This window comes from Atractosteus spatula, chromosome 3 (genome assembly GCF_055471065.1).
Source record: "Atractosteus spatula isolate fAtrSpa1 chromosome 3, fAtrSpa1.hap1, whole genome shotgun sequence".
Lineage (NCBI taxonomy): Eukaryota > Metazoa > Chordata > Actinopteri > Semionotiformes > Lepisosteidae > Atractosteus > Atractosteus spatula.
Genome location: NC_142708.1, coordinates 76,780,985 through 76,902,880, shown reverse-complemented (window position 1 = coordinate 76,902,880; position 121,896 = coordinate 76,780,985). Strand labels below are relative to the sequence as shown.

Here is a 121,896-nt window from a genome sequence, read left to right as displayed (position 1 = left end):
GACCAGCCACCCCTGTCTGCACCCCCTCTTCTGCGGACACCAGGGGACTGCTACCCCAAGGCTTCTGGCACGGCTGGAGCTGTGAGTGGCTCTCGGCAGAAAAACAAAGCCCCTCGATTAGTATCCCAGCCGTACAGCTGTGAGCTTTAACATTCTGCCTGCATTCAGACGGGCGAGATGTAATTAGAAAGAGATCGGAAAAGCAGCAGGGCAGGGCGGAGAGGGAAGAGGGAGAGAAGGAGAGAAAGAAGCAGCACAGCGAGGAGAGGGGACACAGGGCGGGCAGCGAGGGTCCAGAGGTCAGGCTGGGTGACACAGACAGCTGGGGTCAGCCGAATGACCTGACGCCACCTCCTCTTCTGCAGTTACTGTGGCAACGGCAGCGCAAACAGACATGATGTCATGGTGGGGCTGCAAGGGGGGGAGGGGGTCTGTACTCGGGGGGGGGATGGGAAAGTAAGTGTTTCTGTGTCCATTCATCTGCTTCTGCTGCACCGACGAGCACCTCCGCAGGGCTCTGGGGAGACAGCTGGCCTAGAGGGACCCCTCTAAACCCATGTGCTAGAAAGTACACAGACCAGTGTCTTCTGGCCTGCATGTTATCTCACAGATCCAGAGTCAAAGCAGTGTTTCTTGGGAGCCTGAGCCCCTCACGACCACGCTGACAACCTACCCGAACTGTTCAGACAAATACTGCTTTCCAGGGCTGGCACAAAACATTCACAGCTTCCATTCCAAAACACACTGCTGAGACTATGCCATGGGTGTGCTCCCTACAAAGCAGCCTGTTTAAACCTCACTCTTGTGCTGCCAGTCTGACCCAGCAGACACACAAGCAGTCCTGCGCACCCTACCGCATCAGGGGTCTGTGCAGCAAAGAGCAGCAGAGCAACAAGACTGCTGCTGCTTGTTGTATGAAATAACGACAGTGACTAACTGGCAAGTTTCACACGCAGCTTGTGTTGTCACTGTGGCTCCGGACGACCTTGCACCTGTATCATCTGAGCACAGGACTGGCCTTCAGGTGACGCCTCCCCTCCTTTCAGTGTCTCAGACAGGAGCACTGGGGATGTGGGAACAGGCAGGCCTAGAACTGGGAATCCCAGCTTTCCGATACGGAGAGCGAGCGCCGCGTGGCCCCTCCTCCTCCTCCTCCTCGCTCACCTCTGCGCTGTCAGCTGTGCACAGTCCCATCAGCCTCTAATCCCTCTGCTGATGGGGGTCTCGCAGGGGCGCGCATGGGATGAGGCCGCTACAGGGCTGGTCCCTGGGGTGTCAGGGGGGAGAAATCATTACTGTGGAGGGGTCAGGGGCAGAAAGGCTGTCAGCACTCATTCATCACAGCGCAGAGCAGCAGTGTGAGTGCCTTAGACCCGCGCTGACACGCACGGCGGCCCGCCAGTCTGGACTGTCCCCGCTGGTACCCCGACACTGAGCGGCCTGTCTGAACCCCTTGTTCACAAGAGGATAGGAGGGTCAGGGGCAGTCAGGACTGAGAGCAGGTGCCAAAGGAGGAAGAGGAAGAGCTGGGTGTCTACAACGAGACAACTGGCGTGGGTGTGGGGCACCTGGGGGTCCTGCTTTCCAGAGCTGAGCAGCAGGAGGCAGGACTCCCACAGATGGCAGCTCTCGTGTTGAACGGGCTCTGCCGTTTTTGCCTGACCTTACCTTCGCTCCACAGCTGCACCCCCCTGGCTCCCCAAATTAAAACCCCTGGCACGGGGGCACATGATTAATTCTGCGCGGATCCCAGCAGCCTGTCTCTCTGACGGGCGGTGGGAGAGGGTCGCTGACAGACTGAAATGGAATCTGACAGTAAACACTGATCCAGGCGCGGCGTGTGATTGACACGTTAACAGTTATTAATGCAGCGGCCTCTCCTCCATCCCAGCCTGCCACTTCTAATTGGTGAGGTGGAGCTTCAGTGTCAAGGGGCAGAAGATTGACAGCAACCATCTTTGCATAGATATGAGGACAAACGAAGATGTGCTATCGCTAATGAAAAAACACACACACACGGGCACACAGACAAGCTCGCTCATCTATTGTCCATGAACACAGACTCTCAGCAGGCACAGGCTCACACAGGCAGGACAGACGGGCATACAGGTGACATGTCCCGGTGTGTGACAGACACATATAAAGCCCCCAACAGTCTGTAACTGCTTCCCCTTTGGCTCAGTAACTTCCTCCTGTCATCCTGTACAAGGTGCTGACCTCTGCAGTGGGACAACTGGTTTGTAGAATGATGCCCAGGCAAGAGGCTGGGGAAAACACACCAGAACACCAGCCAAGCTGTCATCCCCGCAGGGGGCACTGCCCCCATGTGGTGAAGATGTGCTCAATGCCACCCACAGCGCTGCTCATGGGCAAAAAGAAACAGCACTAGATACCTGACCGAATATCCCACACTGACAAGCTGCTGGAGTCTCTTTAGTCTTGAACAGATGGGACTTCCATGAGACCTGACACAAGGCATCAACAGTGTCAAACCAGCCGATTTCCTCAGAATCAGCAGTGAGACATGAACCTGGGGCCACAGTTGGAAACAGTGAGGAAGTGCAATTCAAACAGAAGGCATTGCTTGATGCAAAGGGTTGTGGGAGTGTGAAAAAAACTACCCAGCCAGAATGGTGAAGCCGATACCCTGGTTCCTTTCAAGAAACAGCAAGATGAGATCCTTGAATCAAGACCAGACAGGATAATGACCTCTTTAAAATCAGCAGCCTGGTTCTCCTGAGGAGTCCTGCTGACTTGGCTTCAGATATATAGCTCCTTCCCAGCTCTCTCCCGCTGGCAGTGTCACCACTCCGCTCGACAGGGAGTCTGGACACTTCCCCAGGGACAGTGTGATTGACAGCTGTCAATGGCCTGTGCCAGGGAAACTGTACGCTTAGGGTGAAAGGTCAGGCAGCACGCACAGGTCACCAGATCTCACCAAGCACCTCCCACTGCCACTCGCTGACCTCACCCTCCCAACCTGCTTCGTCACGTTCGTTAGCGGAGCTGGAGGGACAAGGCAGAGGGGCGCACGTCTTGCTAATTGCCCTGGGTCAGAACGCTGCAGCCTGTGGATGCTGTGCAGTGAAACCGGCGCTGCCCTGGTCACGTCGGGTTTGAGCTGTCGGGTCCACAGAGGGACCCGCGAGGATCTCCAGTGTTGGGGCTCTTCCTCTACCGGCAGGTCCTCGGTCCTCCAATACAGTTTGGAGGAAACTCATCAGTGTGAAGCGTCCGTCCTCACTAAGTCATCAGCCAGCCTCCCCCTTGAAAATAAATCAAGACCCACTCCGAATCAGAGTTCCCGTTACCGTAGGGTTCCGAGAGAATCACAGCGCTACCGCCTGGCGGGTGAACAGTATCCGTTTGCCCACTCTCAGGAATCCACATATTCCCGGGAAGGGTGCCTATCCCAGAAGCACAGTCTGCAGGCAGGGTGGTGCTCTGCATGAGGTCCCGGTCTGTCTGTGTTTAAAGAAATCATTTCCTAACCTAACCTTTCTGTTCTTTTCTTTGTTTAGGAATCCCTTCCCTGGTTTGCTTCCCTGCCCCGGGACAGAAGGAATGAGAGCCATGAGTGCCCAGCTTGCCCAACATGCCCTCTCGCGAGCCCTTTGCCCTGCAGTGCCCTGCGAGCTCCACAGTGCCCTCTGTGTCAGCAGCAGAGGAGCGATTCCTTCTCCTCGAAGACCGCGTGTGCTGGGCGCCAGCAGTGCTGCGTCTGCAGCCACATCCTCGAGCTTCCAGCACAGCAAAGGCAGAAACAGCCCTGGACGTACATAATTCATCACACTGCTCGCCGTGGTTATCCCAGCCTGTGAAAGCAAGAGACTCTGAGCTGTCCATCATGTTGTTGGATAAGAGCTCTAAAGCCAAGATGTACTGTACAACAGCTGCCAGCTAAAAGCAAGAACCCAGAGGAACCAGCAGCATTAGGGAACCAGCACTACAAGAATAAATGAGCGCAGATTTTGTTTGGGGACTCTACAGATGAATCATCTAAATGCCCTCTTGTAGACCAGGAGGTTCGTTGTCAGTTTCGACACTGGTGAGTGTCAACAGCAAACATTACAGAGCGTGGAACAGTCCCAGATCACTCCAGACTACAAGGCATCCGTCTGTCAGCTGTGCTGCATGTGTTTTCATTAAAATCCACCAGATCTCTCTCAGCAGCTGGCCAGGCTTCCTCCCCAACACAAAACAATCGGCTACAAAGAAAGCCAGCTGACAGGCTCCAGTGCAGCACAGGTCGGACTCCAGACGCAGCTCCCCCCCCCCGCAGGACACACCAGCAGCCCCGCAGCCCCCTGGGGCGGCCGGCAGTCTGAGCAATTCAGGTCAAACTTTATTTTGTCCCATTTGGGGAAATTCGTTTTACAGCACACTCCCGACATAACAACACAATGACAGACATGATTGTACCGACGAAGAAGTCAATGCAACAGTGTTACAGCGAGATTAGGGAGAAGATGGTAACATGGTTGAATCACTGCGCTGTGGGCACTGGGGCCAGACTGGGAGCAGGACAACCTGATGTTACTGCAGACACAGCCAGTCAAGACCAGTGGAGCTCGGTCAGTAGCTCCACAGTGGAGCCCACAGAGAGCCCCCCGACTCCCCCAGCCAGCACCTTTACTTAATCCCTCAGGAGTTCCAGGATATGGGATCTCTAATGACCTCATGACAATAGGGAGCAGAAACTGCTCATCACCACCTGAAAGCCTCTGTTCCTGCGGCTGACAACAGGCGCCTGTTTCACCTGGACATGCTGATATGACGTGCTCTGGCCGCTAAGAAGCACAAGAAAGGTCGCCACCTGCAGGATGACCAGTGCCGCTGCTGAACCGACTCTGCTCCAGGTTGACAGGGTTCAAGCGCAGGATGGCAGGTAGCAAGACCAGGGTCCCGGAGGAAACCCTCACAGTCATTCAGAAGGGAAACAGTGAAGCAAGTCGATTGCAAAGACAGCAGATTCACAGCCTAGATACTCGTCACATGCTGGCATAATTCTGGTGTGTATTCTGAAATCTCTCAACAGCAGGTTTGGAGAAAACTTATCCACTATTTTTTTATGTAAGTCCTAGCTGTATATCTACATAGTTCTCCAGGCAATCTGAGCATACAGAGCAGCTTTAGGGCTCAGCTCCATGTCTACAGAATATTCTCCCTGGCGGAGCTGAGAATCGAACAGCCCATTAACCTCCAACTGCCGGGCAGACGGGAAGCCTATCCTGGGATCTGGAGAGCTGATCAAGACTGGGTAGCAACAGTGGGATCTGGGCATCCAGCATGCAGCCGTGACAGAAAACCTTGCCCAAGCCAAGCCCTTCCAGGCTCCTCAGCCCTCCGGCACACAGACGTGTGAACAGAGAACAGAAGACACTTCTTACACAAATGGTTGTGGGAGTGTGGAACACATTACACAGCCATGTGGTTTCAAGAATCACCTGGATGACATCCTTGGATCAACTGTCTACTAACAGCCACATGGGATGGACAGGCTGAATGGCCCCTCTCGTCTGTAAGTGCTCTGGTAAAGACAGGTCAGGACTATAAATCATTTCATTCCACAAAGCAGTGGTGAAAATACTTATTTTCTGGAACACAGATTGTTGAAACGAATTGAGCTGGTTTCATTGCTAATTGATTAAATTAGCTAAGTAGATCAAATTAGAAGCCACGGTCTCAACTCGAACAAAAAGCCAGGCATCTTGTTCCAGTCTCCCACAAACCTTTGTGTAAAGAGGTGCTTCATGCACTCCTCATTGGATCCTTTGGTTCGTGTTTTGCTGTTGGTTCTGAAGAAGTTCATTTTACTTTTAGAGTTTTTGTTGAGTCTAGCAATATTGCAAGTAGTTTGCTAATGCCCTTATACTGTAAGTACTGCAGTCAGTTTTTTAACCGGCAGTATCTCATTAAAAATAATAGTGCAGTATTATTGCATTGAATTCAGTTGCAAGATCTACTGGAAAAATCTCCCCAAACTGTAATCTTGTCTGTAACCAAAAAGCTCTTCGACGATACTGTGGCCAGACTCGGCACCAAGGCTGCCGGAATCCTGCTCTCCTTCCCTCACTTCAAACTGCTCCTCTCCAGCCCCCTGCGAGCTCAGGGCCTGACTTTCTTTACCCTTTATCTGCCAGAATCTTTCTTCCAGGCCAGACCTGCTGGCCCCCACGGTGTCTAAGAGATCCCCTTAGTGTGTGTGATCCCCTGGGGGCTGCTGTATCCCACTAACCTTTCACCTCCATCAGCATGTCAATATATCCATCTCACCGCCTGTCAATACTCCTCTGCCGACTCGATATGGGAGAAATCGATATTGAAATACCAGCAGAGCGGATTTGGCCTCGGGGCTTAAATGTGTTGCAGCGCTGCAGCAGTGCTGTTTGGTGCCTGATCCCTGATCCCTGCTTTAATCAGCTCACTGAGATCTGGGCTTGTCAGCGTCAATAAGGAACAGGAGCAGAATTGGGGCTGCTTTCTCTTTGACACTGACAAACATGAGCATTAACAGCTCACATCAGTCCCATACAATACAGTGAGTTGGAAGGTTTGCTCTGCAATCCTATAACTTTCTAGTAAACAGATGCTAAATGAAGAAGTTCAAGTAGGGAGCTGCTCAGCATGCGTAGGCTGCAAAGGAACGGGTGAAGGTTTATTCCCTGCTGAAAAGAAAAGATTCACAACATTGCGGCAGTGGAGACTTCTGCACGTGTGTGTTAACATACATGCGCACCGACAGTAATTAAAATTCAAATATTGTAACTGGTGGTGAGTGATTGGTCCTTGAATATAACTTCTGCAAGTGTTCAGGGAAGCACCGCAGAGGGTGGGATTGAGCTTCAAAGTGTGACAAGCTATACCTCTAGAAATGACACAGATGATGACCAATGACCATCTGGAGATGCAGAGCAGTGATACTGTTCAGTACCAAGCCTTCAGTACCTGCATGTATGTCCATCCATCCATTCTCTAAACACTTCATCCAATACGAGGTCACGGGGGAGCTGGAGCCTATCCCAGCAAGCGACAGGCACAAGCGGGATCTATCCTGGACGGGATGCCAGTCCATCACAGGGCAGACACGCACACACAAATGCACACACTCACAAACTGACGCACTCTTTCCAGAAGCCAGGTAGCCTGACAGCATGTCTTCCGACTGTGGGAGGAAACTGGAGCTCCCAGCAGAGACCCATGTGAACACAAGGAGAACATGCAAACTTCACACAGACAGCACTGGCCACAGATCCCTAGCACTGCGAGGCAGTAATGCTCTCCACTGTGCCACCATGCTGTCCTCACTTGCACTGTACCTTCATCCCTGATACTGAAAAGCAAACATTTACAAAAGCAACATCAATTACAAAAAAACGGCATGGGAAACACAAACCGTAAGGGATAATATTTGAATTATCATGCAACCCCGGTGACACTGAACTGACCATGTCGAGAGATCTGGCACACCTCTGTGGTCAAGGCTTCAGCCCAGAATGAGCTCCTCTCGTTCAGCTCAAAAAAGGCAAGCAAAGTCACTAAACACAGACTTGAGCAATATCTAGGCACAGCCTCTCTGTGCATCTCCGGCTTCTCTGTGGCTCCTCAGAGATCACAGGAGAAAGAGGTCAAGTGTAACAAGTTTAATTACTCAGAACAACAAGAACAGCCAATATCAGTCAGAAACGAAGTGACGCACCAGTGTTTATGTGATCAGAAGACAAGTGTGTAAAACTTCTTTCAAGAATTAATATTTCAGCCAGCAGCCATATCACCCTGCAGCTCCCAGCTGGCAGCCCACTGAAGCCCAGCAGTGTGAGCCTGGTCAGTACCTGGATGAGAGACTCATGGGAGAGCTGAGGTTGCTACTGAAAGAGGTGTTAGTGGGGCCAGTAGGGGGCACTCACCCTGCGGTCTGTGTGGGTCCTAATGCCCCAGTATAGTGATGGGGACACTATACTGTAAAAAGGCGCCATCCTTCAGATGAGATGTAAAACCACGGTCCTGACTCTCTGTGGTCATTAAAAATCCCAGGGCGTTTCTTGAAAAGAGTAGGGGTGGCACCTCAGCATCCTGTCCACATTTCCCCCTGGTCTTTACCAATCATGGCCTCCTAATAATCCCCATCTCTGAACTGGCTTCATCACTCTGCTCTCCTCCCCACTGAGAGCTGGTGTGTGTGGGGAGTGTACTGGCACATCATCCAGGTGGGGCTGCACACTGGTGGGGGTGGAGGGGATCCCCATTACCTGTAAAGTGCTTTGAGTAGAGTGTCCAAAAAAGTGCTATATAAGTGTAAAATTGGGAATTATTTCTGCCAGCAAGTGAAGAACATGCCATTGGCTCCCTCTCGTGGTCAACACTTGCAAATGTAATCAGTGAGAAGAAGAGATGTCATGGGAATTCAATTCATTACCAGAAACCCGCTTCTTCCAGGTAAAGGCAGAGACAACCCAGAGCCTGTCCTGGATACACAGGGCAGCATCCAGGAACTGCATCCTGGAATAGACACCAGCTCATCGCTCAGCACACACACACCAGCGCACACACACCAGTGCACCAGCCCATCGTTCAGCACACACACACCAGCCCATCGTTCTGCACACACACACACCAGTGCACCAGCTCATCGCTCAGCACACACACACCAGCACACACACCAGTGCACCAGCTCATCGCTCAGCACACACACACCAGCACACACACACCAGTGCACCAGCTCATTGTTCAGCACACACACCAGCGCACACACACCACTGCACCAGCTCATTGTTCAGCACGCACACACCAGCGCACACACACCAGTGCACCAGCCCATCGCTCAGCACGCACACACCAGCACACACACACCACTGCACCAGCTCATTGTTCAGCACACACACACCAGCGCACACACACCAGTGCACCAGCCCATCGTTCTGCACACACACACACACCAGTGCACCAGCTCATCGCTCAGCACGCACACACCAGCCCATCACTCTGCACACACACACACCAGCGCACACACACCAGTGCACCAGCTCATCACTCAGCACACACACACGCACACCAGTGCATCGCTCTGCACACACACCTATTCATCGCTCTGCACACACACACACCAGCTCATCACACTGCACACACACACCAGCACACACACCAGCTCATTGCTCTGCACAAACACACACCAGCTCATCACTCAGCACACACACACCAGCTCATCACTCCGCACACACACGCACCAGCTCATCACACTGCACACACACACCAGCTCATCACTCCACACACACACACCAGCACACACACACCAGCTCATCACACTGCACACATACACCAGCTCATCACTCAGCACACACACACACCAGCTCATCGCTCTGCACACACACACCAGCTCATCGCTCTGCACACACACACCAGCTCATCACTCCGCACACACACACCAGCTCATCACTCCGCACACACACACCAGCACACACACACCAGCTCATCACACTGCACACACACACCAGCTCATCACTCCACACACACACACCAGCTCATCACTCCGCACACACACACCAGCTCATCACACTGCACACACACACCAGCACACACACCTGCTCATCACTCCACACACACACACACCAGCTCATCACTCCGCACACACACACCAGCTCATCACACTGCACACACACCAGCATACACACACCAGCTCATCACATTGCACACACACCAGCACACACACCAGCTCATTGCTCTGCACAAACACACCAGCAGTGACCAGTGTACTCTGCACACACACACCAGCTCATCACACTGCACACACACACCAGCTCATCACACTACACACACACCAGCTCATTGCTCTGCACACACAGACACCAGCTCATCACACTACACACACCAGCTCATTGCTCTGCACAAACACACCAGCAGTGACCAGTGTACTCTGCACACACACACCAGCTCATCACACCAGCACACACACCAGCACACACACACCAGCTCATTGCTCTGCACACACACACCAGCAGTGACCAGTGTGCTCTGCACACACACCACTGCAAACCAGCACACACACACACACACACCAGCTCATCACTCTGCACACACACACCGGTGCACACACACGCCGGCACACACATACACACCACAACACACACACTGGGCACACACACACACCAGCGCACACAGCTAGTCTAGTGACACCAGTTACCCCAGCCAGCGTGTCTTCTGGAAGGGAGAAAACTGGAACTCTGGGGAAAACACATGCAGGCATGAAGAGAACATGGAAACTCCACACAGCTGAGAGGCAGCACAGTGACCTGCCACTTGACTGTCAGCCATTCAATTCAAGTAAATATAAAATCACAGTCGTATGGAACATCTTGTGCATAAGTGGATATTTTTCAGCATGAAAGATCAGAATTAAAGCACAATTTATTTCACTGAAATTCACAAAGTTCGCAAACCTCACAAATGAGCATTGTGTTGATTGCTGCGCCAGACAAAAACTCTGTTCGCTGCAGAATTAACAGTCACACCTTCTCACTCAGCCTGGACAGGACCAGGGTGGACCAGTAGGTGGTGATCTTCCCTCTTTTTCCAGCACACTGCCCCCATATGGGGACCAGGAACACAGTGTTGTAAGGTGTGACTGAGGTCCTGACTGCGTGGTCATTACAGAACCCAGGACACTGTTCATAAGATCAGACACCTTAATCCCAAAGGCCTGCCAAAAAATTCAGTCTGGACTCCCTAAAGCCAACCCTTATTCCAGCCGCTGAAGTAGACTCCTAAAACCCCACCTGACCTGCTGCAGGGCATCACCTTTGGCATGAAAAGCACAAAGTAGGCGTACAGTTAATTAATCACTCCAGCAACACTTGTTCAGCTTTTGAATCTAAGACAACAGGGCTTTACTACACAGTCTCTTCCTATGGAGCACAGGATAACGCTGGCCAGTGAACCAACGTTTTCTGACCCTTTACTCAGGAAGTCCAAAGTCATTGTGCTCTGCGGCCCCAGACTCCGCCATCCTTTGTTCTACACGGAGCGCATTCACAGTCCCACCCTCCATCTCCACAGACGCGTCTCTGCGAGAACGTGACAAGAAAGACAAGCACCTTTTTAATCCGGCCGTCCTGTGCGCAGGGCTACCGTGCAGCCAGACGTAATCCTTTCACCGATACAGGGGTCCCATTGTGTCGCTGAGCCGCAGGCGAAACCGATTCAACACCCACAGGCGAAACCCTACTGACCTCTCAAAGGTCAACGTTCAAGGGTCAGAGACGCACAAGCGCTCCGCTCTTTTTTAATGATCAAATTCCCTGTAAAAAACAATAATAATTACAAAACGAGATGAAAGAAAAGGTCACGATTGATTGTCCTGAAGATATGAAAATGAAAACGGCTTTGCAAGGTCCAAAGAGCCAAACAATTAAACAAGCGGTTCGTCCCAGTTCAATAAACTTGTCTGGGAGTTTGTTTTTTTAACCCATTTTTTCTTTTTTAAATTATTTTGAAATGGAATTTACTCGCAAAGAACCGACGAGAGGGTGTGTTCTGGCATCTACCCTGACAGAAAGTCATACAATTATCATTTAGAAAGTCTGTAATAAACTAAGAAAGATCTACATGTTTCACGCTGACGTAAATCCCATATTATTTACGACTCCTGTGCCCGTCTCCTTAACGCCAGAAAATTTTAAAAAAATACATAAGGTGTAATGCACTGAAGACCAACAAAAACCACGCTAATATGTGATTACCACAGTGCAGTACGTTTCACTGCTCAAAATAAACAAGAGGTTTACAGAACACCAAGCACTGTCAGTCTAGTTACCATTGGAAGGTTATGTCAATATAAACTGCAGACCAATTTTCCGTTGCAGGGCACCATTTCATAACCAACACATGCTTTGCAGTGACTTTTCCCGTTTTTCGTTATTCCTATCATCTGTATCCCGGAAAGCTAAATCTTGGGGAAGAGCGCCCCCGTGTGGATAAATTATTGTTGGCTGTGGGAGTAAAATACGCTATGGACTATATTTTGTCAGAACTCTTTGTTGTCACATTGTAGTACTTTGTGGTCATTAGAAGGGGTCATGGTTCGTTTTTTACTGTTTCTGTGCACCTTTCTGCACAGCTTCTGTGCAGTTGACCTCTGTCTGACGCTCACAAACATTAACACTTCCAACTCAAATTAGTTGAATTCAATACACTCATTCTGGTTTGTACTACTGCACGTTCTGCTTGTGGCAGTAAAATGCACGTTGTCAGAGGACATGTTCCATTCAACTTTTGTTTCCTACTAACTCATCTGAAAGTAGTACAACCCTTCTGATGAACTGAGTGCAGTCTGCGTCTTGTCCTGACTGTCCAGCAGCATGAACCTGGGGCTACTTGGTGCAGCTCTTGGATACAAAGATCCTAAACTTAATCACATTCATTTTATAAACAAAAGTAGAACATTCTCTAAACTGTGATGATCTGTATGTTTTGAATAAGCCTGGTTGAAGAAGAGTCCGTCTCGAGTCGATGGGCTCGTGGTGATTTTGGTACCAAAGTCACGAGTTGATGTAGTTCTTTAACTCAGGCATCTCCATGTCTGTTCCTGTAGAGCCACAGTGTGGCAGGTCTCCTTCGTAACCACGAGTTCATCACTTTCAAAGGGTTGGAATAACTTGCCCGTGATCGACTAGCGAGGGATTACTGAACTCGGGACCCGAGAGACTGTGCGGGACTTGGGTCCTAACGCCCCTCAGCCCTCTGTCATGGGAGCGCCCTCTGTGCTGAGGTGCCGCTGGTTCTCAGACACTGCCAATCGGCCTGCGCTGTGGATCTGCAGGAGAGCGGCTGGCAAGTCCTGCACTGACTGTGCTGATCGTCGCCATGATGGGGGGCCAGTGGATGGATGTGCCACTCTGGGCGTGTCAGGGTAACAGGGCCCAGGGATCTCGGAGAACGAAGCCGGCGAAGGACACGAGGCGCCAGGATGAGCACACAGCAGGAAGTGCACCTCTGTCTGGAAACGGGATCGTTCACAGTGCTGCCAGGACCCAGCCCGTCTGTCCCGAGGTTTGGAAACTAGGGAGCGGATGACAGGTTGGGTTCTGGACCATATCAGATCCATTCTCACAGCTCACCGCCAGTCCAGTCTGTGACAGCACAGTGCCAGCTGGAGCAGAGAGAGCCCACTGCCCAGTCACCCTGCAGACATGCTGCCCAGTGCAAACAGGAAGCCAGTGGGTGGAAACAGGAAGGAGGAAGCGAGGCAGCAGCAGGAAGGCACACGGGACACGGAGCTGTACAAGATTTGATTTATTAACTATTATACATGTCACGTAAGGCCTTAATGTTTTTACACCATACTCCCATTGAGACAAATTACGATACTTTTAGCAAATAATAACATGATTTTTTTTGTTTTGTTGCATTTTACTTCATTTTTTTGTCATTTTATTTTTTTTTACTTTTTTTGAATACTGAGAGTGGCTTTCCCTCTCCCTGGCACTGTACTTAATCATGCACTATTACTGAACTGGCCTGGACACCATTCACAAAACTGTTAAAAAATGGTCTTTTTTAATTATTAAAATAAAACATAAAAAGAAATGTCTTCTATCACCAATGACTAAAGGGCAGATTGTTAGACCCCTAACATACAAATAAACAGCCATTTTTAATATATTTTGCTTGTTTCACTTAACTTAACAGACAGTCTGTCACCATTGTGGCAAAAATGAAGAACAAAAAAGGATGCCACCACAGAGACCGCTGAACCGGGATCACATTGTAATCCAGGCTGGGTTTCCTGGTCACCTGTGCTGGAAGCCAGCTGTAGTGTTTGTCAATGACACACGGAGGGCGCCGCCCCGGAGGACGACAGTACAAGTACCAGAGGTGCAGACTGGGCGCAGGAGGCACTGCCTTCCTCAGCCCCCCTCCCCAGGCAAAGGCCTGCATGACAGACAACATGGATTTGGTGTCATTTCAACATTTTAATTACAGACCGCGTCTTCGAGTGAGAGGCCAGAGGAGTCTCGCAGGTTACAGCACACAGTGAACAGGCAGGCTAGCCCGCAGCCCTGAGCCGGCCGGGAGTCTGGACACACATATGCACCTCTCGGGTCAGAGCCCACAGAGCCAAGTGGTACTTCTACACACATGCCCACCCCCTGCCCGGCCCGGCCCAGCCCACTCCTCAGTTGCTCCGTTCTCAAGCAGGAGACGAACACAGCAGGCCCCTGCCAAGACAGAGCTTCCATCTCCTGGATCATCGCAGCTCCAAGCGCAGAACACACCTGTTTCCAGCACAGACCTGACCCCTGCAGCTCCCCTTCAGCCCAACCCCATCTGCAAGACTGCTCACAGATTCAGCCATCCCAGAACATACTCATCCCACCTTCCTGGTTCCTGGATTTCTACACCCCACTGGAGACCGAGAACTACACCAAACTGCATTTCACAGGCCAGGAACATGATCCTGCCCTGCGTGACCCTTTCTTTAAACACTGCTGACTGCTGACCTGATGACTGTTTCTGCTTCAGAAGAAGCAGCTCTGCCAGCTGTGAGCTGTACAGCGTTGTATCGGCTTCAGCTCCCAGGATTCAGAAGCAGACATCGATCGATCCGTGTTTTCATTCATGTACCAGAGCAGTGCTGAAATGACTGTCTGACCGGTGCGCTGGGTGCACAGCTGAAGCTCTTTAGAAAGCCCACCGGAAGCCCCCTCCCTGCCCCTCAGTGCTGTGCTGGGCTCAGCTTGCACGCAGCGCATCACGTAGTGCTAGGGCTAGCAGGGGAATTCTCACCTCCTGCCCGCATGTGTTGAACACAAGGGATGCAATCATGTTATGCTCAGGGCTGAAAATGGGAACTAGCTCTTCAGCATCCAACACTGTGGAACCCCAGATCAGTATAGGAGAAACAAATGGAAAACTGCCAAGGGCAAGGATGAGGGTGAGAGAGTTCCCCCTGTAACACAGCATTTTCCTGGGATGCTCAGCCTCAGCAAGAGCAAATACATAACAGGTCAAACAGCAAACACTGACACAAGAGATCCTGCTGTCCAATACACCTCCCACAAACCCGCATGGGCTCAGAAAGGACTGGGACCTCTCAGACAGAGCAGCCTTCCGAACCTTAGACATTCAAAATTACATTTGTATTATATACTTCAAAAAGGCTTACAAGCTAATGCAGAAAAAAATAACTAGGAAAATGTGTGAAAGTGCAGTAATAATTCTCATATCTGGCTCATATTCCGTGACCGTTTTAGTCATACTTCCCAGTACAAAACAACACTCAAAGCCCCCTGACACTATGTCTCACCCTATTCCAAGCCCCCTGCAGGCTCAGACACTGCAGATAACAGTGAAAGCTGTTTCTCAGCCACGCCAAGCTGAGGCCAACAGCCTGCCTTTGGCTGCAGGACAAACCACACTCTCTAGGTGGCAGCAGAGCTCTCTAACCAGCCTTGGCAATGCAGCAGGCCTCCTGAACGAGGCAGAGAACACCAGCAGTGATTGCACTGCCCTCACTTGATATGCTCTACCTACTCCCCTGCGCCATGTCTCTTCCCACTGACACAATCTTCCTCCCTCACCCTGTGATGGGAAAAAAAGTCGCTCTTCAGACTCCACTGCCTTAGTACAGCTGTGCAATTTCCTCTTAGCCTCTGTTTCCAAACAAGTCTTGAACACCCACAGGATCCAAAGAGAATTTGGAAATTGGAAGAGATTTATGAGTCAGCAATTGTAGTCCCAGTCAGTGAAAAAGTGTTTGATGTGATGAATCGAAAGCTCCTCAAATCCAAAGGAAAACACTTCTGCAGCACAAAAACGTTACCTGGTAAAAAAGTCAAACTGAGTGCAACCGCGGCAACAGACACGACAGTCTTCCAGCAGCACGTCAAGCACGGGGTAGCGGCTGCGTGTCCGGCCGTGCTGGGCTCTGAGAGACGGGTCCGGGGAAGAGCCGGGCTGCTGTTGATCATGTCACTTACACAAGCGGGGGACAGCTACTGCTGCTACAACTGTCTGGGACTCGACTGGGAACCGGACCGCACTGGGCAGCGCTCGGCATCGGCGCGGAGTCTCTCCCCCAAGAGCCAGGTTTCCCAAACCAGAGAAGCTCCAGCGGGGACAGGTGGGCCTGTTCCACCCCCGGCAGAGGGGGGGCGCTGCAGCCTCGCAGCCCCCGGGCTACAGCTGTCCCCAGTCTACCCCAGAGCTGTGTAACGGCACATTCCCCGGCTTTCCATATTCCAGTCTGAAACGGCACGCAATGTCAGCCCGCGAGCGACTTGCCCTCTGCTACCCAGCGCTCTACCGCTGCAACTCCAGCTTATTCCAAACATCCCGATCCTCCTCCCTGAACCCAGTGCCGATATTAACTTGTTCATTTTGGCTGACGACTCACATCTACACACCTGAATGGCGTACCCTGAACCTACAGCCGGCCAGCGACTCCGGAGCCCTGACCGGGACTTTCTGTGCGTATCAACAGCTCAGACGCAACACCGAGAAGGAGAAGGTTGTCACACAGCAAAATTGATTCGCAGGAACGGCAGGAAAGCTTTTTGGCAGCCCCCGCATTTTAACTGGCGTGCTCTTAAAGATCAAATGCAACACTATCCCCTTACTTAGACTGTTCTAGAAAGCACGCGTCTCAACAGGTCACGTCTGATCGATTCCCTTACAGGACTCTGGCTGCAGCCTTAATTATTAAACCGGTAACAGTCTATGGAAAACATCCAGAGTGCTTCCTAACCCCACTTCTGCAGCGGACTAGTGGACTGAAGCGTCAGCTGGAGAGGCCTCCTGCGAGCAAGACGGAGCACCAGCAAGGCACAGAGATGAGCTGCAGACTAACCCCAGCGCAGGGCCGAGCAGACACAGCATTCTGATCCATCTTGGGTTTTACCAGCTGCAGCTTCTTGTGCAGAATGTACTGGCAAAGAACACAGCACAACCTGACCTGTGCTCTCATCACGCTGTTTGTTCAGATTAATTATCGACCTCACTGCATCCTCTTTAACTGAAGATGAAGCAGACACGGACGGTTTTCCAGACAAACAGATCCGAACCTTGAGAATGAAGTCTGAAAAGCCGGGTTTGGGGCGAGTAGGTCATGCATATCACTCATGTTGCGTCTAACTCCACGCCCCGTCATGCACAGCCTCTCCTCACGTCCGAGCACCCAGCTGCTGGACTCTCTGCCAGGGTCTCTCCCAGGGGACTGGTGCAGGCGGAGGCTCTTCTGATTGTTGCTGCAGTGCAGCTGCTGGCAGGGCTCCAGCATTCTTAAACAGCACCAAGAAGAGCTTGTTCCCAAAGTAAATCTGTTTCCTACACTGACACACACGCACACACACCCTCCTGCTCGCTCTGCTGCTCTCCCTCCTCACTCCCCACCAATCCCTCGATCAAGGCGATCGCACCTGGACGCAGCCCTGCCATGCTCCCAGCACAGCAGTCTAAGCCACCGCCGCTCTCCAGAGCCGCTGGCTGTAGTAAAGACGAAACGAAAGCTTTAACTTCCCCCAGTCTTGTATGCAAATGCGCTCAGTCCACTGAAACAGGCCTGACTCAGCCCACTCAAGGTGCCGACTCGTTTCAGTCTCCGTACAGAACAGCCAGCAGCCCGGAGCGCCTGCAGCTGCACAGCAGAGGGGAGAAGGCCTGCTCCAAGCCTCTGACCCACAATCCCTTGCACAATTCCCCAAAGTCCAGAAACCCAGGGAGAGGCGTTCTGATTGGGAGGCCTATATTGGGAGGCTCTTCCCATCATGCCTTACTTCTACCATGCTGCACGTCCAGAAATCTCCTAAAATACCAAGAAAGGTCGTGGGGGTGTGCAGCACCAGGACTCCAGGAAGCTCACGCTCCCCAGTCGCTCTCAGACGGGCCGGAACCTTGTTTCATTTGTACCTCCAAGTAATATACATACGTACTGAACAAAAATGGAAACGGTAGTCCTTGATGGTATAAGGGGACAAAAACAGATGGTTTTAAAAGGGAGATTAGCCTTCCTTGAGGCAGAACGAGTCCTCTCTCTGACACAGCGTCCCTGGCGTCTCAGTTGGATCCAGAGCCGATCAAACCGCCTCACTGCGGCAGTGCGGAGCGCCAGGCCACACCGGAGCAGGAATGCCGTCAAACCAGCCTGCCGTTCCCACTCGGCTGATGGCGCTTTGCCAGGAGGCCTGTTTCACTCCGAGCGCCCCGACTGCTAAATCATTCTCCCCTGCCGACGTCCCGCTACAGGCGTGTCGCCATCAGCTCCGTGGGCAGCGCCGCGGGGGCGAAGCGGCACGGCCAACGAGACGTGCGTTTAGGAAGTGATAAGCGACAACAGCCCCCGAAGAAACACTCCCCCCGGTCACAATGTCCATGCGCTGTGCCCACTGACGGGTACCCTCCCCCTGCGAGATCCCCGCCGCAGCCACAGGCCACACAGGGCGAGGAAACCAGTCGATCCGGTCCCGCACACTCTCGGGACGTCCCGACGCCACGCTGCTGCTGCGCAGTCCTGAGCAGCGATCGCCGGGACAGCACTGCGCTGCTGGATCCACACACCGAGTCCGAAGGCCCGGTGAGGAGCACACCGAAATAAATTAATCAACACCAGGGACAAATCAAGGATCAGAAGGGGTGTCTCCCAGCTCGGTGTGTCCGGCCCGTGGAGCTGAGCAGGGTTCCCGGGGGAGGAATCCAGCTCGGGCTCGCTCTGCCCCAGTCGGGCTTGGTTTGGGCGGAAGAAGGATTTGGGGAGTTTTGTTCTTCTCTGGAGGGAGGGGCAGGGGACTCCCAGGATGAATGAAAAAGACTCTAATCACGCCCTGACACGCTCCCCCGAGATCACACACGCCCCGCGGCCCGGAGCTGCCGGGACAGGCGAGGGGCGCTGGCAGGGTGGGGGTGGCTTCCCGACTCCAGCACCCACGGGTCCCAACTGTCCGAAAGTTCTGGTGAACAATTCCACTCACCGGCAGCTCGGCGCCGCGCCCTCCTGCCCCCGGGATATGCACAGGAGAGGGGAGCTCCGGGAGGCAGTGTCTGCGTGCGTCCTCCTCCGCGGGCAGCGAAGCAGGGAAAGGGGGATTCAAAGTCGGGAGGAAGCAAACAGAGCCCCGCTGACCGGGGGGAGGCGCCGCTGTGGCTCCCCCGCTCGCTCCAGGCCCCCCCCCGCTGGCCGCCGGGCGCCGTGGCGGGCCGCGAGCCTCTCAGAGCGTGTGCTGCTCGGCCGACACGTGCTGAGGGGGCAGGAGGGGCAGCAGCGGCGACTGCGGGGTGGGCGGCGGCGAGTGGGGCGGGGACTGCTGGGGCGCCCCCGGGGAGGAGGAGCAGGAGGAGGGGAGCGGCGGGGGCGCGGGAGTGTAGCAGGAGTAGCTGGAGGCTCCGATCAGGGTGGTGGGCGAGGCGGGAAGGCCGCTGGGCGTGTCCACGAGGGGCTGATTGTAGAAGAAGAAAGCACACTGGTGGATGAAGGTCTCGATGATTGTCTGATAGGTGCGCGTGGCGGTCAGAGCGTCCATGGTGGTGAAGTCGGGCCGCATCAGCGTGGGCCAGAAGCAGATGGACAGGTTCTCGCTGGTCATCAGGTTCACCCTGTTGTTCTGGCTCACCCTGGGGGCAGAAACGCACAGGTCGCAGTACTTTTAAGACGACACGTGCTTGCGATCAGCCTGTCGGAGAACATTCATGTGCGCCAGTTCATAAAGAGGCTACGCGGGGGTTGTGTGTGTTTAGCCAACATGCAAGGAAAACCACACTGGAAATAGAAATAACAGCATTTTTCTTTTTTAAACCTCAAATACTGGAGCTGGAATCACTGTACAGAGGAGGAGGTACTACTGCTGTAACAGTTCACAAGTATCCGTCCTCCTCCTCGAGATGCAGATGGTGGAAAGGAATTGACAAAAATCATCACAAGTATTAAGTATTATGTACATGTACTCAAAATGACGATGACTGCTCCCTAGGGGGCAGGGCACCAACAGGGCCAGGAGTTGGGCCGTGACAAACTACTCACTTGTTCAAGTGACAGATGACATATTTGAAGACATCGTAGTTCTCCCGAGGGAACCTGCGCAGGATGTCCTTCATGGCTTGCAGCCTCTGCTCCCGTTCGCTGATTTCTGTGAAAAAAGGGGGGTGGGGGTGCAAGTAGGCTAGTGTCAATTGCTTTGCCTTTCACTGGCCACTCTGCATACATCCCCTCGGCATCTACTGCACGCAATGCAGGTGTGTGTGTGTGTGTGTGTGTGTGTGTGAGAGAGAGAGACAGACAGACAGGTGTGTGTGTGTGAGAGACACAGACAGGTGTAGGTGTGTGTGTGAGAGAGCTCCTGGTCTCACACTACACGACATAGAAATCAAGTTCCTGCTCTATGCAGATGACCTGGTCCTGCTGTCGCCCACAGAACAGGGGCTGCAGCAGAGCCTGGCACTGCTGGAGCAGTACTGTCAGAGCTGGGCACTGCCAGCCCATCTGGACCCAGAACAGGGGCTGCAGCAGAGCCTGGCACTGCTGGAGCAGTACTGTCAGACCTGGGCGCTGACAGTCAATCTGGACAAGACCAGAGTTATGGTTTTCCAGAAGAAAGACAGATCTCAGGGAAACAGGTACAAATTCACACTCAACAATAACACATTGGAGCACACATCCAGCTACACATATCTTGGTCTCACCATCAGCTCATCTGGGAGTTTTGACCTGGCAGTGAAGGCACTGAGGGAGAAGGCACTCAGGGCTTTCTACGCAATAAGAAGGAGGCTCTTCAACATCAACCCACCAACAAGAATCTGGCTCCAAATATTTCAAAGTGTAATCTTACCCATTGCCCTATACGGCAGTGAAGTGTGGGGTCCCCAAACAGACCAGGAGTACACTCAATGGGAAAAACACCCCACAGAAACTCTGCACATGGAGATCTGTAGAATCCTCCGTGTGCGGAGATTCCTCCGTGTGCAGAGAAAAACACCTAACAATGGGTGCAGGGCCAAATTAGGCCAGTACCCGCTATTGATAAACATTCAGAAAAGAGTATTAAAGTATTGGCTACACCTAAAAAAGTGACCAAAATTCCTACCACCACAAAGCCCTGCTGAGCCAAGAGCTGAGCCCAAAAAAGAGCCCCCTGAGCCAGCTGGTCCTGAGGCTCACTGACCTGAGCCACACCGACACTAACCAGCATCAGGACAGCACTGCTAGAGCACCACAACCCAGACTCAACCACATCACAGCACAGATCAAACAGCAATATCTCACACACTGGGACACACACACACAAACACAACATAAACTGGAATGCTACAGAACCCTAAACAGACAATACACATTAGCCGAATATTTGACCAAGATAAGAAACGGCAATAAACAGACCCTGACCAAGTACAGGCTCAGTGACCATAGCCTGGCCATAGAAACTGGACGACACAGGCAGACCTGGCTGCCCAGAGAGGACAGGCTGTGCTCCCACTGCCAGCAGGGAGAAATAGAGACAGAGGTGCACTTCCTACTGCACTGTGACAGATACTCTGGGATTAGAGAAACATTCTTCTCTAAATTCAGAAATCTAGTCCCAGAGTTCCCACACCTGCCAGAATCACAACGGGTCCCAATCCTACTGGGAGAGGGAGGGAGGAGGGAACTCAGTTGAACTGGCAGCCCATTTCAACTGAGACATTGTCTGTAATATGTCTGTAGATTTTATTTTACTTTTATTTTTTTGTTTTGTTCCATGTTAATTTTATTATTTTTATTTGCTTTGGCAACACTGATTGTACCCATCGGTCATGCTAATAAAGCACCTTGAATTGAATTGAATTGAGAGACAGACAGGTAGGTGTAGGTGTGTGTGTGAGAGAGAGAGACAGACAGGTGTAGGTGTGTGTGTGTATGTGAGAGAGAGAGACAAACAGGTGTAGGTGTGTGTGTGTATGTGAGAGAGAGAGACAAACAGGTGTGGGTGTGACAGTATGGTTGTGTGAGTGAGAGAGACAGGTGTGTGTCTGTGAGGGAGAGAGACAGGTGTGTGTGTGGTTGTGTGAGGGAGAGAGACAGGTGTGTGTGTGGTTGTGTGAGGGAGAGAGACAGGTGTGTGTGTGGTTGTGTGAGGGAGAGAGACAGGTGTGTGTGTGGTTGTGTGAGGGAGAGAGACAGGTGTGTGTTGTTGTGTGAGGGAGAGACAGGTGTGTGTGGTTGTGTGAGGGAGAGAGACAGGTGTGTGTGTGGTTGTGTGAGGGAGAGAGACAGGTGTGTGTGTCTGTGTGGGACAGAGACAGGTGTGTGTGTCTGTGTGGGACAGAGACAGGTGTGTGTGTCTGTGTGGGACAGAGACAGGTGAGTGTTGTTGTGTGAGGGAGAGACAGGTGAGTGTTGTTGTGTGGGACAGAGACAGGTGTGTGTTGTTGTGTGAGGGAGAGACAGGTGTGTGTTGTTGTGTGAGGGAGAGAGACAGGGCTCTTACTATAGGCCTCCACCAGCTCCAGCTGCATGCTGTAAGGAACCAGCGGCTCTGGCAGCTCAGAGAAGAAGCTCTTCATGGCTCCGGCCACCGTGTTGACAGTGAAGTCCTTCTCCGCCAGGTCCAGACTGTGGTCTGAAAGACAAGGAGCAGACCCCTAAAGCAGGGCAGAGGCCACTCTCTTCACTTTCCTCTCTTTTCAAATCATGGAGCCATAATCCCTGAAGTGTCGTAGTACTGTAGCATAAGAAACAATCTGCAAAGCACTTCCTCAAATCCACAGCATTTCAGCTTGAAAGAGCAAGTGGCTTATGAGAAACACGCCTCCCCAAATGGTTCTACAGCTGTTTAAGGAATGTACTTATCATCCCCATATTTTATTATAGCAAAGCGCTGATTCTACGTTACATCATTTTCAAGATGCCATCTCCGACAGCAGGTGCCAGAATGGAAGGTTCCGAGTTCCTCTTTCACACTTTCTTGCTTTCCTGTTCCTCCAGACATCACAGGTCATTCCAGACCGGCTCCCTGTCCCACAGCACGGTAATCCTGGTGCTGGCAGCTCTGAATGCCCTTTGTGTGGTGCTCTACCGCGCTGTCTGATTGGGCAATTCACCTACTCAGAAACGGCTTACAAGTCATGTGACTCCAATGGCCAATCATACGCAGACAGCTTTCTCCCCTGGCTGCTGACCTGGTTTTCCCTGGGCGACTGCGTGCTCAGCCTGTCTGCAGGAGAAGCTGCACCCTGAGACCATACTGCGCTGACACCACTTCTCCCAGGAGACAAGGGGTCAAGAAGACATGGCACATGGTCCGCACTGACATCGGACCCCGAGAAAGGACGAGCATCCCGGGACCTCTTTTTACACCCAATCCCAGACGTGTTACTGGATCCAATGGGGTCCTGCCTCACTGGATCAGAACCCGGTCACTTGCTTTCTGAACGGAGTGAGTTAAAAACAATTCCTGGTGCTGATTTTGATTAAAACAGAAACCAAGTGTAGTTACTGTACTTTCACTTAATTGGAGTGGAGGAGGAAATGGGAATTTCTAAAAATGGCAACTTAATTAACAGCTCATTGCAGATTAATTTCTTCTTCTCAGTTGCCTTGAGTCTGCATTTAAAATCAGTTGATTTTAATTATTTTTTAAGAACGTGTTCTACGCCTAAATACTCAAAGAGAATATTACTGGGAGGTGGCAACAGCTGCCCTGATGATGGCCTCACCAGGAGTACTGTGACTGTTAAAGAGTAAATTCTTCATTGCGAGGAGCTGAAATGCACTTCTGTGCTATTCTGTAACCTCCTGGTTGCAGTGAACTTATTGATCCGGCCAGGGCAGCTGCTCAAGTGGATTAGAAGGAACTGATCCGCCTGGACTCGTGCCTCATTAACAGGCCTCCTCCTCGGGGAGAGGCCAGAGAGGAACCCCCAGTCCACACACTCTGGGAAGGGCTGCATGGGAATGCAGAGCAACCTGTTCAGCCCATTACAGATCAACCACTCCACAGGGGAGGCTTAATGAACCCACCACTGCATGCATATTTCATATATAAATGCAGGCTGCTAGACGTATAGCTCTCTATATTTTTAACTCTTCTCACCCGTGTGCCGTGTTCTGCAGAGCTCATGTTTATTGTTCAGTAATCCTGCACCTTATTTGCTGGGGTTGAATTAAATGCATCCCACACTGTGCTTTTGCATCATTGTGTAACCTACTGAATTATGTTTAAGCTTGCAGTGCTTATTATTGCGCTGTGTGTGTTTTTTTTGTTCTGTACAAGTCAATTATGAGCCAGTATCCACACCTGGGATCCATCATGAGAAGCACCAGCAGAGCTGAGCCTGGCCTTACCTTGATCAAACTGCCTCTGCATGCTCTCCATCTCGGCTTTGTTCCCACTCACACGGTAGATGCCTTCAGTGCTCAGCCCTGCAAAGGAGAGACAATGTTTTGTATAACATCTGGCCCTGAACAACTGTCTTTCTGATATCCCCACTGTAAGCACATATACTGGATTTCACTTTCATCCCATAAGCCTGATCCACAGACACTACTGTTCCTGTGAACTGAGTGAGGAAGGGGCTCATCCCAGGCGATCTCTGCCTGATCTTATAGCGGGGTGGGGGGGTAACCTATTCCTCTGGAGTTGTAAAGGAACAGGAAAAGGGCAAACTTTCCATCTCTTCACACAGAGGACAGCTCCTTCTCTCCTACAACCTTTCCAAACCTGAGCCAGAGATCACATGTCTGCAAGCTGCACCTGGAGTTAAACTACACCGCGCTGCATCCACCCAGATTTATCATCTGCTTAGACGACACTTCTATCAAGCGTGTGAGAAATCATTCAAATACACTGGAGGAGTGCAAACAGGTGGCATCTCTGCTCACCGAGAGACAGAGACACGATTCCTCATCTCCCAGCTCAAGAGGCAGGGAGCTGCTCCAGGCCAGAGAGCACCTCTGTGCTGTCTATCCCACAGCTTTTGCACAGCTCAGGTCCACCAGAGAGCGTCTAACCATGGAGAGGAGGAAGAGGAGAGCAGAAGCACGCTGTTCATGGAACAGATCGGGGATTTACATTTATGTTTATAAATTTTTAATTTATACTTAAACCAGGTCCTGGGTGCCAAGTGTGTGGGGGGACACTGACGCAGAAACATCTGCAAAGGAGGCGAGTGAAACAGACCACAAGAACCTCAAAACTCAGGGGAACCAACAGAATAACTGGCAAATCCAGGCTAAAGAAAGAATCAGGGCTTCCAGCAGTCTTCTATATGGCGATAGATTCTGCATGGTTTCAGACCATTATAAACACAGACACTCTGCAGCCTCAGAACTCACATGATGATGCTGAATTCCTGCCCCTCTTAGTTTCTCCCCCGTATCCCCACCACCTAGACACGTACTCACACTCACACGCTGCACAACACCTGCACACACACTCGCGCTGCACACACACGCACGCAGCACTCTACACACACACGCCGCGCCCCCGGCTGCACAGGCTGAGGGCTGGGAGTGCGTCAATACAGCAAGGCCACAAGCTGTCTGAGGTCATGAGGAGACTGGCGAAGACGTCAGGCCAGATCGATCTCCTCTCCGACGATCAATTATCCCCAAAAGCTTTAATGCACTGCCGAGGCCAGCCAGTGGAGCTGACTGCAGTGAGCAGGAGAGAGCCGCGGCTCCCGGGAGCCCTGGAGATGCAGGAAGAAGGAAAGAGGGCGTGGCGACGCCACAAACACACTTCAGCCAGCGGCGCTCCCACTGCAGAGCTATCGGAGCTAGTTCAGGTTTTCAAGCCTAGAACAACAGGCACTTGGTACAAGCAGCACCTGAGGAGGCACGAAAAATAAACGAGGAGAATAAGAGGCACTTCTTGACACAAAGGGTTGTGGGAGTGTGGAACAAGCTATCCAGTCAGTGATAGAGCTGCCTTCATGCAAGTAAGAGCTGGAAGTGAAACACAGACCACCTCTCATTAGTACGGTTCTTATGCTGTTGTCAGCTGGACATCTCTCCATCTCTGGTGCAACTATTTTCAGTATCTACCTGGGGGAACAATTAACAAGGCTAATTATCTCTGCCACTTTTGACACTCTTGAACATCAACTGCCACAACAATAACCACTTGTGATAAAAGGAATTTGGGGTACAGCCCATGGCACTCTCCTGGGAATGACCTCGGAATTCCAATCTCCTGAGGGGCGGACAGGAGGTGTGGGCTGGTGGTCAGCACAGGGATTCAGAGCAAGGAAACGGGCAGAGCAGGCCAAGAGCTAGCCTTTCCCTCTGAGCAGCTGGACAGCAGACGGGCGATTCCATGTCCTGCATGTCTCTGCGGGGCCCTGTACCCAGATTTCCAGCCAAGCTGCAGTGAGTCGTGTTAAAGTCTGATAATCAAAGCGCTGTCGACCCCTAATCCGCTACACATTCACTTCACCTCCGTGCTTGGCTACAACACGGATCTCGCAGCTTCCCCGAGAGGACAGACTGCAGCCTGTCAGCAAACGCTCACACAGATCTGCCAGGCTCCCCCCGGCGCTAAGCTGGTGCCAAGCAGAATGAAAAGCAATTAGGTGTTAAAACCGGCAGCATCTTTCAGAGACTCCGCGACACTTGAAACACACAACAGTCTAGATTCACATCCCATTCAACCATGATCCCAAATTAAAGTACAGAATCAAGCAGGGGCTTTGCACACGTTAACACAGCAGTCACAAAGCACAGCCCTGCGTTTCCAATAGCAGATGAAGAGATGAACAGGGATACATTTTCAAGGTGATTTCAGGATCGTTCTACTCTTTCAGCTTTCATACAAGAGCCCCTAACTCTCTTGTATAAGAAATACTCTCCCCTTCAGAGTACAACCCACCCCTGTGAGCCCAGCCCAGACCTGCGAGGCCGCACATTGAGAAACCCTTTGCCACAGCAGTCTGCTGCTTCTGCACCCTGTTTTCATTACATCAAGGGGCATTTCCCTACGCATGGCAGACAGTTTTTCAAACATTTCAGGTGCGTGCACATACATAAGTGTACTGGAAAAGGCCTGCAGTGTTAACAATGCACCAGCATTGATACCCAAGACACCCAAGGCTTAGACACTGAGCTGTTTCTGCCTGTTCCTCTTCATGCGTGGTCTCTGCATGTACAACACGCTCAAACATATTATGTACATGTATACATATACCTACAGGATGTACTCAAATGTCAGAGCACACGTATAGGCTTTGGGAGAAATCCTGCAGAAGCCGAGGTGTTTTCAGGGACACCTCCACCTGTGATTGTGATTAAACTGATGACAACAGCTGATGAAGGAGATTTAAGTGTATGTCCTGTATATGCATGTGAGATCTTGTACACATGGGCATTAATGAAGAACTCTTAATGGCACAGTTTTCCCAGCTGTTTTACTTTGTGCTCCTTTCCTCGGTTCACTGGAAGAACAGTTTGAAAGAGTTTGTCTATTTCTGCTTCATGAGCTGGCCTAAATAAGCTCCTGTGTGTGTGAGCTGCAGGGGCACCTGGGCGCTGCTTGTCCCGGGCCCCTCACACAGCGCAGCAGAGAGGGAGCTGGCCTCGGCCTCCTTGGAGCCGCGCAGAGCTGTGCTGCGGTTAATCTGAAGATCTCCCTGCTGGCTGTTTCAGAAAAGCTCTGTGTTCCTTCCAAGCGAAAAGATCAGCCGAGCCGCAATTTCCTCCTCCAGATATCGATCTCAATGAGGGAGCTGCCAGGCGGAAAATCACCCGGAGCAGCTTCCTGGCAGGACAGCACAGCTGCGGCCTGGGAGCCCAGCGAGCACCACGGCGCTCCGGTCACAGTCGGAGCTCATCGGCAGGGCTCGCGGGCCAGCTCGGCATCTCCCCAGGCCCAGTCCAGGTGTGTGTGTCCGCCCCTCCGAGCCCAAAGCTCTTCCCATCCCATTCCTGCCGGCCTCCTCTGCTGGTGCAGAGCGGAGAGGACAGCCCCAGCGCTGCCGTTTCAGAATTAAAAACATCCGCTGTTTCGCTGTTGTGTTTTTGAGCTGCTCTGGAATGGCCAGGAATGCCCTGGTCATGGACAACACACGAATCCAGCAATCAACGGGCTGAGTCTCCGACAGCAGGAACACCCACTGGCTACCTGGGGACTCAGGGAGGCATCACAGGTAACGTCAGTCACCACGGAATAACCAGATCAACGCTGCCTCCTCCTGGCAAAACAGGAGAGCTGCTGATACACTGCCACCCGCCTCCCCCTGCAGAGGCCCTGCCTCCCCCGCCTCCCCCTGCAGAGGCCCTGCCTCCCCCGCCTTCTCTAGCAGAGGCCCTGCCTCCCCCGCCTCCCCCTGCAGAGGCCCTGCTTCCCCTGCATCCTTCAGCAGAGGCCCTGCCTCCCCCGCTTCCTCCAGCAGAGGCCCTGCCCTCTCCGCCTCCTCCAGCAGAGGCCCTTCCTTCCCTGCCTCCCCCACCTCCCCCTGCAGAGGCCCTGCCTCCCCTGCCTCCCCCGCCTCCCCCTGCAGAGGCCCTGCCTCCCCCGCCTCCTTCAGCAGAGGCCCTACCTCCCCCCCCTCCTCCAGCAGAGGCCCTTCCTTCCCTGCCTCCCCCGCCTCCCCCTGCAGAGGCCCTGCCTCCCCCGCCTCCCCCTGCAGAGGCCCTGCCTCCCCCGCCTCCTTCAGCAGAGGCCCTACCTCCCCCCCCTCCTCCAGCAGAGGCCCTTCCTTCCCTGCCTCCCCCGCCTCCCCCTGCAGAGGCCCCGCCTCCCCCGCCTCCTTCAGCAGAGGCCCTACCTCCCCCCCCTCCTCCAGCAGAGGCCCTTCCTTCCCTGCCTCCCCCACCTCCCCCTGCAGAGGCCCTGCCTCCCCCGCCTCCCCCTGCAGAGGCCCTGCCTCCCCCCCCCTCCTCCAGCAGAGGCCCTGCCTCCCCCCCCCTCCTCCAGCAGAGGCCCTTCCTTCCCTGCCTCCCCCACCTCCCCCTGCAGAGGCCCTGCCTCCCCCGCCTCCCCCTGCAGAGGCCCCGCCTCCCCCGCCTCCTTCAGCAGAGGCCCTACCCCCCCCCCTCCTCCAGCAGAGGCCCTTCCTTCCCTGCCTCCCCCGCCTCCCCCTGCAGAGGTGGGGAGTGGCGTCAGCGTGCGCTGGCTGCAGAGGAACTAGTAGAGGTGAATTCCACACTGGAAAGCAGAGAGAACCCGTCTTCAGGTGTCTGACACAGGAACATTCTTTCTGTTTTTCAGCACGGGATTGACTTTACTTGATCCAATGTTGAAAGACACAGCACTACACCAAACACTAAACTTTAATACAGAACTAATTTGGGAACTCTGTATTGCTCAAAAATGCAATTAAAAGAACAATCCCAGTAAAGTTCTTGCAGTTGTTTTCAAGCTGCATTTGAGTAATTGTTATTATTGCATTCCTTTTTCATTATTCATAATAATCCCCCTGTCTTTTAGCCAAAGCAACATCTAGAAGCTATAATTACCCATTTTACAGACACATTCCAGTGTCCATTCACACAGCTGGGGATGATGGAGTAAAGAGGGTACAGTAATTTGCTCAAGGAAACAACATCTGTGTCCCCATCCAGGATTTAAACCCATGACCCTCCAAATAGAAATCCAGAGCCATCACTGCATCTCGTGACATCACTCATCTTGCTATATCAGTTTGCGTTTGCCATCCATTATCGAATAAGTTTCATCAGCCATGTCCAGCAGCCTGGCACTGTCACCAGGAGGACCAGCGCACGCAGTGTGTGCGCCAGGGTGCACAAGAGCTCCGTGCACATTCGCCTGGGCCACCTGGGCACACTGTAAAGAGCTGGGGGGTGTTGTACCCCTGCAGAGAGCTTTCACCAGCGCTCAACCAGAACAGGGCAGACAGGCACGTCCAGCACCCCAGCAAGCCAGTGCACGCACAACCCAAGGCTCATCGTTCACAACAATCAGTTCACATCTGACACTCCTTCAGTCTCCAGCACATCAATGAACAGATTCTAACAGTCTGGAGCTCTGTTGTCCTAGCCGCGGAACTCAGCGGCCATCAGCAGCACCAGCGCTGTTGCTGCGGTGTCCGGTTTGGCCGTGGCGGACTTGACACAACACCTCCCCCCCCCCCCCGCATGGTCTCCTTTGATTCTAAACCACGGAGCAGCACCATGACTCCAAAAGAGTCAGTCAGACGTGCATGACTCCCATGACAAGGAAACAGGAGGAGGACAGACGCACGCAGAGCAGATCGCTGACCTCACAGTTTGCCCAATGTTTTCCAGAACGGGCAAGAGGAAGACTTTCATGTGGCAGCCCGCTGCTTACAGAGGGAAACGGCCCTGTTAATCTTCCGAGGGAACATAGCAGCAGCCACAGAGATCCAACACAGAGAGAATGCTAGGCTTTTATTTCTCATCCTTGCTAAACTCATATGACCCTGGAGTGTTTGGGTACAATCCCTTCTGATTCTTGATTTCCTGTCGAAGATCAATCTACTGAGATCAGCTGACCTGCTGACAAGTTGGCCAGGCTGTTCCAGAGCACCTATACTTCTGTTCAGCACCCGGACTGCAGACAGACCGGCTGAGCTCCTTACCTTGATGATCTGTGTGCACTCGCACTCATTGTCACACTTGCACGAGTTCACAGTCCCCAGTCACCAGGAAGTGTGCTGCACCCACCTGTGGCCTCGATGTATCTGATGCACTTGTCGATGAAGATGGGTATGGGGCGCTCGGGGGAGACCACGGTGACCAGCGGCACTCCGAAATAGTTACTCTCCAGCGGCTTGGAGATGGAGTGTCGTGGCTTGGGCCTCGTTTTCTGCAACAAAGAGAATGAGAAACATGAGGTGTTGCCATTTCTGCGCCAGCCTGGTTTAATCTCCTGAGACCCTTTTGCTGAGTACACTGAGAGAAACTGTTTACCACCTGCACTGCAGGGGTCTTTCCCCTGTATAGTCAGGTGACTTTCAGTGTGAGGTGGAAACCTCAAAAGCTTACATGTCTACATGCCCGTCTCTTCCTGGCACACCAAGGCTCACCCGCCCTCCTTTTGCCAAGTTCACCTGCAGCCTTTCGTACACCAAGAGGCATCATTCCGCCCACAACCGCTCTGGCACACCGACCGCAGTGGAGACTGGGGGCCGAGCTCCTGGGGCTCCGCTTGCTGGGATGTGTTAAACTGACAGAAATACATGAATAAATCAAGTCTGAAGGCTGCAGGGTAAAAAGTCTTGGCAGTGGCACAAAATGGATTTGTTCGGAACAAAAGGCTTTATTCAGCTCCAGAGCGACAAGAACTCAACTAAACTGCTGCTAATAACTTTCTCTGATGCTTTAATTGAGAAAACTCATTAGGCTCTGAATCTGCTGTGAGGCAGTTGGCATAAAAGCAATCTAAAAACTGAACCCAAAGAGCCATGGTTCCCAGAAATCTGTTCTCTAAAATACAAAACTACAGGACGTGCTCTGAGGGACAAAAAGTTCGAAAAGGCTTTCGAAGGTGGGAAGAGGCCGAGAGGGAAGCTGTGCTCTGCCCGATCGCTCCAGCCTTTCCCCAGAAAAGAGCTGCTAGGAGTCAGAGGTGTGTTTCCAACCCTCTTGGACACAGCTGTGGCTCAGACCCGCCGCCGTGCTGAATGGGCGCCTGTCTCATTCGCAAACCTCCCGTGGAAAACACAAGCTCTGATTTCACGGCTCAACACTTTGCAACGAGGAGGCTGCTGGATTGCAGGGGCTATCAGCCTGATCCAGCAAAGTCTTATTAAGCCCGTTGTGTCTCCTGCAGGCCTCCCACAACACAGGCCCGCAGTGCAGATTCGTTCGGAGAGGCCCACGTCTTCAGACAGCCGGCGTGCGGCTGAGAGAGCTGAAGCTTGCACAGTGAGAACACTGGGGAGTTCAAAGAATACTAATGTCTGCCTGGAATGAAACCACAAGACAGAGGAAAGGAGGTGCTTGAGAAATATACTTGCCACCACCCCTGAATGAAAGATTAACTGGGGAAATGCTAGACGTCGCAGTTTTAAAAACAGAAGTTGGTCCCAATGAAAAATCTGAGGATGCGCTTATTTTCTCTGAAACTTTTCTCTGTTTTTGATCCACAATCTCAAAGGCTCAATCACGACTCCTGATTGAAACCAAATGAAAACATGTGGCAGCCTTTTATCAACAGAGTGTGGATCAGGGGCACTGGAACTTGTGATACTTGCCCCGAGCAGGCAAGAACCCCCTTATCACAGCACCTCACTCTCCCCTTCTCTGCTGGAGTTGCACCCTGCGCCACACACCCCTGCTCAACGTGCCCAAGAACCGAGCAGCTAGTGGATGCATATCTTGTCATGCACCATCTCCACACAGCATGCAAAGAATTAAAATGATTCCTCACATGAGATGTTGTTAGCCCAGAGGATCCCGGAGAACTTACACCCACTTACGAGAATGACTCACTTAATAGATTAATCTAGATGAGAAGATTCAGGAAGGCTAATCAGTGGGAGCCTGATTACTTGAACAAGGGTGTCAGAAAAGGGCTTCTTAGGACCTTCACTAGAACACAAGTCATGAACTGAAAATCTCATCTAAAACATGGCTTCTGTATGAGAGCAGAGCTCGCAGCCAATCAAGACCTGCCTATTTGTGACAAAAACTGTTTATATCCCAATCCCAGATTTAACTAAAATTATGGAAACAAGCTGTAGAGGGGATGCCAGTCTGTTCTGGAGTATCCCAAAGAACCTGGCTGGACCCGACTGCTTCTCTTTAACACTTGTGACACCAACCACATCTACCCACAGCCTCGCTCCCACCATACACAATGTACAAAGGCTCTACTGAAGACGCTTGATGTTACCTTGCCAGGTCTGCGAAGGCTCCTTAAGATGTTCCTCCTCTTGGGGTCCTCGCCCTCTATCTCAATGATGGAGTTGTCGCCCTTGAGGACGCCACCGTCATCCTCCAACTTCATCTTGGGCGGGCCACCCAGCTCATCGTCGCTGCCGATGGAGAAACTGGTGCGGAAGCTGCTGAACTTGCCCAGCCGCTTGGAGCGGTCCCGGTACAAGCGGGGCTTGATGCTCACGGACGAGAGCTTGCGCCGGCGCTCCAGGGAGCTACTGTCGGCCTCACTGTCCGAGCCGTTGCCCCCTCCGTTGGAGTGCGCCTTGTTGGCGTTCCGGATGGTGATGATCTTGCCTTGTGTGCTGTCATGGGGCACGGAATAGATATTCTCCTCATCAGTGGGCCGGGGTTTGGCTACTGCGTCAATGGGCTCCGCGTAGTCATTGGGGTCATAGCCCCCGTCTCCGCCCGGCGTCCAGGTCACGGCGGAAGGCAGCGAGCGGCGGTTGGCACCGGGGTCCATGTAGGAGGTGAGGCTGACCTTGCGGAAGTCGAAGCTGACGGTGGGCTTAGGCCGGACTTGAGGAGGCACCTTGTTGTTGAGCTTGCTCTCGAAGGCGCTGATCTCAGAGATGACGGAGAAGGTATCGCTGGCCTCTGTATCGGGCAGTTTGGACCCACTATGGGAGGAGGACAGGGTGCTGTCCTCGCGCAGTGTGGTGTAGGGCGGGGAGGGCTCCACATCATCCTCAGAGTCCAGCAGGGTTGTAATGGGGCTGGGCGAGCCAGCCCGGGGCGAGTGCATGCTCTCATTGGTGCTGCAGGCCTCGGCAACGTTGTCGTACATGTGGGTGGCTTCCACGATGGTCTTCTTTTCCACCACCTCTTTGAAGAAGGACTGGAACAAGTCTATCGTGTGCTGTCCACCGCCGGCTCCACATGCAACGCTTGTAAAGCGCCCCTCAATCTCATGGGCCAACTCCTCCCCCTGGGCCAGCTGGTCCCTGGTGATTTCGTGGTCGCTCAGCTCGTCCTCCACGGCGAGCAGCTGCACGGGAATGATGTCCTGCACCTCGCAGAGGAAAGCACAGAGGGTTTCTAGGGACGCCTTGCGCTTCGCGGAGTAGACTGTGATGTAGCCATGCACCAGCCGGCTCTTGCGCAAGCTGAAGGAGGAGTGGTAGGAGAGGATGAGGAGCTCGATGCTCTGCCGCTGGCACCCCACAGAGAGCTCCAGGAGGACCGAGGTCCCACTGCTTGGTAAGGAGGAAGGCCGACAATGCTGGGGCTGCAGAAAGGGGGACAGGAGCTGCTCCACGTCGTACGAGTCTCCACACATCACACACATCACGATGCGCATGTCAGCTTCTGGGTTCTGTTGGTGGTGAGAGTCTCTGGCACTCGGTGGCGGGTGGAGGGGCGGAGAGCTGCTACCCAGGTTCATGTTCCTTTTCGAGTCCAGCAGGCCTTTCAAGACCTGATTGATCTGCTTCTCATTGACACTCCGCCCATAGCCCATGCCCGGGGCAGCTGGTTCTAAAAACCCACACTGTAGCTTGCTGGCCACTTGCTGACCCTGGGCAATCAAGCTGTGAGTGGTCTCCCCCCCAATGTCGCCCACCGAGCCAACCCCTCTCTTGGTGATTAGGATTAGTGTCATTGGCAGCTGAACTAAGTGGTTATCCTTCCTGCCTAGGGTGGACTCACGGACCTTCTCAATACTCTCCATGACATAGGAGAGGGACTCCTTAGAGTTGTAAAGACAGAGGCAGCCGTGTGGGTGGAAGGTTGCCGTGTGGAAGGAGTTGACTGGCAAGCGCACGTTGCCCTCAATGGGCCTCAGTGAGAGCTCGTACATCTTGCCGTCGAGCACGTACCGGTCATCATTGGTGCACAGGCCCCTGATTTCATTGGCCAGCTCCCGGGCCAGTCCATCCTTGCCCAGGATGACCAAATTGATTTTGTCCACTTTGCTGTCCCCACCAAAGTGGGATTTTTGGTTCCCGGTATCAAAGAAAGGGTAGCGGGTAGGAAACCGGGAAGCCAGGAGCTGCTCGATTTTGCTGTCCACGCACTGCGTGCCACTGGGGCAGGTCTCCTTGGTGGGGTGATAAACAAAGTGAATATGCTTGAGGACCAAAGCGTCCCTCTCTGCCTGGAGCTTTTGTAGAGCCTTGAATCGCTGCTCCTCACCAAGAACTTCCTGGATTGCTCCCATCTTCTCTTTGCTAGGCTTGGCATCTACTTCCAGTTCATAGAAGAGCTCTGAATACTCCAGCAGCAGCTCCTGGAAGTCCTCCTTGGCTTTCTCAATGATCTCCTTCTGGTGCCGGCTGTAGATATCCAGGTACTCTGGCTCCTCCAGCCACTGGTAGAACTCCTCGTTCATGATGAAGCTGCGGGCCTCCTCCCAGGGCTTGCCAGCTGTGATGAAGGGGGATGTGTTCAGACTCCCTTTGAAGAGTCGCCGCATCTCCGCCCGCTTGCGCTCGTTTCTCAGGTGCTCCAAGTGGTTTTCGTAGATCTGCTCAGCGGCTGAGGTGTCCAGAAGATCCAGGGGGATTCGCTCGTCCTCCATGTTGTCAATGTGTGACGTTTCCTCCCAGGGTGTCTCTTCTAGCACAACAAACCAAGTAGAGAAGTCCCTCTTTGTCCTGAGCAGCTGCTGAACCCCGGGCCAGCTGAGGTGGTCAATGTCGTCCAGCTCAGGGACCAGGGTATTGAGGGCCTGGGGGAGGGTGCTCAGGTACATCTTTCGCCGCCTCTCAATGTGCTCCTGCTTGAGCCTGTGTATGTGCTGCTGAAAGAGCTTCTTGGCCTTCATCGTGCCTTCCAAGTAGACGTAGTCCTTGTACTCTGTAGAGTTCTGCATCCTTCGGCTGATGTTGGGCCACGTCTCATTGTGGTTTTTCACGATACGGCTCACCAGCCACTCATAGCGGTCCTTCGCCGAGGCAATTTGCTGGCTCTGCTGCTTCAGCGCCTCGAAGTAGGGGATGATCTTGGGCTTGCCTCGGCTCTTGTCGATGAGCTGCACCAGCGTGAGGAAAGCCAGATCCACATTGACATTGGAGCGAGCTGAGGTCTCCACTACCTGGAGATTCTTTTTGGCCAAGGCAAAGGTGTGCGCGTCCTTGATGTAGCGCTCCACACCCTCATCGCACTTGGTGAGCACCAGCACCACTGGCTTCTTGGTCTTGGCCAGCTGGTTGTAGAGGTTGGTGACGAACTTCATCTGGTCGTCAAAATTGCGGTTCATCCCCCGACTCACATCCACACACAGGAGGAAGCCGTCCACTTGTAGCTTGCCCTCAGGCATCTGCTTCTGCTCAAAGTCCTGTTCCAGGCCCAGCTGGTCCGTACAGAAATACATCAGCTTCTCTGCCGAGGCCAGTTTGGTGGCCGCAGCCCTCTTGATGTAGGGCTGCAGGGCAGTGCTGCGGTGGGGCTGAAAGGTCTGGTCGTCAATGAACTCCGTCTGCTCCACCACATGCATCCGGCACTCGGGGCCCTCCTCCATCGGCCGCACCACTTCCCCCCAGAACAGGAAGTGGTCGTTGTTGACCACCCTTCCCCCGAAGTCACTGGTGCTCAGCACGGAGGTGTGGTCCAGGTAGAAATCGTCGGCGCTGGGACGGACAAAGCGGTTGCAGAGGCAGGACTTGCCCACACCGCACTGCCCTTTCTCTTTCTCCGTCCCGGACAGCCCCACCACAACCAAGTTGTACGTGGGCGTCCGGGCATCTTGCTTTTTTGCCATCATCATCGCGCTCTGTCGCTCATCCTGCCTTGCTCAAAAGCTCTAAAGAGGAGGCCGTGTTGCGCTTCCATGCAACTTTTTAATCCTCGCAAATGTTTTAACCTCCTCCGTTTCACAGCTAGCTTTGTGATCCTATTCCAGGGGGTTTATTTTATTGTCCCGCGGAAGGCTGGGTGAGAGGGACAGAAAAGGGGAAAGAGGGAGGGAGGGAGGGCAGGATAAGGGGGGAACAGGAAGAGGCTGCTGGGACTAGGAGTGCAGGCAGGCAAGTGCTCTAGTGTGGCCCATCGCTTCTCCACGACAGCGTCTTCTTGCAGCACTGGAAGCAGCGTAGGGGGTGTCAGTGTTGGTGAGCCTGGATCTGTCCCTGAGGAGAGAAAGGAGAGGAGCAGTGGTAAGTAAGTGCAGTCTGCAGCTGATTGGCATTCCTGTAGCAGTCTTGAAGGCGATACCAGCATTACAGTGATGACAGAGGTTCCAGTCAGACCTGCTGCTGCCAGATAGCACAAACTAATGGAGAACGTATCTTAAGCTGTCAAATGCTCCATGCATGTTTGCCAACTTACAATTATCCTCAGCTCAAACTTACAACTCGGTTAGCCACAGAAAACGTCACTTTGTGTTTTGCACAAGTCTAAAGGAGACAACACAGATGTGAAGCTTCATCAAGTATCAAACTGCACAGCCTGTTTCCTGGATGGCCACTGTACCACAACTCGTTCCTCGCAACCAGCCCGTAATAGACCACTGGCAGCCAGCATTTGTGAGTCATTAAAGGCTCCCCCCCAGCCCCCATGAAGAGCAGATGGACTGTGTGCCATTAAGCTCCAATATTACCACTTTTACAGTTTCACTCTCTCCTGTCGGCTCAAAATACTGCTGTTCTAAACCAAATAGCAGAACACAGGAGCTGAGAATTGACTGCAAGTGAAGAGACGCGGGACAGGTGTTCCAGGGTTCCTGGATGTGGAAAGCAGGAGGACATGTGTTGCGGGCTGACAACAACTCTTTTTCCCAAGGAAAGTAAACTACCCTGCTGTTCGGCTGAATACAATTCCTGAGGAATTAAGCAAAACTGTCTCTTCTCTGTTTTCATGCTGGGCCAAATAACACTAGAGGGTGTACCCAACCTTTCCTGGGGCTGTTGGTGGTCGACACCCACAAATGACCAGACACACCGGATATGTTTATGAGTGCCGTGGACAGGGCTGCTGTAAGCTCACACTTGGCCGATATCTCCTACAGAAAGAACGCAGACGGAATTCCAGACGGGTCACAGACAGTCAGGACAGCAGCAGACCTCCCTCCCTGACAGAAAATTTGAAGTGAGCAGGTTTATTCATGGGGCAGTTCAGTCAAGTTCCTCAGAGATGAAACTGGAGACTGAACTGTTGCCAGAGGCTATTCATAGATACTGAGCTAGTTCCAGCATGTGAAAGAGACCCACCTTTAACTACTGTACCAAGTCCTGAGCTGCTACACTTTCTGATGAAGCGTTTACTGCTACATTTATAACTGAGACAGTAGGTGACACTTGACCAGCTACATTAAGCTACATTAATCCCATACAAGAAAACAACCCCAACCAGACAATCCTCTGAAGGATGAGCAGCAGCTCAAATGATGCCATTTTCACAGCCTCCCTTCATCTCTGAGCAGCTTATTTTAACAGCCTCACAGAGCCGGCGCTGAAGCTGAAACGCACACCCAGGCAGGCTTCCAACTAGACCAAGGCCGCATCAAAGGAACCGACTCTGTGCGGCGCAGGCTGCTCCAGACTCCAGCCGCTATGCTGCATCTAAGAAAAGACTCCTTGCACACAATTCCCCACTCAGCCCCAGCAGAGCACGCGGGCAGCTTGTGCTGAGCAGAGAAGGAAGGGAGATTCCTCCACAACTGAAGCTGCACATTCCTCAGGCCTCAGGCAGCTGGAACCAGGTCCGGCATTCAAGGCTTCACTTCTGGTTGAAAAAGGACCACACCAAACCAGGGGAAGGAGGGGAGCAGCCATTAAACCTGTGCAGTTCATTTTGTAACTATCTGACAACCCACTTCAGAGTTGATCGTCTTCAGGCGTCGATGACATAATGTTGTCAGTCACTCAGGAACGACCCTGGGCGCTGAGTTAGGATTGGGGGGAGGGCAGAATAAGGCAGGAAAGTACCTCTTCATCCTTCAGCACCTGGAGCTGCTCAGGGCATTTACACTCACTCACAAGGAGCGGCCCTTAATGAGCTCGGACCCCTCCGGGAGAGACGGGCCGCTCTGCTCTAAGTCAGCATGCTGACCCCAATGAGATCATCTGGAGACGCTCTATCATGCCCGGCGCTGCCCCAGCGGAGAGCTGCGGGCCTGTGGGAACACGCCCCCCACAGTGGCCCTCCCGACCCCCCTCCACCTTCGCGCCGAGCCAGCACAGAAACGCCGGCGCGCCTAGAGGGAACGCAGTGCGCAGACAAGCTGCAGATTTGAAACATCATCTCCAGTTCCCGCTTGGATAAAAACCTGGACTTCTAGTTTGGGGGGTATGCCAGAAACCGCAGAGCACAGCCTCGTCAGGTCTTTGTTTTTTTTTTATGCTCGCCAAGTAGAGACCTGCGCAGACAGCTCATGGAGTCACTCCTCTTCAACAATAATAAAAAGGCTGTGAGAATCACTGTGCAGCAGGAAAACAACTGCTTTGCTCACACCGCCATGTGGGAAAGGGTTCAGCTTCCAGCTGTAGCCTGATGTGGGCTGAGCGCGATGCACATCTGTAATTTCCTGTGGGAAAGTCCTAATTTACTAGCAGCCCCACAAAAACGCAGAACTGGATGTCTTACAGCCATTCAAGAACAACTCAGACAAAAATACAAAAACACATGAATATCCAGAAGGTGATCTAGGTCAGGCAAGGCGAACACCTGCAGATCGATAAAGCTGTGCATTAAGAAGGCCAATCCAGGCACGGTTTATTCATGCTTCACTCCTGCAAGTTCATCTTTGAGCTTGCAGGATTTTGTGTAATTAGTGAGCGATTATTACGCCTCCTCTGTCACAAAATCACGGCGCAGAGTCCTGCCACTTACTGGAAACTTCCCAAAGATTGAGGGGAGGGGACCCCATTGTTCACTGCAGCCCCACAGGGGGCACAACCAGCGCTGACAAGTGGCTTCCAGCACCTCAGATCAGTGTCCAGCCAGATCAACTCAATTTCTTTTCTCCGGCAGCAAAGTTTCACTGACAAAATTACTCTGCCTTCCATAAAGACTTGTCCGGCTGGACTCCTCCTTCGTGCTGCTTTTATCAGTGCCCACGGCTGGTTATTAGTCATTTAACACAGCAGTAACAGTCAACATGCTCTGGGCACGCTGACTGAGAAATGGGAACACTCTTCTGGCAAAAGCATCAGTAGTGCACTGTTCTGCAGAGCTCTGACTTTTTGCTGTCCTTCAGTGTCAAACTTTCACAGCCCTGTCTCATTTAGGAGATAAAGAATTTGTCAGATTATTCAAATTATTTCAACTCTCCTGGCATGTTCATGACCAGTTGCTCACTAAGCAGGCTCGATTTTGGATCTGAAGAATTTCGGGCTGATGCACGAAGGAATCGCAGGCATCAGCTGACTGCAGGACGGGATCGTTCTTCCCAGAGGTCTCCTGGAAGAATCGGAGTCAAACGGAAGTGAAAATTCACACAGACCTGAAAATTCATTACAGCACCTTGTACACTTCACAATTAGCAATCAACCTGACAAAATGACTTTTTACAGCAAAGGATCATTTTACCAACTCGTCATACAAGAGACTACAATTTTGGGAATTTGCTTTTGGGGACAGGGCTTTCTCGGAAGATAACTGGTCCATTCAGCATCCGATTCATCTACGCCTGTAAAACACCTTCTTCTCTCTTGATTTTCACCACCTGCGCTGCATATGAAATTAGTCGATTAGGTGAAGCATCCCCTACCCAGCCACGAGCTGGTGTTCTCCAGCCAGCACCAGATGCTAGATGTTTCAAGCACACTGACTCAATCAGAGTGAATCTGCACAGACAGATGTGTGAAGTTATAACATTAACTAATTAGTCTGGCTGAAATGTTAATTTCTGCTTCAGCAGTACAAACCGCATGAGAGGCTGTAGCCTGTAGAGGATGGCTCTCCAATGTCTCATTATCTTTGGGTGATCTGGAAGAAACACACAGAGTGGAATTGTTCAAAACGACTGGACATGTTGCAATTAAGACACTTTAACTACTTTCCTTCTTCGAAGTGGTGTCTTTGAATTTTAAGTTTCCACAGAGGCGTGGGCACCACAAGATCGTACCGCCACCTCCTCAGGCATGAAGGCTGCCCATGCAGAGAAGAACGACCCTCTGGAGACATGCAGCAATGCCAAATGACAAGCAGCCCAATGCTCCTGAGGCCTAGAGTGGAAGGAGCAGGAGGAGGGAGGGGCCAGCCTGCAGCTGCTCTGTGCAGTCGCAGACGCAGCCCTCGCCTGTAGGCCTGCGCAGGACCCAGGATCAGACCCCAGCTCTGCGCAGACTTGTCAAAACTCGTGTTTGATAGGAGCAGGAGCAGTGTGCAAATGACAGGCTGTTTCAGGCACAAAGCCTGTTTTTGAGATTGAAAAGGTGTGGGTAGGAGTGTAATCAACTACAAATCCCTTCAATTAGGCTGCAAGTGGGAAGAGAGCTGTGTTCTGATCTGAGATAGTACCTTCTCCAATGGGAGATTTCAGAAATAAAAGTGAACTTATAAAGGACACAAGATGATAGAGCATGCCTAAAAAAAGCTGCATTCTGGTGCTCTTATCTGTACTTCAGGAATGTGGGAGCAGGGAGACTCCGGCAGGCAGATCCCTGTGGAGCTCAGCAGGCAGGGGCAGACAGCGGAATGGAATGTTCTGTTACCCTGAGCACCGCATGTGCTTCATCAATGACAGAGAACCCAGCTCTCAAACTGAAATTCAAAAGCTAATCCCAATGTTTTAGCAGAACATCCCATCGAGCATCCCCTCCCCCAGTAAGAAAGGAACCCAGACAGCTGGGGAAGAGATCTGAATAAACCCTAACTTGAAGACAGGGGCTCAAGGCCTCGCCTGATCGCCATCAATCAGCCACAGTGCAGGAGTAGCCATTTCGGAGGGGGAGTCTTGCGAATGAAGTGCTTCCTGATGTGATATGAAAGAGGAAATCGAGCGCCGGAGATCCCGGAGCGAGCCCACTGCAGCAAGCCTGCCGCTGCTGTAATGTCACTAATGCACTGCCAGCGCTGGGCCCCCTCCCCCTCGCTCTCTCGGGGGACCCAGCCTGCATTAGTGCAGCGGCAGGGCCGCGCGGGAGCCTGCCTACAGAGCACATTCACCGCACTAGAAGCTCTCTAATGGGCTGGGGGGGTGCAGGTGGGGGTGGGGGCAGACTTGAGTAAATACCCCGGCCTTGTCAGCTGTGTAGGCGCTCAGGAAGACACTTCTGATCGCAGTTCTGCTCTGCAATTCTGTGAAGAAAGCCCCTATCCCAACGGCCTGGATTCCACACGCAAACCCACCAGTACAGCCTGCACTCTCACACACACTCACATACTCACAAACAAACAGACACACAACACACTCACGCACATACTAACCATGCACACACTCGCACACACATTCACATACTCACACACACACACTCCTACACGCACACACACACTGCTATACGCACACTTCACACACTCACGCACTCACTCAAGCACGCACACGCAGTTTCTTCACCCATCAGAGCCGGCGCCCCAGCTCTGCACCGCACTACAACACAGGCTCGTGTAATCCACTAGGGATTTGATCAGGGATTACGGACCTCAGGATTAGGGTGTCACAGCCTTTAGTGCAATCCCAGAATGCTCCCATCAGCAGCCTGGACTGTGTGGGCTGAAGAGAGCGAAGCTGCAGGCAACACGGCCCATCTGAATGACGGGGAGACCAGCAATGGGAGCAGGTGCTAGCAGGATCCACCCCCCAACGGTGTGTCCGGATGGACCAGAACTGGGGGCTGTTTTGGAAAACTAAATACCAGTGTGTAGTGATGGGCAACTCCCCTCCTTTAATCCTGAGCTGGGGTAACTGCTGGCACCTCACCGCAGGCACTGCCTGTACCAGCCTTCGACCACTGGGCAAAACCCTAATCCTCACCGCAGCGTGGAACACACCCCTAATGTTACAGAACTGTTTATCACGTCACCAATATGTTTATAGACAGGTACAATGGATATCTAAACTGAAGTGTTACCACAAACCTAACAAGCTAATCTCCAAGAGTTGCTCAGTAAACCAGTGCTGCTCCGAACATCGTGTCCTGGCCTGGGAGGGTTTCCTATCTGTCCCTGCTCTCGCCGAACCCCGGGTCTGCATCGCTGCTCTGCCCCGGGCCCTTCCCACACCGGTCACCAGTGTCCAGTCACCAGCAGCGGTCAGGTCTGCACACGCCTCAGCACGTGGAGTTGCCAAAACTTTCAAACTTCACAGTGAAGGAGGATTGAACACAAGTCACCAGAAGACTGTCTGCTTCGACTTCCACGATTAGAAACATCACCCACAGGGAGCTCCGAGACAGCCGGATCACAGCCGGTATCTGGAGGGCCGCTGCAGGGGCGCGCAGGGTGTGCTGCCCGTTCGTTCGAGGGCCTCAGCTCGAGGAGCAGCAGCTGGGGCAGCACCTGACCCGACCCGACCCAGCGGGTCACTCGCTCGGAGAAGAGCTCTGCTTTCAGTGGACATGCAGTCCGCGCACTCCCTGCAGGATTGGCGCTGCAGGATCCCATTGAGTTTTCCAGAAAACCGGATTATCACAATCCCCTGTGCAGAGATGCAGTCCATTAGACTGGCAGACAGACAAGGTGGCAGCATTGAGCTCAGAGGGCTCCCAATTCCTATTCCTTCAACTATCTTTAGAACAGAGCTGCTAGTTTCCTGCTGCCAGCAACAGAGCCCTTTTGTCTTGTAATCACTCTCTAAACATTTTGGTCCCATACATGTCTATCTACTCAAAACACAACGGCTTCCCTTGCGATAACACACTACTCTGCACTGAGGTCTGCTTCTCTCTCATGTACCAGAGGGCTGCTGGGAACCTGTCTGGCTCCCCAGCCTCGTTACAGAGCACCTGTCCACCTCACCCACAGGGCAGATGGGGCTCCTGGAGCTCCAGCAGCGGGCCCGCCTGCCCCTCCACTGTCTCAGCACAGCAGCAGCAGCTCCACAGCTGGGTTGAAACAGAGCATGAGCTCACAGGCCGCTAGGCTGGGCCACACTGAACCACAACACCTGGAATCCCGCGAAGGCTGAAGGGCACAGCCCCACGGGTAACTCATCGAGGGCTGCTCCCTATCCCGGCTCACACAGGTTCACCCCACCTCTCGCAGCTCGCGAATCCTCAGGCCTGAGCTCTGCTGGGACCTGAGTCTGGGCCCTGGCTGCAGGAACAGAGCAGCAAAGAACTTCCCACTGTGAGAGGAAGGCTGATCTGCTGCCTCTTTTCTCCCGCGCTCCTTCTCGCACACGGGAAGCACTGCACCATGGACTCCTGCAACCAATTAAGCCGGATATGACAGTGTGCGACTGTGTGGGGATTCATGGATCTCAGCCAGCCGCCCGTTTCCTGTGTCGTCGGCCGGTGACGGTGCTCCATGTGAACTGTACGAGGACCAGCCCGGCGCTCAGGGCAGCCTGCGTGCACAGAGCGGGCCCCAAGCTCTCCATCAGAACAACGCCACTGGGGTTGACTCTCACATGCTCTGCAGTAACTCGGCTCCCCTGGGGAGAGATGCACCCAGAGCAAACTGATGAAGCAGACCTTCCCATGTCTTGACTACAGGCACAAACCAGCTGAGAGGTGCTAGGTGCAGCAGGTTGTACAACCACACTTGTGTGTGGGACACACCCAGGTCCCACAGCACGTGCAGGAGCCTGCTCTCAGTCTCTCGCTAACGAAGGCACTGATCTACACGGCACTCGTTCACAGCTACACACAACGGCGCAGTCAGTAGACCAAAAGAAACGAAGCTCTCGGGTGCATATTTACTGTTGCCAAAGCTACTGAGGAACAGCTGCATTCCAGATGCTCGGAACCACGCCCATATCTCATATAGTGACTTTCACAGCTGCGTTTTACAATCATCTCGAAAAAACTGCAAGAGGAACGAAGCAGCAAAGAAGCAAATGTAAGGTGAGCTAAACCACCTGCTACTCTAAATCACTGGACCCCAGAGGTAATGCTTGTCAAGGAAAAACACCAACAGGCACAAGTGGAAACTGTGTGAATGTGCAATTAAAAGCACTTCAAACAAGAAGAAGCAGCACTTCTGTACACACAGACTGGTAGGAGTGTGGATCAAGCTGCCCAGCCATGTTATTAAAGTCGACACCTAAATGAACCCATTTGGGTTTAATTCATGACAAACTACCTATGGGCCAGATGAGTCCAATGGCTCCTCTTGTCTGGAACTGCTCTCATGTTCTGAGGTACTAAACATAAACACAAGACACAGCGGATGACAGGGAAGACAGATTGAGGGAGACATGCACTTTAACAGGTACTAAGATTCGTACTCAGACCTACATCTCACAAGCCTCCGACGCTGACGTACTGAAGAAATCAAGTGACGTCTGCAGGAAGGTGGCTCTGCTGGTTCTGCTTTCACCACGCTGACCTCTGGACGACCACGAACTCCAAGCCAGAACTTGCCCGACTCTCACACAGCGGACAGCAGCACCGCCAGCCAGGTCACTGAGCAGAGGCGCTGATGCTCGTTTCGATAAAAGTCCCTTTATGGCTCCATTACAATAAGAACTTTTCATCTGAATGAAACAGCCTGACATTTACCTCCACACCACAATCTTCACACTGAAAAAACTCGTTAACAGCTAATGTCACCGTCATTCAAACCCTCCCACCTTGGCTATTTAATCAAATTTTTTAACAATCCTTTCTGTCCTAATCTTGGAGGTTTACGACCTCCCCTGTTAAATGCCTGTGATTAGCTCCGGCACATTGTTATTAGCCGACTTTCTGTAACTCATGACTGATGTGTCCCTGTTGTCGCACTGTACACAGTTCCCAGCCAGCTGGAAAGAGTCCCCTCCCCCCTCCCTCCACTCACACGCCTTCCACCAATCAGGGACCCGTCACCCCCAGCAACGGAGTTGGGGCAGGTCGGCCTAGTGATGTCACAGGAGTCTTTTCAGATGGGGCTATAAAGCCCTGGAATGAGGAAGGTGTGCATCAGGCAGTGTGCCAGCGAGAGCAGGCAGGCATGTTAACCCTTTCCTTCCCCAGCCCTACACGCAGGAACATCTACATCGATATACAAGGGGGGTGAAAGCACTCTCCTCGAGTAACCGTGTACATACATGTGGTAACATGCAATGAACCCAATTTTATGAAAACTCATGTTCATGCTACGATCTTGCACATAACCTAATTGAAGTGGTCTTCCTCCCGCTATACCACTGTGCATCTTGTAGTGGTTTTTCTAATAAATTCAGATCAGGTTTCTTAACAACACTCATGTGCTGGAAGCAGAAACACGGCGCTTAGCTGAGCTGGCTAGGACGTGGGAAACCCAAACTGGGTTGAGCACCAGCAGAAGAAGAGCCAGCGGAGAGAGAACAATGGAGTTGGGGTTCTTTGGAATGGAACCCCAGAATGCAGCCTCCCTACTGTATTCGAATCACCCCCTTCCTCTGTTCAGAGCTGGTACCACCTCTCACTGCTGCTCCGAGCTGGAACTGAACTGCCTCTGGTTAACAGCAGCTCAGGCTTTGCTCCCTGCTAATGCCAACTGATCTGGCATCACTAGAGGCTGCAGCGAAGAACCACTTTTCAGCAGCACAGAAATGGCGCATGTCTCACACGTGGAAATGCACGTAAAACTGAGAACAGGAGGCACTTCCCTCCACAGAGGGCTGTGCGAATCTGGAACAGGCAACCCAGGTACATTGCTGAAGTTGAAGAGACCACAGAGAGATCCCGAGATTAATTAGCTCCTAACTAGCTAACAGGCTGGACAGGCCAATGTCTCCTCTCGTCTGTGACCCTTCCTAAGAGCTGGGCTGCTCTGTTCACCTGGTCAGGTCCGCAGGACCATGCTGGAGCTCCCGGACCAGAACACGCAGCCCGGCGCACGTGCAGACCCGACAGAGGACTCACACCCCTCGAACCCACACAGACCCCAGCGCTCGCCGCGCTGCAGCCGGGGAGCAAAGGGACTCTGCTTTCACTTGCCCAGCTCCTTCAAGGAAGGATCTGATTGGTTTGGGGGCACGGGGGGCGAGAGCGAACACGCCCACATGAATGACCTGGAGGCAGCTGGTTCGGAACATCAAAAAAGCTGCGATAACATCTCCAGCAAGAAGGGTGTGAAAGAAAAACAATCATGCAGGTTTAACAGAGAGAGAGGAGAAAGAAAAACAGCTCCCAGCCCCTCGGGGGTTCACTAGAGGAGAACCCCAATCTGAAACACTGGCACCCCCATCAGGGTGTTAGCACCCTCTCTGATCACCATACCCCACCCTCCTCCCAACACTCCTGCTGGTGAGGTGTCCCAGGACAGTTCCAATACCAGTTCTAGTTCCGGTCAGTCCAGCAGGCAGGAGAGCTGTCCTGTTGGTGTTCGAGGGTGGCCGGTGCCGGTGCCAACAGATCTGGGCCCGGCCGGCTGGAAGAACCAGCAAACCTGAACCAGGAACAGTGTCCCTGCCAGGACTTTATAGAAGAAGCGCCTTTCAATGCCCCCTGACCCACTGGCCCTCGCAGCAGTCACTCTGTCGGGGGACAGGGGGAAGGTCATCATTCCCTTTAAAACCAGCGCTCTAAAACTACAGCCTCGCTTCGATCTCGTGACCTGAAACAACCAGAACCTCATTTAATGAGAAGTAGCTTTCCTGAACATTTGCTTAGAATATGAGAGTGAAAATTAGGGTGTCGTTCCAAAGCTCATCTGGATCACACCAAGCAGACTGAAAAGGGTGCTATGTCAGAGACTGAGGACTGCGGCCCCCTGAGCAGACCCTAGGCATGAGGGCAGGGGCCTGCGGGAGGGGCTCAGGTCATTCGAGGTCAAGCACCCCCAGAGCGCAGGAAACATTTGTCCATTTTCCCCAAAAAACACTCTCCACAAGAGTAAACTTAAAGACGCAGAGAAGGATCCAGCTTGATAGAATCAGACATGCCAACAAGCAGGCCCCAGACAAACCCCTGCCCTGGAGAGGAATGATTTCTCAACCGCTAGCAGTGCAGCTGCAGTACAGCTCCCGGAGAGGGAGATGGATCCACAGCTCGCTGGTTCTCCGGGCCCGGTCTGCGCCCACACCCCTGCGGCCTGAGGGGCACTCAGAGAAAATAAAAGACTCAGAGTCGTTTCCATGTGCTGCCAGGTAATGGCAAAGGGTGCCAGACAATACGCAAGTGAGTCATTTCTTCCCCTGCCGCCCTGTTGAAATGCCTCCCCAGGGCCACAGTGGTGCACAGTTCATTCAAGGGCGGCTAAAGAGCTGTCGACCAGCCTGCCTCCCCACAGCCCTCAGCCACTGTACACCAGGGCACAGTCATCAGTCAAGCATTAGCCAGAGGACACTGAAAGCTTAGGGGCAGTGCACTTAAAACAGAGATTATGGAGCAGATCGTTACACAATGGGTTGTGGGAGTGTGGAACAGGATACCCTCACTCCTTTTGAGAAACGGCTAGATGCTCGGATCACTGCGCTGGACCTCTCCCGCGTTGAGATTATACCAGGTGCTGGATATTTCATTCTTGTTGCTTTGTTTTAGGGCTCTGGATCAAAAATAACTTCACCTTTCTGAGCATCGTCGGTGTAAATCAATTCAATCAAAACACCTTAGAAAACCCTGGAACGTCTCGTTGTGCCGCGCAGGGGGGCGTGAGCATGACGCGGCTCTCCCGTGCCACCGGCCTGCCCCTCGCTCGGCCGCCCGCGGTCAGGGCACAGCCCCGCGCTATCTGCCCCTGCCTGGGAGGGAAGCTGCAGAACGGGATTCTCGATATCAGACTTCCGAGAAGGGTCAAACTGTGGTTTTAGTGTTCAAGTTAGTTTTGCTCGGAAAGAGTTTACAAAAATAACCCATTTGAGCCGTGAGCACAGGAAGCGAGATAAACGAGCCCCGCTCGGTGCTCCTGCGCCCGGTGACGAAGGGGGGCGCAGAGCATCGCTGCAGCAGCACAGGCCCAGCGAGCGCCGCTGCCTCCTCCCTCCTAGCCCGCCACAGAAATCCCTGCGGCCCCTTCCATCCACATCCCACCAGTGCCAAGGGGCTGCACGGCAGGAGTGATTAATGCCCCAGAATCCCATTCCCACAGATTCAAGACTACAGCAGGGGGAGAGCAGCCTGATCGCTCTGCACCTGAGGCCACCTGGCTGATCCCAGGATCTCCTCCGACCAGAGAATCAGCTTGTTCCATACACCCACTACCCTTTTGGTACCGGATTTAAATTCACTTGCACACAGTGTCCTCTTGTGCCCCCTGGTTCATATTTGACTGCTCATTCATGAAGCTCTCAGGGGTGACTCTGTTGTTGCCTTTAAGTACTTGTAACAGGTCCCCTCGCAGTCTTGTCTGCTCAAGAGCAGAAAGGTTCAGTTCTTTCAGCCTGTCAGTGTAGCACATTCCCTTAAGACCTGCAATACATCTAGCTGGAGTGGTTCTAGAGCAGCAGTATCTTCTTTGCAACAGTATATTTTTGTCTTGTTCTAAATGAAGCCTACCTCACTGACATGGGATCCACTCCACAGAAGGACAAGGCATCCTCAGCGTGGTCAGTGCAGCTCTGCCTGCTGCAATTCCTGGGCTCAAACCCCCTCATGCTAAAGCAGAAGAACCGATGAGAATCCCACCGCACAGCTGTCCAAACCACTCCAGGCAGGGCTGCAGGGCTTCTGCACTTAACACCGCATGTCTGTTCCAGACTTGCTCCCTTTACGTTGAGGGAATGTGCCCGGGCAGGTGCACGAAACTCAAGCACAGTTACATGGCAGTTTCCTGCTTCTGCTGTACGGTTTGTGCAAAACAGGGGCTGCATACAGATCCCAATTGCCCAAAACAAACCATAGCACTTTGCACTGAGTCTTCCCGGCTTCTGTACTAAAGAGAAAATGGCATAATTCACCCCACAACCCCAGACTGCACAGTGTCTAATGACATTCGGGAGACTGGATGTCACTCAAGGCCCTCAGCTGCCCCCCCCTCCACAGGCCTGCTGGAAATGGGGTCTGCTGCCCGGAGAGCAGCTCATACTTGTGGTGGCAGTCAGGATTAGACCCCTGGGTGATGGGCGCCCACACCCCCCGCAGTGCGTCATCAGGACCGCTGACTGACACTGACTGAATCCCACCAACAGGCTGCAACAGAAGATCTCTGCACAAGCCACAGGACACTTCTGTGATTTTAAGACAGGATTTTACAAAGTCAGGGTGTTTGCAAGAAGCAAAAACGCCAGAAACAATAAAATAATTTTAATTTATTTGGTGATATGTTTGGAAAAGGTTTTTCGGGCTAAATGGTCACAGGATTACTTTACAAACCTATTACATATTACCCTAGACCTTCCATCGGCAAAAACATAACACTTTTAAAAAGAACTGACTTCAGTGGAGTGTTTTAATAGACAATGAACAGGAAACAGTAAAGCAACACCAGCAAAGGTGCAGCATGAAAAGGATTAGTGTTGTGTAAGAATTCAAAATGTGCTCACTGAGAACAAACCGTCACACCAGCTGGCACAGAATACACTGACCGGGACAGGGCCAGCTGAAAAAAATGTCTTCATATTCGGACACCTTAGCTCACCAACCGACTAACGGTACTGACCTGGCAGGGTTGATCAGTGAGAAGAATCTAGAGGGGTTTGAGTTGACCTGACAGTTTTCAGTTACACATTGTGGACAAGTAACGAAAAGGCCAGCAAAACACTTGGACCTACTGTTAAGAATTAAGAATTGAAATCAGTTTCAGGTACCACAGCGCTGCCTTCTCCCTGGCCTGAAGGGATTGTCACACTCAGGCTGGGTGCGGGAACGGAGCCTCTGGTGCCTGGAGCAGGGAGGACTCCATGGGGACTGGACTCACGGAGGCAACATCTTGACAGGCAGTGACTAGGTCAGCACGGGGGCCTGAGGATCAGCAGTGCACACGGCCTGGGACTCGAGACAGAAAGCAGAGGCTGCGCTGTGCTGTGGGAAGCTTTCAAGTACAGAAGGAGTCCACAGAACATGAAGATACCAGAAGAGAAGCAACTTGTGCAGAACAGCCTCCTCTCGCTTTGTGTCCATAAAGGCAGCACTGCATACCAGGCACCACTCTAGAGAATGAGCAGCCTCAACACTAACTGAAATGTAGGACACGCTGACGTGGATCTGTTATTTTAGTTTGGAGAGAGGAAAAAGAGGATCCCTGGATGATCTAATCAAATCTTTCAACATTACAATAGGAACTCAGCGATCTCAACCCCAAATCTGAACTTCCAGCTGAACACAGGGGCCAGAAAGAGAGTTGGGGCAGAGACTGCAGACACAGAAGAGAATCTGCCCCTCATGCAGCGGTGTGTGGTGTGTTGTGGTGTGTTGTGGTGTGTTGTGGTGTGTTGTGGTGTGTTGTGGTGTGTTGTGGTGTGTTGTGGTGTGTTGTGGTGTGTGTGTGTGGTCCTCCTCTGCAGCACAGACATCAGTGTGTCACCCCCACTGCAGCACAAGGCAGTTCCTCTAACGGGGATCATTGTCCAGCCACACTCCGACACCAGGCAGGCACTCTCCTCTGCGCTACAGCGGCGCTGTGCTCCGACCCACCACCAAACAAGCTACTCTGCCACATGGCTTTCGAGACCGACGCCTCTCCGAGCCCCACAACCCAGCCTCCCTCCCGACCCTGGCTGGCTCTGTGCTCTGTGCTCTGTGCTCTGTGCTCTGTGCTCTGTGCTCTGTGCTCTGTGCTCTGTGCTCTGTGCTCTGTGCTCTGTGCTTCCACTCGTGTGTGCGCAGCGTGTTTCCTGCTTACACACAAGCGCGCCCAGCACAGGACACTGTAACCCTTCGTAAAGACCTGCCACCTAACCCCAGACCTTCATTAACCTCAGTATTACTGGGAATGAGAAAAGCTGGGACCTGACCTGCTGCCTAACAGAGGCCAGCGTCAGGAGAGCTCAGGCTCCAGCACTGTGCTGCCCTCAGAGGCTTCATACAGTTCCAGAACCTGTTCAAGGCACAAGGGGAAAGAGGCACTCTGCTGGCCCTGGGAGAGCTGGTGCAGTGCAGCACAGTGGCACAGTCTCATCTCGGAGCGCAGAGCTGCACTACTGTGCAGAATCAGCAATAATGCTAAAAGCCGGCACTGCTCAGCACCCTGACACACACGCAGAAGACCTGCATCGAACACGCCCACCACTCCCACAGCTCTCGACATCGCTCCTCTGCGACGGGCTACAGGCGCTCTTTCTCAGCTGTCCCGGCCTGTGCGTCACAGGCGTGGCGAGGGCCACGGGATCTCGGGGTGCTCTCGCTCTGCTGTCCGTGCTCAGGGGGACACTCAGCACTCCTGATGGTTCAAGCTCACCTCAATTCAAGGCCAGGTTAGCTGCTGAGGCCCTGGAGGCCCCGAGAGGACCGGTTTTTGGGGGAGCCCACTGATCGCGTGATCGACAAGCTACTGATGAATTACACAGGTGGCCTTCTGCCACTCAGCACGGTCCAGGGACTGAGCCCCTCAGCCACACTGAGAAACCCAGATCACAAGTTTGCAGACGCGCGTGGAGAAAGGTGAGCGCGCCCGAGCAGCCCTGGCGGGGAATGGCTGGTTGACCACATCCAGTTTCGATTCAGCCTCACAAACCACAGCGGCGGAAAGTGGGCAGAGTCTCCCCGCTCCTCCGCGCTCCTGGGGGAGGAGGGACAACTGAGAACAGCCGAAACTCCAAATGAAGGATCATTTAGAGGAATGAAGAAATAACCGGTTAGATTCCTCTGCCCCTCCCCTGCACTGGAATACGTGCTTGAATCTATTCCTCTTGCACAGCCTCCAGCACACACCCTACCTGCCTGAACTGCATTCCAACAGCTCCACGCTGAACAGTGACCTCAGACAGGCTATTGAGCTGGTTTGGTAGGTCATTTAGTGAACACAGAAATTTCCTCGAAGATTCTAGGAGTTTGGCTGGGCAGCTTGTTACAGACACCCACCACTCTTTGCATAAGGGCCCAGCTCCTGCTTTCAGAACTTGCACACCCCTGCATGAGTTACACTGTTTAACTGCAATCCCTTTGACCTCGTGTCACTGCAAACTGACGCCCGTCTATCTGCACAGGAAAGCTGATCCCACAGGGCAAGTGAGTCAGGGAGCGCGAGTTTGTGTCTAAACACGCGAACAGGCCATCTCGGACCAGCCTCTCCATCCACACAGACACATAACACGCTTAGTCATACTGTCACAAAGACAAACTTTAACTTGGAACTCCCCACTGGAACGGCAGTGTGCCTCAGCCCTGGACCGCACACAGAAGGGGGACAGACTGCACCCCAACACTGAAGCACAGCGCACACAAGGCAGCATGGCCAGGAGCTTGCTGGGAGCTACCTCAGCTGCTGCTCAGTAATTGGTGCCAAACAGTGATCAGTAGTTTCCTAGGCTCAAAGACATGTCCCACCCTACACCGACAGGCCGAAAGAACTGAATCTCTTTGTGTTTGAGCAAAGGAAGACTACAAAGGGACCTGATCCAAACATTTAAAATCTGAAAAGTCACTGACAACCAACCCACCAGACTTCTTGTGAATGGGCAGCGAAACACAAACCACAGGACAGGAAGATCATTTAAAACCAAAAGCTGGAGACACTTCTTTACACAAAGGGTTGTGGGAGTATGGAACAAGCTGTCCGGCCATGTTCATGAAGCCAAAATCTTAGTTTCTTTCAAGAAACAGCTGGATGAGATCCTGGGATCAATGAAGTACTAACTATCAAAAAGGCTAAATGGGCTTGAAGAGTTCCTCTGATTTCTAATCTTTCTTATGTTCTTATCTGGCCTGCAGTGCCTGTGGGGTTATTAGCAGCTTACTCGATCCAACAGGCTCATCCTCTTATTTCTGAAGGGATCACGGAGATTCTGCTCCAGCTGACTCGTCTGCTTTCTGTCCAGACCCCTGTGACTCTTGGTGTAAAGGGCTGTCAGCTGTTTCTCAGCCGAGTGCCGCCTGCTGTCCCAGGTCCTAGTCTTGCTGCCGAGACTGAGGCAGTCAGCTCGGCGGTTCTGTTCCTGCCTTTCAGGATTCTGAGATCTATAAACGGCCTGTTCAAGCACGGCTGGATGAGTTCCTTGGATCAACTACTAACTACCGAATGGCCCAGATGTGCCGGATGACTCGCCTCCTCTGTCACCCTTCTTCATGCGTCCCTGATCCTGTGTCACACATGCAGGCTTGCAGAGTCAGGTCTCGTAGCCACACAGCAGTGACACAGAGAAGAAGCTCGGATGATGTGTAATGATCACCTCCCACATCAGGACCGCAGCTCTCGCCCCTCCAGAGCGCTGGAAGCCAACAACAAACACAACTACAAAAAGCCCCGAGATCAAAAGTACTGCCGTGCATTATGGGGAAATAACGAGCGGCTGTAAAGTTGTGCTGATTAAAGAAACGGGTGACTAGCCTGAGGGACTTTAACAAGCTTCTAAATGCAGCAGTGCATCTAGAGTGCGTGATAAAAAATGATCTTTTCAACAGAGCTGTGCAAATCTGGCCTCGGAAAACAGAATGTGTATTACATAAGCGTGATTGAGAGGACACAGCAGACCAGGAGAGGAAGACGGAGCAGAAAACAGGGGTCAGGAAAGGCCGGACTAGAGAAGTGCTCACTCTCACTCTGACTCCTGGACACCCAGTTTTCCCACTCGGCGCAGCAGCTCGAGCAGCAGAGAAGACCCACTTACAGAGCAGGACAAACTACAGCACAATCCACCCTCACAGGGGACTTTGTTGAAATCCAAAAAGATGACAAGAAAAAATGACAATGTATGAACTTCTACCTTGATCCTGCAGGAAAATTCCATGAATTCCTTTCTTCCGAGCCTCCCTGCGCGCCACGGTCGGCCTCACAGCACGCAGAGGTCACCAGCCAGAGAGCCGCGTCCCCAGTTTCTGAGCCCCCCACCGAGCCTCCGGTGCGCCTCTGCACAACAAGGGGTTCGCTGTGTGGGAACAGGGTTGCTGCTGTGAAGGGACAGGAAGAGTGCGACCCCACTGCAGGAACAGCCCCCTGCTCGTGGCAGATCAGGACAGAGGCAGTGAGGAGGCGAGGTACTGGAGGACTGAGGGAGTCGGGGACCGGGGAACTGGGGGACTGCACAGCTGCAGTCTGCACAGGGGACCTCTCTGGGCTGCCTGGCTGTACAGACCTGTGAGTGTCGGTGGGAGAGTGGAGTGAGGACCACTGTGGTGGCCATAACCAGAACTCCCTCCGACTCTGCACACTCCAGCGAACAGCTGGGGGCCTGAGCGTCATGAAGAGAAGAGGAAAGTCCTCAGGGGACACCCAGGCACTCCAGGAGAAAGGGGGTTAACGCCTGATTCCCCTCTCCGCCCAGAAAGCCACGAGCTCTCACACGGTTCGGATGAGATCAGCATTCCTAAGCAGTCCTTTCCTGGCACAGCCTTCCTGAGGGAGAGTCCCAGGGAGAGCTCAGGCCTGGGAAGAGGTCTCCACCACACAGCCGCCCTCTCCAGCCTGTACCACAACCCAGCTCGGGAGCAAACCAGCACCGTCTCAGCCATCTTGCACAGATTAGACTGACAGCACTTGCATCTCTCCTTCATCAGTACAATTTGTACAGGAGCCTAAAGATCAGAAAAACGGAAATGGATCAAACTGCTGTGCAGCAGGAATTTGTCCCCCTGGACGCAGGAGTCTGAGCTGCAACACTGACACTCCCAGTTTCCCACTCTGACAGCAGCCACACGAGTCTGACAGCTGGATGGGCACAATATTCAGAAAACCTCCAGGTTCCACCTCATCCCTGTTTGTTTTGACGGGAGAAGCCCAAGCTGAGGCTGAATGAAGAAAAAATAAGGTTTGGGACTGAAGAGCACGTTCCACCAGTGCTGGGCTCTGGCCAGTGAAGGGAGTCTCTCAATCTACATTACCCATGCACAGAATTGCAGTTTTGTCTGGGGGTTCCTAATATTCTGCCCAGCTCCTGATGCCAGGAATTGAGAGGACCCCCAGAAGACACTGCAGACCCTGCAGGCTGGAGCTCAAACACAATCACGACACACCTTCATCTGACTCATTCCTGAAGCCCACTCACAAGCTCGGAGTGTCCGAAAGAAATGAGATATTCTTGCTCAATTCCAGCCTTGAATTCTACCGTCCTGCTGTCCTGTATTTTTAAGAAAAGCATGCCAACAGCCATCGTCCATCTTTTCCAATTTTATACTGAAATGGGATTTTCTGTGAACATCATTAGTTACACCTCAGTCTGGGGCCTGTAGATTATGCCTAATTAAGAGGCTTAACGTGGCTTAAACCTCCATGCAAAAGACAGTATTATCGGTTAACCTGCTGAAAAGATGTTTTTCCTTTTTCTTTTCTGGCGCGAGGAGCATATTAACGCACTCAGCAGGTCTCTGCACAGTCCTTGGACTCGCACTGCTGCTGGATGTGTGGTGCTGCTGCAGAGGCACAGCAGACTGTACCTCTTACAATAGGCTGGATCAAGCATTCATCTGCAGGGAGGCCGGTCATTTCTAGAAAGTCCTTCGAAACTCCGTATGATACTATAATGACCTGGAGGAGGCAGTGAAGATCTGTTTGCTCATCTTGTATAATGATAGCATGCATTAGCAGGGCAATGTCTTCCTCTACCCAAGTGCTCTAAAGAGGAGATCAAACAGGCCAGTTTCCAATGGGCACTGAACCACTGGACAAGCCAGCCAGCAACACCACAGGGAGAGTCTGCCCACTCAAGCTTTCGCCCATCTGTGTCGTTTCTCCATCATGCAAGCAGCATCACCATGAGCAGAAGTTAGATAATGCTAAGAAATGTGGACTTTGGTGTGGACACTATCAAAAACTTCACAGACAGAAGCCAACAGAACAAGGCCAAGATTGTCTCATTCAGAGAACTGCTGTAGTAAGAGGAGTATTCCCAGCACAATGGCACAGATGTTGGCCCAATCCCTCCCCCCGCCTCAGTGCTGAGTTTGGGTGTGCTCTGTTTTGAGCTTGGTGATGTATCTTATGCATTTTCTCCCTGTCAAGATGACTCAAGGTCGTATAGACGGCTAACTCATTGAACCACTCATTTTTCAAAATATAAAGAAATCTATTTAAAAATAATATTTAAATAATTGAATAATCTGAAAATTGTGGCAAAGTTCTGTAACAGCTGTCAGCGAAAATGTAACAGGGAAATCTGAGAATCAAGACCTGTCATGCAAACCCGTGTGTGATCATCAGTGCTTGAGGGCTTCCTCGATGCTCAAGTGAAAACCACACTGAGACACCACTTGAGGCAATACTGATGTAGAAACGTTTTCTGCTCACTTGGTCTGGTCCAGTGAACACATGATCCCCCTTGAGCCCTGAGAGTGTGCAGAGTTTAGGATCTTCTAAATTACTTTTTCACTGACAGTGAGCAGTCATACTAGCAAAACCCAGTCAACAAATAATATGAAATAATCCATGCCTGGCACTTCTTAACAGATCTATCATTATGATTCACTGTGATAGAGGAAATTCAGGTAATGGTAGATTCTCTCTTAGAGATAATGAAAAACTACACCACCCATGATCCTTTGCTTCAGGCTAAAGGGCGTGTTTACAGGCAGCCAGTGAGGCTACCAGCGACAAGAGCTCAGCTCAGAGAATGGAGGACAGTTCAGAGATCAGCAATGCAACACAGACTTCCAGGTCACACGACACCCAGCACTTTTAATACGCTTGAGCAAAGACACTGGTTGTGAAACACAATTAGGAGCTGCTGGTTATTGAGTAGGAAAAAGAAGGACTAAGAATAACCCGAGAGTTATTATTCTTTAGAATCAGGTCTCACTCTTCATCTTCATGTTTAAGGAAAACGGATCAAATCTACGTTCAGGGTCCTGTGAGCCTGGAGCAAACTTCTTGAAGTGCTTGTCCAAGCTCTTGCTGTAGGATCGTCCGAGACAGCGCCCGACAGGATTACTGACTCATTAGACTGCTTGCAGCCCAAAGAAGAGGGGCCCTGGTCCCAGCATCCCCCTGGGTGAGCTTTCCTCCGCTCTGCTGCCCGCTTGTTCATGCCGCCTAATCACCTGGCACAAACAGCTGGTGGAAAGGCCTGTGCCCACACAGGGGGAAGCCAATTAATGGCACACAATGCACAGGAAACCCACTGGCAAAGTGTGGAGCCACACCCCCACCACCCCACTTCCTCGCATTCACTCTGGAGGGAAGGACTCTCTCCGCACAGCTGAGGAGCTCAGCAAGAACACGCTATAAAATTACACCATATGTCTCAGAAAAATAAATCAATTAATAGCCTAAACAGACATCCAATACAATAACTACTGTTGTAAGGTCATCAAACATGGGGCTGTGGGCTGCTGAGGAGGACTATATTGGATCGGCTCTTCCCGATACTGCCACTGTGTAGCTGAAAAAGCCTAGGCAGAAGGCGCCTGAGCTGAGCACCAGCCTCCTCGCATGGCAGGAGGTTTGATTTACTGGCCCTCACTACTCACACGGGACACTTGTGTGCCACATCGCAAATCTGGCTGCTGGCAGGTTTATATAAACCACTCATGCTCGATTTAGGGGAAACAAACAGGAAGAATAATGGTATATGATCTAGCACATTGGTCATGACACTAAAATGAGTCTCTTTGTGCAGACAGTCAAGTTTCAAAGCATGTGAAAACACTAGTCTCACTTTATCAGTACCAGCTGAAAGAACGCATCGCGCCACCCTCTCTCATCCCCGCAGGACAGAACTGGGCCAGTACCGTGCTCTCAATCTTCCAGTTCTCCACAGGCTGGGGGGAGGAGGCTCCTCCAGCATCAGAACAAGGCAGGAGATTCAGGTAATAGTAGATTCTCTCTCTGAGATCATGAACAAGCACATCACCGTTTTGTTTCTGAACCAGCATGACACTTGTTTCAGATGCATGTGAAGGCATTGTGCTTTTTACATGTTCTTCTGTGATCTGCAAAGTTAGAAGAGCACTTCTAATTTACACTCCTGCTCTATGGAAACTACTACTGTACTCACAGGCGCCGTGATCAGTTGTGCCTGTTTTGGGATAACGTCCATAAATAAGGCTTGAATTGTCCAGTCACAGGCAGCCAGTCTTCAGCCCTGTATCCAGACCAGAAATAAACCACACTGAGACCCCCCACTAATCAAGAAACAAATTCAAACCATACTTTCACAAGCCTCCACTTGACCTTAAAATGAAGGTTTTTTCTAAAGCACTGTGGACTGACAGGGCACAGGTGAATAGGCAATCTTCAACAGGGCTCGCGCTGCTGGCTCGACATTCCTTCAGAAGATAATCTTCCGCCAACACACATCATTCGTTTTCAAACAACTTAACCAGGAATGTCGTTTTCTCCCCAGATAACGTACAGCAGCACAACCACACTCGACAAGCACCGGCCTCCAGAGAGGGGCTTGAAATCCTGGGCTTCACCCTGCAGAGCAGAGCTGCACAGCTGCCTCCCGCCGCCTCATCCCGCCTCCTCATCCCGCCTCCTGCTGGCTCATCCTGCCTCTCGCCACCTCATCCCGCCTCCTGCCGCCCCATTCCGCCGCCCCATCCCACCTCCCGCCACCCTATCCCGCCACCCCCCTCCGTCAGATCCCCCTGACTAAGTGTCACTGGAAAGGCAGGGCTGCTCTGCTGGGCTCCCTCTCCCCTCCTCCTCCGGCCGTGTTGCACAATCCCTGCGCCTGGGCGGCCCTTTCTCCAGCACACAGGGAGCAGCCACTCGCGCACATGGAAGCACTCAGACCTGCAGGACACCTCCTCCCTCAGAGGGAGGCCAAGGAGAGCTCCACTGCACTGCGAGACCCTCCCAGGCTCCCCCGCTGCAGACTCAGGTTTAACAAGACACCGGCATGGGCAGCGTGGCTGCTCCACACTCCCACAACTCTTGGCGTGTGGCTGAAAGAGCTGCTCTGCAGCAGGAGTCTAGCCAGGGCCAGGAAAGAAAGGGAGCGAAACCTGCAGGAGGTCCACACAGCCGCCAGGCTGACACAATGAATAAAAGACCCGATTCACAGCAGTGCCTTTAACATCACAGGAGCTGGACACGGTCCTGGTGCTCAGCAGCACACACATGTATTTAACCCAGAAGAGCAGACTCTCCTCATCACAGGGGAACAGTGCAGCCAAGACGGCTGTCAAAGTGTTTGATCCAGACAGGCGGCTGTGTCCTGACTGGACTGGAACTGGGTCGCAGGGCCGAAGCTTCGATCTGATCCAAAGCGAAAGTGGAATATTCCCAAGATCTGGGCTGGATTCCTCTCTGCACTGCAATACAAAGCATAAATCCTATGGAAGCGTGCAGGTTCTCCAGTAACGACTGTCAGGAACACATCTCACTCTCCGCTGGCAGTGCTTGGTGCTCTCTGGCCCAGGGGCTGCTGGGACAGAAGGTCAGTGCACACCCCACACTTGCACGAACGTTGTCCCAAGGTTTTTCTCTTTCCACAAGACCACAACGGCGCCCACCACAGCGCAGGGAAGCCTCTCGCCCCCTCGCTCTCAGGGCAGTCGGCTCGGCCCAGCAGGGTGCTGCGCGTGAACACAGCTCGACTCTCCGCAACGCTGGGTGGCCCTGCAGGCGGCTGCTCCCGCTTTAGGACAAATACGACAAACAGCCACCCGGAGACGAGACAGAACCCAGAGGAGGAGACGCGACGATGTATGATAATCACAGCCCAGAGCAGTCTGAGAGGAAGCACATTTATACACCCACGCACAGGTGGCTGGAACTGCAGTACATTATCCAGACACCCCGCTCACCCCAGGAGGAAGGGGGCGCTGCTGAGCATCAGCGGTTTCAAATCTCATCGCTGCCACACGGCAATCAGACTCCCGCTGCACAGCACTTTGATCCATTCCAGGCTTTACCAACAGCCAGCCTATTGCAGAAACTGAACAGACAAAACAGAAAAGAAGGCAACATTAATGTTACTCGCACTCTGCACAGGAATTCAAGAGAACAGCTGATGAAGCCCAGGCCAAGGCTGTCTGGACTCTCAGGAAGCAGCAGCTCAAGCAGCAGGGGTTGCACAAGGGCTGCACTGGAGCTGCGCAGGAGCTGCATGTCCTGACCTATAAAAGCCCCTGCCTGACAGCCTGACCACTCAGAGCCCTGGCAGGGATTCCTCAAGAAGGACTCAGGACTCCTGCCACACCAGGACAGGTGCCAGGACACAGAGAGGACAGGATTTTAGCCTGCAGAGAACCAGCAACAGAAAATTTGTTCCTTAAGTGTTTTGTTACCAAAACTATTCCCAGTTGTTTTGGTGCTGCTTGATTTCCCACAGTGACAGTTAGAAATGTGACAGAGAGATGACCGGGCTGTGAATGTTCACTCTCCTGAACACACCAGTGGCTGCTGCACCACTGTAATCACGTCACTCCACTGCCGAGCAGTCCGATATGATATCATACAAATTTCACTGCAACCCGGCTGCGCAGGTCCCACTCTGCCTGGTGCTGATCGGAGTGAAGTACCACACTCAGCGCCCAGCAGCACGAGGCCCAGGAGCGTACGAGCTGCAGACTCACACACAAGCCCTCAGGACAGAGGCAAGAGGGGTCAGGCCTGCCAGCGCAGCACACAGCCCGGCTGGGGGACCGACAGGCGAGAGGAAGTCGTTCAGCCCACCAGCCCGTCTGGTGGTAAGGAGCTAAATGGAAGCAAAGCAGCGCCTGGCCCCCAGCACAGCGAGACAGGACTGCGGGAGTGGAGCTCGGCTACAGGTGGGAGATTCTCAGGATACAGGGCTGAGCCCTGATACTGAGCGCTGAGCCTAAACCTCCGTACTGCAGTCTGCCACTGCGGATCAACCGCCTGGCCTCAGACACCGGGACACTGACACAGAGATCCAACGGTCAGAACCCACCAAGCAAGTTCAGGAGGTGGCAGCCCTGGTCCTGAAGGGGGCGCCATGTCTGCGGGCTTTCACTGCATCTCAGTTATTAACAGCCTGACTCCTGCAGCTCACAAGGAGAGCCGGACCCACTGGCCCACCAGAGCTCGTGCTGGGCTGCCTGCTAGTGTTAACAAACACGCACAGAGTCACTCAGGAGGAGACAAACACCCAGAGCCTCCACGCCTACAGGCTGTGCTGCGTCAGGAAGCAGGATTTCCAATCCTGTGTGAAACAAGGCTGTAGGAACAGAAATCTTGGCTCCCCAGACGCCTGCTGCAGTCACTTCCTCGCCTTAGCGAACGCAGGCTTGTCACAACACCCTGTGATGAGCACTGTACACAGCCATGCCTCCTCCCAGACAATCCCTCTGGGACGGCACAGAAATCTATATCACAACCCTCACCCCTCCCAGGACGAGCTGGCGGTGACCTGCGCTGAACTCTGGCTGCTCCGGTTCCCATGTGGCTGTTCACCACGCCACGAGCCGACTGTCAGCGTCGCCTGCAACTGCAATTAGAGGCTCTCCTACACAGTGCTTCACCGAGCTCCCCTATTTATTTAAAAATAAAATAGGCCTGCATACCAGTCGACATTCATCCGCCATTCAGGTATAAGCCCACTTTCACATTTAAAAATCCACTGCAAGCAAATTCTGATGTTAAAACAGATGTGTGAAAACACCTTCATTATAATGTCTGCAACTGCATGTTTCAAGCCTGCATTTTTGTATGTCTATCCATCTGTGTTCTACATGTAGTGAAAACAGGTGTGCAACAGGAATAACTGCACTATTCTTCTGGATGTACCTACAAGCTAGGTTGAGATGTTACATCTCCTAGACCCCTTTCAGTCCAGCCCTGCAGACAAGCTGGCCAACATCAGCCAGTTGCTGCCTGGCCTTCAGCGTCAGGGAGCCGCTGCTGGGAGTCGGGACAGGTCTCAGCCACGCCTGCATGGACAGGGCAGGTCTCGGCCACGCTTGTGCAGACAGAAGACAGTGATGGAGTCTGTTACAACAGTCACACTCCAGGGATGGCTCTGATGGGACATTAGTTAGATGTAAAATAATTATGGATATCAATCATGATCTTCTGTTGCCAATGTTAAGCCCTCAGCAGCTCAGGTGGCTGAGCCGTGAGCCCAGCTCGGATGTCTGTGAGAAATGACAAGGCCCCAGTGACAGAGATCACAGGCAGCATCACCCTTCCTCACAACTCCCAGAGCCCCCGTCTGCTGCTCCGCTGAACAGTGCTGCTCCAGGCGACATGTCCAGCACCAGGACTCGCTCCGACTCTCCGAACCCCCAGCACTCCCATCTCCCAGCACCCCGACCCTCTGACCGCCAGCACTCTGATCCCCCGGCACCCCGACCCTCTGACCGCCAGCACTCTGATCCCCCGGCACCCCGACCCTCTGACCGCCAGCACTCTGATCCCCCGGCACCCCGACCCTCTGACCGCCAGCACTCTGATCCCCCGGCACCCCGACCCTCTGACCGCCAGCACTCTGATCCCCCGGCACCCCGACCCTCTGACCGCCAGCACCCAGACTCAAAGCCCAGCCTGCTCCCCTCCTCGAGAGCAGCACGCTTCCATCGGACCGCGCGGGTGTGCCGGGAGCCGCGGAGAGTGCTGAGCTGAGCACGGACAGCTTCATCAGTCACACCGCGGCCTGCACCACTGCCCCGGCCTCCACTCCCGCCGGATCGCAGCCTCTCCGCGATATTGATCCTGCTGATGACCACTTATGGAGCAGATGGAGGCAAATTCTAAAATTTGTCAGATTTTAAAGAAAGATGTTTGTCCATTTCCACGCCATCATCTGCAGCTGGCCTCTGCTGACAGCCCGTCCCCACAATCTCTTCGTCCGCAACACAAAGCCTCTACTTCTCTGCCACTGTGGGATAAACTTTCAGGAAACCGCCCTGCGCGGGGAACCTGGGAGATTGGCTCTTTGTCTCTACACTGCAACTTCGCAAGCCGACAGAAAAGCAGAACTAGGTCAGACTGCCAGCGAGCCCTGCGAGTGCTGGACTGCAGCGTCTTCCACCTGCGAGATGGAGACCCACACGCCCCCTCCAGACCCTCGAGCCAGAGCCCCAGACCCGCTTGCGCTGCAGCGAACACGGGTGCGACTCTGGAGGCATTCACTCACCGCACAGGCTCGGGTCTTTCATGACGGCAGGAGGAAATGCTAAAGACGTACAGATCCTAACTCCCTTCACGGCTCCATCCTGCGGGCAACGTGTTACACTAAGGTCCCGACTATCTGGTCCTTAAAGATCCCGTGTCACGGTGCGTAGGGGTGGGGGTGGTGACCCCCGCAGCCCCCCCCCCGACCTGCGAGAGTGGGGGTGCAGGTCACACGCCAGGGGTGTGTGGGTGGCTCCTCTGCTCTGGCTGAACTGCTGGGGATCCTCTGGCATGAACAGCGCTGTATAAACGCGGGGAATGCTCACTTGCCGTTTGCCCGAGTTAATTTCTTGAATTTGTGCGATGCACAAAGTTGGATTAGGAGTGACAGATCTCCGGACTGAAGTAAAACGTATATCAAGAAGCTTATAGGTCACACCTCGGTGACTGTGTGCATGCCCACACCCTTTCCACGAGATAAAACAATCGTGGCAGAAACGTTTCAACAGCGCTTCTCGGGAATCGCTCTTTCCTCCTTGTTCCTGTTTGCTCAGGAGACGGGGGAGCCACGGAAAGCGGACCCAGGCTGGACGGCGGCGGCTGAGCCGGGCCGACATGCCCGAACATGCGATTGACCGGTGTCCTCTCGGGGCAACAGCGTCCGCCCAAGCAGCCACAACGCCAAACACCGTCCCCTACTGTAAATAACAGCTCTAGACATTTTGAGGAGTGGTCACGCTGCGGATAACACCCCATAAAAAACAGGGCAATGTCTCCGCTTTTACGCGCGTCGCCGAGCAGGCGAGCTCCACAGAGGAGCCTGACGTGTAGCCATCGACCGGCGGCGCTTGCTACAGTATTGCCACAAGACGCCGGGAAAGCCAGGCGTTTGCAACGTTCCGCGAAACAACGCCACTCGTGTTTAAAGCAGAACCAAGGGGCGGATTCCCCCCTCCCCTTTCTCGGCTACAAAGCTCAGAAACGCCAGAAACTTTTCTGCTTAAGCAAACACGCCGGGCCTGTGGCGCGATCGGGCAGATTCCATTTCTCCCCCGTTTCCAGCCCCGGGCTGCTCGGACCCTGCCGACCCACGGCCCCCCGCGTCATTTTTTTTCGGGGATCCCAATCCGCGCGCTGCGGTTCTGGTCAAAAGGTCGAGCGCGAGCGCGTCTTGGATTTCTGGGGACCATGCCTCGCGCCCTGCCCTCCGCCCCCGGCGCGCGGGGCATTTCCTGAGCCTCAGCACGGGAGGCGACACCCCCACCTTCGCCTCTGTCCTCGCCGGGGGGGGGGGCTTCAAGTCATTTTCAGACACTTTCATTGTGTCGCTGTGTCGCCCTGGACCGCCGCAGCGGTTCCGCTGACAAACTCGCTGGGGACTGCCGGAGCCGTAACGGCAACAACAAACAGCCCTTTTACTTTTACTAGAGGGAAACTCTCGCAGAAAGGGGAGGGGAGAGGGTTCGGTAAAGATGATGAAACACATTACATCCAACCCCCCTTGTCATGCAGAATAACGACAATAAATCCGATTTCAACGCGTACTGCCTGCCCCGGCACCCAGGGCCTGCTCCGTACCGTTCTCACTCCGTAAAACGTCCACAAATGCCCTTTGTATCCAGTGGTGTGCATTGAATGCAAATATTTATTTAAAACAGTCCCTGCCGCAGCACAAGCTACGTTAGAAAAGAGACCCTTCCGTAGCAGAGTGAGACGCAGCCCATTTTCTAGCTCAAATTGCCCAAACAGACTACAAATGTATGAAAATAGACATCGCTAAATTAGCAAAAAGTGTCACGCAGCTGTTCGGTTGTTTTCAATGCAGGGAGCCCGTCCACCCTCACAGAATCAGATATGTCAGAATCGACATCAGCGACATAACAAAAGCAATTTCTCGTGAATAAAAAGCATTTCAACATCAGCCAGACACCCAGCCTCCAGCTCTGCGCTCGCTGCGCTGGCCTGCTCAAGCAAACGAACACGCAGACCGATTCAATCTCGCGCATTTCACCACTTTTTAACACAATTTCATTTCCCAAGCTCCTCGCCGAACCACAGACGCACGCAGCGCCGACTGAAAAGCCAGATTTTCGCTCTGCTCCGGCTCGCCTCCCTCCTGTAAGCAGACCCCGAGCAGTACATACCATCGCATTCCTGTCTGCTGTCCTCTCCGCGCTCCTCTGCGCCTGGACCGCCGGTCCGATAGATTAATCGGAGAAGACTCGCCACAGAAATCGCGGTTCGCTTTGCTCGCTTCGTCCAAGGAGCAGGATCACAGGCTATCCATTTTATTTTGGGAACTTTGACGTTTTCCTTTCCTTAGTCGATCCCCTTGGGCGTTAGAGCAGCAACAACAAAACCACCCTGTGCACCTCAAGAGCTCTTTCACGAGGAAATCATATTTTAAAGAAGAGGGGGCGTAAAAATGGCCAGTTTCAGTGTCTTCGTCAGGGTTCACCACGTTGTGTTTTGAGTTAGTAATTTTTCCTTTGTTGTCCCTCAAAATGCAGTAGGATCCTGTGTTTCAGTGTTTTTTCTGTTATTTGCAAATCGGTTCTCTGTCGCCGGAAATCGCATGCCCCTCGTCTTGTTTTTTCAGATACGTTCCTTTGACTTGAGAGGTTTTAAGCTCCCAATAATGGCGGCCTTCTCCCAAACCCTTTCTCTCTCCTCCTATTCCGAGAGAAAAGACAGAGACTGGGCCACAGCGGAGACTCGCCCAGTGGCGCATGTACACAACTGCAGCAGCAGACCGAACTACTGACACAAAACACACACACACACGTACGTGCTAGCGGACCCACGGAAAACATCTGACTTGCGGAAAATCGTCTGAAGAAAATTATTATTTTATTTTACCACAGATGTTTTCGTATGTTGTAATCTCCAACGATTCAATTGAACGTGTTGTCGTTGAGAAAAAAGTTAATTTCCCCAGTTTATTATTTTCATCGCTCATGCTCTTTTTCTGACCCCATCACCCCACCCCTCCCAATTTTCCTGCATATCCTAAGAAGTAAAACTTGTTTCTGTAATGGATATAGAATGTAAAGAGTATGGCTCTTCTGTTCTAACCTCGGCGCCAGTACCAAAGAGGACTACAGACCTTCTTGTAAGACATACGGGCTTTCATTAAAATTAAATTAAAAAATTAATAAAATTGAAGCACTCTCTCTGTAGCTTTTTTCTTTAAAAAAACAGCAGCATGACCAGTGTGTACCCTGCTCTCTGAAGCTGAGCAAGGCTGGTGCAGTACTGGGAGGGGAGACCCCTGAGAAGAGCCAGGTGGCTGCTGTCAGGGGTGCTGGTAGCCCTGTAGGTGGCGCTGCCCTCCGCACCAGGCCACTGTGCTGTCGCAGGTGCTGTCCTTCAGGCGAGGTGGTTGTTGATGGTCCTGGGCATTGTTCGTAACAAGTGTCCCGCCTATCCCCCACTCTGGGCTTGTGCTCTCTGACCTTCCTAAAGCGCCCCTCCCGATTCTCACGGAAGGTTTCTCCCTCCTCCCGTGACCTGCTGTGCACTGGGGCTGCAGCTGCGTGTCTCCTACGGGGGGGGGGCTTCAGGAATGCCTGCGGAGAAAAGCACTATATAAACGTAAGAAGGATTAAAAAGCCCTGACCTTTGTCGCCCAGGAGAAATTGCCTGTTTCGAGTCTCAGGTCGCCTCTCTCTGAACAGAGAGCTGGGTGACGTCCTCTGATTGCCTCCTGTCACCAACACAGTAAAAATGAGCTGCTGTTTTTAAGCTCCTAAGGAAGCGAGGACAGAGCTCATCTCAGTCGATCTCGGGGTCTGTGGCTGGAACCAGGGCCACACAGGCTCTTTAGAGTCAGGTACTATAGGTGCCTACTGCACCTGCAATTTCAGGAGTATATCCCTATATCCTGCAGTATTCAGGGGAGTTTATGGTGTGATTGTAGGTTGTGTGGTGGGATTGCATGCGCTGGGGTGGTGTAGTGTGATTGTGAGTGCTGGGTTGTGTGGTGTGATTGTGAGTGCTGGGTTGTGTGGTGTGATTGTGAGTGCTGGGTTGTGTGGTGTGATTGTGTGTGCTGGGTTGTGTGGTGTGATTGCGTGCGCTGGGGTTGTGTGGTGTGATTGTGAGTGCTGGAGTTGTGAGGTGTTATTGTGTGTGCTGGAGTTGTGTGGTGTGATTTTGGGTGCTGGGGTGGTGTGGTGTGATTGTGAGTGCTGGTGTGGTGTGATGTGACTGTGAGTGCGCTGGGGTGGTGTGGTGTGATTGTCAGTGTGCTGGGGTGGTGTGGTGTGATTATGTGCGCTGGGGTGGTGTGGTGTGATTGTGTGCGCTGGGGTGGTGTGGTGTGATTGTCAGTGTGCTGGGGTGGTGTGGTATGATTGTGAGTGCTGGGGTGGTGTGGTGTGATTGTGAGTGCTGGGGTGGTGTGGTATGATTGTGAGTGCTGGGGTGGTGTGGTGTGATTGTCAGTGTGCTGGGGTGGTGTGGTATGATTGTGTGCGCTGGGGTGGTGTGGTGTGATTTTGAGTGCTGGTCTTGTGTGGTGTGATTGTGAGTGCTGGGGTGATTGTGAGTGCTGGGGTGGTGTGGTGTGATTGTGAGTGCTGGGGTGGTGTGGTGTGATTGTCAGTGTGCTGGGGTGGCGTGGTGTGATTGTCAGTGTGCTGGGGTGCTGTGGTGTGATTGTGAGTGCTGGGGTGGTGTGGTGTGATTGTCAGTGTGCTGGGGTGGTGTGGTGTGATTGTCAGTGTGCTGGGGTAGTGTGGTGTGATTGTGAGTGCTGGGGTGGTGTGGTATGATTGTGAGTGCTGGGGTGGTGTGGTGTGATTGTCAGTGTACTGGGGTGGTGTGGTATGATTGTGTGCGCTGGGGTGGTGTGGTGTGATTTTGAGTGCTGGTCTTGTGTGGTGTGATTGTGAGTGCTGGGGTGATTGTGAGTGCTGGGGTGGTGTGGTGTGATTGTCAGTGTGCTGGGGTGGTGTGGTGTGATTGTCAGTGTGCTGGGGTGCTGTGGTGTGATTGTGAGTGCTGGGGTGGTGTGGTGTGATTGTCAGTGTGCTGGGGTGTTGTGGTGTGATTGTGAGTGCTGGGGTGGTGTGTGATTGTCAGTGTGCTGGGGTGGTGTGGTGTGATTGTCAGTGTGCTGGGGTGCTGTGGTGTGATTGTTAGTGCTGGGGTGGTGTGGTGTGATTGTCAGTGTGCTTGGGTGCTGTGGTGTGATTGTCAGTGTGCGCTGGGGTGGTGTGGTGTGATTGTCAGTGTGCTGGGGTGCTGTGGTGTGATTGTGAGTGCTGGGGTGGTGTGGTGTGATTGTCAGTGTGCTGGGGTGGTGTGGTGTGATTGTCAGTGTGCTGGGGTGCTGTGGTGTGATTGTGAGTGCTGGGGTGGTGTGGTGTGATTGTCAGTGTGCTGGGGTGGTGTGGTGTGATTGTGAGTGCTGGGGTGCTGTGGTGTGATTGTGAGTGCTGGGGTGGTGTGGTGTGATTGTGAGTGCTGGGGTGCTGTGGTGTGATTGTCAGTGTACTGGGGTGGTGTGGTATGATTGTGAGTGCTGGGGTGCTGTGGTGTGATTTTGAGTGCTGGTCTTGTGTGGTGTGATTGTGAGTGCTGGGGTGATTGTGAGTGCTGGGGTGGTGTGGTGTGATTGTCAGTGTGCTGGGGTGCTGTGGTGTGATTGTCAGTGTGCTGGGGTGGTGTGGTGTGATTGTGAGTGCTGGGGTGGTGTGGTGTGATTGTGAGTGCTGGGGTGCTGTGGTGTGATTGTGAGTGCTGGGGTGGTGTGGTGTGATTGTCAGTGTGCTGGGGTGGTGTGGTGTGATTGTGAGTGCTGGGGTGGTGTGGTGTGATTGTCAGTGTGCTGGGGTGGTGTGGTGTGATTGTCAGTGTGCTGGGGTGCTGTGGTGTGATTGTCAGTGTGCTGGGGTGGTGTGGTGTGATTGTGAGTGCTGGGGTGGTGTGGTGTGATTGTCAGTGTGCTGGGGTGGTGTGGTGTGATTGTCAGTGTGCTGGGGTGGTGTGGTGTGATTGTGAGTGCTGGGGTGGTGTGGTGTGATTGTCAGTGTGCTGGGGTGGTGTGGTGTGATTGTCAGTGTGCTGGGGTGGTGTGGTGTGATTGTGAGTGCTGGGGTGGTGTGGTGTGATTGTGAGTGTGCTGGGGTGGTGTGGTGTGATTGTGAGTGCTGGGGTGGTGTGGTGTGATTGTGAGTGCTGGGGTGGTGTGGTGTGATTGTCAGTGTGCTGGGGTGGTGTGGTGTGATTGTCAGTGTGCTGGGGTGCTGTGGTGGTGTGGTGTGATTGTGAGTGCTGGGGTGGTGTGGTGTGATTGTCAGTGTGCTGGGGTGGTGTGGTGTGATTGTCAGTGTGCTGGGGTGGTGTGGTGTGATTGTGAGTGCTGGGGTGGTGTGGTGTGATTGTCAGTGTGCTGGGGTGGTGTGGTGTGATTGTGGGTGCTGGGGTGGTGTGGTGTGATTGTCAGTGTGCTGGGGTGCTGTGGTGTGATTGTCAGTGTGCTGGGGTGCTGTGGTGTGATTGTCAGTGTGCTGGGGTGGTGTGGTGTGATTGTCAGTGTGCTGGGGTGGTGTGGTGTGATTGTGAGTGCTGGGGTGGTGTGGTGTGATTGTCAGTGTGCTGGGGTGGTGTGGTGTGATTGTCAGTGTGCTGGGGTGGTGTGGTGTGATTGTGAGTGCTGGGGTGGTGTGGTGTGATTGTCAGTGTGCTGGGGTGGTGTGGTGTGATTGTCAGTGTGCTGGGGTGCTGTGGTGTGATTGTCAGTGTGCTGGGGTGGTGTGGTGTGATTGTGAGTGCTGGGGTGGTGTGGTGTGATTGTGAGTGCTGGGGTGGTGTGGTGTGATTGTGAGTGTGCTGGGGTGGTGTGGTGTGATTGTGAGTGCTGGGGTGGTGTGGTGTGATTGTGAGTGCTGGGGTGGTGTGGTGTGATTGTGAGTGCTGGGGTGGTGTAGTGTGATTGTCAGTGTGCTGGGGTGGTGTGGTGTGATTGTCAGTGTGCTGGGGTGCTGTGGTGGTGTGGTGTGATTGTGAGTGCTGGGGTGGTGTGGTGTGATTGTCAGTGTGCTGGGGTGGTGTGGTGTGATTGTGAGTGCTGGGGTGCTGTGGTGTGATTGTCAGTGTGCTGGGGTGGTGTGGTGTGATTGTGAGTGCTGGGGTGGTGTGGTGTGATTGTCAGTGTGCTGGGGTGGTGTGGTGTGATTGTGAGTGCTGGGGTGGTGTGGTGTGATTGTCAGTGTGCTGGGGTGGTATGGTGTGATTGTCAGTGTGCTACACAGGCCTGAGGAAGTTATGCAGAAGGCTGCTATTGACTCCTGAAGCACTGTGGGAAAACTGAAACATGCCATTTGAGGAAGGTGCTCATTTTGAAATGGCAGGACTTTCAATTTACCTCTGCTGAGAGAGTCAGAGCAAGCGCGCTGTGTGACTGCCCTTTCTGCTTCAACACTCTAAGCAGCCTCACCTCTCCACCTTCAGAAATGCGGGGTGAAATTTACTGGCACGGGGAACAGCCCCCCAGTCCGGCCCCTGCCACCCCTCCCACAGGAACCCTCTTCTCCGTCCCGCTGGGTCCCAGACTGCACAGCGTCCTCCCGGCCGTGACGCAGTGCCACGCGATGTGGCCGCCCCACAGGCTCAGAGGAGTAATTAGGGTTGTTTAGGTTATGCTCAGTGCTGGGTCTGTATCCTGATGACCAGTAAACAATTCCAGGGCCAACACCATTACAGCTGTGTCTTGCGAAATTCCTGAGGTTAGAATGACAATGAAATTGTCTGAACAAATGCACTCCATTTTCTTCCAGTATAATTTACTCTGCTCGCTCTGTGCATGTGTTCTGAACCTGAGCTCGCGAGGACGTGATTTCAAATCTGCACTCGTTTCATCAGTTTCAAAACCATTTGTCACCCAGGCTGCTTCCTACGTGGTCTAGTTTAAAACTGTCAGCAATTCCTTCCAACTCACACCACAAAAACTTCTGCAGGACACAAGCAGAAATCCTGCATGTTGTTTCCTGTCAAAGCTATCCTTCAGGATGTTCCACGCCGGATTCTTCAGGAACCTGCAAGGACTCCCAAACTCTGGCAGGTTTTTTTTCTGTGGGTCTTCAGACAGCTTTTAGAAACTCTGCGATCAGCTCCAGGAAGAGCCGAGCCAGCACAGTTCACAGGGTAAGAAGAGGCCAGGCACAGAGGCGCTCCTGAGGCCAGCACACTGACAAACATACCAATGACAAGAGGCCACTCGACCCAACGAGCCCAGTGGGTAAATGACTTCATATCCGCTCTGTGTATCAGAAGAGTCAGTCCTAAATAGGACAGGATTTGCTTTCCTGGGGTCTTTAGAAAGTCCTGAACTGGCACTGACACTTCACTGAATTCAAACAATTTTGCAGAACAAGCTCCCAGTACAGCAGAGAGGGCACCTCTCCGGCCCAACCCTTTCTCCCAGTGGCAAACCACTTGGGCAGCTCTGGACGACTCGGATCCGGAGGTGTATGACATCTGAACCGCTTCCGAGCAGGAGCAAAGCTACGGAAAAGAGGAGCCCATCCACTACGGATTGATAACAATGCCTGCCCAATACTCAGGTATAGTTTTTAAAATAGTCAGGTTTGCAGACAACATCAAAATAAAAGGTCTGACACAGAGAGACAGCAAATGAAATTCCAAAAGGCTTAGATAAAACTCAGTACTGAGCAAACAGCTGGCAGATGAAGTTTAAGACAGGCTGAAGGGTTTTTCTTGCAGGTAGTAAAAGAATATAAATACAAAATGAGAAAGACTGAGCAGGAAGATCTTATGAATAAACACTGAAGTGGAACTACATGGTCTAGAAGGGCCAGATTGGCTCCTCTTTTTGGGGTAACTATTCTTTTGTGCCTGTGGGGTTATTAGCAGCTTACTCGATCCGACAGGCTCATCCTCTTATTTCTGAAGGGATCACGGAGATTCTGCTCCAGCTGACTCGTCTGCTTTCTGTCCAGACCCCTGTGACTCTTGGTGTAAAGGGCTGTCAGCTGTTTCTCAGCCGAGTGCCGCCTGCTGTCCCAGGTCCTAGTCTTGCTGCCGAGACTGAGGCAGTCAGCTTGGCGGTTCTGTTCCTGCCTTTCAGGATTCTGAGAACTGTGAACTGGCTGAACACAGTCAAAGTCAAAGTTTCAAAGTCACAGTTTATTTAACAAATGCACAACAATACAGCAGCAGCAGTAGTTGCTGGCAATGAAATGTCTTTTCTACGAGCTCACTGGGGGGATAGAAATCACATAATTCAAGTTACAAAATAAGGTGACATTATAATACATAATAATGCAATAGAAATTGAATAAGATAAACTCAGCCAGAGCTCAATATAAACAGAGCAGCGATGTGTCCAGGGTGTGTGCAGTACATCATGTCCAAGTAGTGCAGTATGACGAATACAGTGAAAACTGTGTGTCCATGTAGCCATTTCGGGTGATTTGCGAAGGAACTGCAGCTTGGCTGTGAAATCTGCTGCTTAAGGAAGCGCTGTTTCGAAATGCTCCTCTCCAGGGGGTCGAACATCATTCCTGCCCATGTTTTATACCCGAAGAATGCGCCGCGCGACCTCGAGCGACACCAGTGACGTCAGCGCCCTCTGGTGTCGCGGAGACGGACTGTGTGCGCCCGACTGCTCCGAGGTGGACAGGCTAACTTCATACTCCTTAATATATAAATGAGTGTCTATTAGTGTGTGCACACATATATGTCTGTATTCATACATACGAAAACTACACATATGTACAAGTGTTACATCTCCTTATAGTTTTCCTGTACCCACGGGAGATAAGCAGGTTTATCTTTCATTCCAAACGTCTATTGATTTCACTGCTTCGAGTGGGTAATACAAAACACATTTTCAAAACACCCATGCCATTGTAAAAACAACAACATCTCCATTTAACGGTTGTACTGCTGTATTTCAGCCAGTTATTTATCGGTTTCTTTGCAGCAATAAAGCTCGTGTTTTTGGTATCGTCTGTGCCTCGTGCGCCTCAGTTGGCTCGGGACGGCTCGAGGGCGATTTTCTGGGACTTCGTGGATAACATCCACAGTCACGTGCCGTCACTCCCACGGCATCCGCGGTGCAGCGATGACTCGCGCAGAGACCTGCCCTGTACCCTCGGATCAATACCTACCCTCGCCTCCGAGTCTGCCCGTGTTCATCTGGGCAATAATACCGCCTGAACAGCAAATGGTTCAAGACTGGGAGCAGCTCGACTATGCGAGGGCACCGCTGTTACTTTGCGGTATTACATGTTATATACCGCGGAAGAGAATCAAAGAACTGCAACCCCGCTAAAATATTTTGCTCAAGATTCGTCAGATGTTATCGATATTTTGCGTATTCATGTGGATCACAAGACGCGCAAGAAATTTTAAATAAGAAAATTTAAGAATTTTTAAGAAAATGACTTGAATTCAGCTGTTCATATCTGATGTCCGCTTTCTCACATCCATTAAAAAAGCCTAAGCTGACCTCAGCTAAAATTTCACGTGATATTGTCACAACGCTGTCGTCTAAAAACATCATTTCCCACGACACCATTAAGATCGTAGTGTCTTCTGGTAGTTGTAGTCACTCGTTCCTTTTTCAAGTGGCCGTTCGTGACTAGGGTGGGGGCGGCTTGAACTACAATACCCGTAAGGCACCGAGCTCAAGGCCTTTCCTGGACTTCCTGCCTGGCGGAGATAGCGGAGAGCAGAAGGGAAGGTCTTATCATAACAGACGAAAAACAGCATTTAGTCAAACTTATGATTAGGTCACCCCCGATCGCATAATTCTGTTCATTTAAGAAACCTGATACTTGGAAATAAAATGGTAAGCAAGTCTTTTATTTTATCCGCGACTCCGTTCGGCCGAAGTCAGGACTCGATAAGAAATGAATGGAGGCCCATTGGGCGTTTATATTGTTTTAACCAGATCTTGAGCGTGTAATTACAACCAAAACGTCCTCTACCGGACTGAAACGACAGATGTGCCTTTCCTATGGGGTGTTTGACAGTGATCGCCGATGAAGCGCGTTCCCAGGTTGAGAGAATCTGTCGGGGCGGTCTGATCGCTGGGCGCTAACTGCTACTGATTTCTACCTTTACTCTGGTATTCATTACAGGCGGATTGATTGATCTTCGTGGAGGTATATGTTTGTCACACATTAATTCCTACTGCTGTGACAGTTGAATCTATTTTCTGTCCTGATCCCGAGTCCTGACCACCGGTTTCTGACCTGTCCGCAGTGTCGAGCTGTCACTCCTCCTCCTCACCAGAAATCTCTCCTCTTTCAGATCCTGCGCCAGGTGACCAGTTTCAATGGTCATCCTTTCGATTGTTGTAATTTTGCTCTAAATCAAAGACGCGTTCAGTGTCCCTGTGCGGATTTCGGTACGTCCTGTCCTTCGAGTGTCAAATCCGTTGGCATCGACATACAGGAGAGTTTCTAAAGTGCCCGGAAAAAGGTCATTTTAAAAAACAAATACATTATCTGGTATAAATAATCGAAGCATGTTTAATCAGAACATCTGGACTGTATTATTTATTATTACAAAGCGCTTTACAGCTTATGGGGATCCCCTCCACCACCACCAGTGTGCAGCCCCACCTGGATGATGCGCCAGTCCGCTCCCCACACACCAGCTCTCAGTGGGGAGGAGAGCAGAGTGATGAAGCCAGTTCAGAGATGGGGTTACTGGGAGGCCATGACTGGTAAAGGCCAGGGGGAAATGTGTCCAGGACGCCGGGGTGATTCTCATCGGACTCTGCAGTGTGTGGAATCGAGCTGCTGGTGTAAGACTCCGTCCAGACAGCAGAGCCGAGAGACGGAGCCGCACTGACCCTGTCTCTGACGGGCTCTCGATGCCGTACAGGAGTCTTTCCTCAGTCCCTTATCAGACCCTCCGCGTTTTCGCTGAGTCCCTCACATTCCAGGAAATTGCGGGGGGTGTAACCCGGCACTTCCCTCCGCCCTGCCGTGGGGCTCCGTGGCACGCTGTTCAGATCGGAGCTCTCTGATCCCTCTAGACCCACTGGGCCGGCGCCGGGGCAGGCAGGTTCTGCTGCTCCGATCCGCCAGCCTCAGCTTGGTGTTGTCCAGAGCCCCCCTGGCTCACGCTGCAGGCGCAGGGTTCGACAGGAACATCCTGGCAAAACACTGCTCTGACATGTCATCTGAACTGCTCAGAGGAATAGCTTTTTTAGAACACGTTTAACTATGCAAATTTTGAATTTCAGCTTTGTGAGCTATTTTTCTCAGTCTTTGCTGCTCTTCTGGCAGCTCCTGTTGTTTTAGCTGTTTCATTTGCGTCACGTTGCACCAGCTGCAGACCTGTATAGCCCTTCGCCTGCTGCTGTGCGTTTCAGCTCACTCTGGGCTGAATGTGTTTCCAGGAACGGGCTCTTCAGTCAAAACAGCATTTTAAATTTCAGCAGTGTAATTCAGCCAGGAGTCTGCAATGGGACTCTTCCTCATTTCCCTCAAAACTCTCTGGTGTTCCTCTGACCAGGCCTGTGCGTGAACCAGGCGTTTGATGTCAGAGGTGAGACTGTCGACGGTCTGATTCCTTGATGTGTAAAACTCGCAGGCGTCTATCTAGTTAAGGCTACAGCGTGTGCAGAATTCAGAGCGACAGAGCCTGGAGACAGCACCCATGAGCTGGTCCGCCTCTCACCCCCTGCCCTCCTCTTCTACAGATCCGATTCATCCTGATCCAGAACCGAGCAGGGAAGACCCGTCTGGCCAAGTGGTACATGCAGTTTGACGACGACGAGAAGCAGAAGCTGATTGAGGAGGTGCACGCCGTGGTGACCGTGCGGGATGCCAAGCACACCAACTTCGTGGAGGTGCGGCTCGGGGGAGGGGCAGAGCACCAGCCCTGCTGCACGCCCACACCTCCACTGGCTTACTGTAACTCCCACTTCCCACTTCCCACTTCCCACTTCCCATCCTGCTTTAGAGCTCCGTGGCCTGCTGACGGCACTGGGAGCAGCCTGAGGAGCTCTGTACGGGAGATCTTCCCAGAGCAGGGACAGCCCCCGTCTCTGAAAGGAGAGATTCCTTCCCTCCCTGCCCCTCACTGCCCCCTAGAGTCCAGGCGTGTGACAGCAGCACAGCTGCCTCTCAGTGACTGACTCCTCTTCCTCTCTGTGCAGTTCAGGAATTTCAAGATCATCTACCGACGCTACGCTGGCCTGTACTTCTGCATCTGCGTGGACGTGACGGACAACAACCTGGCCTACCTGGAGGCCATTCACAACTTCGTGGAGGTAAGAGGGGCTCTGCGCCGCGGGAAGTCCCAGCTGGGCTCGGGGCAGCAGTGAGGAACGGGCGCAGGCGGGGTTCTGCGGGTGGGACAGACTGACGGGGCAGGGGGCCCGGTTCCCACAAAGAGGGGCTGGATGGATCTTTCAGTTCTAAGTGAACTATAGCAGCTTGGGTTTAATGTTCAATAATCAAATTTGCATTTTAGATGATAAAAGTAAGATTTATGCTGTCAAATACACAAAGTCTCATTTCTCATCATGAAATGTTTTATGTCTTTATTTTTGTAGGTTCTGAATGAGTATTTCCACAATGTCTGTGAGTTAGACCTGGTGTTTAACTTTTACAAGGTAAGACTCCAGTGGCACTAAGGTGTTCACACTTTGTGAATGAAATTTAGTTTTGACCATTTCTTTGGTCACCTCTCAAGCCGATCACTTTGTGGGGAGTTAAAATAAAATGCATCGTTCCGCGGGAGAGAACGGATTAGGAAGCTGAGGACCAGGTGTGTGCAGGTGACCGCAGACAGTTGCTCCCTCCTGAGCACACATGCTCTCCACTAGCTGTGTACACTGTTGACACAGAACAAGCTTTTAACATTTTATTTATACCAAAAGTCCAAAAACTCAGATGGCAAGGAATATGTCTCCCTTTTTACAACAAAACATGCAGTAATCGCACTGTATAATTTTATATGGGAAACAGTGCCACCTTGTGGTCTTTGGTGAGCAGCCAAGCCTGTCTTTAGTTTCTCATTTGAAGGGCTTTGAACTCACGAAAGATCTGCAAAGCGATCTTAATTGTGTTCAGTTATAACAGACTCAGCTACAGAAGTGAAATACCTACTTTATGATTGCACTCATTAACCAATGCAGATTAAAACTTGTCTCAAATTACTTTTTAGTTTAGTTGAGTAGATTTATTTGAATGTGGCACGCAAAGTTTGGGGGGAAAACAACTTTTCTGAGATGCATAAAGTACTTAAAATTAAAATTCACTCTGTCTTTCAAGTAAAGAAAATAAACAGGACAGTGAAAGCTACCTGATAACGTTCAACTCTGGAAAGCTAGTTTCAGAGTGAAACATGACCCTTCCCCATAAATGGAAATTAAATTCTGTCTAATGATCTTCCTCTAATCCCTGCGTGTCTAAACCCAGGAATCCAGCTGTTTGCGAGGTCTATTTCTCTGGCGAGAGCGAGACCAGCCCACTAACCTGCAGGTTGCGTCCTGTGTTTGCATGGCAGGTCTACACAGTGGTGGATGAGATGTTCCTGGCAGGGGAGATCAGGGAGACCAGTCAGACCAAGGTTCTCAAACAGCTGCTGATGCTGCAGTCGCTGGAGTAGGACCTGCTGAGACGACCTGCCCAGTGGACACGCCCACCCAGGCTCCTCCCATTCCGTCCCCACCCATCGATAGACCACACCCCCACTGTCTCCTCCCCTCTCTGTGAAACCGCTGTGTCAGATACAGCACTTTCCAGATCTCGACTTTTAATGGCACCTAGTAGTGAAACAACAGCAAAGAAACATTTCATCTTACTTCTGCTATTGGGATTTGAAAAGTCCAGCTTCACTGCAATAGAAAATGAACAGCTGCCATTGAATTTTTTCCAGAAATAGTGGCGATAGTTTGTTCTAATCTGAAAAATAAACACATGGTTTAAAATTACCTGTACCTGTTGCACAGTCAGATATGACTGTGCAAATGTTGATGTTAAGATATCCCATTGTGCAGTTTTCTTAGCCTATAAGGACCACCTTCTTGCTTTGCCCAGTCTGCGCTATAGACTGGGGAGCTGCTGTATCTGACAGCTCATTGGGCATCAGTCTGCCTTCAGAGTCCCCCTGGCCGACCTCTCCAGGCCACGCCCCCTCCCCGCCCCTCTTGCTCCAGACACTACTCTCCGAGGCCCACAGCTGCCTGGACTCTTCGGGAAACAGAGAAGGCCGTACAGTACAGCCCGGCCACTTCCACATGGTGCAGCCAGGTAGCGCTGCTGCTGCCACAGCCCTGTGCTGGAAAGGAGGCAGGGGGTGGTCAGGCAGAGAGACGCCATCACTCCTGACCTTCACTAGATGGATGCTATCTAGAAATTCAGATAAATGTTGCTACTTTACTGCACCTCTTCTGTGTGCCAGGCAGGGGACACTGCAGGTATAAAAGGCTCTGCTCCTGCAGGTCTCTTGGCATGAGAAGCAAAACATTCTGGTTGACCTGCTAAGAGCTAAGAGTCCAGAAGCCCAGCAGCTGGTCAGTGGTCTCCTGCCTGACGAGCAGAGCAGCCGCAGTGCCCAGTCATGCCTGGAACATGGGTCTACAACAACACAAAGAGGCCCCTGACTCTGAAAGATACCAGTTGCCAGTCAATCGGAGTTAATGGTCTTGTGCTAATTTTTTTATTGTACTTTGTTGTAATGCTGTGAACTTCTGTTTATATATACATTTCCAATTTTCTTGAGTTCTTGTGAGTTTGTGGGAAAAAAAAATTGTGCTCAATTCCAACTCCTAAGCAGATCCTTGGTTGTTTTATTTGAATTAAACAGGTGGCATTGATGTAGGTCTCTGTGAGTGGGAGCGATCCAGCACACTGGAGCTGGCTGTTGCTTATGCACAGGAGGCTACGGGATCTTAATTGCGAACATCCTGTTTTGTTGTGCAGTGGAAGGTTACCGTACGCAGAGGAAAATGAAGCTGAGGGTGACAGAGCTGGGCTGGTGGGTGGAGTCACATTTGGGGGATCCGTTTTAACTCTCAAGCATGAAAATATCTACTGAGGTACACATCATATTTCTATATGAGTCACTGCCAGTCCCTTCCTTGTACTTTAACACCACCTCAGTGCTATAGAGTATAAACAGATCTGAGAATATAAGGAAAGAGGAGAAACAAGAAAAGGACAGAAAAGCTTTTTTCTGTGAAAACCTGCACCAAAAGGAGCAGTACAGTAAATATACCTGTTTTCAAGCAGTACTTCAGTGTGGGAACAGGTTTGAAATACGCTCATCTGGGCACCGCCTGATGTCCAAGAGCTTGTATGGCTCAAAGTGCTGGTTCCATTCCTCAGATTCAGAGTTCCAAAGATCTACAAAAATGCCATGGTTTTAGGAATAAATCTTAGTTTCCCCTTCTCAGAACCTCTTCCCAATTCCAGTACAACCTTTGCATTGTAGACAAAGACAAAGGTGTAGCTGAGCCCGCTGAGAGAAAGATGTCTATTCAGACCATGAGAAGAAATTCACTGTAATGATCAAGACCCTGTGATGAAGGACCTCAAGTGGAACGTATAGCTTTTAAATCCGACTCTGGGGCTCGGTAACGAGGTCACTGCTGGCCTTGAACCCAGAGCCACCTTGCTGAGCGTGGATTGCTGAGAGTCTGAAAGAGGTCTTCATTTCAGATTTAGATTGTTATTGTTTTTTTTAATTTTGTACCCTGAGATACAAATCAAGATATATAGTGCTGTATCTGTAGATCCTCATCCTGCCCAGTTCATCTGTGTGTGTGAGATCTGTGCTGTTCATGTTGTTGTGCCACTGAAGCCTTTGTGTCAACATATCTTCCAGATTCACTCTTTATATGTATATACACAATACTAAAAATGAATGAACTCGTGGAATAAACAGTAAGAAAGAAAATCTACTTTTCTTATTAAATTCTTTCAGACATAAGTAGTAATGTTATTGGTATATATTTTTCCTAAATCCAGGAGTTTTGAGATCCAATACTGCAAGCTAATAAAACTATTTCTGACCAAGACTGATGTAATTACAGTACTATTCCTAGAAGCCGCAGCGGATATGTTGTAATTGCAGACAGGCACTTAACCAAGAGCAATCAGCCATCACTGCTTAAACGTGTAGCCACAATTCTAGGATAAATATAAAAGTCTCCCATCCCAACTAAACTGAACGGTACAGGCCTTCCCAGTCCTGGTCCAGGAGTGCCGGTACATCCACAGGTTTTCATTCCTGCTAAATCCTCTCATTGAACTAATTCAGTTCGGATCAACAGCTTCTCCCAGCTCTTCGGGTGCTGCTACTGTGAAGAAACTGGAAGACCTGCAGCACACGAGCTCTCCAGGTCCAGAGCTGGACAGCCGCCAATATGATGCCCCTTTTCTGACTGGGGGAGCTCTTCTCAAAGAAGCCCTCTCAGTAAGGTCTCTGCAATTTAAACATAAACCAAACCGATGTCTAATTTGTAATTATTCCTAACTCCCACTAATGCTGCTGTTAATAATTAAACGTTCCTCCTTACTGTTCTTCAGGGGGAGCAGAGTCGTGCAGCAGCCAGAGCCTCGTTAATTAGACACCAGGCAGCCCAGTGTGTGCAATCCGGCTGCCGCACGACTCCACCAGCCTGTGCGTGATGAGAACACTGCGCTGCCCAATCACTCGCCACCGCACCCCACCCCCACCCCTCAGACTTTCTCGATGGTCCTTCTACACTGATTATGAGAAACAACAGAAGAGAAATACAGTCCACAAAGTCCACTTGTTCTCGAACACTTGCTCTCCTTTAATTTGCTTTTAGTGACAATGGATATCAAGGTTCAGAACACTGGCTTTTTCTCAGGTAGTTTCCATAAAATCATCATCAATGTTCTACTGGGATACAAGGAGAGAAAATAGATGATGATAGAAATTAACAATTTAAATCCATTTTCTGTTTAAGTGTCACAAAATGAAAAAAAAGCAAATCGAATCAGATTTCAGATGCAAAACACAGCCAACCACTGGTGCCCAGTGTAGAATGCTTTGATTAGGAATAAAGAATAATCAATGTAACTTCAGAAATGAAAACCTCAGATGTTATTTGAAAACTTAAAACGAAATCAACCAGGAGAAACTTTTCACATGAAAAGTGCGAGAAATTAAACTGGTCTCTTTAAATACAGGAATAAGATTTCAACAACTCTCCTCCTATAAAAAAAAATGATTTTACAATGCTTTTTTATATAAAAGCTGTGATAGTTACTGCAATACTACATGCCTAGGCTTAGCAGTTCATGCACATTAGTTGTTCCTGAGTTATTGATGGTGATATATTATGAGAAGATGTGTTGCTATATTAGACCTTTGCTATATTATTAAAACTATTTCATCAGCTCATAGCACAGTGTGTACAAATGCAAATGTCCCTAGCTAAGGGCATCTGTCAATAAAATTAAAAAAAATATACAAATACGAGGCAAGATTCTACTATTTTATCATATTTTTAACTGCATTTATGGAAATTTTGTCTGGGGGAAAATTAGACTTTATTTGACTAATTTAATAAAGAAAAGGATTAAACAGTGAATAGCATTTTGAAATAAGAATACCGAATTTCCAGTATTACTTTGCTGCAAATTAACAGTACAGTCTCCTCTTCGCAATTATGTTAAAAAAAGCCATCTTTTCATTGCCATCTAGTGCCCATTTTGTAGTAATGCATCCACAGGGAGGATAATAACTTAAAAATATAACTACATCTAACTATCGGAGCTCCGCTCCGATACAAGTTCGAGTATAATTTTACCCAAATCAAGGGTAAGCCTTCTACCCTCTTGTCCGTTGTCCAGGTTCACTGTTCCACAGCTGCTTCTCTGGAGTGTTAGTAGCAGAGACAGTGAGAAACGTATCCCACCAAAGAAGATGTGGACATGCTTATCTGCATCGCAGACATGGGAATCACCTGCCTTCATGGCATTCCTGATCTCAGGTGTTTAACACGGCAGGGCCTACTTTTGTATGCAAGGACCAGCCTACGAGTGTTTCCTCCTGTCCCAGGAAACACTTCAGGCGCCTGAGACAGCAGCAAACACACAGCACCAGGCCCAACGAGAGTCAGTGGCCACGAGCCCTCCATCTACCCGAATTTATGTCTGCACCACAGCAAGCAGTTACAAAATTGCCACAGAAATTAAGTCAAAGCAGCTGTTTGAATATTTGCCCTGTCATTTTCAGGACAGTACAAGAATCTTCAGTATCTGTGCGCTTTAAGAAACACCTTGAAAACTGCACTGAAAGACAGTTTGAAAAACTAATGATTGAGCAGTCTTAAAACAGGACACACTCAAAGCAGTGGCAAAAAACCTTAAATGCTGGATCAAAAAGATCTTTCTTTAGGAAGTAAAAGGGGGCTGGGAGCCATCTGTACCATTTCAGAGACTGCTTAAAACCGTTCTTTTTGGTGGAATTATAATATATTTCAGAAGCAGCGCCTTTAAGGGCTGCTGTTAGCTAACAGTACTTAGGATCTCATCCATCTTTTTCTAAAAAACAATTCCAGGTGTTTGTTTTGACAGCTTGGCTGGGTAGTCTGTTCCAGACTGCATTCAGTGATTTGATATTGCACTTCATCCAAAGCACCCTGAAACATGGAGTATGTCACCAGTGCAAAGAGAAAGAAATACAGTGCAGCAAAGATCACCTTTTTGTCTACATGGGGTGAGTTGCTCACTGCAGACAGAGCCAGCCTACAAACTCCGGACCACTATGCAATGTGTAGCTCTACAACATGCAAAAACACAGTTAACAACAGAAAGAGACCATCCAGAACACACACACATGGGCAGACCCACAGATTCAAACAAAGTAACGAGACAGACAGGAACATTAGTATCTCCTATAGTGGACAGAGTATCAGCTGCAGATCAATTAATTCTCCAGGCGTTGTACCAGCACTGCAGAGATGAAACTCTGGTAAGCCATACACCATTATCCACATCCCTTTCCTAAGAACACAAGAAATCTTATGAACAAGAAGAGGGAATTCAGCCTGATAGGTACTGTAGTTAGTAGTTAATTGATCCCAAGATCTCACCCTGCTATTTCTCAAAAGAAGCCAGGGTATCGACCCCAATAACATGGCTGGGTATTCTGTTCCATACTCACAACCATATGGGTAAAGAATTACCTCCTGTTCTCGATTTTAAATGCACTTCCACATAGTTTGCACTTGTGGCCCAGTGTTCGTTCCGAAATGAGCAGTTCTGCCATTCTGCAAACATGCAGCGTAAGCCGCAAGCTGCGGAGGCACAGTTGTACAGCTACAGGGTGTACAGCCGAAGCTTCCCTGCCTAGGAGATGCTTGACCAATTGAGCTGGGGAAATCCCACTCAAGCAGGGTCTCGGAGGGGTTAGGTCACCCACGGACCCATGGCAGATGCGCAAACAGCAGCTTCCGAACACAAGAACAGACATCTTTCACTCCCCTCTCATTCTTACAGCCATCCTCTCCCCAGACAGGAACAATAATCCTCGTCACGAATTGGCGTGTAGTGTAACAGTAGTAGTTGGCAGAACAATGTCTAAAGAGAGCTTTACAGTGTTCGTGGGACAGAACATGTCTACACAAAAGCTGAACGTACACAGGTCTTCATACCCAACAAAGAAGCAATAAAATCAAGGACAAGAAACAGCAACAGTTATCCTCCAAATCTTTAAATTCACAAGGGAAACAAAGGCAACTCAAGACTTCAAACATATTTACAGCATCAGATATACAGAATCTTAGCGATTACAGTACCTTGGTTACTAAGCAACAACTGAGCCTGCTTTCCAGCAGCATGCTTGAAGATAATTTGGGTTGATTTGTATTATGGGGGCTGAGGCTGGGGGGAGGATTCCTGGTCACATGATTACTGTGCAGTATAGTGCTGAATTCCAGCCCAAGCGAAGGATGATATTTTACACAAATGTTGCCCCCCTTCTACTAGCATGTTTTATAACATGCCTCATGTGCTTTCTATCCGATCCCCCAGCTCTCCAAGGTGATTTCCCTGCTCACGCTCCGGGGAAAGTCTCACTTACAGATGGACCAGAAGGACTGAGCCTCAGGGTCAGTTCAACAAACACGGCCGCTGGCCTTCAGGAAAGACTGTTAACATCCCCACATTTCCCAGCTTGCAAGAAGTCTCCTTCAGCACCGCATCAGCAGCAGGCAAAGCTTACTCCTCATGTGGGTCTTTCCCCCGATCTGTCTGAAAACAGCACAGAGCTCAGTTGTTCCTTAGCAAGGAATGATTTTTTTATTCCATAATTGTTAGACGAATAACTTCATTTATTTTAAGATCAATGTACAGGTAATTCAAAGTTTACAGTATTTAAAAGTAAACAATACAAATAAAAAAAGAGTGCATTTTGAAAAAAAGATGAACTCAGACTGTCTGTTACAAGCAGATAACGTCACACAGTCACAGTATTGAGATACAGGCACAGCTTGCACTGCTGTCCTCTGCAGTACACACCTGTCTGACCCAGCACAACTGGCTATCCTTAGTGCAAGCCCCCTCCATCCCACAGCAACACGGCAACATTGCCAAGGCTTCTGTAAAGCCCTCTGGTTATCCTTCTTACTACATTTACGCAGTTATTTGCTGCTCCCAGCCCCTGATTCAGCCCCTTCTCAAACTCCCATCACACTCCCTTAAGAGAATTGAGTACAGTCACCCCTCTTTGAATTTTACAAGCTGCAGGTGAGTTTGAAACTTTCTTAGTACAGGTACAAATGTGATTTTTTTTTCTAAAAGCATCAGCTGCAAATAAGCACTCCTAGCCTGAAATGCACATGAGGAAGACTCTGGACCATGCTCACATAGCGCAGAAGAGGAAGAAAAAGAGCAAGGCCAGGATAAGAGGTGTGCTCAGAAATCAGGAATCGGCAAAGCACTCCTACACTACTGTCAAGCTACCTCCATCGTTACTGGAGCCATTTCAAAACTGGTTCAGAGAAACACTGCGAAAGCTGCAATTCCTGTTTAATACAAATACCAAAAGACATTCCGAATTAAGTTCATTAATAGGTATTAACAGACACATTGAAAGGAAATATCAAAATCCTGGTCAGTTTCCTTTGACTGTACCTGCTTTATACAACAAAATAACAAATTACAGCATCTAGTTTCTAGCCAGTCTATAATACACCTGCCAGAGAAGGTAGATGTTTTACTGGTAATTCACTGCCCTGTAATAAAATCTGTACTCCCACAGGCTGGGCCTCAGTGCTCTGGAAAGCATGAGCCTTCAGCCTTTGAGCTTGTGCTGCTGTACGAGCACTGCCACGCCCATTTCATTCTGCTGATGAGAGAAGACGACTCCGCACAGTGCAGTGGTTAGCACCCTCTGTGCACAGATATTACCTACACTATCACAGGGGCTTATAAGTTTTACTACAGCTTGGTACAAACATGTTATCTATGTTACACTATAGAAAATGAAGTGTGTTCTGCTGGCTGAGAGGCCAGATCAGTGTTAGGTCTTGGTCCTAGAAGCACAAAACATGAAGTATTAAATCCGCATAAGTTATCACTTAACTAGAGCTTTGATTTCAATGTGTGCAGTTGTTTAAAACTGAGGGGAACTTAATCTTCAGGTGTTTATGTAACTGGCACTCTCTTCTTCCTCTTCAAGTATCCTCCGATTTCCACTGACACTACAGCCAGAGATGCCACCTCACTTACACCATGCTGGTGTACAATGGACTAGAAGAACCTCAGCAAACAGGGGTTGTTAGGCTCCGGCTTCTGCTGCAGACCTCAGACAGCTCATGAGAAGAGGCAGTCCATCTCCAGCGCCCACCGGGGTGTAAATGGAAAGTGAGTGCATTTAAAGCCGAAGAAACACAAACTGCTAAAGCAAATAAAACTACTGTGATTGCAAAACATCTCTTTCACCCAGGGCAAAAAGCACCCAGACAATAGCCCGCTTCATAACAGTGCCCTAAAACAGCTCAGAAAAGAAACAGCTAACAATAAACATTGCAGCTTGGTCTGTAAAATAAAACTGCAGAGCAGGATACCAGAGCATAACAGCACAAAGGTAGTAGAACCAAGTTCTGTACAATTTTACTAATAGTCTATAAGCAGATATAGTTTTAGATAGCCTAGTTGTAGTATGATTGTTACATTCTGTACATTATAAACACGGAGAAGCATTTACACAAACAGACGACAGTCTCTTTATGGACTAATGGACTCAACTTTCACAGAATGCTGCCATGCAGACTTCCTTCCTTTGTGCTTTCAAGTTGCTGCCGGTATGCTAACAGATCCACTCAGCTCTCAGGCAGTTACACATAAGCAACTCTTTAGATTCCTGCCAAAATGCAAAGGGTGCAAATCGAGAGTGTGGTTACCTTTAAAGAGCAGAACCCTGCTGATACACTGTAGGCAATGCAATGGTCTGAGAAAGACAGGTGACTTGGATTCGAAAGCCCTAGCTCTTTGATCTTTCCTGCACCTGGGTCTGCTCTAAGCTCCTCTTAAGCCTTTCCCTGCCACCACATGGCCCCAGCATGCTCGTCCTCCTTCTAGAGCAGAGGCCTGCAAACTTGGCCTGGACTGCTACATTGCTGCAGGTCTGAGGAGGAGATTCAAAAATTCAACGAGAAGAGACTTGGGAAACAAGATCATTCAATACTTGATCAAAGTAAATTTATCAGCTGGAGTAAAAAACAGAAAACACTGTAAAAGGGCATCTCACTGAGTGACTGATCCATGTGGTATTGTCATCCGCTCGGCTTTAGCAGGTTAGTGAACCTCAATAATGTTGTTCAGAATACTTCTGTAGACTAGTTGTCTATACAGTATGTGTGAAGCTGGTGTAAGGGTTGTATTCTTAAGTCCCCTCAGCACAAATTTAACAGCAGCCTCTTCATAGCTGATGAAATACTCATGCTACTTGGTTCTTGTCCTTAGTCATGTGCTCTAAAATATTTATCAGGTGGCATTAGCATTGTTCCAGCTTTGAGGGGGCCTGCACTGAACAGCTCCCAGATCCTTTACCAGACTAAGAAGGGCTGTAAAAACAGAAGATACTCATTTGCTTGTAAGCCAGTGCTTTGATCCCGTTTTGCAGTCACGTGTGCAGGTTGCTGTAAACACAACATACACACACACACCCATTTCAACTGGATGTGAACAACCCAGGACAAGATGCTGCCAGATAAGATCAAAGTCCCTTCAAAATTGCACATCAAATCAGCATTCATATTTCAAAAGCAAAAAGAAAAAATCAAGACAGGGATTTCCATTGCTGGTCCCACTTCACCTCCTCTTATCTGTTTTTCATTTCCAAGGAATTTGATTAACTGTTTTGTTGTTTTTCTTCACTGGAAAACAATGCAAGATCTGGGGTTTAGCCCGTTATAAGGGTAATTAAGGCATCCAACACAGCTCATCTGGAGTTCAGAACAGCAGACACAGCACTCTTCCCTGACCAGCCTGGAAAGCCCTGTCTACAGGACAAGCAGCAGAATGCTAGTGATATCAGGGCCACGCAGTGTTAAAATGAAGGGGAAAATCTTAAGAGGAGTAAAGACTCTGTGAGAAGAGGCCTTTGAGTTCTGGTCTCTAGGATTAAAAAGAAGCACTTTCTCAGACCCATGCCTGCCCCCTTTCCCCAGTGTAAGTGGCTGAAAGAGCCCCGGGCAGAGAGATGCCCACCGTGTACCCCAGTGACCAGTGCATTGCCTGCTGCAGGACATCCCAGGCTCCCAGCGGAGGTCGCAGAGAAATCCGTAGAGGTCAGAGGTTGCGTGGCAAGGCACGCCATCCCGGAAGACAGGAGCCCAGGTTGCAGAAAGGGGTGGGTGAGCTTCCGCAGAGGGGGGACGGTGTGTTAGAGGGGTGGGAGGAGGGTTTGTTGCAAAGCCAGTCACAGACAGAGCTGGAGAGAAGAAACAGGAGAAAGGGTGAGCGGAGCTCGCCTCGAAACAGAACTCCCTCCTCTGTCACACATAAAGCTAGTACACGACTGAGATGGGATGCTTGCTCTGTTGCTCGTAGGACTGGGTTAGTTCATTAATGGCATCAGTGCAGCCTTCAGTCTGAAGCCAACCAAGCCCAAGACAGATCTTGCGGCAGAAATAGAACAAAACCCACGCAGTCCCACACTGATGTCTTTAGCACAGCTCTCACAGGAGTTACATTTCAGTCTGTGTATCCGACTGCTCGCCTGATGTTTCATCAGCTCTCCGGGCCTCAAAACGTGAATTAACATTTACTTTTCAACCATAAACCACTGATACAAATCCAAGGAAAGTAAAATACCACAAGGGAGCCAAACAGCAGGCCAGCTAAGCTGACTGTTCAACAGGGAAACCCAACCAGGACCCTGAAGCCTTGAGCTGGACGGCCGCTGGTGCGCACTGACCTGGGCCGGGCCCTGCGCAGGGGGCCGGACCAGCGCCTAGCAGCTGCACTGCTGCTTGCTCTGTGCCGTGGTGCTGCGCGGCTGCCGCAGCTGCCGCAGGGAGGCATCTCCGTACTGGATCCCCGAGCCCATCCGTTCCGGGTCCAGCTCACCTGCCAGCGACAATCAGCTCTCATCAGTGGCGACGTCAGCCCACAGCCCTCCAGGAGAGCCCTGGACACTACACAGGCTTCCTCCCCCTTGCCTACCCAGCCTTGTCGGAGCTGGACATCTGCATCTGCAAACCTGCAAACTGCGTCACGTAAGCTTCAAAACAGACCTCGTAGCCGGTCAGAGGTAAAAATACTTAAAATAAGCTTTGATATTTAAAAAGAAATGGGCTGGACATGGCAGATGCGAAATTGAAGGAGAAGGCACTTAGGGTTAGAAAGAATCGGCACTGATCAGTGCATTTCACACCACAATAACAGTAAAATGTCCACAGTAACATGTAAGACCTCCAATTTACGTCACGTCACAGAACAGGTGAAATTTCAGTTCCCCCTTAATGCTGGAGTAGGAAGGTGCATTTTAATGACTGCATTGATCATCAACACAATCAATAAAGTAATCAAGTAACAGACTGTGTGGAGTGCTCTAAGGCTGAGCTCCTACCCGACTCGATCTTGTTCAGGATGGTCCGCGCACACTTCAGGAAGGCCTCCTCCACGTTCTCCCCCGTCAGGGCGCTCGTCTCCAGGAACATGAGCTCTGCCGGGGACCCAGGGGGAAGAGGTCACGAACACCACAAAACAGCTCGAGCCGCATAAACACAGCAGTGTTCTGCGCTGTTTTATGAAAGGAAAAAACTGACCAGTAGATGCAAGTACAGCAAAACCAGACTGTCAGCACAGGCTTGCAACTATTCAAATTACTATTTATCAACAATGCATTCAGAATTGCATGTTTTCCTCCTGCTTTTAAAAAACATTTTAAGTTTTTTTAGTGAACTGATATAAAATACCCGGGCTCACTAATTAAATGAACTGAATTAGTATAAAACCCCAGGTTAAGACAGGACTGGAATAAAAATAAAGTGTCTTCTTTTCTTTACTGCTTTCAAAATTGTTAGTTCAGAAATGTGTACAAGTCTTTATTTCATTCTGAGCATAAATAAAATCCACCAGTTACTGTGTCAGACCAAGAGAGCGACACCAGGCCTGGGACCCGAGAGGAGACAGGTTACCGTTCTCCTGTGCGAAGCGTGACGCCTCCAGGAACGTCACCTCTCTGTCTGCGTCCAGGTCCTTCTTGTTTCCACACAGGATGATGACGATGTTGGGGCTGGCCAGCGTCCGTGCGTCCGTGAGCCAGTTTGTCAGCGCGTTGTACGTCTCGCGACTGGTGGAGCGAGAGAACAAGAGGTACAGAACGTGGGGACAGCCCGCTGGACTAAAGCCGCCACCACCACTCACAAAGTGCTTTTCTGAATCTGTGCTTAAGGCGATTAACATATGGCAACTAAAATACTTTTAAATTAAAAAACCACAGTAGCACGATCAGCGCACTCTTGTTAAACTCACAATGCACAGAGCGAAGAACAAAACACTAAATATACTGCCTTCACAGTAAGAAAGTCAGAATGCATCACGGTGTCCTTTTCCTAGTGTCCATTTCTAACGATGTCCAGGAACCTGCTTGAGAAAGACGCATGCCGACGTGCTGGCAGCTGCTCACCTGGTGATGTCGTAGACAAGGAGGGCACCTGCTGCCCCACGGTAATAGCTGCGAGTCACAGACCTGCAGGCGACAGCGGGAGAGGGAGAGAAACGGACGAGAAGGAATAATTTTATAGAGAACAGTCCTCCTGATCTCCTTTAAAGCTACAATAAAGGTAACGCTACAGTTTTTAAAATCAACGCCTGTACTGAGCTGCTGCACACAGATATCCTGCTACCAGGAGCAGAGCCCTCAGGGGTGGAGCGGTGGCTCTGTGGCTCAAGATCTGCGCCTGTGGCTGGAAGGTTGCCGGTTCGTATCCCGCGGCCGGCAGAGGAATCCTACTCTGTCGGGCTCCTGAGCAAGGCCCTTAACCCTAACTGCTCCAGGGGCGCTGTACATTGGCTGACCCTGTGCTGTGACCCCAACCTTCTCTCCCTGTATGTGTGTCTCATGGAGAGCAAGTTGGGGTATGCGAAAAGACGAATTTCTAATGCAAGAAATTGTATAGGGCTAATAAAGTGATCTTATCTTATCTCAGTCCAGTGGAAAACCAACAGCTGCTCTCCCTCGCTTCCTTTTTCCTGTGCTGAGATGGTTCAATGCTAGACTTTCAGCAAACATCTCTAATGGAGACTATGTTGCAACATCATCATCAACTGTCCGAAAGGCCGATGGGAATCCTTTACCGGACTTATTGGCTGTCCAATACGATTCACCACTCCTCTGGCTGGCCAATCACCACCCTCTAGGGGAATTCCGCCTCTCTTTTAGAAACTCAGACCAGCCAATGGCAGCCTCTCATGATATCTGTCCAATGAATCCCCCATCACAGCTCAGGCGATCCACTGGGACCTCTTACCTGAAGCGCTCCTGACCGGCTGTGTCCCAGATCTGTAGCTTCACTGTCTTGCCCCCGACGTTGACCACCCTGGAACCGAACTCCACCCCGATGGTGTGGTTCGAGTCCTGTTTGACTGGACAGCAAAGGAGACCATGCTTTCTATGTCTAATTCACAACCGCCAATCTGGGGCATCCTCTTCTCCACAACATAGTAACATGTAAAAATACATCATGTGATCCATTAAAAAAATACAAAGCTGCAAAAATATTTCAATTGTATACCTTAAACCGATAAATATATTCTTACAGCAATGAATAGGATCTGAGATTTAACCCTCCCCTCCCTGTCCAGGCAGAGAGCTTAAAGTGCTGCTCCTAGACAGTGTAGGTGCACCTGACTGACTGTTTTTCTTTACGTGCCTCACTGTCATTTCCAAACTGCCAGATTGCTGTCAGCCACCTCCAGAACTTTATTCTCGGGAACATCTGACATATTCATAACTCTTAAGACAACAGAGCACCTCTCTCTGCAGTGTTTCCCTGTTGGGACCCAGTGTTTTTCAGGGGTGGGGAGGGCAGGCAAAGTCTGTTCTATAAAAATACTACATGGTACACTTTTCAAAATGCTGAATAAACCAACCTTTGCACGGGACAGAAAGGAGATGGGTGATCTCGAGATCAAAGACCAAAGCCACACCCCACTGTGCTGCCCACAACACTTACATTTGTTCTCAATGAACTGATGCAGGAGGCAGGACTTGCCCGTGCCAGCGCTGCCGATCACCAGGAACTTGAACAGGAAATCTGCAAGGACAAGGACAAGGAGAAGACAGAGGAGTTAAAAGCACGTCTGTGTCCAGACAATAGCCTCTGCCTGTCTCGAACAGGGAGCCTTGTCAGATCCCCACTCCAAAGCAGCAAGGCTGCCTTCAGGGTTCACATGTTGAATAGCCTTTTCATATTCCTGCAGGTTGGTCTCAACTCGCAAACTTACTCAACATAATGCAGAACATGTTCTTAGTATATCATGCCTGATGCAGACTTAAAAGCATGAAACTCACAAGCTAAAATGTGCCAGGGGGCTTTACAGTAGGAATCTTATATACTTTGCAAGCAGAAAGCCCTGTTTAGGGCTGCAACACAGAAATGACACAGTAAAGAAGCTGCATGTGTCAAGGGATCAGTGTTTCCCATCTGTCCTGGGGTGCAGTCTGCTTTAATTAGGGGTTCACGCCATTTTATTTGCATAGCAGATGCCATTATCCAGGGTTATCCAGGGTTACTTGCAGTTGCATACAATCGATGTAATAAGGGAAAAAAGGTTTCACAATAAAGCAAGAGAGTATTGAATTTACTTTATTATTAAATATTATGCAGGAAATGTTAAGTGCCAGTGTGTGGTAATGTGGTAACTAAATTGAAGGTTGCGACTGGCGTCTCTTTACTAACAAGGGGCTGAGATCGTGGGTGCAGAATGGAATCAGTCTAGCTAAGCTCAATACTGAAGAGTCAAGATGTCACTCCAGTGCCAAAACCAGCTCAAATTTAAACAAGTCAGACTTGCCATGTCAATTTTATATTGTGGTTTAGTCTACATTACAATGAAACACAAACAAAAAAAAAACCCAACAGTTCCTCGCCAGCACACTGTACTTCCTAACTATGTTTATTTAAAACTGCCAATATGCAGGAACAGTTCTCCTGTCTAATTCAGGTGAATACAGTTAAAGCAGGATCTCTGTTCATCTCTGGCTGAGGAGGCAGGAAACAGATGCATTTACTGCTTAGAGCATAAAGATAACACTAAAACCATCACTCAGATAAGCTCTGCAGCAACGCGAGATGGATGGCAGGGAAGTTTCTCTCTGGGAGTTTGCGGACTGCTGCTGGCTCTAACTCGTCTGTGCCTGGGGCCCGGTCCACACACACAGGTGTGGTGCCTGGGGCCCGGTCCACACACACACAGGTGTGGTCTCGGTGATGTTAAAGACTGATTTGTTCCCCCACCCCTGCCAGCTTTGCATGAGACTCAATGAGAACTTTTGTGTGGCAGGAGTCGGCGCATTTGCATGCCGCTGAAGAGCATCACCAGCGCGCAGCCCTGGGAACAATGGGCATTGTGCCCGAGTCACGATGTCACAGCCGCGGGCGCAGGCTCCAGACAGGGCAAACGCACGGAGCCCAGCCAGGCGGACAGAGCGGCCACTGTGAGAAACGCAATTCTCCGCCACCAGCTTCAGTCCAGACAGGAGAGGCGGTACAGAGGTGAATACAATCTGCTGGACCCTTCTGTCTGAGCAACTGGCCACTACATCATCGCACTTACAGGAAACACTGGTGTGCTTTAACACTGCTAAAATCAGACTGAACCCAACACAGCTGTTCACACAGATCATTGTATTCTACTACACATCACAACATACATGAAACACTGATTTATTAACTTAAAAGTGCTACAATCTGTAATGCAATTCAGTATTAGAAAAGGCTGCAATCCTGTTAGCTCTCCTGGTAAGGGCTCTTCAGTTCCACCAGGGTCGGGTTGCCCACGTGTGATGACAAAGGGAGGCATGTTTGGCTAATCCCGATATGGATTTGATATTTTTCAAATTCCTTGGGATATAAAGAACTCATCTTTACATCTGTTCAACAACAAATATTTCAAGTCCAGGAAGAAAGTCAGAGAAACGAGACTCAAGCCTGGCCTTAAAGGAATGTCTGACGCTGAGAAGCTCAAAGCTGGAAAGACTACCAGACTATCCTGACTGAGGGGTTCACAACCCTCCAAAAGTGCTGACAAAGTCAACCCAGTGCACTTCTTTAGCATCAGCAGTGAAACACAAACCACTGGACAGGAGGAAAACTATGGGGACGACCACTGTTTACACAACGGGTTGTTGGAGTCTGGAACAACTTGTACAGCCAAATTCTTGAAGATTATACCCTGTCTTTTTTCAAGAAATAAAAGAAGAAGATCCTTAGATCGATTAACTATTAGCAGCCAAACAAGCTGGATGGTCTCATTTCTGATCTTTCTCATGTTGTTTACATCCTCGTCAATTCAACCTCAGCTCTATGCCAATGACTTTTTCGGTCTGAACCATAAGTGAAATGCTCTGGGAAACTGTGGTTCAGTAACCAAATAATCATGTTGCCAGTAGCCTCTTAAGCGTTCAAAGGCTGAACATTACAGAAAAGTTTTAAACCCAAATGTTTGTTTTCAATCCATGTTGTCATGACAACAGAAGTATCACATTCTAAGCTCAGTTAATATAAAGTTAAAAGACAAATCACACCTCTGAAGGACTAAAACTCCACGTTGGCATTTCCCCAGCAAAGCTGAATGTGTGGTCAGAAAAGTGTCAGACACTAAATCAACACCCCGATCGCACACAAGCAGAAGGACAGCTATCTTCTGCAAACACCACCAAAGCTTTGTGTTTTTCAGATAAAACCTTTCTGATAAGTTCTCATTGCAGCAGAAATGTCACCTTTCTTGGAAAAACAGTTCAAACCATGAACCAAACAGGAGAAATCAAGCCAGAGAGAGGGCACATCATGTATACACGATCCTTCCATTCAATATAAACACACAAGTTGACCAATGGGCGTTAAGACAGCGATCCTTCGGGAATAAATGAACGCCGTGATGCTCGCCCCAGGCCTAACTGCCTTCAGAGCACACAGGGCTTTGGGCTTCAGGTAGGAGGAGCACGCCTCACTCTTACTCTTTGGGTTTTAAGGATTAAAGAGGGAAATACCAGAACAGGTACCACTAATTGTTAAGAGTATAAACAAACATGCAGAGCTTGTGTAAACAATGTAGAAACACAAGCAATACAATTCACTTAGACCCTGTTTCCACTGGCCTTCTCCAGCTACAGGCTGAAGGGTAACCAAGCCTGTCGCTGCCAGTTATCGCCTGTCCTTTTCTCCCTTGCAAAGAAAACAGCCATGAACATCTGAAACCTTCAGCATCACCGCTGTGCACGTGTCTCTTACACTGCTGTTTATTTCAGCAGTGATGCTTCACCTTGAGTGAAGAGAAGAGTGTGTTTTAAAGGTGAATGCGTCCTTTCTTTATAAAACGAATATCACACCTTTAGTGCACTGTGATCATGCATCTTATTTTCTGTGATATAGTGCATTTTCACTTTACCATGTAATTCAGTGCACTGGAGTTTATTATGGTCCCTGCAGTGTGTTAGAGCCCTCTGCTGAAAGCTACTCTGTGTATCAGTTCAATAGGGTTTACACTGATTCCTGCAGTGTTATCATTGTGCTCGACTGAGTACTGTGGTTATGGCTTTAGTGTTTCTTGTGACTTTACAATTTCCATATATATATATAAATGCACAAATACAAGTTAAAAACTTCTGTCACAAAGCAAAAGCTTTAAATTATGAGGTATAAATGTCCCCAACCCGAATATACTGACACAGCCAGCATCTGAAAGTACAAGCTAAATAAATAAAATGTCATCTGAAGTACAAGGCTGCCTCCAGAATTCACATGGGTCTGCTGGGACTTCCTCCTCACAGCCTGCTGTATCTGTTCTTTACTCTCACTAGGGACACGTCTTCACAATAAAAACTCATCTTATACAACAACATAGAGCTCCCTTTGGTCTCAAGTCTGATTAAATTAGTAACTGAGCTGCACAATAATAATAGTAGGTTACTGCCAAAGAAGTGTCAGTGCAAGTAGGCATGTAAGACTCTTGCTGCAAAGCACTGTGATCCACTTCATATCTTAGCAATCTCCAGACTCCTACTCAAGCCAAGCTGAGTGTCAGTACACGCATACAGAATGACGTGCAGAGCTAAGATGTTAATAAACATCTTAGCTCTGCATGTCAGATAAAAAAACATAAGATACTGCTTTTCCACATCATCAGAACACTATGTTCCAGGTTGTAGAAGCTGCAATCCGTTGAAAGAATCAGCCTGCTGGGCCAGTGACGGTCTTCTTTGCCTCTTTGTTGTAGAAGGCAGAATCAGACATGTACAGTCTTCAGTTTTTATGATGATAAAATCTGGAGACCAGCATTTCTCAGACACATTTAACTGCTCACTAAACAGAGGAAGTTCTGAAGCAGATGAAGAATTGCTTCACGCGTGTGGGAAGGGGGTGAACATTGTAGCGCACGCCACACAGTTCACACCATACCGCCAGACACACAAAGCAGGTCCTTTCAACCCTGCGGCCTTACCAGGCCAGCGCCCATCTGGGCCGAACCAGCCAAGCAGCTTCAGAACTGGACGGCTGCAGCTCATTTCTCGGATCGTTCTGAAATGGCAAGGTACAACAGCCATGACCTCACCTCATGCCTGCAATATCTACAAAGTAAATCAGTATCACTTCAGAATAGGCATCCTGCAGAAGTCAAAGGTAAATTTGAACATCCCCTTATAAAGGCTGGCTAAGTTCTTAACTTCATCACCAATAAATAACCAAGACATACGCTTCAGGTTTCACAACTAAGGTGTGTATTGCATACTTCTGTCTTAAGGAAGTAAAACGTGTTCTTGTATTGTGAACTGTCACCCGATCAATGAAAGAAGTGACACTCTGCCCATTAGTACAAGGAAGTACTTCGCTACAAGCACTGACTGCCCTGCCCTTCAAAGAGCAAAGAACTCATGACACAGTGAAAATAGCTAAATGAGAGCAATGCGATGGCACTGAAGTTAATGAAAAGGACTCCCTCTGTGTAGCAGTGTGATCCATTCCTGGTTCCACCAGCCGAAGGCTGCTGCTCTTACAAGCCAGTGCTGGCTGAGGGATATTTTGAGGTAGTTGCCTTGATTTAAAAACAAGTGAATGCAGAATAACGTTTGCTTTTTGGTTTCGTCAGTACAGCCTGTATAGCACAGTAACCTGTACAAACTTCTTGCAACTAAAAACAGATCTCACTTTGATCAACGGGAGTCTCGTAATACACACAGAAGCAGGGTAATGCAACACCATTACTGATCTCCAAACAAACAGTTTGAGTCAAAATGTACGACTACACGATAGAGGTCTTGAGCTCAGCTCCAGGGGATGAGCAGACTTGTCCTCAGCATGAAATGAACACATTTCAAACAAGGTTCGCAGCGTGTGCCACAGGTCAGAACCACAGGACAGGCTCTGCAGTGTGAGTTACTATGCAACACTTTGTGGAAGCCACACCATACCAATGGCTTGGTTCACTAGTTTGCCTTGGGACACAAGTGTGAGTTTCACATTACTCCTCCGCTTGTGTGTTTGTGCAACACTGGATCCCTCAAGCTCCACAGCCAGCTTGTTCCAGTTGTGCACTGCCTGCCAACAGTAATGCTGTTTGCCACGGTGCAGATGGTCAGTTTCAAGGAGGAACAGCCAAGAGCTGCAGACAGCGGAGTGAGGCAGAGGAAAGGAGGACATGTCTACAGCTCTCCAAATGTACAGGCCATCAGGAACAGGACAACACTGACCAAAAACCCTGCAGTGTGCGCGGGATAAACAGAAATAAAAACCAGAAAGAAAAGCACTTCTACAAGGGACGAGTCTCAGAACAACCAGCCCTTCCAACCACAAAGGCGCTTACTGAAAAAATATTACAAATGCTGTGTATTTAGAATTTGAGAGACATGAAAAAAGACAAGATGCAATCCACAGCACTCAAATTAAATTAGTGTTGGAAATCAGAACCCTCAGAATAAAGCATGCGTGTCCTTCTCACAGCCCCACACAGAGCTTCCTCGCCGTTCTGGACAGGGAACCGTGAGATTAGCACCTTGTTCGTCGCTGAGGTACCCGAGACCAATCAGGCTTCACCACATTCCTCTTTTCTGCCAGACTGACTCCTGACAGAAGGAGGATCTCAATGAAGCATGAGAATTACACACACTGCAGGAAAGTTCCCCAGACATTTCCAAAGGATGAGACCGTGGCACCTCAGTAGTTTTTCCTCCCCTTTTTGTGCCAAAGTTTCTTTTTAAGGGAGGTGCAAGAAGAGTACTTACTCCACGAGTGTGGATTAAATAACTTATCCAGAGGCCTGCACAGACACAGACACTGAGCTGACATGTAAAACATGTTAGAATGAGCTAAAAGAGTCCCGTTGAATCACAATGCTTTCAGGAGAGAGTGTGGCTCTGCAGGAGCTTCAGCTGCACAGGCCTGTCCCCATACAAAAAACACCAGCCTCTTGTGACTCAGAGCTCTGCAGTCTCACAAAAGGTCTTTTAAATATAAGTTTTCATGACAGGTGTCACTTGTTATAGAACAACAGGCTCAGGAAGACCCACAGCTCTAGAAGGTTCATTCATGCCGACAGATCTTCATGTTAATTCAGTCTCCAGTGGGAAGAGATGGGATGGGAGGACCAGGGTTTTGATTTCCGCAAATTGCAGAGCAGAACCAGAGAGCACAGTGCAGCACACTGAAGCCCCTGACCGCCCAGATCAACTGTGCTTTTAACTCCTGTTACCTCGGATCAATAAATGCAATTTACTGGCAGCAGCCATGTGCACATGAGCCTTCCTCTTTCTAGCAAGCAATACAGAAGAGGTCGAGCTGTACAGCATTTTCCACAACAACAGTCTCCACTAACCCCTCTCAACTCCATCGCGCAGGGAGAAGGGGTGGTGCTGAAGCCGATGCTGTTAGAAACGTTCACACGTGCCATTATCACTCCTTCAGGGGCACAGCAGCCCGTAGCTGTCCCAGCAAGATCTCTGCAACTTCGGGGAAATTCCTGCCTGCCCCCCAGGGAGAGGGGAGTCACAGTGAGCCCCCGTCCAGTTGTCAGCCCCCCAGGGAGAGGGGAGTCACAGTGAGCCCTGACCAGTGGTCAGCCCTGGGGGAGAGGGGAGTCACAGTGAGCCCCCGGCCAGTGGTCAGCCCTGGGGGAGAGGGGAGTCACAGTGAGCCCCCGACCAGTGATTAGCACTGGGGGAGAGGGGAGTCACAGTGAGCCCCTGGTCAGTGGTCAGCCCCCCAGAGAGAGGGGAGTCACAGTGAGCCCTGACCAGTATCAGCCCTGGGGGAGAGGGGAGTCACAGTGAGCCCCCGGCCAGTGGTCAGCCCTGGGGGAGAGGGGAGTCACAGTGAGCCCCTGGTCAGTGGTTAGCCCTGGGGGAGAGGGAAGTCACAGTGAGCCCTGACCAGTATCAGCCCTGGGGGAGAGGGGAGTCACAGTGAGCCCCCGGCCAGTGGTCAGCCCTGGGGGAGAGGGGAGTCACAGTGAGCCCCTGGTCAGTGGTTAGCCCTGGGGGAGAGGGAAGTCACAGTGAGCCCTGACCAGTGATCAGCCCTGGGGGAGAGGGGAGTCACAGTGAGCCCTGACCAGTGGTCAGCCCTGGGGGAGAGGGGAGTCACAGTGAGCCCCTGGTCAGTGGTTAGCCCTGGGGGAGAGGGAAGTCACAGTGAGCCCTGACCAGTATCAGCCCTGGGGGAGAGGGGAGTCACAGTGAGCCCCCGGCCAGTGGTCAGCCCTGGGGGAGAGGGGAGTCACAGTGAGCCCCTGGTCAGTGGTTAGCCCTGGGGGAGAGGGAAGTCACAGTGAGCCCTGACCAGTGATCAGCCCTGGGGGAGAGGGGAGTCACAGTGAGCCCTGACCAGTGGTCAGCCCTGGGGGAGAGGGGAGTCACAGTGAGCCCCTGGTCAGTGGTCAGCCCTGGGGGAGAGGGGAGTCACAGTGAGCCCCTGGTCAGTGGTCAGCCCTGGGGGAGAGGGGAGTCACAGTGAGCCCCTGGTCAGTGGTCATCCCTGGGGGAGAGGGGAGTCACAGTGAGCCCCCGGCCAGTGGTTAGCCCTGGGGGAGAGGGGAGTCACAGTGAGCCCTGACCAGTGATCAGCCCTGGGGGAGAGGGGAGTCACAGTGAGCCCTGACCAGTGGTCAGCCCTGGGGGAGAGGGGAGTCACAGTGAGCCCCTGGTCAGTGGTCAGCCCTGGGGGAGAGGGGAGTCACAGTGAGCCCCTGGTCAGTGGTCAGCCCTGGGGGAGAGGGGAGTCACAGTGAGCCCCCGGCCAGTGGTCAGCCCTGGGGGAGAGGGGAGTCACAGTGAGCCCCCGACTAGTGATCAGCCCTGGGGGAGAGGGGAGTCACAGTGAGCCCCTGGTCAGTGGTCAGCCCCCCAGAGAGAGGGGAGTCACAGTGAGCCCCCGGCCAGTGGTCAGCCCTGGGGGAGAGGGGAGTCACAGTGAGCCCTTGGCCAGTGGTCAGCCCTGGGGGAGAGGGGAGTCACAGTGAGCCCCTGGTCAGTGGTCAGCCCTGGGGGAGAGGGGAGTCACAGTGAGCCCTGACCAGTATCAGCCCTGGGGGAGAGGGGAGTCACAGTGAGCCCCTGGTCAGTGGTCAGCCCTGGGGGAGAGGGGAGTCACAGTGAGCCCCCGGCCAGTGGTCAGCCCTGGGGGAGAGGGGAGTCACAGTGAGCCCCTGGTCAGTGGTCAGCCCTGGGGGAGAGGGGAGTCACAGTGAGCCCCCGGCCAGCGGCTCAGCTCTAGTCCAGAGCCGTTTTACACAGAGCAGGTCGACTCTTAATGACCGAGAATAAACACAAGCGACACAAACAAACATCATGGAGCCTCACCGCCACCTGACGAAACCTGTAGATTAATAAGTCTATAATAATTATTATTATTATTATTATTATACTGGTGAGAATAGCCCGAAAGCCGGGTGTCACAACAGGAAAGCTACATACCATATGTCTCTGACATGTCTGCTGTCCTTGCTTATCCAGGCGCCGTCCACTCTTAAGACAAACAGTCTTCTTGGTCTTTAAGGGAACGTTTAAAATTATATTTGTATTTATATTTGATGACGTTATTAATTTTGATAACTCCGGGTTTATGGTTACGGATGGCGGACACACCGCTTCCTACCAAACAACGACGCACACGAACGTGATGACGGGCGTGTGACGTCAGCGCGTAGCATGGGGCGCTCATGCGCAGCTCCAGCCAGTGGGAGGAGCAGGCGAGCTCGGTTCACGGTGTACTGCCCGCCGACAATTAAAGAAAAGAGACACATAACGTTATGTTTCGTTTTCACACCTGAAGAAGGCTCTACAGACGCAACGTTGTGGCTCTTTTTTGTTTTATTTTCAGCATGGAATAAGCCTTGTTCCTTAGCAGCTCCCTACTTGAGCTCTGCTTACGCTCGTTTCTTGAGTTGACGTTTCAGTTCTGTATACAAGAGGATTAATAAAGTGTTTGAAGTTTAGCATATACATTATTTTTATGTGACAGGTTAAATTATTACTTTTTAATGTCCAAATTCCACGTACGTAGATGCACACATTACAAACCAAGCTTCGAAGCTTTCCTACAATATACACGGCAATCCTGTATTCACTCACACTCGGAACAGCCGTGAATGATCATATTGTAACGCAACGGGGGCTCCGGCGGGCGCCCTTGCCGCATCTGGTCGGCCCCATCCCGACTGAGGCTCGAACCCGGGACTTCCGCGTCTCTCTGCAGCGACCCAGCACCGTGAGCTAAAGAGAGATCTCTCCACAGCCCAGTAGCTGTAGTCCTGCTATCACAGGGAAGGGCGGTGACGTCACCTGCTCTGGTACGCCGGCTCTTACACAGTACCTGTCGGCCGTAAGCGTTACACTCTCCCCCGCTTAAATCGCCGTCCCCGGCGAAGGGCTATCCCACCCCGCTTCTGACACCAATGTAGCGTTGCAGGTTCTTTTCAGAACTAAAGAACAGTGGAGACGCGATTAACCAGCCAAAACACTGACTTTATTTGACAATCACACCAAAACCAAACACAGGATCTACACACACATGAGGAGACTGACGGAACACGTACACATATTTAGGGTGGTAATTACCTAACAACACACTACACTTTTACAGGACTACACAGGGCACTCGAATTACTAGGACATTATTTACACAGGTAGGGTCAGCCGCTGGTCATCGTGCTGACCCTCATACTCTCCCCGGCTACCACTCCCAGCATGCCCCGCGGTACTACGAGCGCCTAGGGGCGCTTCCTCCTCACCACCAGGCGAGGGCGTTACAATATTTACTTTTCAAGCACAGGTTTTCTCAAGAAGAGTTATCATGTATTAATGGTGTAATGTTGTCACCACGTAAAACACCATCGATTTCGAGGTCTAATTTCACTGCCGGTTAGGACAGAAAATGTCACACCTGATGGCTAGGGTATACCTACACAAAAGCTAACGTCGTCCTCGTCTTTATGAATTACAGAGGAACAAGTAATAGGTTTATTCCATGCTGAAAAAAAGAAGAAAGAGAATACAACGTTTCGGCCGTGGAGCCTTCTTCAGGTGTCAAGTAACCTATTACTTGTTCCTTTGCAGCCTACGCATGCTGACGCAGCTCCCCACCTGAACTACTTTATGAATCACAGTGTTGTTACACAGAGATGTAATGCAGTACATTGACCACGGGGTGGCAGGCGCGTCGAACAGTTTGAGGGTTTCTAATGGCTACTACTATTCGCGTTATAAGGAAATATGTTGTTAAATCAGTGGTTCTCAACCTTTGAAAGCCACCTCCTCAGTTAACACAAAACCACAGAACCACACCCCAGTTGGTGTATGGACTATTGATTGTATTTCAACATTAATAGGAAAATGAATTCATTTCAATTGCTATTTGAACTGAAGTTTATATAAATGAAAGATATTCTTCACTACAAAAAGTTAAACAGATTGACGGTAGTATGGTTTAAATTTACATTTGATCTTCAGTTTAATTTAAGAGTTCGCCTCACACATTATCAGTGTGACCTCTGACGCTGCATGTTTGCTGCAAGTTTTGAAACTGACAGTTCTGTGGAAGAGTCAACATCAGGTCTACTGCGATGATGTTTTTCATCATCGAAACTGCAGAAAATCCAGCCTCGTACAGACAGGCGGATGGGAATGGGACGAGGATAGAGTTTGCTCGCCTGTTCTGGGGCGGACATAAGTATTTCAACCAAAACTTCTCCAAAGATAATGATGGACGAAGTCTGTGGCAGTTGTGCGGGGCTGTATTTCCAAACTTTTGCTTGGATGTTCTCTGGCAACGACTGAACTTCACAGATGAAAGGTTTCTCACGTGTTTCCAAACAGGATCCTCTGTCTTTACGTCCGGAAAGTATCTCTGCTTTGAAAGCTTCAGGCAGGTGTTCTTTTTCCTGTGTAAATGTGACTTGGCTTAATTCATAACATGGCGAGCTAGAGAGAATATTATTTGCTGTTATTGTGAGATCCAATGTCTGCATAAACTCTGTTTCTGTGTAGCTCACAGCACGGATTAAGATTCTGTGGCAAACAGCCACGTTTGCTCAGATCCAAGAAAATGACGATCAAAGTAAATGTAGTCTTCGTGAAAGGTTTATTGAACGTGTCTTTATTATTAAAGTATTGTGATTGGATCGGACTTTATCTATGAGATTTTACGAACTAAAATTTTGTTTCGAAGAATTTGCTGCTTAGTAGCAAACACAAGTCAGCGACTGAAGTACCGAATATCGGAGCAGCTCGGTTGAAGGCGGGTCCTGCAGTCGGAAAAACCCGGAACTGGATTCGAATCGGCTGGATAGAAAGGATCCTTTCACGCGCCCCCAGGGGGCCCCCGCTTTGAATAATCACGAGGCTGACCCGGCGGGGTAAAGAAACTGCATCTCTTTAGTCTTGAACAGATGACAATACTGTCAGACTTGATACAAAGCCAACTCAAAGGACGATTACAAGGGTAAGAAGGGTCCGAGGACCCAATGGAGGTTTAGAAGGGGCAAAGGGGCACGACTTTACAGGAAGAGTGGTGGGGTTCTGGCTCAAAACTCTCAGCCAACTTATTGAAGCAGATTCGCCTTTATTCGCCTTCTGCCCAGTGTTCATCCTCCCCCCCCCCCCCAAAAAAAAGTGATAATAATAAAACAAACACGGTCGTCAATTGAAAAATGCTAAATTGACCCCATGAGACTGGCTGCGAGAGGCCCAGCGTGGCTGTGTGCATTATTACTGCTACTCGATCATCGATATCTCTGCTCTCGTAGTCTCAGACCTACCCGCCCATGACCGCTCCACACATGACTGGGCTCGCTGAGTCGCTGTCCCGGTCTTTTGGATCTCTATGCTTCTATGAGAATGACTATATTGACAAAAAAATAATTTCAGGTTCACAATTTTACATAACACTCAATTTACTGCGCACAAGCTTTTGTAATTAAACATTCGAGGGAACTTTGCTTCTGTCATCTGTAACTTTTCCGTTTTCTGTTTCTGTTGGACTCCCTGTGGCGTCACTGCTACTCACAGCCTTCGTTAGATACTCTGTCTCTGCTGGGACGAGGCTCTCCGACAGGCCAGGCGTGAGGATCAGACAGGCTGTGAGCCGCTGACCGGCCAGCCCTGTCGACTGGCACGGCCGCTCACAGCAGATCCCAGGACAGGGGTGGGCACGTTTCCCTTTTCCCGTTAAAGAATAAGTCAATTAGTGGTTTGGGCAGAGGAATGTCTTGCCCCCCCCTTTGCTTTTTCGTTGTTTTAAACACAATCCCCTCATTCTACACGGGGCCAGAGCGCCCGTCAGCAGACCGGAGAGGAAGCTGCTGCTGCTCGGCTGCGGCGCCGATGTTGTGTCACGGACGTGTCAACTTGAACACACAGGTGTGTCTGCACATGGCGGCCGGCCGGCAGCGCTGGTCCGACACCTCTCCCCGAGCAGTGGGCGGCTCTGCGGTTCTCAAGTTCATCGTCAAGGTAGACTTTCTTCGCTGCCAAACCGACACCCCCCCTTAAAGGTACAGCCTCATGAATTCAGGACACGTGCTTGCACAAGCACGTGCTAACCCCAGCTCTGGGAGAGTGAGTCTCCTGTACATCTTAATAAAACGCACTCCTGATCTGTTTTTTTTACTGGGTCTAAGATGCACACAACTCCTCCCTGATCTCATTTGATGTCCTGGAGAGTCCTATATGTGGTGATTTAGCACTCACAGCAGGAAGTCAAATTCAGACCATAAATCACTTCTAGGAATGACTCATCTTCAGAAGCCTCTGGATCTCATTGTTAGGTGGAGACAGGTATAGCCAAGGACTAAAGGGCCATAGACCCTCTCATTCAGCTCCAGCCCCTCCCGAGACCTGAGACGATGCCTGTATTGACTGCAGCAGCATGTGCTGCACAGCTGTGGCTGGAAACTGACACAACGAGCGAACCTGGTCAATCTATTAACTTGTGTCCTACCATCTCGAGAGAGTGGGCCTGCATATAGAGGCAGGTTCAGACCCCTAGACACTCCTGTAAGACACCAGCAGAGTAACAGCTACACACACATGCACGCATACACTGCACAGATACACTATACAAACACATGCACGCATACACTGCACAGACACACTGCACACACACATGCACACATACACTGCACAGACACACTGCACACACATGCACACAATACATGCACTGCACACACACGCGCACACATTGCACACTCACACTGCATTGAGACACTGCACGCACACACACTCACACACATTCCAGACTAACACTGCACACAGTGCACATACACACTTACTTGCTCCCAGGGGATTTTGACACTGGCCTTCAGAAGGAAGCAGTGAACAGTAATCTGTGTCTTCATACAGACAAAAAGGCTTTGGGTGAGAAGGGATTATTAATTGAGTCTAATTGCAAATGTGTCTATGAAGCAAAGGAGTATACAAAGTGGTGTATTTCTACACCAGTCAATCTTCATTCGCTGTCCACTAGAAGCAGACTGTGCATGCGGGATGAGACTCTGCCACTGCCTCCCGCTATGCTGATTTTACCACGGCATAAGGCAGCGCAACAGTGCAAAAGCACATTAGTGCAGGCAGCAGTGGGAACTCCCAGCACACTGAAGAACTCGCCACTGGTAAAGTTCATGTACCAAATTAAAAAGATAAACAACCGGGATGAATACAGCACATTTCACATACTCAGTCCTAATTACACAGAAGAGTGACTTCTCATTCTGGGAAAGGCCTGTGAGGGGGAAGAAGACACTTCCTAAGGAAAACCTGGAACACGCCTCAGGACCCACCTGGATACACAGCCACTCTATTTGCTTTCATGCCTGAGAGACCAAGAAACACGAATGTGGAAGTAAAACAGGAAAGAAGGAGAAAGCCTTCAGAAAAATAACACAATGGCCTGAAATCAAGAGAGAAAAAAGAAAAGGCAGTTTTAAAAGCTTTTCAGAGACAGAGAGAGAGCTGCTCGCTAGCAGCGATGCTTTTACTCCCCCTGCTCAGACATCTTTAAAAAAAACCCACCCCTGAGGGACAAGAATCGGGTCAGACCCTGGGACTCCTTCCAGAGAGAGGGGCTCTGACCCAGCCCTGTGTGTGAGCTGATCTGAGCCCGGGGTTCTCTGTGAATGAAAGAGGATTGAGTGTCTTTTCCCTTTCTGACTGTGGCAGCCAGATTAAAGGGACAGGCCTGGCTTGGCCCAGGCCAGCAGGTCTATCCAGCACCAGGGAGCTAGGTCTCAACATGTGAAACAATCACAGCCATTGTCCTGCCCTTTGAAAACAGGAGACTGGGGCACTCTGCTCAAAGGCCACACACGCGACTCCCAGCCGACGGTCTGTGTGGCTGCCTCACTGCAGGTCAGCTCAGTGTCGTTGTGCTGTTCTGGTCTACTCTGACTTCGAGCGGTGGCTCTGTGACTAAGGATCTGCGCCTGTGGCTGGAAGGTTGCCGGTTCAAATCCCGAGGCTGGTAGAAGAATCCTACTTTGTTGGGCCCCTGAGCAAGGCCCTTAACAAACCGCTCCGCTGTATAATGTCTGACCCTGTGCTCTGACCCCAAGCTTCTCTCCCTGGCTGTGTGTCTCATGGAGTGCAAGTTGGGGTATGCGAAAAGACAAATTCCTAATGCAAGAAATTGTATGGGGCTAATAAAGTGATCTTATCTTCTGTATCACTGTCAGGTATTGGCTCCTCCAAGGTGTAAGGGTCGATTGGGAGGCACCTGACTCTGCCTGAAGCTTCTCAGTGCAGGAAAATAACGGAACTGTTGTAGTGTTGATGACTGGTGGCACGGTCCAGGTCTCTTCGTCCCCAGGACTGCGGCCTGTGGGCGAGCTCTTGCCAAGCCTGTCCTGCTGGGCTCGGGGCTGAACCAGCTCACCGGGCACAGCTGAGCAGTGGGAACCTCCTGGCTCCTGATGGGCAGGGTGAACTGTGTCAGCTCGTTAGCCCTGTGTTAATATTAACCCCTGCTAAAATGCCTGATGGGCATCAGCGCTTCACTCTGTTGCCATCATGCTAATGTGCTGTGAAAGTTTAACATTTTCGAAACGCTCTGAGTTTGCATGTACCGGCCGACTACTTGATTGATTGCGGGGCTGTCAGACTCGGGTCACGGCCCTGTCAAAGCCGAGCTGGAGGAGGACGGCTTTTTCCTCTGATTCCGTAATTCCGTTGCTTTCCTCCCTGTATCCTGTTCCCAGCAGTAGATTTTGTAGAAAATCTCAATCTCCTTTGCTTCAGTGGGCTGACCTGTTGGAGAAAAAGCTGAGGAGGTTAAATAAATTAATCAGCATTAAACCACTCTCCTCACATAAGTGCGAGAGTCCTGGAAAGCCCTCCGGCCTCAGGCCAGGTGGCTCAGACACGCCCCTGCGGACGACCGGCCTGCAGAGAGGGACAGTGATGGATGTTCATACTCCTCAAACTAAAACTCACCCTGCGTGATTCAAGTCCCTAATGCACAGTGTACACCCCTGGACTAATTCAGAGCTGAAGAAGACTTGCTCTAGCTCCTGTCCAGCGTGGGCTCATTGACTGGGACGATGTGGCCAGCAGTCACACAGCAAAGCTGCACATAAACTGTACAGCAATCTTCCCTCTTTGCTCCTTAGGGCCTCAGAGCTTGATTCCTTTCCCTCAGTGTCAAAGAGCCCTGCTCTGGGTAGGGCCTGCAGTGTGTCAGTGAGTTTCAAGTCGTACAGGCGAGGCTGTTGCCCAGACGCAGTGCAGGAAACAGAGCTGGCTTCGTGCAGGAGGTGTGTGTCTGCCTGGGGACAGGATGAGGCAGGCAGGGGGCTTTTCTGCGTTCCTCAAAGTGCTGGCACAGGCTGCGTCTCCTCTGCCCACCTGACTGCTCCGCACGTGTCTGCTGGGCCACATTCCTATCCCCCCACTCCAACTTCCACCCCTTTCATCTGCGGAGAGCGCCGCCAGGCTGGCACGTGTGGGCTGGGCGGAGAGCCCTGGGTGCAGCCTGTCTGCCGTGTGTCTCGGGGAGAAGGCACAGAGACAACAATGAAGGCTTTTCAGCTGCTGTGCACAGGAGCTGTGCACCTCCCAGCCTCTCTGCCAGCATAGGAGCGCGCGGGTCATGTTCCACCCTCTGTTCTGAAGAGCAGAGGAGCGGAGGAGCTCTGCATCCAGCTCTCCCAGTGACCCTTCAGAAGCACGGGCAGCTGTGCCCTTGCCTGTTCCGGGAGAAAGCCAGCAGAGCTGCTGGTACCAGCCATGGGGAGAGCGTGGGAGGGACTGGGAAACACGTATTCACTCACGGCACAGGAGCTGCACATGTAGTAGAAGTGCGGTCAAATTCTGGGCAAACTGGAACAACACAATGAGACCTTTCCTGACCCTTCCTGACCTTGGACAGCTCAGTGTGTGCGATTCCACCCAGGTCTCCCCTGTAGCAAACTGCTGGTGAGGTGAACCTGCTCTCCTGAGAGGGGCTATCCCACAGCCGCACAAGCCCAGCAGGGGTAGAGAGAGCCACTGCACAGGGCCAGCAGAACTCAACCAACACCTCCCCTGGCCTCCGGGAGCACCCACCAGGTTCCCCGTGAGTCGGATCAACAGACTAATTCTGAGAGACTGATCAATCACAGCAGACGCCTCTGTCAAATTTAGACATATTGCTCTGAGCTTGTGCACAGGCCCTGCAACATGTTGAGTGTTTCTGTCAAACAATACCTCTTATCGTTAGAGCTACTCTGATAATTAGCCAGTGATTAGAACGTAAAAAGAGTTACAAGCAGGCAGTTACAGGAGTAGCTCATTGATGGTGCTGGTAGCCCATTGACCCAAAAGAATTGCTCCAGACCCCCACAGCCCTCTGTGTAAAGAGCCCCGACTGCCCTGTAGAGGTATGTGACCAGGTTGCTGATCCTCTGGGAGTCAGTGCAGCAGAGAGAGGTGAGCCGCTGGTTTCCAGTCGTTCCCAGTTTTCAGATGCAGGGAGCAGTCTCTCGTAGGCTGCTGTGAGTGTGTGTGATTAATGGAGTGGCAGGCAGGGAGATGTCAGGGAAGGAATGTGTTGACCTCTTGATGGGAGTCACTAATGGCTTTCAACAGTATCACATTTCCACTCTGTCAGGGCCTGCTCTTTTGTTCTGATGAGTTACAAACTGCATTCGCCCTTTGGGATTCTTTTAACTTCCCCTGCCTATCGTCAGCTTGCAGAGAGACAGAGGCAGACAGACAGCTCAGACCTGTACCCAAAGCACTCCCCTCTATGGCCACTTATTGATCCAGATTAGTTCAAAACACTCAGCTGCTTCGAGGTCAGAGAGGCAGAACTCCAGAGATCTGATAACAGGAGAGAGGGGCTGCTGCGCAGACGATGTCTGTTTTTCATCATGACATGTCAATAAACAGTGAGAAAGCAGACTACATGGGAGATCGGCTTCTCTCTCCTCCGTCCACCTGTGAGGGATTTCCCGGAGCTCTGCTGGCCCACTTCCAGACCGCTCGGAGGAGCTGACCAGGACTGCGGGCAGCTTGCTTTAAAAGGGCAATTCATTTTACTCACTTTTCTGCACTGCCAAGATCTCACACGTGTTTGGATTTACAAATACCATCTTGAATTACTGCTTTGAAATACAGGAAACACAGGTCAATTTGAAAACTGCAGACCAGGGGAACTGGATGCAGTGTCTACTGTAACTGCCTAAACTGGGGCACAAGGTTTCTGAACTGGGTCCTGGTGCCTTAAATCCTCCCTTTCTCTGTGGCTCTGTGGCTAAGGATCTGCGCCTGTGGCTGGAAGGTTGCCGGTTCAAATCCCGCAGCCAGCAGAGGAATCCTACTCCACTGGGCCCCTGAGCAAGGCCCTTAACCCCAACTGCTCCAGGGGTGCTGTACAATGGCTGACCCTGCACTCTGACCCCAAGCTTCTCTCCCTGTCCGTGTGTCTCATGGAGAGCAAGCTGGGGTATGTGAAAAGATGAATTCCTAATGCAAGAAATTGTATAGGACTAATAAAGTGATGTTATGTTATGTTATACTTGGATGTGCTCCCGTTGGGCACCATGATAACCGGAGTTTCCTCTGCCTGACAGATATGTCTGAAGGGTAAGAACGTCAGACCTCCAGACAAGGTTACAGATGCAGGCCATGGTATTTCACTGGGTGGCCTTGAGGTCTCGGAAGAGCAGCCTGGGGATTCTGATAACAGTGAGAGCTGGAGCTCCACTCCTCTCTCCACTGTCACCCCAGGCAACAGCACTGCCTGCTCCCGGCCCCCACAGCACCTTCCTGACGTGTTTGTTTCTATCAAAATAAACTTTGTTTCACAGACATTATCTCACAATAAACGTTCTAGCAATACATAACACTCTAATCAATGAAAACCCTTCTTAATCGGGTGATTGTCCTTTATCAATCAATCGGTGCAAGTGGATGCTGGGGCTGGATTTGCAGAATGGGAGAGTCCCTCCAAGCCCCACTGCTTGCTGTTGTCCGTGCCTTTTCCCTGCGGTCAGGTTCTCAGGGAGCAGGGAGTCTGCACAGGGCCCACAGTCCTCCCAGCGCTCCCTTGTCTGGTGACGTCGCTCCTCATCCTCCCTCTGAGGTCCACAAGGATCCTCTCTCCAGCTCCCTCGCTCTGTGCTGTGCCGGATGTACCAGGAGAGCTGGGATATAGCTGGGCCAGAGCTGGGACAGAGCTGGAATAGAGCTGGAATAGAGCTGGAATAGAGCTAAGGAGAGCTGGAATAGAGTTGGGATACAGCTGGAATAGAGCTGGAACAGAGCTGGAATAGAGCTGGGGAGAGCTGGAACAGAGCTGGGGAGAGCTGGGATAGAGTTGGGATACAGCTGGAACAGAGCTGGGGAGAGCTGGGATACACCTGGGGAGAGTAGGGCAGACCCAGGGCGGGGGACAGTAACGATGAGCTCAGGACAGACCCAGAAGTAGTGTGATCTTCTCATCGTCTTCCAGATCAGGGCACCCAGGGCGCCCAGCGCCAACTCTCACACTCAGCCAGACAGAGGAGGGCTTTAACTGCTGGAGACTGCACCTTGTGAAGATGAAAAGGAAGATGTTTGGTGTTTGGAGTGGTGAATGGAGGGGCTCGCTGATGCAGGTACACACCCTTCCTTCCTGTGCGAAAACAATGACAGGGCCTCTAAGTGCAGGATCAAAGGCAGCTTCTCATGCTGTTTTCTGAACACCTGCTCCAGGTACATTTGGGGTATTTTATCCCAGAAGCTTGTTCTTTAACAGTGCTTTGAGGGTGAATAGAAAACTAGTGTGTTTTAAAGTGCACAATGAAAACGGGGTACACACCAGACAAGCATGTTTCCCTGGACAGCAGCAGACTCTGTGCCCCCTGGCTCGAAGCCAGGCTCTTTTTGAGATGAGGGTATAGAAATATATTCAGTGCTCTGTTGCTGGGTCTGTGACAGGACTGGGCATTCAAAGGGATTCATAACAAATGTATTAACAAATCTTCTAGACTGTCTGCAAGTCGGATCAAACCCCTCATTGCCTCTGTTCCCCTCCAGTAATTGGGGCCTGGCTATCAGGACAGGCCCCTTTACAAACTGAACAGCTACATCTAGCTGCACAGCAGTTATTTCAAATGCTGACAAAGGATTCTGTTATCTGTGAAAAGGGATTAAGTGTTTCCAGTGAGTGATCTTATCTCTCCAGGGAGAGAGATTTTCATCATTTTAACACAGAGCCCTGAGCCTCCCTCACGGTCATAACCCATACGTACATGACGACAGGCCGAACGGCCAAACTGGCGCACTTTCTGTTTCACCCCTGAGCGTGGCTGCAGTCAGGCAGAGACCCCCTTGTTCTCTGAGACCTTCGACCTCCCCTAGAGAAGGGCAGTGGGTGGCTGTCAGCACTGTGCAGTTCTTTCAGTTGTCTGACACCTCACAGCGCAGGGGAGTCCTGAGTGAGGAAGATGACTACAGAGACACCCCCACAATCGGGAAAACGGTGAAGTGAGTGTCCTTTGCCTCTCCCCCCATATAAGATATCTTAGGCCCCCATCAGCAACATAGCTGGATATTTCACCTGTGTTATAGGGAGAAATGAAACACAAGCAGCCTTGTTTACTGCACATCACCCTGCATGTGATGACAGAGGAGGAGGAGATGAAGAATATTCTAAAATGGGATGAGAACAGAAGTACCTGTCAGGGACTCTGGGGATCTGAGGCACAGGCAGGTGTGTGCTGAGTGACTGTGCTGACACACTGTCCCAGCAGGTACAGGTATGACTTATCCGTGCAGGTGGGCAGCAGATGACGTTTGTCTGTGGAACAAAACACCACAGACAGATCAGTGCTTTTAATTACACAGGAGAGAATGATGTCATGACAGAAATTGAACCACCAGCTTTTTACAGCTATGCCTGTCCCTCCTGCCTGTCTCTAAAGCCATAATTAGCATTGCTAAGCCTGCTCCGTTCTAAATCAAGGGTATCTGTTGATGACGAATCAAGCTCACATGTTTTTGTAGCAACACAATGATCAGTTTGTTGTCACTATGACAGATGTTCTGCCTGGAGATCCCCCAGCTGTTACACACAATAAACAGGAAAAAACATGGATAGCAAAAGCCTCACCTCGGAGGAAACCTGAGCTTTTTGCACTGAGAGGACACTTTAAACCTGGGATGAGTGGGACCAGCAGGTTAGGACAGAAGGCCAATGCTTCTGTGTTCTCTAGAGAAGGGCTGGACAGGTCTGTGTCTCTTTAAAGCACCCGGACCAGCCCCAGAGGAGCTGAGAGAAGCCTGTAAATTCACTCCATCGAGCTGTTAATGAGCTGGGGCAGGTTGAGAGAAGAGCTGGAATGAAAATGTGGAAATAGCGGCCCTCCTGGACTGGGACTATCCACCGCTGCTCCAGAGAATGGCTAAGTATCGCCTTGTTTCCAGGCAAGAACGTCTGACAGAGATATACACTCTGGGACACAACATGAGAGAGGTGACAAGTGAGAGGAAGCCTTTCGGCCCAAGTTGTGCCTTTAGTAGTTAGTACAGTAAGTAATTCATCCCAGGATCTCATCCAGCAGTTCATTGAAACATTGATTGATGTTCATTGATTTGTAACAGCTGCAGCTCACTTCTATGAAGTGCTGTTCAAATGGGTTTTAATTACAGAAAACGAACCATTCCTGTCTTATGTACAATTATCCCATTTCCAGAGCCCTGTTTTCTGTTTCGTTCATGAGAAGACAGACAGGAGGTGACGAGGCAGAGAGTGAGCAGAGAACAAGAGCTGTGATGTGATTGTTTTTTTACATTTCTTATTACCATCTCCAGTTATTAGCAAGCAAAGGAGAGATAGGAACAGACTTCATCACTTTTCCCTAAGAATTCCACATTTTTCAGGGAGCTGCCTGATGTGAAAATGGGATGTCTCTCGTTTCGAACCTCAGATCTCAGCTCTGAGACCTCAGACTCATACAGTATCCCCAGGTCTGGCTCACACGCCTGTTCTTCTCGGCAGCCGGGCTGTCAGTGTGCAGTGAAGGATCAGTGGGGTGCTTGTTTTGACAGCCGTGTGAGATCTGATGCGCTGAGCTCATCCCAGGGTGACACCTGTGGCCTGCAGGGTGCAACGACCTCAGGTGCTTGGCGCCGTGCCGAGCCCGACACTCGACTCCGGCTCCCGGTGAGCTCACTGCCCAGGTATGGGGGCGGGGGCAGGCCTGCAGGCCTTTCTCCACAGCTCCCAAAACTCTTCATACTTCCCGGAAGAAGTTTCTGGTTTCGGTGCTCCTGTTCTTCCCTACAGTCACATCATTATTTTCCTGCTGGCTCTGAAGAGCGGTGCTCATTGTTCTTACCAGTGCTGGGCTCCTCACTGGAGGGTGACTCAGGAGCTCAGCAATAACTCAACAGAACTCAAATAATGACTGGTCTGTTAAACCCAGAGCACCTTTCTCTGATCAGTCTGCACTTGGGTGAGGAGTGGAAGCTTTCTCTTCATCCAAAGCACACACACGCTAGTTTATTGTTTTTTTTAAGTTGGACCAAATATCAATTAATGTCTTCCCAAGTTCATTCCTTCAAACCACTCAGAACGCTCTTTAAATCTGACACCCCTGCTGTCGTACATGAGCCATGAGCTCACAATTCTTGTTACCTTTGTCTTTAGCTCTCGCCCGAGCCAATGTGGACACCAGCGATTACTAAGTGCTAAGTTACAAATACTGATAGGCTGAAGGAACTGAAGCTTTTTTGAAGAAGGAAGAGAGGCAAACGTGATGTATTTAAAAAAAATAATAAACTTTATTTATTTTCAACTCCTCAAAGGTGTCGACAAAGTCAACCCAGTGGACTTCCTCCTGAATGAACAGTGAAACACAAACCAGCGGGTACAAGTGGGAACCATTTAGAAATACATGTATTTCTTTACACAGAGGGTTGTGGGAGTATGGAACAAGCCACCCAGCCATGTTGTTGAAGCCAGTACCCTGGTTTCTTTCAAGAAACGGCTGGATGAGATGCTGGGATCAGTTAACTACCAAACAGGCGGAGTCCTGAGACGTGGCTCCTCTTGTTTGAACCATTCTTACCTTCTTATGTGGTTCTGCAGTGGATCCCCCTCTGTCTGAGCGGGAGTCTACGGGAAAAACAAATCCCCATTGTTTCAATTAGGACCCATCCTGTGAGCAAACAGGCTTCTGTCATGCCAATTAAATTAGTCGTCCCCTCTTGCTGGAGGCAGGTCGTTCTCCTGTCGGACAGTGGGGGCGGGAGAGAGCTGGGGGTCGTTGACATATTAGCTTAAAGCCTCACCAATTTCTAAACAAATTCTCATGCCCAACAGTAGGCCTTCAAAGCCTGTTCCAGAATCACCTCCCCCACCCAGCTCAGCAGGGCTTCCAGCAGGGGAGGAGAAAAGAAACAAAGGAAAAAAACTCCTCTTTTCCACTGGGAATCCCACCCCCTGCTACACAGCATCCCCCAGAGAGAGCTTAATTCCCAGAGCGGCCTGGCCTGGCAGAATTCACTGGCCTTTAATTACGCTTAATGAGATTAAACAGTCACGGTGATCAGCTTTATAAACTGAACTCACTTCGAAATCAACTGAGGCTAGATAACAACCTGAGGATAATGTTTTTAAAACACGGCTGAATCTGCCCCCTCTGACCTGCAACCCCAATTCTTAATGTATCTGAGGGGCGCCCTGTCCGACACAGCAAGGTCATGGAGTGGACACCTCTGCTGCTCCTGAGAGTTCAAGCCTTTCAGAAGTTTCTGCTGTGACAGGCAGTGGTCTGTCTGTCTTGTAAGCCAGTGAGAGGTGTGCTCATGGGTGTGCGAAGTGGGGAGTCCACCTGCCTTCCTCATAGGGACAGTGGAGCACAGACAATCCAGCCCCCAGTACGGCCCCTGAGACAGGCTGGGATCCCCCGGTGGAGACAGTGATCTGGCAAACCAGTCCAGGTGTAAGTCTGCAGCTGGTGCTCTGAGCTCTCAGACAGTGGCACCAGTCACGTGCTGGCGGTGTGTTAAAGTGCTTCACTAACTGCTCAACGAGCGAGCAGCAGGCCCTGTGATCTCCTGAGCCCCTCCCTGCACTGCGTCAGAGAGCCAGGTGGTTTCTCCTCGGAACAACAGCCGTCTGCTCTCTGCCGCTCCCGAACCAGGGACCACGCTCGGGAAAATTTCTCCTCAATGAGCTGGCAGGAAATATCTCTTTCTAACTGCAAGATTGATATTTAGTTCAAGAAGAACATCAGGGAGTGTATCCCCCTTGAACCAGTTTGCATGCCCTTGAGTGCTCTTGTTGCTCCATACCTGGGGGCACAACTGGTCTGCTCCGCACCCCCTGTACCTGCTGTCTGGGCACAGAGACAGTACCGCTGTGACACAGCACCAGGCCCAGAGCTGAGCACACACAAGCGGCTCTGTGGCTGAGACAGCTCAACCTTGCACGCTAGGCAGACATGAGGACAGAGGTCAGGCATTTGGAGAGCAGGTGTTTGCATTGCTGAGGTGTGGGAGCACTGTGAGAGAACTGGACTGTGATGACAGTAGTGGTGGCCCTTTGAATACAACAGGGCTCTGTTGTGTCTGCTGGAATCTCAGAAGAAAACTCTCATCAGCAGCTCGTCCGTTCCTGTCGCTGGTGACGACGGTTTCACACGCTGCTCTCACCCTGCGCCGGGACACAATCAGCACCCCTGCGGCCTCCTCGCCCCTCCCAGCTGCCTGCTGCTGGGCACAATGGGCCAGAGGACAATGACATTCCCACACAGAGGATAGCTGTTTCCGCAGAGACACGCCTCGCTTTCCCAGACACCTCTCCAGGCTCTTCTGTGCCCTGACACTGGGGCCAAGACAGGCCTGCATGCCGACGAGTGCTCTGTCCAGGGAGCCTCCCGGGCCTGTCTGATGGAGTGTCTCAGGACACCACAACTGTCCAGCTGCTTTTCTCATTCTGACCTTCCAACCAGCACTGGATTACAGGAGTCTCAGGACACCCTCCTAAGCTGTGAATTATTTGTTGTACATTATCAGTTATTTAGAATATTTATAACAAATATAACAATATAATAACAAATATTTTTCCATTTGCTGTTTAGATGCAGAAAAGTCAGAAGCTTGCTGTTGCCGAGTTGCCCAGAGCTGGAATTGTGTTGCCTTCGGATTCTTTGCCAGACCCGGGTCCTGGGAGGAAACAGGACAGCCCTTTCCCAGAATTCCCCTCTCTCAGCTGGAGACAAGCAGAGGGCCGGCTCAGGTCTGCCTGTGCTGCTTGGGGCCGTGACAGCACGCTTGCGCTGTGTCAGCTGTTTCCATTCACAATACATAAGGCATGGCAGGTGTCCAGGAGAGAGACTTAATCACTGGAGCAGGAGTTTACCTACAGCCTGGCCCCGGGCCTGTTCCAGTGTGACTGCAGCCTGGGGCTGCAGCCTTCTTTTCCACACATTATTCGGAATCTCTTAATAACAGTTTCCACACAAAGAAAGACACCCAGCAGGATCTCCGTGAACAGGGGCCTGGAGGAGGATGGGGGCGTGCTCCAGTCTCTAATTCTGGCCCAGAGTTCTTTCAAACTCCCTCTGAAAGGCCCTCTGCTCGGCTCTGGGCAGCCTGTCGCTTCGCCATGCCTTCCACACGTTACATTCCACACGACATGCCGGCAGCATAACACCAAGCACAAAGCAGAGCAGACACCAACCCAGCAGGGCAGAGCTCAGGCTTGTGCAACCTTGCAGGGCTCGAACTTTGAAAGGGTTCACTGTGACGGCACATTTACGACTGTGAAAAGTGAAGACCTGCCTGTGCTACACGGACAGGTGCTGTGCTGTCCTGCCAGCAGACTTCTGTCCCAGCAGACTTCTGTCCTGCAGGCCCATTGCTGAGGTCTGCAGGACCAGGGCACGCGTGTGAGTCTTCTGTGGAGGGGCGCCGGTGACAGCACAGACTGTGGCTCACGTGGTACAGGTGGCACAGGCAGCCAGGGAAGGGCTTATAGTGCAGATTCCCTTCATAAAAGATCTTTGGACCTGGACTAAGAGGTGGTAACCTGAGGCAAAACTTTGTTTTCCATCAAAACCTTTTCTGCTGCCCTGTCCCACACTGGAGCCAGAAGGTGAATCCCTGGGGGTGAACCCACACACCCCTGGGGTGCAGATGGCAGAACTTCAGCAGCAGGAAGGAGCCTGTGAGCTGAGCACAAGCCAACGCCAGCGGCCGGTCACAGAGGGATTCTCTTGTGATGATGTGGGTTTGGGACTGATCCCTGTACTGAAGCAGTTGTCTAGTTCCCAGAGCAAGAGGAAGGGCAGGACCTGGCTCTCTGTCCTGGCCTTACCTAGAGTGCGGAAGGTGTCACCAGTGTGTCGGTAGACTGCGCTCCTGGTTGGAGCCCCGTTTCTCTCTGCAAGGTGCTGGGGAAGGTTTGTCCTTCAGGCCCGCCAGCCCTCCCTTCCTGCAGGAACTGCCTCCTGTTCCGCAGTGACGCTCCTCCTCTGCACGTTTCAGGCCGGCAGCCAGGCGCCGCCCCAGCAAGCACCGCAGGCCGGGAAACGTGACTGCTGGCTCCCAGCTGCCTGCACACAGCCATGGGGGCCAGGAGCAGGGCAGGGGCTCCCCGGTCTGACTCCTCTCTCCTGCCCTCTCGATCAACAGGCCTGGCAGAACCTGTATGGGGCCCCAGCTGCCCTTCCTGCCACCTGAGATCCACAGCCTGATGCCTGAAGACGCACAGAGAGCTTTCTGGAAATCCAGCTGCCTGGAGGTGGTGAGAAGGCAGTGCAATGCAGGCCTCTCCTGGTCCCTGAGCCTCAAGGGCTGTGATGAAGTGATCAGGTGAGGGGGGATGACAGGCTGAGCAGGTTGCACTGTATGTGTGTGTGTGTGTGTGTGTGCGTTTGTGTGTGTGTGTGCCTGAAACTTCATTTCAAACTCCAGTCAGATCGATCTGTGGAAAGAATGATGACAGAAAGCAGGAGAGCCCCCAGAGCAGACCCCAGTCATACCCAGACAGAATAGCTGCTGAGATAACCTGGATCTGATTTGTTTAGTCATGTACTTGAGAAATGTTTAACATCATAAATTAAAGTGTAACAAATCCGGCAGGCAAATGTAATAACCACCTCTGAAGCAGCACACTTGAGCACTTCCTTAAATAAACAGCCGTTCTGTCACAGGAAGGAAGCAATGCAGCCTGCCCCAGCCTCGCTCCCACACACTGCCCAGTTCACCTTTGACCTCTGCGCTGCTGGAAGACCACCCAGCCAGCCAGGGGTCCCTGGGGCGTCTGGCCTGGCCATTTTCCAGGACCTTTCAGAAAATGGGGAAACTCGTTTCACCTCTGAGGGCACTGCACTTATGTGAGAGTACTAAACAGACACTGCTAATTGGGTATCTAGGGGTGTAATTGTTAAAAAAAGCAGGGTCACCTCTCTCTCCCCTGAGCAGTGTGTCTGGAAGGAGGCCGTGAGTCTCCGTCATCAACGAGCTTGAGCCCAGCAGCTCGGACAGCATGTCCACGGGATCTGATCGGACAAGTCTTACAAAAATAAAAAAGTGTTTTCTTACCTTCCTGGAAACGATAATAAAATGTAACAAATGTGAATTAAAATCCACAGCTGCCCTCCATCCAGATGCTCAGCAAAGCTGGACCTGGTCTGGGATGACACACACTATATAAAGGCAAAGAGCAATATCCTCCTCTCCCCCAGTCTGAGACCAGAATGGACAGAAATACTTTAACAACGAGACGCCTTGAACTGCAGTGCAGCCCATTTCTGGCTTCAGGTTTTTGTACAGATAGCAATGCTAAAAGTGTATACAACATCATAGGTATGCAATATTTTGAAATATTATTTTAATTAAACTTGCCTGCCTTTGCAATATGTGTTGCAATAATTCACATAATGTGAATTTCAAAAGCTCTTGGCAAGGTTAGCCATAATAAGGAGATGAGCATTTTATATGAAGAACAAGCAGCTGGTAAAACCAGGAGTGGATCAGACTGCTGTGCACTGGGGATCTGACAGACAGTGCTATAAAACCAGGAGTGGATCACATTGCTGTGCACTCGGGGTCTGATCTGTGTCCTCACAGGCTGGAGGGGAGTGGAGGCCTTGCTGTAGGCTGGAGAGCCAGCTGTTTCTCAGGGTCTCATACTGCTGTAAATTAACCACTTTATCACCTGTCACACAAAGCTCTCAATGTCCTCTCATAGCCCAATAATGACTAATGAAGATCTCCATCTCCCATCCTGCCAGGAAACAGACATTAATCACAGTAAAGTAGGATGTATATACTCCCTAAAAATAACATCAACAATCCTATAGTACAATAAGGCTACAGGGCAGGTTCCTGCAAGCCCATCTACAACCTTTAACGACACTTCAATAATAATTGCCCAGAAAAACCAACAACAATCTTACTTCTACATCATTAGAGTATTTTAAGCAAAGCATATTTTGCACTGGTCAGCAGTCATATCACCCTGCAGCTCTCACCTGGCAGCCCACTGAAGCCCAGCAGGTGTGAGCCTGGTCAGTACGTGGAAGACTCCTGGGAAAGCTAAGGTTGCTGCTGGAAGAGGTGTTAGTGGGACCAGCAGGGGATGCTCACCCTGTGTTCTGTGTGGGTCTTAATGCCCCGGGATAGTGGCAGGGATACTATACTGTAGTGGGTGCCGTCTTTCGTATGAGACGTTATACCGAGGTCCTGACTCTCAGTGGTCATTAAAGATCCCTGGGCATTTCTAGATAAGAGTAGGGAGTTATCTCGGTGTCCAGGCCAAATTCCCCCCCTTGGCCTTTACCGTGGCCTCCAAATTGTCCCCATGTGTGATTGGCTTGCATTTGCCTTGCGATGGACTGGTGTCCCGTCCAGGGTGTACCCTGCCTTGCGCTGGTTGATTGCCAGGTAGGCCCCGGCTTCCTGCAGTATAGAGCAGATTGGCAAATGACATGATATGACACATAACTTGCACTGCTCCTATGCAATAAAAAATTGTAATGCATTGATGTAAAAAAACTAGCTGTGTTCTTTTTGGATCAATTTAACCCTCCACTCAGACGATTTGCTTTTGGTTTCTCAGAAGAATGGATTTCCGGAAGCTGGCTGTCCTCCGCGCAGGGAGGGTGTGAGTGAGAGCGGCCTCGCTGACCACACAGAGACAGAAAGCTCCTGTTACACAGCAGGGAGACCATTTAGGCTTCACCTGCTGCACACCAGCGCTCACGCAGCGCAGGGAACTGCGAGCTCATTCCCTGGTGTCCCTGGTGTCCTGCGGACAAACAGGCCAGGTTCCAGCTGGAGACCTGTTTCCGGCTCCCTGGGGCAGCTCATCCCGGTGGCCTCGGTCCCCTGGGCCTGGACACTGGTCACACAGCTTCACAGACAGCACCAGTGGCACAGCCCAGCAGCTCCTGTACTCTGTGGGACCTGCAGCAGGGCTG

General features: G+C 51.0%; 3 protein-coding genes across 4 annotated transcripts; 1 reads left to right on the top strand and 2 right to left on the bottom strand.

Moving 5' to 3' along the window:
* Nucleotides 1–13,270: 13,270 nt before the first annotated feature.
* Nucleotides 13,271–66,548, bottom strand: arhgap35a (Rho GTPase activating protein 35a). Of its 2 annotated transcripts, none has more exons than XM_088912280.1 (7): nucleotides 65,956–66,548; nucleotides 32,769–36,882; nucleotides 30,596–30,737; nucleotides 24,299–24,376; nucleotides 22,443–22,574; nucleotides 20,003–20,108; nucleotides 13,271–19,596 (listed from the first exon to the last, which is right to left on the bottom strand). In XM_088912280.1, the coding sequence occupies exons 2-7, from the start codon at nucleotides 36,519–36,521 to the stop codon at nucleotides 19,194–19,196; spliced, it is 4,614 nt and encodes a 1,537-aa protein (XP_088768406.1). In that variant the 5' UTR covers nucleotides 36,522–36,882; nucleotides 65,956–66,548; the 3' UTR covers nucleotides 13,271–19,193. The 2 variants fall into 2 exon arrangements, with proteins under 2 accessions (XP_088768406.1, XP_088768407.1); XM_088912281.1 differs by lacking the exon at nucleotides 65,956–66,548 and adding an exon at nucleotides 45,094–45,165.
* Nucleotides 66,549–74,377: 7,829 nt separating this feature from the next.
* ap2s1 (adaptor related protein complex 2 subunit sigma 1) lies at nucleotides 74,378–80,707 on the top strand. Its single transcript, XM_088912291.1, has 5 exons — nucleotides 74,378–74,633; nucleotides 76,500–76,649; nucleotides 76,959–77,072; nucleotides 77,358–77,417; nucleotides 78,314–80,707. The coding sequence occupies exons 1-5, from the start codon at nucleotides 74,631–74,633 to the stop codon at nucleotides 78,413–78,415; spliced, it is 429 nt and encodes a 142-aa protein (XP_088768417.1). The 5' UTR covers nucleotides 74,378–74,630; the 3' UTR covers nucleotides 78,416–80,707.
* Nucleotides 80,708–83,240: 2,533 nt separating this feature from the next.
* On the bottom strand, nucleotides 83,241–101,632 carry rab4b (RAB4B, member RAS oncogene family). Its single transcript, XM_088912289.1, has 8 exons — nucleotides 101,426–101,632; nucleotides 92,475–92,555; nucleotides 91,770–91,884; nucleotides 90,926–90,988; nucleotides 90,435–90,589; nucleotides 89,864–89,959; nucleotides 89,210–89,361; nucleotides 83,241–88,723 (listed from the first exon to the last, which is right to left on the bottom strand). The coding sequence occupies exons 1-7, from the start codon at nucleotides 101,439–101,441 to the stop codon at nucleotides 89,246–89,248; spliced, it is 642 nt and encodes a 213-aa protein (XP_088768415.1). The 5' UTR covers nucleotides 101,442–101,632; the 3' UTR covers nucleotides 83,241–88,723; nucleotides 89,210–89,245.
* Between the last annotated feature and the right edge of the window lie 20,264 nt (nucleotides 101,633–121,896).

What these genes read in the sequence shown, in the direction of transcription:
- arhgap35a (XM_088912280.1), bottom strand. Translation starts at nt 36,521, where the DNA reads ATGATGATGGCAAAAAAGCAAGATGCCCGGACGCCCACGTACAACTTG. An exon ending in GCAGAGGCAGTTTGATCAAG is followed by an intron (nt 22,575 to 24,298) that starts GTAAGGCCAGGC and finishes CTTGTCTTTCAG; the next exon opens with ACCACAGTCTGGACCTGGCG. An exon ending in GGAGCTGGTGGAGGCCTATA is followed by an intron (nt 20,109 to 22,442) that starts GTAAGAGCCCTG and finishes CTTTTTTCACAG; the next exon opens with AAATCAGCGAACGGGAGCAG.
- ap2s1 (XM_088912291.1), top strand. An exon ending in AGCACACCAACTTCGTGGAG is followed by an intron (nt 76,650 to 76,958) that starts GTGCGGCTCGGG and finishes CTCTCTGTGCAG; the next exon opens with TTCAGGAATTTCAAGATCAT. An exon ending in CCATTCACAACTTCGTGGAG is followed by an intron (nt 77,073 to 77,357) that starts GTAAGAGGGGCT and finishes TTATTTTTGTAG; the next exon opens with GTTCTGAATGAGTATTTCCA.
- rab4b (XM_088912289.1), bottom strand. An exon ending in CTTGTCTACGACATCACCAG is followed by an intron (nt 90,590 to 90,925) that starts GTGAGCAGCTGC and finishes TCGCTCCACCAG; the next exon opens with TCGCGAGACGTACAACGCGC. An exon ending in CCTGAACAAGATCGAGTCGG is followed by an intron (nt 89,362 to 89,863) that starts GTAGGAGCTCAG and finishes TGTCGCTGGCAG; the next exon opens with GTGAGCTGGACCCGGAACGG.